Source organism: Gossypium raimondii, chromosome 10, assembly GCF_025698545.1.
Source record: "Gossypium raimondii isolate GPD5lz chromosome 10, ASM2569854v1, whole genome shotgun sequence".
Taxonomy (NCBI): Eukaryota; Viridiplantae; Streptophyta; class Magnoliopsida; order Malvales; family Malvaceae; genus Gossypium; species Gossypium raimondii.
Window position 1 is genome coordinate 58372761 of NC_068574.1, and position 143190 is coordinate 58515950.

The 143190-nt window shown below is 34.0% G+C and overlaps 13 protein-coding genes across 16 annotated transcripts; 8 read left to right on the forward strand and 5 right to left on the reverse strand.

Annotated features, from left to right (window-relative positions):
* Positions 1-9779: 9779 nt before the first annotated feature.
* On the reverse strand, positions 9780-14072 carry LOC105777190 (disease resistance protein RPV1). Of its 2 annotated transcripts, XM_012600300.2 has the most exons (5): positions 13282-14071; positions 12092-13199; positions 11441-11761; positions 10041-11243; positions 9780-9948 (listed from the first exon to the last, which is right to left on the reverse strand). In XM_012600300.2, the coding sequence occupies exons 1-4, from the start codon at positions 14052-14054 to the stop codon at positions 10041-10043; spliced, it is 3405 nt and encodes a 1134-aa protein (XP_012455754.2). In that variant the 5' UTR covers positions 14055-14071; the 3' UTR covers positions 9780-9948. The 2 variants fall into 2 exon arrangements, with proteins under 2 accessions (XP_012455754.2, XP_012455755.2); XM_012600301.2 differs by having other exon boundaries at positions 9780-11243; positions 13282-14072.
* A 6587-nt stretch (positions 14073-20659) lies between these two features.
* LOC128033792 (LRR receptor-like serine/threonine-protein kinase EFR) lies at positions 20660-23703 on the forward strand. The gene is made up of 2 exons (XM_052621903.1): positions 20660-21445; positions 22759-23703. Exons 1-2 carry the CDS (start codon positions 20668-20670, stop codon positions 22833-22835), a joined length of 855 nt encoding a protein of 284 aa, XP_052477863.1. The 5' UTR covers positions 20660-20667; the 3' UTR covers positions 22836-23703.
* Positions 23704-28880: 5177 nt separating this feature from the next.
* LOC105775671 (probable LRR receptor-like serine/threonine-protein kinase At3g47570) lies at positions 28881-29431 on the forward strand. The gene is made up of 2 exons (XM_012598161.2): positions 28881-29304; positions 29424-29431. The coding sequence occupies exons 1-2, from the start codon at positions 28881-28883 to the stop codon at positions 29429-29431; spliced, it is 432 nt and encodes a 143-aa protein (XP_012453615.2).
* Positions 29432-34492: 5061 nt separating this feature from the next.
* On the forward strand, positions 34493-50379 carry LOC105775672 (probable LRR receptor-like serine/threonine-protein kinase At3g47570). The gene is made up of 7 exons (XM_052622546.1): positions 34493-34885; positions 40347-42275; positions 42317-42974; positions 43106-43537; positions 43801-43907; positions 49990-50066; positions 50148-50379. Exons 1-7 carry the CDS (start codon positions 34493-34495, stop codon positions 50377-50379), a joined length of 3828 nt encoding a protein of 1275 aa, XP_052478506.1.
* A 6233-nt stretch (positions 50380-56612) lies between these two features.
* Positions 56613-60386, reverse strand: LOC105776864 (probable LRR receptor-like serine/threonine-protein kinase At3g47570). 3 transcript variants are annotated; one of them, XM_012599805.2, is made up of 3 exons: positions 57533-60386; positions 56968-57399; positions 56613-56854 (listed from the first exon to the last, which is right to left on the reverse strand). In XM_012599805.2, the coding sequence occupies exons 1-3, from the start codon at positions 60303-60305 to the stop codon at positions 56841-56843; spliced, it is 3219 nt and encodes a 1072-aa protein (XP_012455259.1). In that variant the 5' UTR covers positions 60306-60386; the 3' UTR covers positions 56613-56840. The 3 variants fall into 3 exon arrangements, with proteins under 3 accessions (XP_012455259.1, XP_012455260.1, XP_012455258.1); XM_012599806.2 differs by having other exon boundaries at positions 56613-56848; positions 57533-60385; XM_012599804.2 differs by having other exon boundaries at positions 56613-57399; positions 57533-60385.
* Positions 60387-62526: 2140 nt separating this feature from the next.
* Positions 62527-63477, forward strand: LOC105775675 (uncharacterized). The gene is made up of 2 exons (XM_012598163.1): positions 62527-62874; positions 63040-63477. The coding sequence occupies exons 1-2, from the start codon at positions 62527-62529 to the stop codon at positions 63475-63477; spliced, it is 786 nt and encodes a 261-aa protein (XP_012453617.1).
* A 7399-nt stretch (positions 63478-70876) lies between these two features.
* LOC128034022 (uncharacterized) lies at positions 70877-72805 on the reverse strand. The gene is made up of 4 exons (XM_052622547.1): positions 72520-72805; positions 72143-72279; positions 71852-72052; positions 70877-70891 (listed from the first exon to the last, which is right to left on the reverse strand). Exons 1-4 carry the CDS (start codon positions 72803-72805, stop codon positions 70877-70879), a joined length of 639 nt encoding a protein of 212 aa, XP_052478507.1.
* An 8118-nt stretch (positions 72806-80923) lies between these two features.
* On the reverse strand, positions 80924-83263 carry LOC105775676 (uncharacterized). The gene is made up of 6 exons (XM_012598165.1): positions 82796-83263; positions 82634-82750; positions 82102-82523; positions 81570-81930; positions 81213-81477; positions 80924-81141 (listed from the first exon to the last, which is right to left on the reverse strand). Exons 1-6 carry the CDS (start codon positions 83261-83263, stop codon positions 80924-80926), a joined length of 1851 nt encoding a protein of 616 aa, XP_012453619.1.
* An 803-nt stretch (positions 83264-84066) lies between these two features.
* Positions 84067-86746, forward strand: LOC105775677 (probable LRR receptor-like serine/threonine-protein kinase At3g47570). Its single transcript, XM_052622548.1, has 5 exons — positions 84067-84565; positions 84923-85309; positions 85393-85544; positions 85808-86459; positions 86589-86746. The coding sequence occupies exons 1-5, from the start codon at positions 84067-84069 to the stop codon at positions 86744-86746; spliced, it is 1848 nt and encodes a 615-aa protein (XP_052478508.1).
* Positions 86747-108489: 21743 nt separating this feature from the next.
* On the forward strand, positions 108490-114364 carry LOC105776653 (probable LRR receptor-like serine/threonine-protein kinase At3g47570). The gene is made up of 5 exons (XM_052622549.1): positions 108490-108537; positions 110717-112002; positions 112098-113344; positions 113477-113908; positions 114261-114364. Exons 1-4 carry the CDS (start codon positions 108490-108492, stop codon positions 113881-113883), a joined length of 2988 nt encoding a protein of 995 aa, XP_052478509.1. The 3' UTR covers positions 113884-113908; positions 114261-114364.
* A 3308-nt stretch (positions 114365-117672) lies between these two features.
* Positions 117673-119403, reverse strand: LOC128031850 (uncharacterized). The gene is made up of 2 exons (XM_012599455.2): positions 119194-119403; positions 117673-118679 (listed from the first exon to the last, which is right to left on the reverse strand). Exon 2 carries the CDS (start codon positions 118633-118635, stop codon positions 117907-117909), a length of 729 nt encoding a protein of 242 aa, XP_012454909.1. The 5' UTR covers positions 118636-118679; positions 119194-119403; the 3' UTR covers positions 117673-117906.
* Positions 119404-128773: 9370 nt separating this feature from the next.
* On the forward strand, positions 128774-132477 carry LOC105777191 (probable LRR receptor-like serine/threonine-protein kinase At3g47570). Its single transcript, XM_052622335.1, has 3 exons — positions 128774-131510; positions 131643-132074; positions 132194-132477. The coding sequence occupies exons 1-3, from the start codon at positions 128804-128806 to the stop codon at positions 132199-132201; spliced, it is 3147 nt and encodes a 1048-aa protein (XP_052478295.1). The 5' UTR covers positions 128774-128803; the 3' UTR covers positions 132202-132477.
* Positions 132478-140429: 7952 nt separating this feature from the next.
* On the forward strand, positions 140430-142516 carry LOC128034023 (LRR receptor-like serine/threonine-protein kinase EFR). Its single transcript, XM_052622550.1, has 3 exons — positions 140430-141249; positions 141358-141470; positions 142460-142516. Exons 1-3 carry the CDS (start codon positions 140430-140432, stop codon positions 142514-142516), a joined length of 990 nt encoding a protein of 329 aa, XP_052478510.1.
* Positions 142517-143190: the final 674 nt, after the last annotated feature.

The following is a 143190-nucleotide window of genomic DNA, read 5'->3' on the forward strand; positions in this document are numbered from 1 at the left end:
TTAAAGTAAGTGGGTGAGGGTGACGTAAGGTTTGGGTGCCAAAGCTGGAAACTGATAGATGGAAAAAAATATATAAGAAATCAATGTCAACAACTAAATTTGTAAAAAGGAAAAAAAAAGATTGAATTCAAGATATATAATTTGATTACAAACTTGATGATTAAATGAACAAAGTAGCCCCCTATTTATACTAGTGGCTTTGCTAAATTAAGAGCCACTAGCCATAGAAAATCAAGGAAATAAAATATTCCATGATATAAAAATCCCTACATAATCTCCCACTAAGTCAACATAAAATTTTAACTAATTATATCTTGGAAAAATTCTGCTTTGGTCCGCCTTCTTTGCTCCTTTCTTCAATCTAATCCAATTGCTTCTCATTTTTCTCTTTTTGACCCCAAATTGCACCCCTGTATAAAATTCAATATAAACTTGGAAAAATCAGCGGTGCACTCTCATAATTTGACCAATTAAATTACATAAAATATGTAATTTTTGTATTTAATTAGTCACCGGACACAATGACACTTTTAATTAGAGGATTGATGCCCTAATTCAAGCGATTCCTAGCTAGGGCAAACAACTTTCAACCATTGACAATACTTAGGTCAATATGGCTATGGCCATTGCTTAACCATCATAATAGATTATGTATGGCGAATGATCTAGGGATGAAATGAGATATTCTTCACAAAGCTCACAATAATGTCTACGCAATGCATCCTGGTGGCAAAAAAAATGTGTGGTGACTTGAAACCATTATATTGGTGGCCAAGCATGAAAGGGGAGATAATTGAATATATAGTGTTTGGCATGTCAGCAAGTAAAGACAGAACATTAAGTTCCTTCAGGATTGTTGCAACATATATTGGTTCCTAAATAGAAATGGGAGCGAGTTACTATGGATTTTGTGATAGGATTGTCATTATCACCAAAAAAGAAAGACTTTATTTGGGTGATAGTTGACAACTTGATGAAGTCAGCTCATTTTATTCTGGTGAGAGTTGATTATTCGCTTGAGAAACTTGCTAAATTGTACATCTACGAAATTGTGAGGTTACATAGATTGCCAATGTCTATCAATTCGGATCGAGATCTGAGATTTACCTTCAGATTTTGGAGTAAATACACGAAGCTCTAGGCACTAGATTAACTTTTAGTATAATGTTTCACCTTCAGACAAATGGTCAATTAGAGCAATACTCGAAGATATGTTGCATTGTTGTGTAATTGAATTTGAGCGAAGTTGAGAAAGATTCCTACCTTTGGCTGAATTTGCATACAATAATGGCGCTATCAATCAAGTATGAAATTGTCACCTTAAGAAGCTTTATATAGTCGTAAGTTTCGAACTCCTCTGTGTTGGTCGAAGTTGAGTAAAAGAAATATGACAGGAACGGATTTGATGTGAGAGACTAAAGATAAAGTCAAGACAATTCTAGATTCCTTAAAGACTACCTTTGATAGACAAAAGTTTTATGTCAATCTGAAAAGGAAAAACATTGAGTTTGAAGTTGGCGATAAAGTCTTCTTGAAAGTCCCTCATTGGAAAAAAGACCTGTGATTCGGTAGAAAAGAGAAACTCAATCCGAGGTTTATTGGACCTTATGAAGTTCTCCAAAGGATTGGACATGTAGCATACATATTAGCTCTATCTCCGGAATTAGATAAAATCCACAATGTTTTTCATGTGTTGATACTGAGAAGATATAGATCTGATGCCTCGCATGTTTTATCTCTTGACAAAATCGAACTACAGCCTAATCTGTCATATGGCAATGAACTAGTTAAAATCTTAGCTCAGGAAGTGAAAGAATTAAGAAATAAATGTGTGGTGTTGGTGAAAGTATTGTGGCATCATCACGAAGCAAAAAAGGCTACTTGTGATCTGGAAGAACTATGATATCTCAGTACCCCTAGCTTTTCTCAAGTAAATTTTGAGGACAAAATTTCTTAAGGGGGGAGAATTGTGACGGCTCAATTTTCAATGGTACAAAAAATGTAGTTTCGGAACCCCATTTCCATAAATCAAGTCTGTAAATATTAAATATAAATATCTACAAAGATAATAAATAAATATATTGAAGAGATCCTGACCCTATGGAATTTCACACTTTATTAACATATACAACATGTTTCAATACAATTTTAGATCAATTATGACATATCAAGTAAATCCTCATATTCAACCTCAACCTCAACCTCAATCATAGTAATTGAATTCAATTGGTCATTACCAACTCACCTCAACACTATGTAATACACTATGTCATGTTTATGCAATAGATTGTCATCTTTCCATATTTAGGAGATTGTTAATTTATTGAACCATATCTTTGGGCTGAGTTGAGAAACATATTTGGAGAATCAGATCAGATCAGGTCAAGCTATCTAATCTCTTGGATCAAATTGGAACGTTGAGGACTTAGCTGGCAATAATCATTGTTTACCTTGATTGTTTTATTATATTGTATTTAACTAGTTTAGCTGTTGATTAATAGAGATTGTGATATATCTTCATTATTTTAGTAAGTCTCTACAATTCTATATAATTGAGAGGCTTGTATAGGTTATTATATTCATTTATTGAGAACACTTAAACTATTCAATTAAGGAACATTATTTGCAAGAGTGCATTCACTTGTAAAACCCGTGTGTTGTGGTCTTACAAGCTAAGCTCTCAAGGGGAGAATTTAGTAGTGAGAGTTCTAGTATTCAAAGGTATTAGAGTGAGGAAAATATCATTGGGGTGTGTTAAGATAAATGAATCGGTTAGAGTGCAGTTACAGAATAGCTGGGTTGTTAGCTAGTCTGTTAAGAGAAGTTAGAGTCTATAAATGTTCTAGATGAGCTTTCTGTAAAGTTAACTTTGAAATCACATTTTCGGAATAGAAACTTACACATTAAACTCTGCATTTCTTCATGGTATCAGTCGCTAGGTGAGTCGTGTTCATGGCTAACGCTAATGATACTTCTGCTGCCTCGGAGTCACTTGAGTCGCATGGAGCTACCTTTGCCAATGATCGTGTGGTTAATTCTTTCCCTCGGCACGATGTTGTTAAGCTTGATGAAGGATCTTTTCTTCAATGGAAACAACAGGTTCGGTTTATCGTTAATGGATATGAACTGTTTGGCTTTCTTGATGGCTCATACCCTCCGGTTAAATCCAACGCACTGCACGGTGCTTTGGTGTTGAATCCGGCGTCTTCTGCTTTTCAACAGCAAGACAATCTTCTCACGTCTTGGCTTCTTTCTACTATAAGTTCATCAGTTTTGAGTTCGTTCTCGGAGGTTCAATCGGCCTCGGATGTGTGGACGACGACGTTGGAATTGTTTGTTGCAGATACGGATCTCAAGCAGTCGCGCCTACGTCATGAACTTCATTCTCTAAACAAAAGGTAATATGTCGATTCGTGAGTATGTCACTAAGTTGAAGAGTATTTGTGCATTTTTGGCAGCGTCTGGTGATCCTATTACGATGGCGGAACACACGGCGGTCTTGCTTGCGGGTCTTCCGTCAGAGTTTGAAGGTGTTGTTTCCTCTGCATCGCTGTCGCCGACTCCTCTACCGTTTCAGTGTTTAGTGGTTGCACTCATTGAGTGTGAGAACAGGCAGGCACAGGCTTCTCAAGACGTTGTGTATGCGGCAAATCTTGTGGAGGAGTCTTCGCCACCGGTCGAGGATGGCGCATTGCGTGGAGGCCGTTCGGGATCTCGTGGCCATGGTAGGAACTTCCGGCCGCGACTTCAATGTCAGATCTACTCGAGGTTCGGCCATGTTGCTCAGCGGTGTTATTATCGCTATCATCGGGATGACACATCTCAGGAGCCATGTCCGCCGCAAGTCCCTACTGCTTCTGGTCCTCGGGGATGGTCTGCACAGCAAAACACAAGGCCTAGGTTCACTAACCCTGGTCAAAATTATTTTGAAAGTGGTTAAAATTATATTGGAAGTGGTCAAAATTATATTGCTGGTCAAAATTATGATTATGGTCAAAAGTGGTTTGCTGATGGGACTAATGCCTTTCATGAGCAACAGGTGGGGCCGTATGGTCCATTTCATGGTGGGCAAAATTGTTGGCCCAGACCGCATAGGGAGCCTAATGAGCGCCGAACATTTAGGCCTCAAGAGTATGGGCCGCATGATGGGATTGATGGTGCTATTGGGCCGAATGGTGGTGTTGGGCCGAAGGATGGTATTGGGCCACATAGTGGTAATAATCCTTTCATTGCTACTAATCCTGTTTCGAATAATGTGCAGTTGGGACCATCAAAGCCATCAGATAATATAGGTGTTCCATGGCAGACTAAGCCACGAGCTCGTGTTTTCTTGGCATCTAATCCATGTTTTGAACTTCCTCGATTGGGTAGTTTACATGCCTCTGATTACTCTGATCCGTCGATCTCTAGCTCGCATATAAATTCTACACCACGTGGCATTAGTGGAGATGAGTCGGACTCTCCGGTTCCAAGGCCGGTTGGCTCATCATCTTGGTATCCTAATTCGAGTGCCAGCAATCACGTGTGTCAAGATCCTTCGGTACTACATGATGCTGTTCCATATTCAGGTACGTCTTCTCTTTTAATGGGTGATGGTTCGCCTGCTATGATTTCATCTGTTGGTCAGGGTGTTTTGGCTACAAAGTCTAGGGTACTTCGATTATCTAATGTACTGTGTGTGCCGGCTATTCGGAAGAATTTACTGTCAGTATCACAATTTGCAACTGATAATGGTGTTTTTTTTAGTTTCACTCAAATTATTGTGTGATTAAGGATAGCGTGACACAGGAGGTTTTGCTGACGGGCCGCATACATAATGGGCTCTATCAATTTTCCATATCCGATACTACTGTTCCTGTTTCGTTTCATCCATCCACTGTTCATGTTGATCTTTCAACTCAGACTGCTGATAGTGAGTTTTGTTTACTGTGGCATAAGCGCCTTGGCCATCCGTCTTCGAAGATTGTTAAGAATGTTCTTGGTAGCTGTCATTTCAAATTAAATAAAGTTGAAATAAGAGATGTTTGTACTGCTTGTAAAAAGGGAAAGTTTCATAAATTGTCGTTTCCAGTTTCCACTACTGAATATACTGACCCTTTTTCTTTGATTGTTTCGGATTTGTGGGGCCCTGCCTCAGTTGCTTCTGGGTCAAATTGGTATTATGTCTCGTTTATTGATATGTGTTCTCGCTTCACCTGGGTGTATCTAATTCGACAAAAATCACAACCTGTGAAGTGTTTTGTTCAGTTTCAGAAACTCGTGCAGAATCAATTCGGCAAGTCTATCAAGTAGTTTCAGAGTGACTGGGGCGGGGAGTATAGAGCGGTTGCCTCGATTTTAGCTGATCAAGGCATTATTCATCGCATTACCTGTCCTCATACGTCTGAACAAAATGGTGTTGCAGAACGTAAACATAGACATATTGTGGAAATGAGACTTACTCTGTCAGCTCAAGCAGGGCTTTCTATGAAATTTTGGGCCTATGCGTTTACATGTACGGTTCATTTGATAAATCGTCTTCCCACACTAGTACTGGATGGTAAGACTCCATATAGAGCGTTGTATGGGTGTGATCCTACCTATGAGCATTTACGGGTATTTGGTTGTTGTTGCTATCCGTATTTGAGGTCGTTTCAACGTCACAAGTTAGATTTTCGATCTCAACCGTATACGTTTTTGGGATACAGTTCTTGTCACAAAGGGTATCAATGTCTCTTACCGGATGGTCGAATCATTGTATCTCGTTATGTAGAGTTTGATGAATCGCGGTTTCTTTCTCCGGCGTCTCTATCATGCTCCACTTGGGAGGTAAATTCTGTACCTAAGTGTTTTCCGGTACTTAAGACTAATGTTTCTGATCATAGGACCATAGTTACTGGTTCTGCATGCCCGGGTGTTTTGAGTGGATCTTCGGTTCCTCTGAATGAAGTTAATACAGATCCAACGAATTCTACTTCTCTTAGTGTTCCGGTTCTTAATGAAGCTCCGGGTCCTCAAAATGAAGTTGCTGTTAGTTCCGGAAGTACTAATTCGTATTCTAATGATCAGTCTCCCACACCAGTTGTTCCAATTCCATCTGTTCCTATAGGACCTGAGATTTTTGTGCCTGATACGAATGTTCATCCTATGACTACTCAATCAAAGGCTGGGATTTTCAAACCTAAAGTTCTTGCAGTTGAAGTTAGTGAACCTTCAACGATTGAAGAAGCATTTGCTAGCCCTGAGTGGCAAACTGCTGCTCAAGCTGAGTATGATGCACTCATTCGGAATGGTACCTGGGAACTTGTGTCTATGCCATCAGGTCGCAAGGTTATTGGTTGCAAATGGTTATTCAAAGTTAAGAAAAATCCAGACGGTACGATTGAACGGTGCAAAGCACGTTTGGTTGCGAAAGGTTGTTCTCAGGTTCCGGGATGTGATTTTCAAGAAACATTTAGTCCGGTGGTCAAGCCTGCGACTATTAGGGTTATTTTATCGATTGCGGTCACTAAAGGGTGGTCGCTTTGTCAGGTGGATATTAACAATGCCTTTTTGAATGGTGATATTGATAGAGAAGTGTTTATGCAGCAACCTCCGGGATATGTACAGCTTGGAGTTGACGGGAAACCTTTGGTCTGTCGTTTAAAAAAGGCTTTATATGGTTTACGTCAGGCTCCTCGCGCATGGTTTGAGAAGTTAAAGGCTTTTCTTCTAGCAGTTGGGTTTGTTGGTTCCAAATCTGATGCTTCGTTGTTTGTTCGGGCTTGCTCTGACTCCATACTTTATTTTCTTGTGTATGTTGATGACATAATCATAACTGGAGATTTATCATCTTCTATTGACTGGTTTGTGAAGCTGCTGAATGATGAGTTCTCGCTCAAAGATATGGGAAGTCTGCATTATTTTCTGGGTCTTGAGGTTACTAGGTCTTCTGATGGGAGTCTTCATTTATGCCAGAAAAAGTACATTCAGATATGTTAAAACGAAGTGGCTTGTCTAATGCTAAAAGTGTTCATACACCTATGATTAGTTCGTCTCATATTTCTAAGGATGACGGGGATCCCTTGTCAGATCCGACGGAGTATAGGAGTTTGGCTGGTGCGTTACAGTATGTGATTATTACTAGGCCTGATATTGCATATGCGGTAAACAGGGTTTGTCAGTTCATGCATAATCCTACCACGGTTCATATGGGTGCACTTAAGAGGATATTGCGGTATTTGGCTGGAACACTTGATTTTGGGATTACGTTTCATCGGTCTGGTTTATTATCTTTGGTTGGGTTTTTTGATGCTAATTGGGGGTTGGATTTCGATGATCGACGATCAACCTCAGGATATTGTGTCTTTTTTGGGTCAAATCCTGTTTCGTGGTCGTCTAAGAAACAGCAGGTCGTGTCTCGATCTACGGCAGAGGCTGAATATCGAAGTCTTGCTGCTGTAACTAGTGATGTCATATGGTTACTTTCCTTACTTCAGGAGTTGCACGTTAAGTCTACTGCTCCGCCTAATATCTGGTGTGATAGTTCCAGTGCCGTTGCTGTTGCTGCCAATCCTGTGTTACATTCCAAATTCAAGAACGTGGAGTTAGATTTGTTCTTTGTTCGTGAAAAGGTTGCTGATGGATCAGTTGTGGTTGGTGAAGTTCCTGCGTCTGATCAAGTTGCTGATGTATTAACTAAACCGCTATCAGTTGGGTCCTTCACTAGGTTTCGGAATTTTCTTCGGGTTTGTTCGGAGAAGGAGATGGATGCATGTTAAGATAAATGAATCGGTTAGAGTGCAGTTACAGAATAGCTGAGTTGTTAGCTAGTCTGTTAAGAGAAGTTAGAGTCTATAAATGTTCTAGATGAGCTTTCTGTAAAGTTAACTTTGAAATCACATTTTAGGAATAGAAACTTACACATTAAACTCTGCATTTCTTCAGGGTGTGATAGATTTAGATTCGCAGATGTAGGGAAACTGAACTACGTAAACATAAGAAATGCAATTACATCCTTCACGAACAATGTGCAATTCGTCATCCCTCACCTCCATTTCAACAATTTTTCCCAAACTGTAACTTCCAATTTCACAAAGAAAATCCTTTAGGATCAACCACCAGAGTTTACGACATTTGTGTCTCGAATATACAAGGATTTTTGTACCAATGCACCCGTGAAATCACGATTTACATCCCCATTGCGCGAGCCTTCCTTTAGTCTTCTCCCTTCCGGATTCCAACACCGAAATCTACCTTTGCAAAGAGATCAAATCGAAATGTTTGAAATGCCAAAGCAAGAAGAGATCGGGTTTGTCGTATGTTTCTTCGGATAGTAAGCTTTGCTACCATGTGGCTTGTCTGAAAGAAGCATGTCTTGAGAATTGGAAAAAGGGTTATTTTCGACTTGATGTTATTACTGATGATGAGAATAAAAGCCTTGCTTTGCAAAATCTTGCTCCAAAACATATAGTTTTGGAAAGTAAGGACCAAAGCTTGAAAGCGAGGAAGGGTATCAAATGGGTGATCATATTTCTCAAGCTGGTCGTTTCGGCCTTAATTTCTACTTTATTTCAATTTTTTGAGAACCAGTTAGTGATTAATTAATTGTTTGTTTATTTTAAATTTAGGGAAAGAAGATTTGAAGTCGCTCATGCATGAATTGCTGAGCCAAATGTATAGTCTTTTTCAGCGTGGTTTTAACATTAAATTGATGAAGCAAATTCAATGGAATTAATAGTGAATTTACTTATTTCTATTATTCAACTATTAATAAATTTTTTGAACCCATTATATAATTATCAAATAAGAATTTTAAATACCGTTCCGAATAAATCTTCACAATTATCGACAAATTTATGTATGTCAAATATTGCTCTGGTTATTTTTTCATGCATTTCCCTAGAAAATTCCCTCCATTCAATTTGGTAATCTATTGGCTTGATCGACTTTGCCAAAGTTATCACATAAAAGCACCCTTAAAGATATTTATTAGGAAAATCGACCCTCCCTCGTTCTATATTTGTATAAATTGAGTCTGATCGTTAACTTATTATTTAGTGCAACATTAAAATTGACCTTGGATGAAGTTACTATGATATGTGAAATTATATATGGTTTTCGTTTCTAAATTAACGGTATTGTTTCGGTATAAATTGGCATAATGACAACGGAAATAACTAGTTAGTAGAGAAATTTCCAGTAAACTTTTCTTAAAATAGAAAAAATAAATTATAATCCAAGTTTTCAACACTAGATGGGTGGTCAAATGGATCAGATCATTGATTTTAATCTCATCATTTCTATTGATCCAATAAGTTATTTGGTTCAATTGAATAAATTATAAAAATTTTAAAATAAATAAAATCAGTTCAACCATTTAGCAAATCAATCGATTCCTTAAATGATTTTCGATTTATCCGATTCCATCCATCAATCTGGTCTTATATGAAAACAATCATCGATTAAAAGTGGAGTTGGGTAATCAAGATGTCATATCGACAAACCTACCAAGAAATTGGGCGTGAAATAGAAAGGAAGATAGAAGCATAAAGTAATTATTTATGCTTATCCTCATCTATTTAAATATCGTGTATATATATATATATATATATATAAAGTCTAAGTAAAATAATTTTAGAAAATCAATTAATTCTTTACTAAAATTGTATTTAATTAAAATTGTATTTAAATTCTTAAAATATAACTAGTTAAAATTTCTAACCGAGTAATATGACAGCTGACATGAAAAATTAACTAATAAGATACATAGTACGCTTAATAGACGTTTAAATTTAAATTTTAGAGACAACATGATCGCGTAGAACAACCACAAATCTTGTATATAAACAATAAAACCAACATTCAAAAAATATACAATTTGGGTGAGCTACAACAAACAGCAGTCACTCTAAAGCACTTTCTAAATGACAAACAATTTATAAAGCAGAGCAAGCAAGAAGTCATCCTGGTTATAAAGCACTTCATTTTCTGTCATAAGCAATTCATAAGTTAAAATTTTAGTGTTAACATTTGGAAGAAAAAATATGGTAATATCACAAAGTGAAATGAAACTCACTTACTTATGCAACATAAGACACATGAACACCACATTTCTCCACCTTCATAGGTTCTTCTTCGCCACTTAAGTCCAACTTTTTAATGTGGAATTCAAATGATGCCTCCTGGTAACCCTCGTCATTTTTAACCATAGCACCACTGAACAAAATAAACACGTGATCACCCATGTACTGCACTAACTCAAATTCCGGACTGCAAAACCATTCACTTTTGAGCTTCTCATAATGACCACCAGTGGCCGTTAATTGGCATTCACAACTACATATAAGATCTTCGTATTTATGATCATGTGCGAAATCGGCAACAAGGCAGATGACAAAAACCAAGTATCTTCTCCCACTACACCCATTTGGGGATAGTCTCAAAATTAATGAAGAACTCATGCTCTGATACTCGAACGTATTTGCTGAAATTTCGTTCCCCGGGAAACAACAAACAAGACTTGGTGGATCACAATCAGATTCCTTTTCCCATTTCTTTACTAGGGATCCAATTTTGATCATCGCATTTGCCTCAATGTTATTAATTGAATCTTGATTCAAGTTGAAGCAATTAGAGAACAACATGAAAAATTCATGACTATCATCTGAAGATTCGAGTTCATATAGATTTTGGTTTGTGAACGATACTTTCTCTAATGATGAGCAGTCATGTGCAACCAAGTACCTTAGATATGGTGGAAGCTCTGAGAGAAATTTAAGGTTGTTGCAATGATCTATATGCATAAATTCCAGGCTTCTAAACTTAAGGATTGAGTTTCCTGGGAATTCGGTTTGAGTCTCAGATAAGTATAATTCTGATGGGTTTTTTGGGAATTCAGTGATAGGGCAATGACTAAGATACAGAGAACGAAGGAATCCCAACTTTGAAATATTGCTCGATACCTTTTTCACCCCTGACTTTCTCAAGCACAACTGTTCAAGTCTGGTGAGATGCTCAACTGAATCAGGCACTTCTTCGATTCCAGTTTCATCTAATTCTAAAATAGAAAAGTGATTTGGGACCTCAGGAAACTTCTTGAAATTATGACATCCCTCAAGTTCAAGCGTTTTAAGATATGCCAAATGATCGAGACAAGGGTGTTGGACCAAACTTTCGCACCCATTGCAGCAAAGGCTTTTAAGGTTGATGGCACTTAATAAATTAGGGATCTTCCTTAATTTCTTGCATTGAGTAAGGTCAATTTCCCTCAAGTTAACAAGATTCTGCGCAATCAAAATATAAAATAGCTACATTACTTCATAGCATTGTCTACTTATTTTGGATTGTATCAGAAGTGAAAGAAAAATATAAAAAAAAAATTTAAAAGCTTTTAATAAGACTCCATCATATTATTCACTGATACATCAATTATAAAAATATATTTTTAAAAATATTGGATGAAGAAAGTAGGAAAGTATACCTGATAACTGTCTTCATTCCAAAGAAATTTCATATCCCCATGTGGTAATCTCAGCACAACAAGATTAATTGGATTAAAACTTGATAGAGATTTGAAGGGATAATAATCCCAAAAAAGATACCTTAACTCGTCAGGAAGAGATACACTATCATCTTGGTCGGCAAAAAGCTTCTTTTCCGAACACTTCTTCCAAAATTTCCGGCCAGAAAAGTAGAAGAGAATAACTCTAAGATTGTACATGTTGTCAAAAACAGTAGGACATAACTGTAGATTATCAATCTGAGACATGTCTAACTTTAATCCTTGAATTAAATCAGTCCCCTAATAAAATAAACCAATTTATCAAGAATTAGTAAAAGAGAAATTTATGATCATTCCAATATATCACTCATTAAAAAAAGTAACTATATTAAGGAAAGCTTAGACTAATTAGGCAACACCTTTTTATTAGAGGAAATTTAGATATAAAATAGTTTTATTTTATTTTATTATACCTTAATACAAGGGTAAAACAATGTTTTGTGAACTAATTACAAATAATTAAACTTGTTAACATGTGACAACACATAATTATTTTTATTTTTACCCTTTTGATTAAAATCACACAAAAATATGAAAAATATAAAGAATGTAAATGCAATCAATTCTTACTTTATTATATCTGAGCACTTGATACACATCTTTAGGATTCCATAATCTACTGTGCTTCCAAAGTTCTTTAGCCTCTTGACGAACAATGTCCTTCCCCATCTCTTCAAGCATGTCGTGCATTGAAATACATTCACAGTAGTCTATGCTAATAAATGGAATAGCAGTTATGATATCAATTAAGCACTTATCAAGTAAGTTGCTTATTCCAGACACTGCACCTCTATAACAGCGACTTAGAATTTCTTCTGCATCTTCCTTCGATTCGTTTTTAAAGAAGCATGCTATGTCAAGAAATACACTCTTCTCTAGTTCATCTAACCCATCAAAGCTTCTCTTCAAAATCTGTGAAATTTTTGGCTGGGCATATTCCTTTAATTTATCCACCTCACTTTCCCAATCTCTTTTAGACTTTGTATACAATCTAGAACCCAAAACTTTAAGAGCAAGTGGACTCCCTTGGGCGTACCGTACAAACTTGTACGATAGATTTAGAAAATCAATGGCAGGATTCAACTGTCTAAATGCAAATATAGAAAAAAGTTGAAGAGAGTCGTTCTCGTTTAATTTCACTACCTCGTGAATTTTATTTGCTCCTCCATTCTTAAGTACTTGTTTATCTCTAGATGTTATAATGATTTTACTTCCTTCACCAAAATGCTGAACTCCCAAATCATTCATTAGGTCTGAGTCATTAACATCATCAAGGACAACAATTACTTTTTTGTTGTTCAACCTCTCTTGGATAAAGCCTTGTCCAATTGAAGGGGTGCGTATATGAATTTCTTGCTTTAATAGTTCTGTAAGAAAATCATCTCGTAAAGATTCCATCCCTTGTTTCTCTATTTTCTCACTAACGTTATGAAGAAAGCAACTATCTTCGAACTTTTGAGAGACTTCTTTGTATACAACATCAGCAAGGGTAGTTTTGCCTATACCACCCATTCCCCAAAGTCCTATTATGCGAGTGTCTTCTTGCTCAATTAGCCCCAAAATCATTTTTTTCTGATCATCTATTCCAACCAATTCTTCAGAAGCATTTCTAAAATAGTTATTCATTAACTTTTTTATAACATATTCAACAATATCCTTGATGTACTCGGTTTCAGGTCTAGCAAATAATAAAAATTATATATGAGAGCTAAAACAAATATAAGTGAAATAAAATTAGAAGATGAGAAAAATATAGTTACCTGTCGAAGTTGCCTCCTATTATGTGCCAACCTTTTAATTTACCGACTTCAACAAAAGCAGCTTTCCATCGCTTCACTTCATCAATTGGCCTCTTTAATTCATGGTCTTCAAAGGATGTCTTAAAACTCCCACCAATATTTCGCACATTGGAAGGATCAACATGGTAAAAGATGGGAAGAACAATATGTCCTTGAGTGGCCTTGCGGTCCATGATATCAGAAACTTCTGCCAAGCATGATTTTGATGAAGCATAATCTACGGACAAAACGATGATTGAGAGATTTGAAGCTGCAATTGCTTGAGAAAGTGCTGATGAAAGTTGCTCCCCCTTTTCTAGTTTTTCTTCATCGAAGAAGACATTCATTCCCGTATCTTTCAAAGCTTTGAGTAGATGAGCCGTGAAGTTAAGACGTGTGTCTTCACCTCTAAAGCTCAAGAAAACTTGATGCTTCAGTTGACGAGAAGAGTAAGAAGAAACAATTGTTTGAGGAAGTGCTTGAGAAGGTTGCTCCGCGTCTTCTAGATCTTGTTCATGGAAGAAGATATTCATTATTGTGTGTTTCAAAGTTTCGAGTAAATGGGTGATGAAGTTAAGGCATGTGTCTCTTTGAGGAGAAGAAGAGGAAGAAGAAGCAGCCATGAAAGAGTTTGGATTGTGTGATCGATGCAAAGACAGCAAATTATACCAAGAGAGCTTCAAAAAATGGTATTCTTTTATCAAAATATGGATTTTGCTAGAATAAATCAAAGGCGACGACTTCAGTTTTGTCATTATCTCTGAGTCAAGATTGGTGTCGAGCGGTATCTCTCTTGTGAGGATACAGGATATTCTACCTTTCTTTCTTTTTTCTTTTTTCTTTTTTCCTTTATATCTTTTCATCAATCATTAATCAATGTCCTTGTGGACCATAAAAACTCACAAGTGGGAGAAAATAAATATTTAGATTACACAGAGGAAGCAAATTGAATAAAATTAATTAAGAGGTCTTTTTCGTTGAATTTTTAAACATCTCCTATCAAAACTTGGTTTGAATAAGTTTCTATTAAAATTATTATTACTTATGTCATGTGAGCTCGGTCATATCATATTTGGAATCGGACAAGTGGGTCAAGCATGGGCCATTTCAAGTTAATTGGGCTCAACAATATGGAAAACCCAAAGTTAAAATGAAATCCATCATTCAAGTGCCTTATTTGATATTTATATATTAGTGCTCTTATGTGCCAATATTTAGCTTTGTTCACAGCTTTGTGTTTTCATTTATAATTATGTCGTGGGTCATAGTGCTCAACTATGTTGTATTACTTTGTGTTTATGTGTTTGTCATGTGATTACATGTCTTTGCATTTGTTTCCGAATTATCATTTCTTTTTGTTTAAATATTTCGTGTGTTTAGTTATATATTGTCGAGTCTAATTTTCTTATGCGTTATTTTCTTTGGACTTTGTGTGAATTGTTTTGAAATTGTGCTTATGGTATCTATTTATATCGTTTTGCAGGTACTTTGTTGACCGTACATTTTTCAGTGAGACCTTTCATCTCAAGATCAGAATTCAAGAATTAAGCAACGTAAGACTTAAAGATTCAAGCATTTAATGGACAAATTTAATGAAGGGGATTCTAAAAGATTCACATCCATGCGTCTAAAGTGATGTTTCGGTCAACCTATGACCATTCAATTGCCACCGTCCAAGATGAGAGCTGATATGTAACCTTTGAAGTTTTTCCTTGCATCTTAAGTATACATGAAACGGTTGGGGGATTAAGTGACTTTTCGAATGGCATGCAATTAATAAGATTCATGCATAATTAGGAATTTCTAGAAACCATATTTATTGGCAGGTCTGGCTATTCATATAGCTCAAGTACTTTATAGCTTCTCACTTTGAAATTTGAAGAAGTTGAACCTATATATACAATTTGAGAGATTTCTCTTGAGTTCTTGAGAACATTCACACCTAACTTATCAATACTTTTGTCTTGTGGCGTTCAACTTTTATTTCTTATACCAACTTGAGTTCTTAAACAACATCTTCATGAGTTATAATTTTAAATCGATTACGAGCTCACATCGATTACTAAAAAAATATTTAAATTTAAATTTATATTTTTAATTGAAATTATTTTAGTTTAAGAAATTTTGATTCGTAATACCAGGCTGATCAAATAACTCAATTCTAAGTAGAGGTGTCCATAAATCGGGCCGAGATTTGGTTCCAAAATATTTTCGAAGTTCAAGTTCATTTTTGGGCCAGCTTGTCTAGCCCAAAAAAATCTGTTTTACTATTCAGAAATTAATAAAACATTAAAACTATATTTTTAGTTTTTATTTTATATATTTTATAATTAAAATTAGTTTTAAAATACTTTTTATTATTTAAATCGTGTAATAAAACAAAATCTATTTGTTAATATTTTTGGAATAGAGATCGGTCCAATTCTTTAATGCTTCCTTCCTTTGTATCAATTATGTGAAACAGAAATCAATTAATTAAGAAATCAAGTATAATTTCAGCAAGGTTATCGCATATACGCTTAAGTATTTAAATTATCTTTTCCCGATTTGGTAGTTTCGTAAGTCAAACTATTAAATCTATATAAGAAAAAGGCTTAATTCATAAATTGGTATTTAAATTATGCATTTTCTCATTTTGATATCTAAACATTTTTTTAGTAATAAGTGGTATCTAAACTATTCTATTGTTACCTATTTTACACAAAAATATTATTTTTGTTAAAAGAATTTCATCCAAATAATTTGCCACATCATAAAAACTTTTAAAAAATATATATTTTTGAATTCTTTTATTTTCTTTTACATTATTTCTCTCTCTTTATTTTTCTTTATTTTTTCTTCTTTTATAATGTATGACGATACCAACGTTGCTCGAAATTCGCCATCCTAAGGACAAGCTGCTACCTATTAATTCTATTTTCGAACTTCATTGCTTGGTTACTCAACCCAACGAGATTGAAAAAGTTATATTATTGATTAGAATCGGATTGAAACAGGCGGTGGGATACCGGTTTGGAGATAGGGGTTGAACCGATTGACCCATAACATACTGATTGAACCGAGCTAAAAAAATAATTGAATCGGTTTTCTATTCTTATGAAATTTTAATAATTTATTTGATTGAACCGAAAAAACTGAACAAATCAAGAATTAGGGCTTAACTAGTTCAACCATTGGTCTGATTCTAAAAAAAGAACAAAAAATAAAAGATAAAAACATATATAAAAGAGAAAATATTTTTTATCTTTTTCCACATGTCAATTTTTAATTGGTTGTCTTTTTTTAAAATAGACTTAACTGCTTAACTAACAATTGAACTAACTGAGGTACCAACTTGGAGAAAAATAGTTTAGGTATCACTTGTAATAAGAAATAAATGTTTAGGTACCAAAATGGGAAAATGCATAGTTTAGGTACCAATTTATGTGTTAAAATTGGTTTTAAATAGACTTAACGGTTTGACTAATGAATGTACCAACTTGAGAAATAAGTAGTTTAGGTACCACTTCTGATAAAAAAAAATAGATATCAAGATGTGAAAAGAGTATAATTATGTACCACTTTGTGAATCAAGTCTATTAAAAAAATTGATTGCAAAAGACTTGGTAAGTCAATAAGCCCTTTCAAGTTTGAGTAGTGGTAACACCTGACTAATCCTTTTGAGATTTGTGATTATCTCCTCTCAACAATGTTATTTTAATGATTCAGACATAAATTATCTCTTTTGAGTACTGTAATATATTTTACCACTGCATCTAATAAATAAATTTTATTAATAAAATTATGGCCATTATAACAATGGTATTACAAAATAAACAACTGATAAGTGCATAAATTTTAATTATTTGTGATATTTTTCCTAAGATTTTTACTTCAAGTGTTTGATTATTTTATTTTGACTTATATTTTGATTTCGCTTGTATTAGGTGAAACAATTTGAAACAGAAAAACTTAAAAGATTCTTTTTGATAGGTTTTGTGATTTTTACTCATTTAAAAGATCTCAATGTGGTCCTCCTTCAGTATTTTAATCATTTTTAACCTACAAAATTTTAATTTAAGCCTATAATATATCATTTCGAAGGAACTAAAAGATGATCAGCTATTTCAACTCTCAATGCTTAAAAATGTCAGGAAGATGCCCAAAATAACCTACAAGTTCTTCAAAGAAATTTGGCAAAAACATAAAAGAAAATTGTTTTAATTCAATAATGACAAATTTGTCCTTTCTTCCTTGTATTAAATTTACCCTAAATGTACGTAGTTTTAGGATTAGAATTATACTTAGCCACATTCAATAGTATTTTATTTTTATGTTTTCATATCAGCATGAGTTGCTAAATCTTTTCTAGTCAAACAGATTTCAAAGTTTTGATTCTTTAAGTAGTTTGCGAGATCTAATTTATTTTTATTCTTTCTTTAGTCTTTGGTATTTACATATCTTCTGTCCTAATTACAAATATCTTAATTGTAAGTATCATACTTGATAGCTTAAAATATTTGACTTGTCAATTAAAATTTTTAAATCCATAATTGATCAATTATTCTAACACTTGTCACGAATAGCATGATTGAGTATAAGCTACATATGCAATTCTTGTTATGTGGGTATATGATCTAGTCTGAATGAGCCTCGCTTGAGTGTTTATGTTGGATAGAATTAGATTTTAATTTTAATACTATCAATAAATTAAATACTAGACGCTTTGTTATAGTGTTATTTATTAATAAGTTAAATAATATCAACGATATTCCTTTTGGTTATTGAGAAATTAAGGAGAGATTGGTTGCTAGGTGCGGCGTCAACAACTATAACTAATTTATTAAAGAATGTTGAATTTATCGTTACATTGATAATCAAACCCATTAATCAAAAGTAAGATTTGTCTTTCACTTAGTTATATTGTTTTCTCTTAAAGTTCTATTTAATATAAATAGAAATTATTAAATATATTTTTAATAAAATTTATATTATTTTAACATAAATCTAATTTTAATATATTTTATACAAATTACACCTAATTTAATTTTTATTTTATCATTTAATATTAATATTATTTAAATTTATTTTATTGTTTAATATACTTGTGAATAATTTTTTATTTTTATTATATAAACGTATTTTAATAAAATATTCTTAATGATCATTTTATACTTTCACCTCATAGTCACATTCGTGATTGAATCCAAACACATCTCATCACTAATTTCAATCTCATTGCTATACTAATTAATTTCATTATTATCGTTATTTTTAATCTCATCGAATCAATCTCTAGGCTTGCCTAGTAGCCTTAAATGAATATTTCAATGCTTTTCAATACATTTTATCTGAGTAAAATGTAATCAAATATGAAAAAAAAGAAGTGATTTTGATGGGATTTATTTAGGGGAAAACCATGTATTTGTTTAAGCTAAGTGGATGACCAAATATCTAACAAAAAAAAGTGGAGCTCCACTCATAAAGAAGACGAAGGAGACAAAAAATGATGGAAGATTGTAAAAATTTTAAGCTGAAAATCTTTAAACCAATTGTGAGATGCGTGTTACCACCTCCTGGTATCATTACTAGGGATCAGGGTGTTCTTAAGATTGCATATGGAGTAATTTAACAATGTTTTCTTTTTAGGAAGAAAGGAGTAATTTAAGAAAACAATTTTATTAATAATTTATTATTATTATCTTGACCTTTAAAATATGAAGAGGAATAATAGTTTAAAGTTTCATGTTTTTACTAAATGAAAATCTGATATAATGTCACATGGCAGCTAGTGATTGGATTACGTGTCAAGTACCATTTAAAAAAATACAAAATTAAAAATTCAGTTACTACATTAAACATTTTAAAATAAATTTGCCACATTAAAATTTATAAAATTTCAGATATAAAACCTACCATTATCTAAAAAAAGAAAAAAAACGTTCATAGAGGTACATCTTACCTAACATCAATAAAAATTCATAAAAGATGTGATATTAACGTCAAAGAAAACCAAATTTTTGAACACCTAAACATGAGAAGAATTTGCTGTCAGGCCTTGATTGAGCAATAGAGGCAGTGAGTTATGCCATGAATTTGAACACCTAAACATGAGAAGAATTTGCTATGGGATCCTTCTGAATGTAGTTTAATATAGTGCACGAATTTGAATGCAGTTTCATTTGCATTTCATTTGTTTTTCTACCTCATCTTTGCTTTCAATTTGGTTGGCAATTAATATATGGTTGCATGTCATGGTACTCGATAATAATAGCCATAGGACAATTGATGTTGAACGTTGACAATAACTCTTTATTTTCTCTATTGGTCTGGCCATTAAATATCTTTAGAGGCAGCTGAGAGGCATTCTAGATTCACATTAGAGATCAATAATATTTTAATTTTTAAAAATTATAAACATTAGCCTAGAAAAAGAAGTGCCCAAAGTTCTTTTTTTCTAATTTTGCTTTGTTTTGATGCTTAAAGAACTTCTACGTCCCTAACATCCTCTTTGTTCTAGTTGTAGTTTGGACCAAGTCAAGTAGTCTTCTGTTGGGGAAGAGGAAGAGCAAAGGAAGAAAACAGAGAGCACAGAACAATGAAGCAAGATGCAAGAAATATTTTTACTTGCTCACAAATGTGCAGCAAGGGAGCTTATGGCTGATAGCTCATTTTGCTCATTCATTCAACTAGAAAAAACAATACATTTATAGCCAAATACATCACCAAATACTACCTACTGCCACTAATCATACTTTGAAACAAGTAAAACTTAACTTGCACACAAGCTGATTATGTCAATCAGCACCTAAAAACATCAAAACAATACCAACTTAGTTCATTTTCAACTAAGTAGCTTAACAAAGTAACTAAACAACCTTGCTGTTACAGCAAGCATACGTGCTGCAGCATGTTTACAAGCTGCATGCACTTAACCAAAAATATAACAGCAGCATGTTCGTAATTTCTTGATGAGACCAAGTTAATTTGGAGCTGCGAGCTTCGAAACTTGTGGGATCAATATCGCCATAAATCTGAAATTGGAGTTTTATATTAGTGTTAAATCGTCAAACAACAGCGTCACTCAAGAACTGGCTCAAGAAATTGGAATCAGTCAAGTCTGGCGAATGTATATCTTTAGAGAGGTAGCTAAGAGACTTTAATGAAAGAGGTGAAATGTTGAAAGTGGTGACAATGTTTCCCTCTTTGCTTGACTTTGAGTGCATCAATTAAATACGACTTTAAAATTCGCAATAAGTCAAACAGGGGACCATGCAAATGGTAGCCGCATGACTTCCAACGTCAGAAACCTTGAACCAACTGACAGGAGATAGAATACGACAATATCAAAGATAAAAAACTGCATATATTGCACTCTAGTTCTTGTCGATGAACAAAACACTCTCAAATACAACACAATCTCATCAATTAAGAAAGCAAATGGAAGCATCCAACGTTTTCTTCCTTGTTTACGTTGAAGTTATAGTTCTTCTCTCATGCTTCAACTTGCATGGTTTTAATTTGCTTGGCTTAGTAACAGCAAGCCCTGTAGTTAGAGGAAATGGCACTGATCAACATGCTTTACTCCAATTCAAAACCAAGGTAACTGGTGATCCACTCAAGATCATGGAGTCTTGGAATATTTCTATTCACTTTTGTCAATGGCATGGTGTTACTTGTGGTCGCAAGCATCAGAGAGTCACTAAATTGGACCTGCAATTCCTGAAACTCTCGGGATCTTTATCACCATACATTGGCAATTTGAGCTTTCTCAGGGGGTTGAATCTTGCAGACAATAGCTTCTACAACCAGATTCCTCAAGAAATTGGTCGTTTAAGAAGGCTGGAAACATTACAATTGACCAATAACTCCATCAGAGGTGAAATTCCTTCTAATTTATCCGCTTGTTCTAAGCTTACACTGGTTGATATGAGAAGTAACCAGCTAGCAGGAGAAATACCAGCTTCGCTAGGTCTCTTATCAAACCTAAAATTCTTGAATTTTGCCAACAACAGTTTGAAAGGGAGTATTCCACCTTTGTTTGGGAACTTGTCATCTTTGGAGGTGCTTTCTTTAGCGATTAATGCATTAAGTGGGACTATACCAGAAGCTCTTGGACAACTGACAAATCTTTCATTTTTCTCGATATACGGAAATGCAATTTCTGGTAATTTTCCTATGTCAATATTCAATCTCTCCAAAATTAGAAGCTTTGATATTGGTGCAAACAAGATTCAAGGCACTCTTCATTCTGACTTAGGAATCACTATGCCATCTATTGAGTTCTTTTCTGTCGCGGGAACCAAATCTCTGGACAAATCCCGATTTCAATATCCAATGCCTCAAATCTGAACGTACTTTTATTTAATGATAACAGACTAAGTGGAAATGTGCCTTCGTTAGAGAAGTTGGATAAGCTAGTTAATCTTGGACTAGGCAAAAACCATTTTGGGCATGGGAAAGAAGGTGACTTGAAGTTTCTCTGCAGTTTAGTCAATGCTACCAAATTAAAATTTCTATATATAGGCACGAGTAATTTTGGAGGGGAATTACCTAAATGCATTAGCAATTTTTCTACCACCCTTTTAAATTTAGTAATTGAACAGAACAAAATAATGGGAAGAATCCCGAATGGGATTGGAAATCTCATTAATTTGGAGGTGTTATCGGCTTTAGAAAATCAACTATCAGGTCCCATTCCCTCTGAAATTGGGAGGCTTCAGAAACTGAATATATTTTTTGCTTATACTAATTTTCTCTCTGGGACTATTCCTAATTCTATTGGAAATTTAACAATGTTAATCAAACTTGCTTTAAATGAAAACAATCTTCAAGGAAGCATTCCTATTAGTCTAGGTAATTGCCAAAATTTGCTTTTATTGGACCTTTCTAATAACAATCTTAGTGGATCAGTACCCCGTGAAGTACTTCGACTCCAATCTTTGTCCATTTGGCTTGACTTATCTTCAAATTATTTGACTGGTGAGCTTCTGGTGAAGTAGAAAAACTGAAAAATCTAGGTCGATTCTATTGTTCCCAAAATAGGTTATCTGGTTTGCTCCCTAGAAACCTTGGTAGTTGTGTAAGTCTAGAGACGTTGTCCTTGGATGACAATTTATTTGAAGGGCCCATTCCTTCATCTTGGAGTTCATTGAGAGGTCTTGTGCAATTAGATCTGTTAGATAATAATCTTTCAGGTGGGATTCCAGAATTTTTTGTGACCTTTGGGGCATTAAAATATTTAAATCTCTCTTTCAATGATTTTGATGGAGTGATACCAAGTGAAGGAGTCTTTAAGAATGCCAGTGCTACTTTTGTTGAGGGAAACAATAAGCTTTGTGGAGGCATCCCTGAGTTACACTTATCAAGATGCAACTCAAAAACATCATCAACCACTTCTGTGAAATTAAAAATTGCAATCATTGTTGTGATGTTAGGAGTGGCTTTGGTTTTCACTTGTCTCCTTGTCTTGTGGTTTAGAAAGAAGAGACAGCAGCATCCAAGAACAATATGTGAAGAAAATTGGCTTTTACAATTATCATACCAAAGCATCCTAAGGGCTACTAACGGATTCTCCACACAAAATTTGGTTGGTGCGGGAAGTTTGGTTCCGTATACAAAGGAATTCTTGAGGAGAGTGGAGAAGTTATTGCAGTAAAGGTGTTTCATCTTCTGCATAGTGGAGCTTCTAGGAGTTTTTTGGCTGAATGTGAGGCTTTGAAGAACATTCGACATCGAAACCTCGTCAAGGTTTTATCAGCCATTTCAGGTATTGATCATAAAGGCAATGATTTTAAAGCCTTGGCTTATGAGTTCATGGAAAATGAAAGCTTGGAGGACTGGTTGTATCCCTCTACTAGCATGAATGAACCAGAGACGATGAGAAACCTAAACTTCATTCAAAGAGTTAATGTGGCCGTAGATGTTGCTCATTGAAGAAAACTAGAAAACTAGGTAACTTGAGAATTTCTTTCCAATCTCAGATAACTTTATTTACTAAATGAATTTGGACTATTTGCCTACCCAATACAAAGCCAGACCATTGTTTTATACTTACAGATAACAACTTGCTTCTCTTTAACAAACTAACTAACCTTTCCAACCTTCACTAACTAATCTGCTAACCGTTTTATTATTCTTAACATGCATCCATCTTCTCTATTGTCAAGACCCGAAGAAAATTTCTGAATCGACCAAAAAGAGAAACCGATAATGGTTTGGTTAACACATCAGCAACTTGGTCTGACGCAGGAACTTCTCCTACACAAACCGAACCATCGGCAACCTTCTCACGAACAAAAAATAAATCTAACTCCACATGTTTAAACTTGGAGTGTAATACTGGGTTAGCAGCAACTGCAACTGCACTAGAACTATCACACCATATATTTGGTGGAGAAACAGTCCCAATATGCAATTCTCGTAACAACGATAGTAACCACAGAACATCACTTGTAACGGTAGCAAGACTTCTATATTCAGCCTCAGCTGTAGAACGCGATACCACCTGTTGCTTCTTCGATGACCACGACACAGGATTAGATCCAAAGAAAACACAATACCCCGAAGTAGACCTCCGATCATCGAAATCCAACCCCCAGTTTGCATCAGAAAACCCAACTAAACAAAGAGAATCAGACCGTCGAAAAACAATTCCAAAATCAAGAGTAGCAGACAAATATCGTAATATTCTTTTAAGAGCTGCCAAATGAACTGTGGTAGGATGATGCATAAATTGACATACCCGATTAACCGCATAAGCAATATCAGACCTAGTAAGAACCACATATTGTAACGCACCTGCCAGACTTCTGTACTCAGTTGGATCAGATAAAAAATCACCATCATTCTTAGAGATGTGTGACGAGCTAATCATAGGCGTATGAACACCTTTAGCACTTGTCAAACCGCTACGCTTCAACATATCTCGAATATACTTCCGTTGACAAAGATGAAGACTTCCACATGACGACCTGGTAACCTCAATTCCTAAGAAATAGTGTAACTCACCCATGTCCTTTAACGAAAATTCATCATTCAATAGCTTTACAAACCAGTCAATAGATGACGCCAAACTACCAGTAATGATAATGTCATCAACATAAACAAGCACATATAGAGTGGAACCCGAGCGAACTCGAACGAACATAGAAGCATCCGACTTAGAGCCAACAAATCCAACTGTCACAAGAAAATTTCGCAACCTCTCAAACCAAGCTCGTGGAGCCTGACGCAAACCATATAACGCTTTCTTTAGACGACAGACCAAAGGTCTCCCATCAGAACCAAGCCTAACATATCCCGGGGGTTGCTGCATAAACACCTCACTATCAACCTCACCATTTAAGAAGGCATTGTTAAAATCAACTTGTCTAATTAACCACCCTTTAGTAACTGCAATGGACAAGATAACCCTTATAGTAGCAGGTTTTACAACTGGACTAAACGTTTCTCGAAAGTCACATCCCGGAACTTGAGAACAGCCTTTCACCACCAAACGTGCCTTGTATCGTTCAACCGTGCCATCTGGGTTCTTCTTTACTTTAAACAACCATTTGGAACCAATAACTTTGCGACCTGATGGCCTAGGAACAAGGACCCAGGTCCCATTCCGAATTAAAGCGTCATACTCAGCTTGAGCAGCAGCTTGCCACTCAGGACTAGTGACAGCCTCTTCAGTTGTTGATGGTTAAACAATCTCAACCGTAAGAGCCTTAGGTTTAAAGATACCAGCCTTCGAACGAGTGGTCATAGGATGAATATTCACATTACGCACCACATCTGGTCCTGTAGGGTCAGACGGAACTCGAACAACAGGTGTGGAGGACTGAGTTTCAGAATTCAAGAAATCATGATGATCATTATCACCTTCAGTCAATATTTCATTTATTGAGGGAGTATTACAATAAGTAGTATTTGTTGGACTAATATCCACTCCATTTTGAGGACCCAGATACACTAGGTGGACAAGCATTTCCAGAAGTAGAATTCCTTCCCAATACTGGATTAGTCTCAAGAATAGGAAAATAGGTAGGTATAGTACTCACCTCTCGTGACCGAGATACACTCGTTGGAGAGAGAAACTGAGACTCATCGAACTCAACATGTCGCGAGACAATAATGCGACCATCCGGCAATAGACAGTGATATCCTTTGTGACAAGGGCTGTAGCGAAAGAACGTACACGGTTGAGACCAAAATTCTAATTTATGACGCTGAAACGGGCGTAGAAGCGGATAGCAACAACACCCAAAAACACGCAAATGATCATAAGTAGGGTCTTGCCCATAGAGCATACGGTACGGTGTCTTACCATCCAGCACTGATGTGGGAAGACGATTTATTAAATGAACGGCACACGTAAACGCATACGCCCAGAACTCCATTGAAAGCCCTACTTGAGCTAAAAGAGTAAGTCCCATATCCACAATGTGTTGATGTTTACGCTCGGCAACACCATTCTGTTCAGAAGTATGTGGACACGACACACGATGAACAATTCCTTGGGATGCTAAAACCGAAGCCAGTGCGCGATACTCACCACCCTAGTCACTCTGGAACTACTTGATGGTCTTGCCAAACTGATTGTAAACAAGTTTCTGAAACTGAATAAAACAGGTCATAACTTGTGATTTCTGTCGAATTAGATACACCCAAGTAAACCGAGAACTCATGTCTATGAACGACACATAGTACCAATTGTTATTAGAAGCAACCGAAGCAGGTCCCCAAACATCAGATACAACTAACGGAAAAGGATCAGTATACTCAGTATTGGAAGCTGAAAATGGCAACTTATGAAGTTTACCCTTTTTACAAGCAGTACGCACATCATTACTAGAAACTTTATTCAAAGGAACATGACATTGATGTAAAACATTTTTAACAACAATAGACGACGGATGTCCAAGGCGCTTATGCCATAACGAAAATAACTCACTGTCAACAGTCGAAGTCGAACATTCTACCTGAGCAGCAGACATACTAGAAACACCATCTGGTATAGAGAACCGATATAGCCCATTATGAATATGCCCCGTCAGTAAAACCTCCTGTGTCATGTTGTCCTTAATCACACAATAAGTAGAGTGAAATTCAAAAAATACCCCATTATCAGTTGCAAATTGTGACACTGACAACAAATTTTTCCGAATAGCTGGGACACATAAAACATTAGATAACTGAAGCAACCTAGACCGTGTCGGCAAAACACTTTGACCAACAGACGATATCATTGCAGGTGTACCATCACCCATTAAAATAGAGGACTTACCTGAATAAGGAGTGGCATGCTTCAAATCGAACGGATCCCGACAAACATGATTACTGGCTCCTGAATCAGGATACCAAGATGACGTCCCAACTGGTCCAGGAATCGGCGAGTCAGACTCATCCCCACTCACTCTATGTCAATCGGAGTTAGCATTGGAACTAGAGATCAATGGATCAGAATAATCCGATGCATGTATATCTCCCAACCTAAGAAGTCCAAAACACGGGTTTGAGGCGGAAAACACCTGCGCACGTGGCTTGGTTCGCCATGGAACTGTCGTGGTACCAATCGGATTAGCCGGATCGAGCTGAACATTATTCACAAACGGATTTGTGGGCATCGGAGGAGGAACACTTGGCCGAACATACGGCCCAATACTTGGCCCACCATAGGATGGCACGCCAAATCCTCCATGCACACCATCAATTTGCTCACCAGCATGCGGCCCAGGAGTTGGAGACCTCTGTTCATCATACGGCTTAGGCCACCCATTTGGCCCATTTGCTGACCTCCACGCTGTACATTGCAGCCTACTTCAGCACCCCAATTTTGACCAAAATCTTTTGCATTTTGACCAGGTCCAACAGCACCCCAATTTTGACCAAAATCTTTTGCATTTTGACCAGGTCCAACAGCACACCAATTTTGACCAAACTCTTTTGCATTTTGACCAGGTCCAACAGCACCCCAATTTTGACCAAAAATTTTTGCATTCTGACCAGTTCCAAAGTAATTTTGACCTGTAGTACAATTAACTTGATTAGACCCATAAAGTTGTTGAGCAAAATTAGAAATCCTAGGTCGAGTATTTGGGAAAGACGACCAGCCACCACCGCCGGAGTTAAAATTCATCGTCTGGTCTTGCGGCGGTAGGGACACCGGAGACGACTCATCACGATGATACCTGTAATAACATTTTTGAGCCACATGTCCAAACCAAGAACAGATCTGACACTGAAGTCGCGGCCGAAACGTCCGTCCACGACCGCGCGCACCCGATCGTCCTCCTCGCGACGAACCATCCGTAGGAACATCCTCCACTAGATTTGCAGCATACACCACCTCTTGACTGGTCTGAGCATGCCGTGTTTCACATTCAAGTAACGCCTCAACCAACCTTGGAAACGGCAACGGAGTCGGAGACAACGAAGCCGACGAGACGACGTCTTCAAACTCAGACGGAAGCCCCGCAAGAAGAACCGCCGTCCTTTCCGCCATTGAAATGGAAGATCCAGAGGATTCCAACAGACCACACACACGTTTTAACTTTGCAACGTAATCTCGGATTGACATGCTTCCTTTCTTGAGTGAGTGAAGCTCATGACGCAAACGTGACTACCGTTGATTGGAATCAGCCGCAAACATTTCCAACGCCATGTTCCACACATCCTTCGCCCACTGAACATCCATAAAGGACAAAAGAATGGAGGAATTAATAGTGGAAAGAAGCCAGGACGTGAGAAGATTATCCTGCTGTTGATACATGGACGCCACGGGATTTACTACAAGTGCACCATCCGGCGCTTCCACAAACCTCGGTCGCACAGCAATAGAACCATCAAGAAAACCAAACAGATTATAGCCATTAACAATGAACCTCACCTGTTGCTTCCATTGAAGAAACGAACCTTCATCGAGTTTCACAACATCATGTCGAGGAAGCGAATTGACCACACGTTCAGCAGTGAAGACAGATCCAGGAACGTCAACAGAGTCAGACGCAGCAGAGTTTGTGGTTGCCATGATCAAGAACACCAAGCGACTGATACCATGAAGAAAACTAGAAAACTATGTAACTTGAGAATTTCTTTCCAATCTCAAAGAACTTTATTTACTAAATGAATTTGGACTATTTGCCTACCCAATACAAAGCCAAACCATTGTTTTATACTTACAGATAACAACTTGCTTCTCTTTAACAAACTAACTAACCTTTCCAACCTTCACTAACTAATCTGCTAACCGTTTTATTATTCTTAACACTCATGCACTGGAATATCTGCACCATCATTGTGAGACGTTGATCATTCATTGTGACCTCAAGCCAAGCAATATTCTACTCGATGAAGAAATGGTTGGCCATATCAGTGACTTCGGCATAGCAAAAATCCTTTCTGGAGATGAGCTTAACTATTCTGCTAATGAATCGAGCTCCCTTGGATTAAGAGGAACTATCGGCTATGCTCCACCTGGAACGTTCACCTTTTTCATTTCTTTCATTATTTAAAAGAAAAAAATCCATCTAAAAGCAGTCTTGTTGTATATTTAGAGGTTTTCCACTACAATTATTTATAATGTATTTTGTGACGAATTAATAATAGAATATGGTATGGGAAGCGAGTTGTCAACAAACGGCGATGTATATAGCTATGGCATCCTCTTGTTAGAGATGTTAACAGGGAAAAGGCCAACGAATGAAAGGTTCAAAGAAGGTTTAAGTCTTCACAACTTTGTCAAAGCTGCTTTGCCCAATCGAGTGGTTGAGATTATAGATCCCATTCTTCTTCAAGAGAGTGTCAGAGGAGGAATAGTAGCCGGCATCACTCTTAATGAAAACAACCTGGGAAATGACGAATATCTTCAATGCTTGAATTCGATATTCAAAATAGGACTCACTTGTTCTACTGAATCACCGAGTGAGCGGATGGACATGAGTGATGTTGTTACCAAGCTTTGTTCTATTAAAGACAAGCTTCTCCGTCCAACTCGATTCTATCGTGGGATTAGAACTGCATATGATACTAAACCAACAGGTAATAATGTCTTCTTATCATAGCAAAATACCCAATCATTTCATCACTTAAAGCACATTTCGACTACTTCTCTGATGACATGATGTGCTTTAAGTAAATCATTGCTTCTTAAGTTGCAGGTATCTAAGGTATTGTATGGATGACTTGAGATACGTAGGTCTGGTAAAGTGCTCGCTATTCTCTATTGTTCGCATTTCCACTTGAAGAAAAGAGAATAAATATGGAGTTTTTCCAGTACTAGATCATCGTCAAATCAGACTTAAGTAACAATGTTGTAATTCTATTCTGATCTTATTGTATCTATAATGTTATTGAACATGTCAATCAATATCTATTCATGGGAAGTTTATGCTGTTGAAATTGGTAAGCTTGTTTTATATACCCAAAATGTCTTGGACTATGAGACCCAACCATACCCCATTTGTCCCGTTTGTCCCACCACCACACCGTATGTTTTTGAAATGATCATGGTTACATCCTTGCTCTGTTTTTGCATAACACAAGGTGGTCAAAATGGCTTCGAGGTGTATGATAAGCTGTGTTAATTGTTGAATTTGATTCGGTTATTGCTGTCTCAAGGGTGATGAATTCATCCACATGATAATTTGTGAAAACCAGCCGACGAATACAGTGAACTACATCAACTAAGCGATGGAAGCAAAGAGAATGAAACCTCGAGAGGATACAGGGCTACTCTTCTTATTCTTGTCTCTGAAAACAAAGGTCGAGCATCATCTATACAAGTACCAAAAAAAAACTGAAAATAATTTCAAAAAGAGTAATGACCGATCAAAATGAAAACTTGTGACTAAAATGAGTCTACAGTAAAAATATTGTCAACATTTTGAATTTAATTTGCACTTATATAAAAATTGAGTAATAAACACTAAAATTAAAAGCATCATGTCCAAAAATTAATTAAAATTAATCACCAAAAATACGTTAGTTAAGTACATTATTAAATTAATTACACGTGTATTTGTTTTTATTTGCTTTAAATCGATTGAGCTTTACGAACAATTCAAAATTTCATGAATATATCTATACAATCATTGTCAATATATTGATGAAATTTTGAATTGTGCTCTTTCTTTTGTTTTTACCAATATGTCTTCCTATTTTTGGAAGATCATTTTTTTATTTAATATTTAAACAACATTTGTCAATAGAGATGTCACATCCCGAAAATCGAGTTAATAGAAAATGGGTTAGTGAAATTAAGAGTGATCACATTCGATCAATTTTTGAATTAAGGTTCTGAAAATTATGTAAAGTGAAGTGATCTATTTTAGTGATTAAGTGTGTTGTTTGTGTGTGTGAGGTTCTAAGTTCAAATATTTTCTTTTGAATATTTGGTATTTTTGTCCAACCCTTATCCTAGTATATGTGCAAACGGGAATATTTTTGCTAAATTTCTGCTTGTGCCGCCCATATGGTAGAGTTTGAGTGAATTATGAATCCTTTGGGAATCTGATAGGATTAGGTACCTGATTTAGTGGGGGAGCTATTCCCTATCTTTTGTGTTTCAAAATTTTCCTTCTTCTTCACAGATTATTTTTCTTTTATTCCTTTCTTTTATTGTCTTCAAATTTCATGCTTGTGTGGTTGTGCATGACTATAGTGTCAGGTAAGGTTGTGAAATCTCGTGGGTGATGGAGTTTTGTTTTGAGTTTTATGTTGAGGAATTAGCCTTTCAAGTGATTTTGGTATATCATATAGTCGTTTTATGCGCTGATAGGAGAAGTTCATGGGACGTTCGGTAACCCTCCAACAATCTAGGTGTTGTTTTAGGTTGTTGGTTTGCAAGGATAAGTGATTAAAGTCTTAACGAGGGCTGGTTTGGTTGTTTGGGCTAATCGTTTGGTTTTTACGTTTGAATTAGTGACTTGGATTTAGCATATCTCTAATGATTTTTATGTTTCAAATTGTCAGTTTAGGTACCGGAATACTTGATAGTAAATCTATATCAGAAAACACCTAGGTGTGAGATTGGACCTCTTAAAAATAACAAATGGCAGAAAGCTGAAATATCCATTGTCGACGTCACACGACGTGTGCAAAGCTATGTGCCAAGCTATGTGAGCCACACAGCCGTGTGTTAGATCGTGTGTCACGTAGTCTGGCCTATTTGGGCTATGTGGGCCAAATAAGAAAATTATATTACATTTTGAATATGTTAAAAATACTTTAATTACGATAATATTTGAATTGGTAAGTTAATATATTTTTTATTCAATAATTCAAATAAAAAATTTATTTTAAGCTAATTACTACAAATAAAAATTTAATATTTATAAAATATTTAAATATTAAATATGTAAAATTACATGCAAACATGTGACATTAGAAGCTAGTAATGTTAAAAATATGGGTTCAAGTTAAAGAGATCTTTAATATTTATCTAAAGCTTAACATTTTAGGCATAAAATGCAACTTTTCCACCATATTATTGGTGCATATTAAAATTTGCACTCTACTTTTTTTAATTAGTATTTGTCATTATTCTTGAATTATATGATTAAATTTGTGACACAATTTTTATGTAATTGAATTTTCCCATTAACTTTGAATTTTACTGAATCTTGTCACTAATCTTGATTTTTAATTCATTTTACCAATTAAGATTGGTTTTGATGATTTGGAAATAAAATTTAACAAGAAAATATTATTTCAAATCTTGTAGTTTGTTTTCTTTGTTAGCGACTTGCCCATTTCCTATTTTCAATCAAAGTTTCTTCGGACTCCTTGGTGTAGTTTTTGCCAAATGCTTCAACCATAGACTAATTGAATGCCTTGGCTTAAAGTTCCAGTCAACTCTTTTTATAGTGCAAGACTTGGGGGTTTGTTCTTCATAATCATTACTAACAACCCACTCAATGTCTTGTGCCATTAACATAGCACTAATCTAGTATCCTTCGATCCTACTATCTTCTACATCTATTAGGAGATGCATAAATTTCAAAGTCTTCAACAACTACCCAATCAATTTTCGAAGTCTTTTGTTACGGTATGAGTCATCCTCCATCACCATCTAGTGTCAGAGAGGTTTTTGATTGATTAGTTGATGGAAGAAGAGGGTTGATGATTGATGAACTAGACTGGACTGCTTTGCTTAATCATATAATTAGTTTATCAGAGGGTTTGAAAGAGTCAATCTCCACATTTAAGGATTCCCAAATTCTTTGCCACTGAAATTCAATAGTTGGAAAACTACTTATATATTGCACTCTCAAATACAAATCAATTAACAAATTGTTTAAAGTTGATGGAGCCATCAAAAAAACATTTTCAAGCATCTAGCTATTTTTTCCTTGTGATTCTTCTCTCATTCTTCAACTTTTAGGGCCTTACCTTGCTTACTATAGCAACAACAAGCCCTGTAGTTAAAGAAAAATATAGTATTTACATACATGAAAAGTAAACAAAGTTGATTAGAACTATCGTGTTTGTTGGATCTTAGAAAACAAAATAAGGAATTTCAACAGAAACTTAAGCTTTAACCTTCAATATCTTGATAAACAAATAAAGAAGTTAAGCTTAAGTTATAAAAAAAAGAATGTTTGACAAAAACCAAAAGAAGAAGCAGAATTTGCTAAAAGATTCATCATCATTTCATTAAGAACAAAAGGCATTACATATACTAAGCAATTAGCTTGTCAAAAATGAAAATGTTACCTAAACATACCTAACTCTACTAACATGTTGTTGAAACTTAGAAAAACTTTGCTTGCACTCTTGATTAAGCTGATTTATCGAATCTATCAGCACCAAATTACATCAAGCATGCCACTAACTTAGTTCTAATCTAACTAAGCAATAAACCATTAACTAAAAAGTAACAAAACAACAGCATATGCTTTAGCTTGCAACTTGCATGGCTTGAACTACCTTGGTCTGCATGTAAGCCATCCTCTAACACTCCTCCTTGGCTTGCATGCTGTAAACTCTCAACTTGGCTCTCAAATTCTTGAACCTTGACATACAAAGAGGCTTTATCAAGATATCTACTAACTGATCTTCAAAACTGCAATGAACCAATCTAATTTCTTGAGATTGTTCCATTTTCCTAACAAAATGAAACTTGATCTTAAAATGCTTTGTTTTCCCATGAAACACTAGATTCTTTGCAATTGTAACAGCAAGTTGGTTATCACATCTGATATCTGTTGCTTCTCTTTGATGCAAATTCATATCTGCCATGATCTTATTTAACCAAATTGCTTGGTTAACAACTACTGCAACTGCTACATATTCTACCTCAGCTGTTGATTGAGCAACAATAGTTTGTTTCTTTGAACTCCAATAAAAATAGTTGAACCAAGGGTAAACAAATACCCTGAGGTGGTTTTCATGTCATCTATTGATCATGTCCAGTCACTATCAATAAAACCAAACAGCTTCATGTTGTCAACCTTGGTAAACATCATCCCAAAGCTCAGAGTGCCTTTAATGTACTCGAGGACTTTCTTTGTAGCTTAAAAGTGGTTCACATTGCAGCAGTGCATAAACCTGGATAGGAGACCAACTGCAAACATTATGTTTGGTCTTATGGCTATCAAGTAGAGCAGACATCCAACTAGGCTCCTATAGGTTGACTCATTCACTTTCTCAAAATCACCTTGGCTTGTTAGCTTTTCTCCAATAGCAACTAGAGTGCTAGTTGCTTTACAATTCTGCATGGAAAATCTGTTCAGAATTTTTAAGGTAAATGCCTTTTGGCTTAATAAAATTCCTTGTTGAGTTTGAAACACTTCCATGCCAAGGAAATAGAACATTTCACCCAAATCTGACATTTCAAACATGCTATCCATTTTCCTATGATCGCTTTGGTGGTCAATGTCACCTCCGGATTCGGCTTAAACTTCTAGGCTGAGATTTTGGGGCCTTACATTTAGTGGTATCAGAGCCAAGTTTGCAAAACTTAGCTTGTGTTTTTATGTAACTGTGTGCATGCATGTGTTCATTTTAAAGAGAAAATTTTGGGAAACTATATATTAATGTTTTGAAATGACTTGTGATTGAAATTTTTTTACAAAAATGAGATGTCCGAGACTCTGATGCCGGTCTAAGCTAAACTTAAGGAATTGTAAAATTAGTTCGGTAAGCTTATAACTACAATATTTAGACATTTATGCTTGTGTGTGATTTTGGAAATTATAGATTCTTAAAGCTTAAATACAAGATCGATATGGATTCTAAATGTAAGCAAGATCACAATGAGTCGTCTACTTTTCTGGGATGTGTGTTTGTTCAAGAGTCGGAGGTCAATGCGATTCAACCTAATTCAGGTAACGATAACCTGAAGCTTGGTACTAAGACATTGACTCGGGTAGTGAAGGAAGTGCTAGAGAAAATGTTTGAGGCTAGGTTAGAGAGGACTAGAGAAATGTTTCAAGCTAGGTATGTATATTGTGGGAAGGAAAGAGATCACAATCCTTTGAGGTTGGAGCCTCGGTCTACAAAGCGCGTTAGAACATATTTGAGTGGCAATAAAGGTTTTACGGAAGGTGTCGAAAGTGGTGTGAGCGTTCCATTTTGTGAGCATTGTGAGAAGCATCATCCGGATAATTACTGGAAAAAGGTGGGAGCAAGTTTTTGATACGGATCTATAGAACATCGAATTTGAGAGTGTCCTCGACGACTTTAAGATAGGTATGGTTGTGAATGTTTTGACATTTTAATTAGAGCATAGTAATTGTGTGTGATAGGATAAATATGTATTTGCTTTAGTGGTTAAGTGTATTGATTGTGTGTGAGGTCTTGAGTTCAAGCCTAGCATGGTAGCGCTTCTAGACTTAAGTGCATATTGGGAGCATAGTGGTGTAGCTTATGTTATATAACTTTCTTTTAGTTGGAAATTTCAGGGACAAAATTTCTTTAAGGAGGGGTAAGTTGTAACATCCTAAATTTTGGGGCTAGAAGTTTTGAGTTTTGTATTTAGGGTCAGTGAGTAGGTTGTGCTATTGTGTTTAGTTGCGTGATTAAGTGACAGAATGGGTCTGCTGGTCTGGTGGTTAGTTGTATGTTAGTGTATATCTGGGACAGGTGTTTGAATCATAGTGTGTTAAACAGTAGATTTGTTTTAAGTTTAAAAATAACTATTTAGTTTATTTTTATTTTTTTGTTACGACTTTTTTTTTCACATTCTCCTCTCCCTCTCCTTTGTTGCTTTTCTTTTTCTTTTTTCTTTTTTTTCTTTTTTTGGGAAATAATTTTGCTTGCAGATTTCAGAGAGCTTTGCTTCTTTATTGTCGAGTCAGTGTCTGGACATCATTGATCGCAAATCAGGTGTGGGTTCCAAATCTTTTCTATTTTGTTTGTGAATTTTTTAGTCGATTCCATAAAAATCAACATTTCACGTGTGTGTTAGTAACCGGTTATTTGCGATGCTACCTTATTGTTCTATGCTTAGAACTTGTTTAATTTGGTATGATTTTGGGTTATTGAGGGATGAGAAGTTTTTGAGTGCGAAAGCACGATTTTTGGGTCTACTTTAGGGTGGTTTTATGACCACACATGTGGCCACAAGAGTGTGTGCCCCCACACGGGCGATCCACATGGTTGTGTTGAATTAGGAGTTAGAATTCTAGGCCAATTTGGGGATTTTAGTCTATTTTACGACCGTGTCCCCTGGGCACACAGGCGTGTGCGTTTGGGAGTTAAGGTTTTAGTGAATTGGTGCCACACGACCATGTGGCTAATTTGGGGATTTAGGATCCCACATTAGCATGTGTTTTGGACACACGATCATGTTTGGTGGGCACATAGATGTGTGATACCCTCACACGACCGTGTCCACCCTATACTCTATTTTAGCAAAAATAGATAGAGAGTTACACGGCCTATTCACACGGCCATGTCCCTAGCTTATACTGGCGTGTGCCTCCTCCCACATGGGCATGTTGACCCCCTCACACGGCTTAGGCATTTCACACGGCTAGAGCACACGATCGTGTGGTCTTAAGTCACCAATTTTAGTTTTGTGTATGTTTTTTTATCTGAAAATGTGTCTGTGTGTTTTGACCCTTGGCTAGGCTTTAGTATGGGTAGTTAAGACTCTGATTTGAGCTATTGTGCGAGATGTCTGATTTTGAACCCGGTTAGCTGGGTGTGTATACATGTCTGTTTCTGTCTAACTATTTGTCGATGTGTTCATTGTTTTTGTGAGGTTGTAAGCATACATGCACTTGCATAAAGTAATTTTTGGGTTAGTTGTGAAGAGAAGGAAGATTGATTTTGATTTAATCTAGCAGTCTAAATACAAAATATTTATACAACGGTTTACCATAATGCACTATACTACATATATGCTAGATTTGCTGCTTATTATTATCTGAGTAGCTTAGTCCACATACATGGTGTGTAGGGTTGGATAGGTCTTTCGAGGTCCTATGTGGTGTGTTTTGGTTGGATGAGCTTATACAGCTCTTTTGGGGTATGATTGGGGGATGGAGAGGTGTATTGGCTGGATGGGTGGGTTTTCATTACTTGACTGCATTCATGCGCATCTGTTTGAGTGACTGGGTGTAAGATTACTTGACTATATTCTATCTGACTGAATAACACTTGTGACTGAGTGTCTGTGTATGGCATAGTGTGCTTGAGTTGTTACATTCAGTTGGGACGTTGGTTCCAAGTTTACTATCTGATTCTATGTATATTTGTAGTATGTTTCACTACTGAATTGATTTTTGTAATTCTGTTATTAGTCATATGTCATACTCACACTGAGCTCGTGTAGCTCACCCCTTTAGTGTTTTCCCTTTCATGTACGTTTACGTGTTCTGATGTTGGGCTTGGTATGTGGAGGTCTCGAACAGTCACGATTAAAAACGGGCTCTAATGGTGTTATTATAACTTTTATTATAATTAAATAATTTGTGTTGTAAGTATTATTTGAAAACTGTGGTATGAAATTTTGTGTTTTACGCTTGTAAGTGTTGTTGGGACTACATTTTCTTTTGAAATATCAGGATTTTATAACTGAGAGTTTTTACACAACTTAAATACTGTTATGTCTTTCGGTTTGTTAAACTAAGATTTTCCTATGATCACTTTGATGATCAATGTGACCTTTGGGTTTCGACTTAAACTTCTAGGTCGGGTTTTGGGGCGTTACATAAAAACTTAAAATTTTAGGCATAAAATGCAACTTTTCCACCATATTATTGGTGCATATTAAAATTTGCATTGTACTTTATTTTTATTAATATTTGTCATTATACATTAATAATATGATTATTATGTAATTGAATTTTTCCATTAACTTTGAATTTTACTAAATTTTGCCATTAATCTTGATTTTTAATTCATCTTACCAATTAAGATTGGCTTTGATGATATGGAAATAAAATTTAACAAGAAAATATTATTTCAAATATTGTATTTTAATAGTTAATTTATAAAGTATAATAAATTAATTTAGAATTTGTATTTAATACTTATCACATAAAAATTCTAAATTATTTTTATATTTTAATATTTTATAAATTAACTTATTATATTAATAAAATTCTAAATTAATTTATTAAATTTTATAAATTAACTTATTATTAACTATTAAAATACAATATTTGAAATAATAAACTTATTAAAATATAATATTAAAAGAAACACTTGAAAAATAAAAAATGAAAATGTTAAGTTTACTTTTTATGAATAATTGTTTTATTAATTATTAATTATTAATTATTGATAATATATTAATTTATTATTTTAAGTATTAAATTATAGTGGTAAATTTATCGTAACTCAAAAGTAGAATGGCAAATATCAATCCAAATCATCTTTGAATAAAAAAAAAGTATAGTGGCAATTTTCAACTTTACCTTAAAGTATAGTGATAAATTTGTACATTAATTCAAAAGTTTTAACTCATTATTTACAAATAAAAATAGGACAAAGTACAACAATAGTCACTCAATTATGCAATTCACTCTATTTTGGTCACCTCACTATTAGTTTTTTATTCAGCCACTCAATTTTGCGAAATCAAATATTTTAGTCACTCCGGTTGTTAACTTAGTAACAGAACTCTAACGTGGGCTTTTTTATTAGTCTAATAACAAATTTAGTCCTGCAATATTTACATATCCTATAAATTTGTTCCTAAATCTTAAAAAAAATCAACAAATTTATCATTTTAGTTCTAATTCTAAAATTATAATTATATATATTTAAAAATATTTTTATATTTAGTTTTTAAAATTTTAATTTATATAAAATTTTTAAAATTTATATTTACTTTTTCTCATCAACCAAACATGTGAAAAACCTAGAAATTAAAGTTATTTTTTTATTCAATCTCTTTTAATTTAGTCCCCATTTTCTTTTGCTACATAGTTCACCTCAAATGCCTAATTAGACCTCAAAAAGAAGCTTGAAATTAACTAATTTATAAACTCAGAAAAATGGTTGGGTTGACAACACCAAATCTAATGGCTTAACTCTTAGCTATAGAGACAGTATCAATTTCAAGCTCTAGTGTTATCGCATTTTTATCATTTTTAGCTCAAGTATCTGAGAGAGATTACAGGTCAAGGCCATGGCATTTGATATTTCAAATGTCATCAATTGAATGAAGGAAACAACAAAGTGGTAGATATTATTGAAAGTCTTTTGGGCACAACAATCTTAAAAATATTTTTATACTCTTTTAATTTTTTTTGTCAGAGTTGTGTGACCTGAATCCAATCACTTGTTAAATAAATAAAATACAGTGACAAAATAAGGGAGTATGTGGGGGTGAAAGGTTGAAGCCCACCATAGATCCCCATTAAGCATAATACTCGATTGGGGTTGCGACCCGACCCCCGTGATATGGACCATGCCGCACAAGTAGACTCCGTATAGAACTACACTTCTTCTATTTGACATTGATTAGAACAAGATTTTTTGAACAAGATTTTTTAACCTTTAAATAAATGTAGTAGAAACTCCTCTTGAATCATTAGTTTTTAACATTGTGAATTTCTTCTCATCTGCGTGGTTTTTTCTTGAAAGGGTTTTCACATAAAATCTGTATGTTCTTTTTTTTCTTATTTTGCTGTCATTCTATTACCGTTATCAACATCTGTAATAACATTTTTAACATTTATTTTTTTATAAATTTATATATTAGGACTAAAATGATAAATCTTGGAAACATTATGAGATAAATTTGTTAAAATTTTAAATTTTAAGCTCAAATTGATAACATGTATAAACATGGGAGTGTTAAATTTACTATTAAGCTAATAAAACAGAGCTCACCTTAGACTTTTATTAGGCAACTAAAGGAAGAGTGACTAAAATATTTAATTTTGAAAAGTTGAAAGACTGAAACGAAAAAAATTAATAGTTGGATGACAAAACAGAACAAACTGAATAGTTGAGTGATTATTCTTGTAATTTGTTTTCTTTGTTAGCGACTTGCCCATTTCCTAGTTTCAATCAAAGTTTCTTCGGACTCCTTGGTGTAGTTTTTGCCAAATGCTTCAACCATAGACCAATTGAATGGCTTGGCTTAAAATTCCAGTAAACTCTTTTTATAGTGCAAGACTTGGGGGGTTGTTCTTCATAATCATTACTAACAACTCAATGTCTTGTGCCATTAACATAGCACTAATCAAAGATATTCTTCGATCCCACTATCTTCTACATCTATTGACAGGAGATGCATAACTTCCAAAGTCTTCAACAGCTAGCCAATCAGTGGAGATCTTTGATTGATTAGTTGATGGAAGAGAAGGGTTGATGATTGATGAACTGGACTGGAATGGACTGGACTGCTTTGCGTAATCATATAATCAGTTTACCAGATGATTTGAAACAGTCAATATCCACATTTAAGGAATCCGAAATTCTTTGCCACTGAAATTCCATAGCCGGAAAACTGCTTATATATTGCACTCTGGTTCTTGATGATGAGCCACGCACTCTCAATTACAAATCAATCCTATCAATTAACAAATTTTTTAAAGTTGATGGAGCCATCAAAAAAGCATTTTCAAGCGTCCAGCTCTTTTGTCCTTGTGATTCTTCTCTCATTCTTCAACTTGCAGCGTCTTAACTTGCTTAGTTTAGCAACAGCAAGCCCTGTAGTTAGAGGAAATGACACTGATCAACAAGCTTTACTCCAGTGCAAAGCCAAGATAACTGGTGATCAACTCAACATTATGGAGTCCTGGAATAGCTCCATTCACTTCTGTCAATGGATCGGTGTTACATGCGGCCGCAAGCATCAAAGAGTCACCAAGTTGAAACTTCCATTCCTCAAACTCTCTGGATCATTGTCACCCTACATTGGAAATTTGAGCTTCCTCAGGGAGTTGGATCTTGCGAGCAACAGCTTCCACAACCAAATTCCTCAAGAAATCGGTGGTTTAAGAAGACTGGAAACATTAGACCTCTCCAATAACTCCATCAGTGGTGAAATTCCGTCCAATTTATCTGCTTGTTCTAAGCTTATATATATTGATATGACAACCAACCAGCTAACGGGAGAAATACCTGCTTTGCTGGGTCTCTTGTCAAACCTAAAAGTATTGGGTTTTTTCAACAATAGTTTGAGAGGGAATATCCCACCTTCACTGGGGAACTTGTCATCGCTGGAGAGACTTGGTTTAACGTATAATGCATTAAGTGGGATTATACCTGAATCTTTTGGACGACTGAGAAACCTTTCATTTTTCACCATATACGGAAATGCGATTTCTGGTATTGTTCCTGTCCCAATGTTCAATCTCTCCAATATTAGAATTTTTGATATTGGTGCAAACAGGATTGAAGGTACTCTTCATTCTGATTTAGAAATCAATATGCCTCATGTTGAGTACTTTTCTGTAGGGGATAACCAAATCTCTGGGCAAATTCCACTTTCAATATCCAATGCCCCGAATTTGGATGTTCTTCAATTTTATGATAACATGCTTGATGGAAATGTACCTTCATTAGAAAAGTTGGATAACTTGTTTAGGCTTGAACTAGGAGGAAACCATTTGGGACATGGGAGAGAAGGTGACTTGAACTTTCTTTGCACTTTAGTCAACAATACAAAACTAGGATTTCTATCTATACCCGACAATAATTTTGGAGGGGAATTTCCAAAATGCATTAGCAATTTTTCTAGCACACTTCAGGGTTTATCGATGAGTTGGAACAACATTTTGGGAAAAATTCCGGATGAGATTGGAAATCTCATCAATTTGGAGCTGCTAGACTTAGCACAAAATCAACTATTAGGACCCATTCCCTTTGATATTGGGAGGCTTTGGAAGCTAAATATATTTGACGCTCACAGTAATTATCTCTTTGGGACTATTCCTCACTCCATTGGAAATTTAACAGAGTTAACCGAACTTGTTTTATATTTTAACAGTCTTCAGGGCAGCATTCCTTTAGGTCTAGGTAATTGCAAAAATTTGATTCTACTGGATCTTTCTCTTAATAATCTTAGTGGACCAATACCCCCCGAAATACTAGGACTATCATCCTTGTCCATTTTACTAAGCCTATCGTCAAACTCTTTGACTGGTGAGCTTCCTGTTGAAGTAGAAAAACTGAAAAATCTAGGCCAACTGGATGTTTCTCACAACAGGTTATCTGGTTTGCTTCCAAACAACCTTGGGAGTTGTGTAAGTCTGGTCGAGCTGTATTTGGAGGGCAATTTGTTTGAAGGGCCAATTCCTCCATATTTGAGTTCATTGAGGGGTCTTGAGGCATTGGATGCATCCAACAATAATCTTTCTGGTGGGATTCCAGAATTTCTTGTGAGGTTTGGGACATTAAAGTACTTAAATCTCTCTTTCAACAATTTTGAAGGAGTGATACCAAGTGAAGGAGTGTTCAAGAATACAAGTGCTATATTTGTTGAGGGAAATAATAAGCTTTGCGGAGGCATCCCTGAGTTACACTTGTCAAGATGTAACTCCAAAGCATCATCAAAAACTTCCCTTAAATTGAAGATCACAATAATTGTTGTGATTTCAGGAGTGACTTTAGTATTCTCTATTCTGCTCATCATTTTGTTTAGAAAGAAAAAAGAGCAGAAGCCAACGACAACTCACGTAGAAAATTCCCTTCTACAGTTATCATACCAAAGCATCCTAAGGGCTACAGACGGTTCTCCCCCCAGAATTTGGTTGGTTTGGGAAGTTTCGGATCTGTATACAAAGGAATTCTTGAAGCGAATGGAGCAGTTATTGCAGTAAAGGTGCTTAATCTTCTGAATCATAGAGCTTCCAGGAGTTTCTTGGTTGAATGCGAGGCTTTGAAGAACATTCGACATCGTAATCTTGTCAAGGTATTAACAGCCATTTCAGGTATCGATTATCAAGGCAATGATTTTAAAGCATTGGTTTATGAGTTCATGGAAAATGGAAGCTTGGAGGATTGGCTACATTCATCTGTTGGCATGAATGAACCAGAGACGATGAGAAACCTAAACTTCATTCAAAGAGTTAATGTGGCCGTAGATGTTGCTCATGCACTGGAATATCTGCATCATCGTTGTGAGACGCCGATCATTCATTGTGACCTCAAGCCAAGCAATGTTTTACTCGATGGGGAAATGGTTGGTCATATAAGTGACTTCGGCTTAGCAAAAATCCTTTCTGGGGATAAGCTTAACCATTCTACTAATGAATCAAGCTCCCTTGGATTAAGAGGAACTATCGGCTATGCTCCACCTGGTATGTTCTCTTTTTTCATTTCTTTCATTATTTAAAAGAAAAAAAATCCATCTAAAAGCACTCTCGTTGTATATTTAGAGGTTTTCCACTACAATTATTAATATATATATTTTGTGATGAATTAATTATAGAATATGGCATGGGAAGCGAGTTGTCAATAAACGGCGATGTATATAGCTATGGCATCCTCTTGTTAGAGATGTTAACAAGGAAAAGGCCAACGAATGAAAGGTTCAAAGAAGGTTTAAGTCTTCACAACTTTGTCAAAGCTGCTTTGCCCAATCGAGTGGTTGAGATTATAGATCCCATTCTTCTTCAAGAGAGTGTCAGAGGAGGAACAGTAGCCGACATCACTCTTAATGAAAACAACCTGGGAAACGACAAATATCTTCAATGCTTGAATTCGATATTCAAAATAGGACTCACTTGTTCTGCTGAATCACCGAGTGAACGGATGGACATGAGCGATGTTGTTACCCAGCTTTGTTCTATTAGAGACAAGCTTCTCCGTCCAACTCGATTATATCGTGGGATTAGAACTGCATATGATGCTAAACCAACAGGTAATAGTGTCTTCTTATCTTATCAAAATACTCAATCATTTCATCACTTAAAGGCACATTTCGGCTACTTTTCTGATGACACATGATGTGCTGAAGTAAATCCTTGTTTCTTAAGTTGCAGGCATCTAAGGGGTCGGATGGATGACTTGAGATGCTTAGGTCCGGAAAAGTGCTCGCTGTTCTCTTTTCTTTTGTTCACATTCCACTTAAAGAAACGAGAATAAATATGGAGTTTTTCCAGTACTAGATCCTCGTCAAATCAGACTTTAGTAACAATGTTGTTCTGGATCATATTGTATCAATAATGTTATTGAACATGTCAATCAATGGCTATTCATGGGAACTTTATGCTGTTGGAATTGATAATCTTGTATTATATCCCCAAAATGTCTTGAACAATAATGCTAGTGGTTCGTTTTCTTTTCTTTCAATGAACAACCAATTCAACAGTTGTGTCCATGTATCGACAAACGGCGAAAACCCATTGTGAAAATCAACCCCCTATAAAAATATAGAACCCTCCTTGACAAGGAGAGAAAAGACTTGGCATACAAGAAGGGGTCACTCCCCACTGCATATATGTATTGACAGAAATTTCCAAAGGGTTACTTCCCATATTTTTACTTTAATTTTGCTTCTTCTTTTTTTCCAACAAATAAAAAAAATAAAAATATTGTTATGAACTAAATTCAATGACTATTTTATAGTTGAATGAAAAAGATTAAAAACCATTGATTTTAATCGGTAGAAATAGAGATAAAACTTGATTCTGTAATCGCTCCATTTTTTTGCTCAGCCTATAATTCTTCTATTGCTAATTTTGAATTGCCCAAAACCTTAAAATCTTTTTTTTTTTTTGTAACAATGAGGACATGATGAAGAAAGAAAAAAATTGGGAAAATCATCAAAACCCTAAATCCTCTCCTTCTAACAGTGAAGAGAGGGTGAGAGAGAGGAAATAAAATCATATCAGATGAAAAGAAAAAGAAATTAAACAAAATTAAATATGAGGTAGAGATTGTTTTAATCCTTTTAATTTAAGTTAAAAAAGTTATTGATGTGACATAAAATAATTGGGTAGGACCATTTTTCCACCATAATATTGGTGAGTATAGAAATTTTCAGTGTACTTTATTTTTATTAATATTTACATTTTAATTTATTAATACAGTTAAATTTGTCACACAACTTTTATTTAATTGAATTTTACCATTAATTTTGAATTTTACTAAAATTTGCCACTAATCTTTATTTTTAATTCATTTTACCAATTAATACTGATTTTGATGATTTGAAAATAAAATTTAACAAGAAAATATTATTTCAAATATTAAATAAAAATTCTAAATTAATTTATTATCAAATATTAAAATAAAATATTTGAAATAATATTAACTTATTAAAATATAATATTAAAAGAAACACTTGAAAAATAAAAAATTTAAAAGATTAAGTTTACTATTTATTAATAATTGTTTTATGAATTATTGATACTATATTAATTTATTACTTTTAAGTATTAATTTATAATTTATTTTTTTAAATTTTTCTTCAAAATATATTGAAATTAAAATTGAATAGTAAAATTCATTAAAATTTAAACTTTAGTGACAAAATGCAATCAAACAAAAATAAAATGGTAAAATTCAAGATAAAGTTAAATTATAGTGGTAAATTTATATTTAGTTTAAAAGCACAATGGCAAATATTAATTAAATAAAGTATTGTGACCTATCGACTAGGTTCGAATAATCTTTGTACAAACAAAAAGTATATTGGCAAATTTCAATTTTGACACAACAATAGTCACCAAATTATTCAGTTCATTTTATTTTGGTCATCCAACTTTGCGAAATTAAATATTATAGTCACTCTTGCCGTCAACTTAGTAATAGACTTTCTAGCATGTACTTTTTTATTGGCCTAATAACAATTTTAGTCCTGCAGTGTTAACACATTCTATCAGTTTATTTCTAAATCTAAAAATAATAATAAATTTAACTCTCAACATTTATAAATTTTATTATTTTAGTTCCATGTCTAAAATTACAAAATATATTTAAAAATATATTTATATTTACTTTTAAAATTTTAATTTATATTTAACTTTTTTAATTCATATTTACTTTTTCTCATCAATGAAAAATCTAAAAATTAAAATTATTTTTTTATTCAATATCTTTTAATTTAATTCTCTTTTTCTTTTGCTACATTAGTTCATCTCAAATGCCTCATTAAATCCCAAAAAGAAACTCAATATTAACAAATTTATAAATCCAAAAAAATGGTTGGGTTGACGACACCAACTACGACGGCCTTACTCCTTGCTATATAGATAGTGCCCATTTTAGGCTCTAGTGTTCTCATGTTTTTACCATTTCTAGCTCAAGCATTGAAGAGTTGTAGGTCAAGGTCATGGCATTTGTTATTTTCAACTTCATTAATTGAATGAAAAAAAGAACAAAGAGTAAGATACTATTGAAAGTCATTTTGGGTACAAAAATCTTAAAAATATTTTTATACTTTTTATGCTTTTATAATCTATATTTACTTTTTAAATTTTTAATATATTTATAATATTATATAATTTAGGACTCAAATGACAAATCTTGTGAACATTAAAGGCTAAATTTATTGAATTTTTAGATTTAAATTCAAACGATAGAATATGTAAACATTGGAGGACTAAACAAAGCTCACGTTAAACAATTAAGGGAAGAGTAATAAACATCAAAATTAGTAGTATCATATCTAAAAATTAATTAAAATTAACCATCACAAATATATTAATTAAGTGCATTATCAATTTAATTACACGTATATTTATTTTATGGACTTTAAATTTGATGCAGCTTGTTCTTACCAATTCAAAATTTTATGAATATATCTATACAATCATAGTCAATATATTCATGCAAATGTCAATTACATGCAAGCACATGACTTTCAAAATCAGAAAACTTGAACCAATTGACAAAGCAATGTCAATTACAAATCAATCTCATTAAACCAATCTAAACACCAATCGATATCAAGTAATTTATGTTCTATTTTGATTAAAATTTTAATGGATTTTGATTCTTCCGATGTGTTTCGATATATTTCAACCGATCCATACCAATTTATACGATTATATATTTACATATAAATATATTCATATGAATGTAATTGAGATATATTTGCTTGTATATATAATATATAATTATTATTTTGACCAAAACAATATAATTAGAGTATAAATATATGGGTTTGTATTCAATACATTGAAAGTGTATTTTTTATTTATTTCACAACTAACCTTAAACAATTGACATGTTTCTCTTTATTTTTAAATATTTATATTTTAAATATTTTACTATACTCTCGTAGCATATTTGCATTTGTAGAGTCTAAAACGCATACGGCAATGTACCAAATAATTTCCTATAAATATATAAAACTTGTAAATGTATATATATATATATATAATTAATAAAAAGTAAAAATTAAACTATAAATATATATTTACTTAAAATATCGATAAACTCAAAACTATACCCACTAGATTATATAGAAGGGATTGTATGAAACTATGATTCCATGCCATCTTTATCTCTTTCCAATAGGAGAATGACAAATCAGATTTTTCCTATATTAATTTTTAACTTTTTCCTAAAAACTTATGTTCAACAAAAATGCTAAAAATCGGAAGAAAAATATAATTAGTCATTCTCCTATTAGAAGGATAGGAATGGAGATAACGATATAATTACAGTTTTATACAATCCTCTCTCCTAGAGATGATAATAAAACCAATAAAATAAAAAAAGAAAAGATGGATAATAAAATTGAATATGTATAAAATCATCTCACGACTCGAGCTTTTTAGAAGCTGTAATTAGTCATTGGGGCAATACTAAACATTGATTGATTGCAGTTGTCAAGCATTTGAGAAAAAGAAAACATACTTAGTATATATAGCAAGTATGGAAAAAGTAACATGGACCATAAAAAGCAACACCAAGTGCATGCTTCTAACTAAAGCAGCCCCATCAGAGTAGTAGCTACATGACTTTCAGACTTGAACCAATTCACATAGGAGAATATCATACTTCCTAAACTACTTATATATTGCACTCTCAAATACGAATCATTTTCATCAATTAAGAAACTGTTTCATGTTGATGGAGCTACCCAAAAAAATATTTTAAAATGAATGCCCAAATGTGTAAAGCATATTTCATTTACTTTCAAAGTTTCTAAATCACGCATCTGTTTCAGGTGAAGTCTTTGGGTGTTCCTAATTGAAACAATAATTGTGAATGGGTGTTCCTACTGAAACTATCCAGCGTTTACCTTGAAGTCACCCATTATCATTTTATTATTTATGAAATCATTGTGTAATTAAGTATATGCAATAAGTTAAGGAGCGGTGGCCCATGCAAATGGTACCCACATTTTGACGGTATATATGAAATCAATGTTTAATTAAGGGTTTTTACTCAAATAATATAAAAAATAATTAATTACGAAAAATGTATAGAAAATAGAATAATTACGAAAATAGGTATTTACTATGGTGTTCTGACAGTGTCGCTTGACATATTGGCGACACCAGACTAAAAAGTGATAATCTAAAAACTCCAGAGACCTTATATGTAAATTTTCCGTTTTAATTAGGTGCTGAAAAAAACACTGCCGCCAACTTTAAAAGGATAAATTACACCCTAAACCCTCCTTATTTATTATTATTTTTTATCCTCTTTTAACACCAAAAATAGATTGGCCTCTTATCAATTAGTCTAAAAAGTTTTTCTACCAAAAAGTATTTTTGTAAGTAAACTGATTTCAACTGGAAATAAATTTTATTTATTTTTAAAAATATTTATAATTTTATGAAAAATTTTATTTACGACAAGGTATAAAATTATAATTATAAAAGCTTTAGAAAAATCTTATTATTTCGAGTTGGAATCGGCTTTCTTACAAAAATACTTTTGGTAGAAAAACATTTTAGACTAATTGATAAGAGGTCAATCTATTTTTGGTGTTAAAGGAAAATATAAATTAATAATAAACAAGGGTTTAAGGTGCAATTTGCCATTTAAAAATTTGGTGCCGCCATTCTATCAGGCGGCACCCTTATGTGTTTTTTCAGTTGCCAATTAAAAAAGGAAATTTACATACGAGGTCCCTAGAGCTTTTAGATCATCACATTTTAGTTTAGTGGCACCCTTCAAGCGTTTTTCAGTTGCCAATTAAAAAAGGAAATTTACATATGAGGTCCCTAGAGTTTTTAGATCATCACATTTTAGTTTGGTGCCGTCAATATGTCAAGTGGCACCGTCAAAACATTATAACAAATGCCTATTTTCGTAATAATTCTATTTTCTATACCTTTTCATAATTAGTTATTTTTTTTATATTTTTTGGGTAAAAAAACCCTATAATTAAGTATTTGTGGGCAACCACATCTACAACCAGATTCCTCAAGAAATTGGTCGTGTACGAAGGCTGGAAACATTATATTTCACAAAATATTTTCAACAATTTATCCAATTTATTAACAATTTGTGTACTATTTTAGTTTTTACAGTCTTTTCATTTTAATCCTTAATTTTTTACCCCAATCAATACTTAAAAAAATATTTTTTGGGGTGATCAATACAAAAGCGTCTTAAAAGTTAAATGACTAACAAGGTAGTTTACTCAATTTTAAATTAGTATATGGTAAATTTACACTTTGGTCCTCTCATAAATAAAAATTGATTTAGTCTCTTAAAATTATAAAAATATGTGCTATTAAAATAATAAAATTATTTTTTACTACTGTAAAAAAAAACAACCTAGTTCCGGCTCCTTCAAAAACAAATTTTGGCTTCACCCCTAGATGTCCTTACCTTCAGATTTGGACCTTCATTGTAAAAAGAAAAAATATAGTTTCTGGCTATGAAAAGTAAACAAAGTTGATTAGAAATATGGTGTTGAACCGTTCCTGATTAATTGTGACCCTACTGAAACTATCCGGAGTTTACTTTGAAGTCGCCCATTATCATTTCATTATATATGAAATCAATGTTTAATTAAGTAAACATCATATATGCGATAAGGAGCGGAGGCCCATGCAAATGGTACCCACGTCACTTTTATAAGTCTGAACCAATTGACGCATACTTTAGGTAAACATCATACTTTTGTTTTCTACGAGTAGAAAATATATTGACCATAAAGACCAACTCCAAGTAGACGCATTTAACTAAAGCAGGCCCATGACAGTGATAGAATACGATCATATCATTATTCTAAAACTATATATTGCACTCTGCTTCTTCATGATGAGCCACCCACTCTCATTTACAAATCAATCTTATCATTTAACAATTTGTTTCAAGTTGATGGAGCCATCAATAACACATTTTCAAGCGTCCAACTCTTTTTTCCTTGTGATTCTCCTCTCATTCTTCAACTTGCAGCGTCTTCACTTGCTTAGTTTAGCAACAGCAAGCCCTGTAGTTAGAGGAAATGACAATGATCAACGAGCTTTACTCCAGTGCAAAGCCAAGATAACTGGTGATCAACTCAACATTATGGAGTCCTGGAATAGCTCCATTCACTTCTGTTAATGGATCAGTGTTACATGCGGTTGCAAGCATCAAAGAGTCACCAAGTTGAAACTTCGGTTCCTCAAACTCTCTGGATCATTGTCACCCAACATTGGAAATTTGAGCTTCCTCAGGGAGTTGGATCTTGCGGGCAACAGTTTCTGCAACCAAATTCCTCAAGAAATCGGTGGTTTAAGAAGCAAAGCTGGCGTATCTGCAGTACAGTGCATTACGGTAAACCGCTGTATAGACATGTTGTAGTTAGACTGCCAGATCAGATCAGAATTAATCTTCATTCTCTTCACAACCAACCCAAAAATTACTTTATTCAAGTGCATGTATGCTTACAACCTCACAGAAACAATGAACACATTACCAGACAGTTAGACAAAAATAGAAATGCACACACACCCAGCTAACCGGGTTCAGAATCAGACATCTCGCACAACAGTCACAAATAACACACAAGCCGAAGCCTAGATCAGAGTCTTAACTACCCTCACTAAAGCCTAGCCAAGGGTTGGAACACATAGACACATTTTCAGATAAAAAAACATACATAGAACTAAATTTGGTGACTTAGGACCACACGCCCTTGTGCTTTGGACGTGTGGAAATGCCTAGGCCTTGTGGGGGGTCAACACACCCATGTGGGTGGAGGCACACGGCCGTGTGGTTGAGGGACACACCCGTGTGAGCTAGGGACATAGCCGTGTGAACAAGCCGTGTAACTCTCTGTCCATTTTTGCTAAAATAGAGTACAGTGTGGACACGACTGTATGAGGGTATCACACACCTGTATGCCCACCAGACACGACCGTGTGTCTAAAACACACACCCGTGTGGGATCTCTAAATCCCCAAATTAGCCACACGGTCGTGTGGCACCAATTCACTAAAATCCTAATTCCTAAACGCACACCCCCGTGTGCCCAGGGGACACGGCCATGTGGGAATCGACTAAAATCCCCAAATTGGCCTGGAACTCTAACTCCTAATTCAACACGGCCATGTGGACTGTCCGTGTGGGGGCACACGCCCGTGTGGCCACCTATGTGGTCATGAAACCACCCTAAAGTAGACTGAAAAATCATGCTTTTGCACTCGAAACACTTCCCATCCCTCGATAACCCAAAATCATACCAAATTGAACAAGTTCTAAGCATAGAACAGCAATGCAGCATCGCAAATAATCTATTACGAAAACACACACGTGAAATGCCAATTTTCATGGAATCGACTCAAAAATTCGCAAACAAAATAGAAAAGATTTGGACCCCACGCCTGATTTGCGATCCATGATGTCTAGACACTGACTCGACAACAAAGGAGTAAAGCTCTATGAAATCCACAAGCAAAATCGTTTTCCAAAAGAAAAAAAAAGAAAAAGAAAAATAAAAGCAACAAAGGAGAGGGAAAGGAGAACGTGAAAAAAAAAAGTCGTAACAAAAAAAAGTAGAAATAAACTAAATTGTTATTTTTAAACTTAAAACAAATCTACTATTTAACAAATTAAAAAAATATTTCTCTAAAACGCACACACAAGGATTCGAACACGCGTCCCAAAGATACACTAACATACACATAACCACCAGACCAGCAAGCCCATTTTGACACTTAATCGTGCAACTAAACACAATACACAGCCTATTTACTAACCCTAACCACAAAACTCAAAACTTCTAACCCTAAAATTAGGAGTGCTACAACTTATCCCTCCTTAAAGAAATTTTGGGGCAGAACAGTGGTGTAACACAAGTTACACCACTACGCTCCCGCTGCGCACTCAAGTCCCGAAGCACTACCATGCTAGGCTTAATCTCAAGACCTTACACACAGCCAAAACACTTAACCACTAAAGCAGATACATATTTATCCTATCACACACAAATACTATGCTCTAATCAAAACATCGGAACACAACCATACCTATCTTAAAGTCATCGAAGACACTCCCAGATCCGATGTTCTGTGGACCTGTATCGAAAACATGCTCCCGCCCTTTTCCAGCAACTGCCTGGATGGTGCTTCTTACAGTGCTCACAAAACGGAGCACTTGCACCACTACCGACACCCTTCACAAAACCTTTATTGCCACTCAAATATGTTCTAACACGCTTCACAGATCGAGGCTCCAACCTCGAAAGACTGCGATCTCTCTCCTTCCCACAATGTACACACCTAGCTTGAAGCATTTCTCTAGTCCTTTCTAACCTAAGCTTTAAGAATCTACAATTTCTAAAATCGCACACAAGCATAAATGTGTAAATGTTGCAGTTATAAGCTTACTGAACTAATCTTACAATTCCCTAAGTTTACCTCGTACCGACATCGAAGTCTTGGACATCTCATTTTTGCAAAAAAGTTTTTTCAATCACAAGTCATTTCAAAACATTATGGTATAGTTTCTCGAAATTTTCTCTTCAAAACGAACATACGCACACACAGTTACATAAAAACACAGGCTAAGTTTTTGCAAACCTGGCTCTAATACCACTAAATGTAATACCCCAAAACCCGGCCTAGAGGTCACATTGATCACCGAAGTGATCATAAGAAAATGGAGAGCATGTTTGAAATGTCAGATTTGGGTGAAATGTCCTATTTCCTTGTCATGGAAGTGTTTCAGACTCAACAAGGAAATTTCTTAGGCCAGAAGGCATTTACCTTGAAAATTCTGAACAGATTCTCCATGTAGAATTGTAAAGCAACTAGCACTCCAATTGCTATTGGAGAAAAGCTGACAAGCTAAAGTGAATTCGAGAAAGTGAATGAGTCAACCTATAGGAGCCTAGTTGGATGTCTGCTCTACTTGACAGCCACAAGACCAGACATAATGTTTGCAGTTAGTCTCCTATCCAGGTTCATGTACTGCTGCAATGTGAACCATTTTTAAGTTGCAAAGAGAGTCCTCAGGTACATTAAAGGCACTCTAAACTTTGGGATGATGTTTACCAAGGTTGACAACATGAAACTACAAAAAGACTTTCAATAATATCTATCACTTTGTTCTTTCCTTCATTTAATTGACGAAGTTTGAAATATTAAATGCCATGGCCTTGACTTGCAACCTCTCTCCAATTCTTGAGCCAGAAATGATAAAGACACTAAAACACTAGAGCTTGAAATTGGTACTATCTCTGTATCAAAAAGTAAAGCTATCAGAGTTGGTGTCGTCAACCCAACCATTTTTCTGGGTTTATAAATTTGTTAATCTCAAGCTTCTTTTTGAGGTTTAATTAGGCATTTGAGATGAACTAATGTAGCAAAAGAAAAAGGGGACTAAATTAAAAGAGATTGAATAAAAAATAACTTTAATTTCTAGGTTTTTCACATGTTTGGTTGATGAGAAAAGTAAATATAAATTAATAATTTAAAAACTAAATATATGTTTTTTAATAAATATTTTTATTTTTATAATTAGAACAAAAATGATAAATTTGTTGATTTTTTAAGATTTAAGAACAAATTGATAGAATGTGTAAATATTGCAGGATTAAGTTTGTTATTAGGCTAATAAAAAGTCCACGTTAGACTTCGTTACTAAGTTAATAACAAGAGTGACTAAAATAGTTGATTTCCTAAAATTGAGTGATTGAATCAAAAATTAATAGCCAGGTGACCAAAATAGAGTGAATTGAATAATTGAGTGACTATTGTTGTACTTTGTCCTATTTTTATTTGTAATTAATGAGTTAAAACTTTTGAATTAATGTACAAATTTGCCACTATACTTTAAGGTAAAGTTGAAATTTGTCACTATACTTCTTTTGATATAAAGATGATTCGAACCATTATACTTTATTTGATTGATATTTGCCGTTGTACTTTTAAGTTAAACGATAAATTTACCACAATAATTTAATACTTAAAATAATAAATTAATATATTATTAATAATTAATAAAAATAATTATTCATAAAAAGTAAACTTAACATTTTCATTTTTATCTTTTAATGTTATATTTTAATAAGTTTATTATTACAAATATTGTATTTTAATAGTTAATAATAAGTTAATTTATAAAATATAATAAATTAATTTAGAATTTTATTGAATATAATAACTTAATTTATAAAATATTAAAATATAAAAAATAATTTAGAATTTTATGTGATAAATATTAAATAAAATTCTAAATTAATTTATTATATTTTATAAATTAACTTATTATTAACTATTAAAATACAATGCTTGAAATAATATTTTCTTGTTAAATTTTATTTCCAAATCATCAAAACCAATATTAATTGGTAAAATGAATTAAAAGTCAAGATTAGTGACAAAATTTAGTAAAATTCAAAGTTAATGGAAAATTTAATTACATAAAATTATGTGACAAAATTAATCATATTATTAAAGTATAATGACAAATATTAATTAAAAAAAGTAGAGTGCAAATTTTTCCACCAATAATATGGTGGAAAAGTTGCATTTATGCCTAAAATTTTAAGTTTTAGATAAATATTAAAGATCACATCTTTTAACTTAAACCCTTCAACATTACTAGCTTCTAATGTCAAATGCTTGCATGTAATTTTACTTATTTTTAAATATTATATTTTTATTTGTAGTAATTAGCTTAAAATAAATTTTATTATTTGATTTGTTGAATATAAAATATATTAACTTACCAATTCAAATATTATAGTAATTAAAGCATTTTTAACATATTCAATATGTAATATAATTTTCTTATTTGGCCCACACGGCCCAAATAGGCTAGACTGTGTGACACACGGCTGTGTGGCTCATATAGTCTGCCACACAGCTTGGCACACGCCGTGTGACGTCGACAATGGATTTTTCAGCTTTCTGCCATTTATTATTTTTACGAGATCGAGTTACACACCTATATGTTTTCTGATACAGATTTCCAAACAAGTATTCAGTACCTAAACTAACAATTTGAAACATAAAAATCATCAGAGATATGCTAAATCCAAGTCACTAATTCGAACGATTAGCCCAGACAACCGAACCAGCCCTCGTTTAAGACTTTAATCACTTATCCTTGCAAAGCAACAACCTAAAACAACACATAGATTGTTGGAGGGTTGCCGAACGTCTCATGAACTTCTCCTATCAGCGCATACAACGACTATATGATATACCAAAATCACTTGAAAGGCTAATTCCTCAACTTTAAACTTAAAACTCAAAACAAAACTCCATCACCCACAAGATTTCACAACCTTACCTGACACTATAGTCACGCACAACCACACAAGCATGAAATTTGAAGACAATAAAAGAAAGGAATAAAAGAAAAATAATCTGTGAAAAAGAAGGAAAATTTTGAAACACAAAAGATAGGGAGTAGCTCCCCCACTAAATCAGGTACCTAATCCTATCAGATTCCCAAAGAAATCAAAATTCACTCAAACTCTACCATATGGGCGGCACAAGCAGAAATTTAGCAAAAATATTCCCTTTGCACACACAATAGGATAGGGGTTGGGACAAAAATAACAAAAATTCAAAAGAAAAGATTTGAACTTAGAACCTCACACACACAAACAACACACTTAACCACTAAAATAGATCACTTCATTTTACATTATTTTCATAACCTTAATTCAAAAACTGAATGGTGATCACTCTTAATTTCATTAACCCATTTTTATTAACTCGGTTTTCGAGATGTTACACCTCTATTGACAAATGTTGTTTAAATTTTGAATAAAAAAATGTTCTTCCAAAAATAGTAAGACATATTGGTAAAATCAAAAGAAAGGCATATAGAGTGAAAGAGCACACAATTCAAAATTTCATCAATATATTGACAATGATTGTATAGATATATTCATGAAATTTTGAATTGTTCAGAAAGCTCAATCAGATTTAAAGCACATAAAAACAAATACACGTGTAATTAATTTAATAATGCACTTAACTAACGTATTTTTGGTGATTAATTTTAATTAATTTTTGGACATGATGCTTTTAATTTTAGGGTTTATTATTCAATTTTTATGTAAGTGCAAATTAAATTCAAAATGTTGACAATATTTTTACTGTGGACTCATTTTAGTCACAAGTTTTCATTTTGATCCGTCATTACTCTTTTTGAAATTATTTTGAGTCTTTTTTTTTTTTTTGTACTTGTATGGATAATGCTCGACCTCTGTTTTCAGAGACAAGAATAAGAAGAGTAACCCTGTTTCCTCTCGAGGTTTCATTCTCTTTGCTTCCATCGATTAGCTGGTGTAGTTCACTGTGTTCGTTGGCTGGTTTTCACAAATTATCATGTGGATGAATTCATCACCATTGAGACAGCAATAACCGAATCAAATTCAACAATTAACACAGCTTATCATACACCTCGAGAGCCATTTTGATCGCCTTGTGTTATGCAAAAACAGAGCAAGGATGTAACCATGATCATTTCAAAAACATGCGGTGTGGTGGTGGGACAAACGGGACAAATGGGGTATGGTTGGGCTTCATAGTCCAAGACATTTTGGGGATATAAAACAAGCTTACCAATTTCAATAGCATAAACTTCCCATGATTAGATATTGATTGACATGTTCAATAACATTATTGATACAATAAGATCCAGAATAGAATTACAACATTGTTACTTAAGTCTGATTTGACGATGATCTAGTACTGGAAAAACTCCATATTTATTCTCTTTTCTTCAAGTGGAAATGTGAACAATAGAGAACAGCGAGCACTTTACCAGACCTATGCATCTCAAGTCATCCATACAATACCTTAGATACCTGCAACTTAAGAAGCAAGGATTTACTTAAAGCACATCATGTCATCAGAGAAGTAGTCGAAATGTGCTTTAAGTGATGAAATGATTGAGTATTTTGCTATGATAAGAAGACGTTATTACCTGTTGGTTTAGCATCATATGCAGTTCTAATCCCACGATATAATCGAGTTGAACGGAGAAGCTTGTCTCTAATAGAACAAAGCTTGGTAACAACATCACTCATGTCCATCCGTTCACTTGGTGATTCAGTGGAACAAGTGAGTCCTATTTCAAATATCGAATTCAAGCACCAAAGGTGTCTGTCATTTCCCAAGCGATTTTCATTGAGAGTGATGTCTATGATTGTTCCTCCGCTGACACTCTCTTGAAGAAGAATAGGATCTGTAATCTCAATCACTCGATCGGAAATAGCTGCCTTGACAAAGTTATGAAGAGTTAAACCTTCTTTGAACATTTCATCAGTTGGCCTTTTCCCTGTAAACATCTGTAGCAAGAGAATTCCATAGCTATACACATCGCCTTTTGTTGACAACTCACTTCCCATGCCATATTCTACAATTAAGTAATCAAAAATTACATATAGAAATAATTGCAGAGGAAAACCTTCTAAGTATACAAAAACCACTTACTTTTAGACTGCATATTTTCTTTTAAATAATGAAAGAAATGAATAAAGTGAACGTACCAGGTGGAGCATAGCCAATAGTTCCTCTTAATCCAAGGGAGGTTGACTGATTAGCAGCAAACATAAGTCTGTCTGTAGAAAGGATTTTTGCTAAGCCGAAGTCACCTATATGGCCAATCATTTCCCCATCGAGTAGAACATTGCTTGGCTTGATATCACAATGAATGATTGAAGTTTCACAATGATGGTGCAGATATTCAAGCCCGTGAGCAACATCTATGGCCACATTAACTCTTTGGAAGAAGTTCAGGTTTGTCATTATCATCGGTTCATTCATTCTGACAGATGGTTGCAACCAACCCTCCAAGCTTCCATTTTCCATTAACTCATAAACCAATGCCTTAAAATCATTGCCTTGATAATCGACACCTGAAACGACTGTTAATACCTTGACAAGATTCCGATGCCGAATATTCTTCAAGGCCTCACATTCAGCCAAGAAACTCCTGGAAGCTCCACGATTCATAAGATTAAGCACTTTTACTGCAATAGCTGCTTCAGTCCCTTCAAGAATTCCTTTGTATACAGAACCAAAACTTCCCGAACCGATCAAATTTTGTATGGAGAATCCATTAGTAGCCCTCAGGATGCTTTGGTACGATAACTGTAAAAATGAGTTTTTGGCACAAGTTTCCGTTGGCTGCTGCTCTTTCTTCTTTCTAAACCACAAGATGAGAAGACAAGTGAAAACCAAAGTCACTCCTAAAATCACAACAACAATTGCAATTTTCAATTTAACGGAAGTTTTTGATGATGTTTTGGAGTTACATCTTGACAAGTGTAACTCAGGGATGCCTCCACAAAGCTTACTACTTCCCTCAACAAATATAGCACTTGCATTCTTGAACACACCGTCACTTGGTATCACTCCTTGAAAATTGTTGAAAGAGAGATTTAAATACTTTAATGCCGTGAACTTTACAAGAAATTCTGGAACACCACCTGAAAGATTATTGTTGGATACATCCAATGCCTCAATGCCCCTCAATGAACTCAAATATGGAGGAATGGGCCCTTCAAACAAATTGCCCTCCAAATAAAGCGCTATCAGACTTACACAACTACCAAGGTTGTTTGGAAGCAAACCAGATAACCTGTTGTGAGAAACATCTAGTTGACCTAGATTTTTCAGTTTTTCTACTTCAACAGGAAGCTCACCAGTAAAAGAGTTTGACGAAAAGCTTAGTACAATGGACAAGGATGATAGTCCTAGTATTTCAGGGGGTATTGATCCACTAAGATTATTATGAGAAAGACCCAATAAAAGCAACTTTTGGCACTTACCTAGACTCGAAGGAATTTTGCCTTGAAGATTGTTAAAATCTAAATAGAGTTCGATTAACTCTGTTAAATTTCCAATAGAATGGGGAATAGTCCCAAAGAGAAAATTACTTTTAGCGTTAAATGTATTTAGCTTCCAAAGCCTTCCAATATCAAAGGGGATGGGTCCTAATAGTTTATTTTGTGCTACGTCTAGCGCCTCTAAATTGATGAGATTTCCAATCCCATCCGGGATTTTTCCCAATATATTGTTCTGGCTAATATCTAAACCCCGAAGGGTGCTAGAAAAATTGCTAATGCATTCAGGAAATTCCCCTCCAAAATTATTTTTGTCTATAGATAGAATTCCTAGATTGGTATTGTTGACTAAAGTGCAAACGAAGTTCAAGTCACCTTCTCTCCCTTGTCCCAAATGGTTTCCTCCTAGTTCAAGCCTAAACAATTTATCCAACTTTTCTAATGAAGGTACATTTCCATCCAGCGTGTTACCATAAGATTGAAGGACTTCCAAATTCGAGGCATTGGATATTGAAACTGGGATTTGCCCAGAGAATTGGTTTCCCGATACAGAAAAAAACTCAACATACGGCCAAGTGATTGCTAGGTCGGAAGGAAGAGTACCTTGAATCATGTTTTGACCAATATCAAAGGCTCTAATATTAGAAAGATTGAACATTTCGATAGGAATAATACCAGAGATTGCATTTCCACCAATGGCGAAATTCTTGAGATTTGTCAGTTGTCCAAGAGCTTTAGGTATAGTCCCAGTTAATCTATTCCGTGTTAAATAAAGTGTGTCCAAGGATGACAAGTTCCCCAACGAAGGTGGGATTCTCCCTCTCAAACTGTTGTTGTATAAAAACAAGAATTTCAGGTTTGACAAGAGGCCAAGCAAAGCAGGTATTTCTGCTGTCAGTTGGTTGTCTTCCATATAAACTAATGTAAGCTTAGAACAAGCAGACAAATTGGATGGAATTTCACCACTAATAGAGTTACCGTTCAGGTCTAATGTTTCGAGTCTTTTTAAACGACCAATTTCTTGAGGAATTTGATTATTGAAGTTGTTTCCCGAAAGATTCAACTCTCTGAGAAAGCTCAAATTCCCAATGAATGGTGATAAAGATCCTGAGATTTTGAGAAATTGCAGTTCCAACTTGGTGACTCTCCGATGCTTGCGACCGCATGTAACACCATGCCATTGACAGAAGTGAATGGAACTATTCCAAGATTCCATAATCCTGAGCCCGCCACTAGTTATCTTGGCTTTGAACTGGATTAAAGCTTGTTGATCCGTGACATTTCCTCTAACTACAGGGGTTGCTGTTGTGAAACCAAGCAAGTTAAAGCATGAGAGAAGGATTATAATTAGTTGAACATAAACAAAGAAAAAAGAGCTAGATGCTTCAAAATGCTTTTTTGATGGCTCCATCAACCTGAAACAATCTATTAGTTGATGGTATTGATTTGTATTTGAGAGTGGTTGGTTCATCATCAAGAACTAGAATGCAATATATAAGTAGTTTTCGAAATATGATATTATCGTATTCTATTGCCGTTAATTGGTTCAGACTTTTGGGTACCATTTGCATGGGCCACCGCTCCTTAACTTATTGCAGATATGATGTTTACTTAATTAAACATTGATTTCATATATAGTAAAATGACAATGGGAGACTTCAAAGTAAACGCTGGATAGTTTCAGTAGGGTCACAACTATGGAGGCCACCATTGACAATTAATCAGGAATGGTTCAACACGATATTTCTAATCATCTTTGTTTAATTTTCATATATGTAAATTGGCAGAAACTGACCCAATACGCCTAGTAAATACTATATTTTTTGTTTTTTACAATGAAGGTCCAAATTTGGAGGTAAGGATAAGCCAGGAAATTTGTTTGGAGGGTTTGTAATTAGATTGTTTAATTTTATAGTAGTAAAAATACAATTTTTATCATTTTAATAGTGAATATATTTATAATTTTAAGGGACTAAAACAATTTTTTCATTTTTGGGTGGACCAAAGTACAATTTTACCATATACTAATATCAAATTGGGTAAACTACCTAGTTGGTCACTCAATTTTTAGGGCGCTTTCATATTGGTCACCGAAAATGAAATCCTTGCAATTTGGATTATCAACTTTAGGTTGCTTTCATTTGGCTACCAAAAAAATATATTTTTTTTAAGTATTGATTGGGGTAAAATAAAATTAAGGATTAAAGTAAAAAAGTGGTAGAAACTAAAATAATATACAAAAATTGTTAAATTGTATTTGTTTATTCCATTAGCAAAAATTTTAAATTTCTCTTTTTAATATTGAAAATTTAAATATTTAGACATCAAAATAAATTGAATAAATTATTACAAATATTGTATCCCTTGATGGGGTCTAATGTTTGCAGTCTTCTTAGATGACCAATTTATTGAGGAATCTGGTTGTAGATGTTGTTTCCCACAAGACTCAACTCCCTCAGAAAGCTCAAGTTACCAACGTAGGGTGATAAAGAATCGGAGAGTTTGAGGAATTTCAATTCTAACTTGGTGACTCTTTGATGCTTGCGACCACATTTAACACCAAGCCACTGACAGAAGTGAATGCAACTATTCCAGGACTCCATAATCTTGAGTTGATCACTAGTTATCTTGGCTTTGAACTGGAGTAAAGCTTGTCGATCAATGTCATTTAGTCTAACTACAGGGCTTGATGTTGCTAAACTAAGCAAGTTTAAACCCTGCAAGTTGAAGAATGAGAGAAGAAATATAACTTCAACTGTTGATAGGGCGAATTTAAGGAAGCCTTTTGTTGACGCTGGCCAGCATACTGCCATGATGCATCAAAAACAGCCTGAGCCATGTAGTTACAGCTAAGGATCAAGCTACTGTTTTGTTTTGTTGCTTTCAAATTGGTGTTTTGTAACTTAGTTGAAATCAAACCATATTGTACTTGATGATTAGGTGATGATAAGCTGATAAATCAGCTTACCTATGTGTGCAAGCCATGTTTTGTAAGTTACAAGGTTATTAGTGGAGATAGGTAGTGATTAGGTGATGATTTTGTATCTCATTGACCAGCTCATGTCTGGTATTTGTATTGGCTTTATGCCATTGTTCATTTTAATGAAATTTCATTCAAGAATTGTTCATCATATACTCTCTCAATTTTTAGTTTCATTTTGGTTCATAAAAGCTTGATTCTGTTATTTTTTGTTGTGCAAGTCTTGAGCCTTAGAGCTCAAGAAACTGTTTTTGCTTTTTTTGTCTGTGTTCATTATTCCAACAATTGGTATCTAGAGCATATTTCTCAGTGGACCTGTTATTCTTCAAGCCAAGAAACCATGTCTTCATCTGGATTCTCACCAGCACCACCACCAGTGTTCAATGGTGAAGGCTACCACATTTGGGTAGTGAAAATGAAGACCTACATGCAGGCATTCGACCTGTGGGAGGTTGTTAACTCAAATGTTGAACCAGCACCTCTGAGAGCCAATCCCACAGTGGCTCAAATCAAGCAGCATACAGATGAAAGAACCAAAAGACACAAGGCTATGTCCTGTATTCAAAACAGTGTGTCTGATGTGATTTTCACAAGAATCATGGCTTGTGAGTCACTAAAGCAAGCCTGAGATAAGTTGAAGAAGGAGTTTCAAGGCTTAGAAAGAACAAGTCAGTAGCAACTACTAGATTTGAGAAGGGATTTTGAAAATTTGAAGATGAATGAGGAAGAAACAGTAAAGCAGTATTTTGATAGAATTGTGGCTGTAGTAAACAACATCAGACTGCTTAGGGACCAATTTAATGAAGCTAGAGTTGTAGAGAAGGTCATTTCAACCTTACTAGAGAGGTATGAAGCCAAGATCTCATCCCTTAAAGATTCAAGAGACCTGACAAGCATCTCTTTAACAGAGCTAATCAATTCTCTTTATCCACAAGAGCAAAGAAGAGACAGTAGGCAAGAAGAGCATCAAGAAGGTGTTTTCCAAGCTAAGAGCAAGCCTGGCTCGAGCTTTTCAGGCTACAAAGGAAGAAAACCTTGGTCTGATAAGCCAAGAAGAGATGGAGTAGCAAGGAGGCATCCACCTTGCCCACACTACAGAAGAATCAGTCATCCAATTGAAAGTTGCTAGTTTAGGCCTGATGTCCAGTGCAAAGTCTACAAAAAGATGGGTCATTCTAAGAAAGTTTGTAGAAACAAAGGCAAACTAAGACAAAACCAATCTCAATAGCCAAGAGCTGAAGCTCAAGTGGCAGAAGAAGGTAGTGACCATGAGGAGCAAGTCTTTGCAGTGTCTTGCTCAGCTTCCAAAGGAAAAGTCACAAAAGGGTGGCCGATAAACAGTGGTTACACAAACCACATGACTTCCAATGCTAAAATTTTCAAGAGCATTGATAGAAGCTTCAAAACAAGGGTGAATGTTGGAAATGGACACTTCATCAAGGCAGAAGGCAAGGGAGATGTGTTGATTAACACTCTAACAGGTAACAAAGTTGTCTCAAATGTCTTGTATGTACCTGAAATTGACAGAAACTTGCTAAGTATAGCTCAGTTGCTAGAGAATGGCTATTTAGTAGTGTTTAAAGGCAAAGAATGCTTGATCGGTGATCCAAATATATCCAATCTCATGTCAGTAACCATGGCTAATAGGAGCTTTGTGGTAGACTAGAATAAAAGCTCAGATAGTTCCTATACAGCAGTGCTTGATGAATCCAAGCTGTGGCACAAGAGGTTAGGCCATGTCAACTACAACTCACTGGCCAAACTAACCAAACAGGATTTAGTTGAAAACTTCACAAATTCTATTGAAAAAGAAGAGGTTTGTGAAGTATGTCAGTTAGGAAAGTAGGCCAGACTACCATTTCCTTTGAACAAGGCCTAGAAAGCCTCACAACAACTGCAGTTGGTTTACATTGATGTGTGTGGCCCTATGAAAACACCATCCTTGAATGATAGCAGGTATTTTATTCTCTTTATTGATGACTACTCGAGGTATTGCTGGATTTACTTCTTGAAACATAAGTCAGAAGTGGCCACAGTATTCTGGAAGTTCAAGGCTGTAGCAGAAACAGAAGCAGGATGCAAGCTGAAGAAATTGAGGTCAGACAATGAGACTAAGTATACCTCAGCAATGTTTCAGAGTTTTTGTGATGAAAAAGGAATCAAGCATCAATTCACCAACACCTATACACCACAACAGATTAGTGTTAGTGAAAGAAAAAACAGAAGCCTGATGGATATGGCCAGATGTTAGTTGTTTGAGAGAAATTTGCCCAAAACCTTATGGGCTGAGGCAGTTAACACTGCTATATATCTTCAAAATAGACTGCCAACAAAGGCATTGGCTCACAAAACTCTATTTGAGGCTTAGTTCGGGTTTAAACCATCACTGACTCATCTGAGAGTCTTTGGCTGCCTATGCTATGCACATGTCCCAGCAGTTAAGAGGGATAAGCTAGCCAAGAAAGCATAGCCTGGTATCCTGGTAGGCTATAGCAATGTGAAGAAAGCCTACAAGATCTTAGATCCTTCAACCAACAAAGTCTTTGCAAGCAGAGATGTTGTGTTTGATGAGAAGGCTAGATGGAATTGGGATAAAAATGAACCAGAGGCTGTTGCTAAGGATTTGCTAACTGATCAGATTGAAGCTGATCAAAATGATCTTGAAATGGACATTGACCATGAACCAGTCAGGGGAACCAGACCTTTGAATGAAATTTATGAAAGAACTGAAGTGGCAGCAGTAGAACCAAGTTGTTTTGAAGAAGTTGAAGCTCAACAGGGATGGAAATAGGCTATGCTCGATGAAATGAGCATGATTCACAAGAACCATACTTGGGAGCTAGTTGATAGACCAACTAACAGGAATGTTATTGGAGTGAAGTGGGTGTTTCGAGTCAAGCACAATGCTGATGAAAGTCTAAACAAGCTGAAAGCAAGATTGGTAGTGAAGGGATTCAGTCAAAAGTATGGCATTGACTACTTTGAAACATTTGCACCAATAGCCAGGCTAGACACAATCAGACTGCTGGTTGCTTTGGCTGCACAAAAGCAGTGGAAAATACATCAGTTTGATGTAAAGTCAACCTTTCTCAATGGTTTTCTTAAAGAATATATATGTATCGAGCAACCTGAGGTTTCAAAGTAGTTGGTGAAGAAAACAAGGTGTACAAACTGAAGAAAGCCTTATATGGCTTGAAACAGGCACTAAGAGCCTGATATGACAGAATCGATAGCTACCTAGCAGGCTTGGGGTTCGAGAGAAGCATCAGTGAGCCTACCTTATATGTGAAGAAGAAAAGAAGTGAAACACAGCTTGTAGTGTCACTTTATGTTGATGACCTGCTTGTAACAGGAAAGCAGTGAAATGCTGATATATTTCAAAAGCAAAATAGAGAGAAAGTTTGAGATGTCTAATTTGGGACAATTGTCCTACTTCTTTGGTATGGAAGTGTCCCAAACTCAGTAAGGGATCTTCCTAAGTCAGAAGGCATTTACCTCAAAAATTCTAAACAAATTCTCCAAGTTGAACTACAAGGCAACAAGCACTCCAGTTGCTGATGGAGAAAAACTATCAAGACATGCTGATTGTGAGAAGGTTTGTGATTCAACCTATAGAAGCTTGATTGGATGCTTGCTTTACTTAACTGCCACCAGACCAGACATCATGTTTGCTGTAAGTCTGCTATCCAGATTCATGCATTACTGTAATGAGAAGCACTATCAAGCTGCCAAAAGTGTTCTCAGGTACATCAAAGGTACACTGAGCTTTGGAATGTTGTTCACCAAGGCTGAAAGCTTGAAGTTGCTTGGATATGCTAATAATGACTGGGTTGGATCAATAGATGACATGAAAAGCACCTCAGGGTATCTATTTACCCTTGGTTCAGCCATTTTTTGTTGGTGTTCAAAGAAGCAAACAGTGGTTGCTCAATCAACAACTGAGATAGAGTATGTTGTAGCTGCTAATGCTGTTAACCAAGCCATTTGGCTAGGAAAGATCATGGCTGACTTGAATCTATACCAAAGTGAAGTAATAGAGATCAACTGTGACAACCAGTCTACTGTTGCAATTGTAAAGAATCCAGTGTTCCATGGAAGAATAAAGCACTTCAAGATTAAGTTTCATTTTGTTAGGGAAATGGAACAAGCTAATGAGGTGAAACTGATTCATTGCAGTTCTGAGGATCAATTAGCTGATATCCTGACAAAGCCCCTTAGTGTATCAAGATCCGAATACTTGAGAAAGAGACTGGGGGTTTGCAGCATGCAATCCAAGGAGGAGTGTTGAAGCTGGCTAGCATACTGCCATGATGCATCAGAAACAACCCGAGCCATGTAGTTGCAGTTGAGGATCGAGCTACTATTTTGTTTTGTTTCTTTCAAATTGGTGTTTTGTAACTTAGTTGAAATCAAACCATATTGTACTTGATGATTCGGTGCTGATAAGCTGATAAATCAGCTTACCTATGTGTGCAAGTCATGTTTTGTAAGTTACAAGGTTATTAGTGGAGTTAGGTAGTGATCAGGTGATGATTTTGTATCTTATTTACCAGCTCATGTCTAGTATTTGTATTGGCTTTATGCCATTGTTCATTTTAATGAAATTTCATTCAAGAATTGTTCATCATATACTCTCTCAATTTTTAGATTCATTTTGGTTCATAAAAGCTTAATTCTGTTATTGTTTGCTGTGCAAGTCTCGAGCCTTAGAGCTCAAGAAACTGTTTTTGCTTTCATTGTCTGTGTTCATTATTCCAACACCTTTAGGGCCTAGCCCCCAATCGAAAAATTGCTATGCAACTTTAAGAAATGATCAAATTACAAATTAATATATGGTTAAATTGTACTTTGTCCCTCAAAATGAAAAAAAATTATTAAGTCATTTAAAAAATAATGTAATTATAAATTAATACATGATAAAATTATATTTTAATCTCTTAAAATTTATAATTCAATTCTCCACTTCAATTTTTGTTTGGATTTACCCTAATAGTTGGATCTATAAAATCATATAAAAATATAAGAAACAAGTAAATTCCTCTTTCATTTAATCTATTTTAATTTTCTTAAATTAACAAAAATTCTTTAGCGTGATTTTTGGATGAATACCCCATAAAGAAAGTCATATTCCCCAATTAATAAGCTATAGATGATATACATGAAACGTTAGACATCTTTCCCACTAGAAAAGTATGGCAATTCAATGCTGAACTTTCATTAATCAACTAATTGATGTAATTTGCCACCACTTTCTACACTTCACATTAATTGTGGAGCCACCATTCATTATTGTTGTTTAAATTTTCTCCATTCATTATTATTATGGAAAATATAAGTTTCTATTTCCAAAGTCATTTGATAGCTGATGGATAACCAGATTTTTTGCTTCATTCTAGTTCTTGGGTCAATACCCTTGAAGAAATGCCATTTCTCGAGCAATGAGTAATGCATAAGGTTTTACAGAAAATGTTTTTTGCATTTTCTTATGTTTGTTTCACAGAAAACAGCTTGGTCAACAAAAAATGACTTACAGGTGAACGGAAAATAAGCCTTTTTACATGTAAAATGACTTACCCTTTTGAAAAGCATAAGTCATTTTCTGAAAAAGAGCTCCTCAATAGATAATTTTACTTTTATATTAAAATTAACTTAAATCAAGTTTAATATTATTATATTGATAATAAATTTTATTTTTTTTAAAAATATTTAAAATATTAATATAAAATATTATATTTTTAATATTATTAAACATATAATAAATTATTTATATTTAGTCATATAATAAATTATTAATATAATTAATATAATTTATTATTTTTAATAAATTATTTAATATTTAAATTTTATATTAATTGTAAATTTTAAAATAATAATTTTAAATAATATTATTCACATATTATTGAAAATATCAATATTAATATTTTAATACTAAATATTTATTACAATTATAAATATATTAATAATAAATTTTTGTAGTATAAATGTTAAAATATGTTATAAGTCTATATAATCTTCACAAATTTGCAATTTAGTTTCGTACTTTTGATTTGAAAATCAAGTCCAATCACGACATTGTTGATTTTTTTGTCAATTTTGTTAAAGTCACATTTTAAATAAAAAAATACTCAGTTGGTAGTCATGTAACTAAAAATAATCATTGCAATGAACCTAAATTTAACAAAATATTTTTAATATATGTAAAAACAATGTAAAATATAAAATTATAGATATAAAATAAACTCAATTAAACAATGAAAAAATATAAAAAATCTCAAATGCATGTTGTTTTAATTGAAAATGACTTTTATGAAATATTTTTAAAGAACCTGCCAAACAAAAGAAAATATTTTACACATATTCATCAAAACACCAGAAAACATTAGCTTTTCCAGAAAAGTAAGTCATTTTCCAGAAATCATTTTCCGGAAGTCATTTTCAGTGAAACAAACGGAGCCAAAATTTCATTTCTCTAGGACTGAGTACCAAATAAAGCTTAGACAAGAAAACACCTCATCTAAATCAAACAATGTTAAGCAATAAACATAATAATAAATTTACAAGCCAGTGATCAACCAGTACCTGTAGCTAAAAGACATAATTAGACCTTCGAAATGGTCTGGCAATCGACGACACTATATCGATTTCTTTTTCTTTTAGCATGTTCTCGCATGCCCCATACATATCCAATATGAGTGGGAAACTGTGTTGTTCTTGCTTCATACTTGTTAGAATTGTGTAACTCGGATCCGTCACTTGTTAAAGAAATAAAATAGAGAGACAAAATAGGGGGCTCTGTACGGACCATATTGCACAAGTTGAATCCATATAGGACTATACTTCTTCTACTAGATATTTATTATAACAAGATTGTTTAATCCTTTTGTATGATGTGTTTTTCAACATAGTAAATTTCTCCTCCTTTACTCATGATTTTTTTCGATAAGGGTTTTTCACGTAAAGCACGTGTTCTTATTTTCCTCGTTTATTACTTTACAATAATTCCTACCACCATTATTGACGTTGATTATAACAATAGCTAATTAGTCCTCCAAGCAATAAGAAAACTGGAATATGTCTCCCATATTATGAAATCTGAAGGGATTGATTACTCACATGCTAAAAGTGTAACACCCTAAACCCAGCCTAAACATTATGGTTGTATCTGGCAATGTCACACGATAGTGTTTTTGAAACCTCGTTGTTACGTTGAAAAAAATTCCATGTTATTATCTTTAGTAAACCTTTGTTAGAACTTAGGAAGTCATCTTTATTCATTTAAAACATTTATTTTGAGATATCCCTTGTTGCAGAAGCTTTAATAAAACAGTCTAAGTGATCATGTGTTTAGAAACTACTTTAACTTTTTGAAAATCGAATTTTCTTCGACCAGCAGGTATAAATCCATAAAGTAAAATAAATAAATAAAAACCCAAAATTTAAAACCAAAGTCCCAGAGGGTCCATAAATTACAACACAAATAATCAATAATAATTAAATCATAAAACGTAAATTGAAAATCATGAAGTCCAAAAATTATTGTGGTCACCGCTGAGTCCTCCATCACACTCATCCGTCTAAGTCTCGGGATTACCTGTGCACATTAAACAAAAAGGGTGAGTTTACGTAAACTCAGTGTGTAATCCTACAGAAACAAACAAATAATCAGTATTCACAGTGCACAGTTAAACAGTCTTGGGCCTAAGCCTTTTTCAGTATCAATGACAGTTTGGGCCTTAGCCCATCTCAGTACAGTGTCAAAAATGTAGTAGGGCCTTAGCCCATCACAGTATCAGTAGCAGTAATAGTTAGGCAGTAGCAAAATCCTACCCATCCAGCCTCTACACACCATCTCCGTCCAACCCTACACTCCATGTGGGGATATAATCAACCCACCCATCCCTACACTCCAAGTAGTACCGAATGCGGCACAAAATAGTAGTTTGCAGCTGAGCTACCAGTAATCAGTACACTTCCTCCGAATAATAACCCCCAACCCAATGCAATGCAACATACCATGGATGATGTGCTATTATGCAATTTCAGTACATATATTCAGTTCAGATATTAACATGCTCAGTACAAATATCATTCAATCAATTTCACACATTTAGGGGTCTAAGTAGTGCTTACCGACCTTACAGTAGGTTCACAGTTGACTTGGGTGACCCGTGCAACCTTAGAATCATTCCGGTAAAAATGGGCCCACATGCTCGTGTGTGCTCGTGTGGCCCACTCGGTCCAAATTGGCCTTGGTCGTGTGATCCATTTTTAATGTAACTCATGCTAGTTAAATATTCATATATATTTTCACTATTTACTTATATGTTCATTCAAAGTTGTCTACTTGAGTCATTGTCACTAAATTATTTATATCTTGAGCTACAGAATTCCAAATTAAGATCCACTTGATGTTTTCGAAACTAGACTCAAATACCTTTCTACCATAAAATTTTTAGATTTTATAGTTTATCAAATAAGTACAATAAAATCCTCAAATCTATCCTGATTCTGCTGTTTGACAACTTCAACCTTTCCTTACTAAAAATTATTTATCTCTTAGTACGGAATACGGATGATGTTTCCATTTGTTTCTCTTGAAAATAAACTCATTAAGAATTTAAAAATATAAATTTAGGCCCCTAATTATTTTTTTCAATTTTCGATGATTTTTCCAAAGTTAGGACAGGGGAACCCGAACCCATTCTAACCTTAGCTCACAAAATTCATTATATCTCATAACTTACAATTTCATTGCTTACAATATTTCTTCCATGAAAAACTAGACTCAATAAACTTTAATTTTGTATTTTATTCAACCTCTAACTCAATTTCCACTATTTTAGATTATTTTTCAAAGTTAGAATACTGCTGCTCTCAAAACCATTTTAGTGCAGAATGTTGATTTCCAAGATTATAACACCCTTATTTCCTTTCTCTACAATTTTTCACATCATTTTCTCTTATTTCTCTTATATCTCGACGGTAAGCAATTTTGGCTTTTCTTCGAATCCCATTTTCTGCATTTCTGGTACACACCTGGTATCGTTTCTGATGCGTAAGCACTCTTAAGCCTCCAGAACCTAAAAATCAACCAAATCTCTAGATTAATCACTTAATTCATTTGTAATCAACCAATTTTGGAAGGAACTCGACCAAAAACCTAACAAAATCCTTACATCGCTTGAGTAACCACCACTTCGCACAATCACAACGTCGATTCAAAACCACCAGCCCATTGATTAACTCCTAAACACTAAAAAGGAATCCCTTTTTCAGAGATTAACCAAGAACGATTAACAGTAGACAAAACTATTACTTATTGAACACATGCAACCAACGATGAACAACCAAATCAATTGAAAAATAAAGACAGAAATGGAAGGGGAAAAATAATGGAAATTTCGGCAGCAACTAGTGGAAAGAATCGACAGAGGAGGGAAAAAAGATGAAGAAAATGTCAGAAAAAGTTTGGGTAATTGGAGAGAAAATCGAAACTTTACTTTTTTTCTGTAACAAAAAGATAATCAGATTATTTTCTGATAACCTCTCCCCCATTATCTCCTAAAATCACTCCTTATTAACCCACTAAAACACAACTACTCAAAATTTTTCCCCAACACAACTCTTAGCCTAAATTGGAGCAAAAATACTATCTTCATGCCATCACAAAGAATTGGACACAGGACCTCCTTCACACCAACACTCCACTTATCCACCAGACCATCATGCCCATTCTGTTAATTATTTGCCAACTTTTACTTAAAAGCCTACTGATCAAAAATAGGGCTTATTCATAAAAATATCAAAATTTGCCCACATCATGGCTTGAACTTGGGACCTCTCACACACCCAAAACACTTAACCACTGAAGCAGATACACAGTTGTGTCACATCTTTTTCAAGAAAAAAAATAAAAATTTTGGGGCGTTACAACTCTAGCCCCTAAAAGAAAATTTCGGCCTCAAAATTTACCTGATCAGAAGCATCGCATCCTCAGGCTCCCACGTGGCCTCCTTAGTGCTATGATTACGCCATAGAACCTTCACCAAAGGAATAGACTTCCTCCTTAGAACCTTTACGTCACGATCCAGAATCTGGACAGCCTCCTCCTCAAAGGTTAAGTCTGGCCCAACCTCAATCTCCTCAACAAGGACAATATGAGTAGGATCAGAATGGTAACACCTCAAGATAGAGATATGAAACACATCATGGATAGGATCCAATACCAGAGGTAGCTCCAACTAATAAGCAACTGGTCCCACTCGCTTTAGAATACGGTAAAGTCCAATAAACCTAGGGCTCAACTTGCCTTTACGACCAAACCTCAGTACCTTCTTCCATGGTGAGACCTTGAAAGAAACGAAGTCCCCCACAGAATACCCAATCTCACGCCTCTTCAAATTCGTATAAGATTTCTGCCTGTCAAATGTCACTTTCAAACTATCCCAAATCAATCTAACCTTATCCTCTGTCTTAGAGACCAACTAAGGACCCAGAACACATTGCTCGCCCAACTCAGTCCAACATAAAGGAGTGCGACACTTACGACCGTACAGTACCTCGTAAGGTGCCATCTAGATAATAGACTGGAAGCTATTATTATAGGCAAACTTCGCTAACGGAAGATAATCCTCCCAACTGCCTCAGAAATCAATAGCACAGCTCATCAACATATCCTCCAGTACCTGAATCACTCTCTCTGACTAACCATCAGTCTGAGGATAGAATGCAGTACTGAAGTTCAACCTTGAACCCAGAGTCTCATGCATTTTTTTCCAAAACTGAGACATGAAACGAGGATCCCTATCAGAGATGATCAAAATTGGTACCCTATGAAGTCTCACTATCTCAGAAATATAGAGCTTCATCAGATTCTGCAAGGAATAATTTGTCTTAACTGAGATGAAGTGTGCATACTTAGTCCATCGATCTATGATGACCCACACTGAATCTTTCTTATTGAGTGTTAAAGACAACCTACTAACAAAATCCATCGTTACTCGCCCTCACTTCTATAGCGGAATCTTAATTAGCTACAATAATCCCGAAGGTAACTGATGCTCAGCCTTAACCTGCTGGCAAGTCAGGTATCTAGCCATAAAGTTTGTAACCTCTCGTTTCAACCCTGGCCACCAATACAACTCTCGAAGATCTCGATACATCTTATTTATGCCAGGGTGCATAGCATAAGGGCTACTATGGACCTCTCTCAAAATAGACTGTCTCAAGTCCAAATCATTTGGCACACATATTTGGCCTTAGAAACATAGCACACCCTCAGAGTTCAACCCAAAGTCTATAGTGCTACCATTCTCAATCTGTCAAAACCGAAGACCCAAAGACTCATCTTCTAGTTGTCTACCCTTAATCTGCTCGATCCAAGTTGGCTTGACTTGAAGCTCAGCCAACAAACTCCCATCGTCGAACAAGCTAAGTCGAGCGAACATCACTCTCAGATCAGTCATAGCCTTATGGCTCAATGCATCAGCCACCACATTGGCCTTGCCAGGATGGTACTTAATGGTATAATAATAATCCTTAAACAGCTCAACCCATCTCCGCGGCCTTAGATTCAGCTCCTTCTGAGTAAGGAGATACTTGAGGCTTTTGTGATCAGTGTAGATGATACACTTCTCACCATACAGATAATGCCTCCAAATTTTCAATGCAAAGACTACGACGACCAACTCCAAATCGTGCGTCGGATAGTTTGCCTCGTGTGTCTTAAGCTGACGAGACGCATATGCAACCACCTTACCATCCTACATCAACATACATACCAAACTAACATGTGATGCATCACTATAAACCGTGAACTCCTTTCCAGGTTCAAGCTGTACCAAAATAGGAGCCTCAGTCAGTACAGTCTTAAGCTTCTCAAAGCTCTCTTGCTGCGCATTAGTCCAGTCAAACGGTACACCTTTACGTCGCAGCTTAGTCAAGGGAGCTGCGATCAGTAAAAATCCTTCCACAAACCGTCGGTAATAACCTGCCAGCCCCAAAAAGCTGCGGATCTCAGACACATTCTTAGGCTAAGCGATTGAAGCAAAGAAGAGAATGAAAAACCTCGATAGAAAACAGGGCTACTCTTTTTATTCCTATGACTTTGAAAACAGAGGTCGAGCATTATCTATACAAGTACTCAAAAAAAATTCTAAAAAGTGTAATGAGTGATGAAAATGAAAATTTTGTGACTAAAACAAGTGTACAGTAACATAGTCGTTCGCCAAGTTAACAGTAACAGACCAAATTGAAATATTATTAAAATTAGGTGGCTAAAAGATAAAACTCTCTAATGACATTGTTAAATTTAATTTTTATTTTTATTTTGATGATCAAAATAAAAATTTACTAAATTTAGATCACCATAACCCAATGCTCTTTCATTCTTTTTCCTTCTCTATTTGGTTGTATGTGAAATAATTAGACATTTTGGGTAGAAGCTTAATCAAATACCAAGGTTTCCTCCTCCTATTTCACATCTTTAAGATAAAATTAAACATTTTCCTAAATAAAATAAGGATAAAAGATAAAAGCTAATGGTAGCTAAATTCCTAATAAAATATCTTTATAAATAATATTTAAAATAAAATAATCATAAATTTTAAAAATGTTGTATGTCAAAATACTACTTTTATGACCAAATTTTTTAATGTAATTCCGTATTTTCAGTTGTTCTCCACATTAAGTTTGCATTACACTTATAAAAATCGAACAATAAACGCCAAATTTAATAACATCATGTCCAAAAACTAATTAAAATTAGCCGCAAAAATATGCTAATTAAGCATATTATCAAATTAATTACACGTATATTTATTTTTACGTGTTTTGAATTTGATTAAGCTTTGTGATCAATTTAAAATTTCATGAATATATGTATACAATCATAGTCAATATATTAGATGAAATTTTGAATTGTGTTCTTTCAATCTATATGCCTTTTTTTCTTTTGTTCTTACCAATATGTCTTGTTATTATTGGAAGACCATTTTCCTATTCAAAAATTAAACACCCATTGTGAACTGGGGTTCCATTATTTTCCATGTGGGTCTCCATGCTTTGGACCCTGTTGAGAGTATCCTCAACCATTTTCATATACTAGAAATTAATGATTTCTGAATATATTCATATGAATCTAATTAAGATATATTTATTTGTATATATACTATATATTTATTATAAATTTAAAAAATGGGTCAGGTCAGGCCAAGCTCAAGGGCTCGGGCGCCTTGAAGTTTTTGCCCAAGCCCAAGCTCAACCCATATTTTAAACGGGTCTAATACTTTTGCCCAAGTTCATTTTTTGAGCTCAATTTTTTTGCCCACACCCTCTCAAATTTCGAGTGAGCCCTTGGGCTTGGGCAAGTAGCCCGACCTATGAACAGGTCTAATTTGGTATATGATAGTGTATTTATATATAAATATATTCATATGGATGTAATTGAGAGATATTTGCTTGTATAGATAATATAAAATTTATTATTTTCACCAAAATAATATATAATTCATTATCAAAATACAGTTAGAGTATAAATATATGAGTTTGCATTTGATATACTGATAGTGTATTTTTTATTATTTTATGAGTGCCCTTGAAAAATCGACATGTCTCTTTATTTTTATAGAATATAAATATATGGCTTTGTACAGGACACTTGTCAACCCCCTAACACTATTTGTAGAGTCTAAAAACTCCACTGCCAATGTACCAAATAATTTCCTATAAAAATATATGTTAAAACATTTAAACCTATATATAATTAATCAAAAAACTATAATATAAACTATATGTAATACCCCCTACCCGTATTCGTTGCCGAAATAGAGTATGAGGCATTACCAGATTTTACCGAATTTTTTTTTTCAAGATAGATTTATCATATTCATAAGATAATTTCATCACATACCAAAACCAAAATTTGTTAGCCATACCAATGGCTAACCATACATTCATTTCACATTAACATCTAATTTACTAGCTTATACATGCCATTGATTTCCAAAATAAAGTTCCTTTATGTACCGAGATCTCGAGATTGATAGTGTGATGTGTCTCCACCAAATCCGACCTCCGAGCTCTTAACTCTACAAACAGGGAAAAAAAAGCAGGTAAGCACTTTGTGCTTAGTAAGTTCATGCAACATGAATTATACTTACCATACTTATACATCCATCATTTAATAACACAAGCACACATCCAATTCACATAAACATATACCTATCACATACAAACTCAACCTCATACAAATTCATTACAAAGATAAATGATTGATGAGCTCATCAATTCCATGATTTCCATTTCCTTGTTATTTTTCCATATTTATCCCGTTGAACTACTTGGAATTTCGATGGATTTTCAGAGGTACACCAAAGTGTACAAATTCGGTCTCAATTCATATTCATGTGCGCACATTTCCATTTCAGAGAGCACACTCATGAACCTCATCCTTACAATGGATTACCGGTCGAGCTAAATCTCAGTAATATAAACTCACGAGTATTGTTGGGATTACCGGTCCAAGCTAAATCCCGCAACGACAATTACTCTAATGAGCTTGGATCTGAATTACCAGTCCAAAGCTAAATTGAGACCTAATTCGGATTACCCATCCGGGCTAAATCCATTTTCCACATATTCTTCGGGAGGGCTATATCAGGATAGGATCACCCGTCCGGGCTAGATCCTTTTTACCGTCAATTCCTTTTCAGAGATCCATCGAATTTTCCTTTCATTCAATCGGGATTTATTTCCTCTTTTCATCCATAATATCAATACTTCATCAGTTATCATACAATAAACATCCAAATCATATTCACATCAATAACAAACATTTCAAGCATTTATGAATATAATTCAAGTTACACGAACTTACCTCGACACTTGTTCGTAACCTAAAATCTACTAATCCTGAACTTTTTCTTTTCCTCGATCTTGCTTCGTATTTGAATTTTCCGGATCTAAATAAATAAATTTAATCATTAATCTAATACATTTCATGTTCATGTGTAACTTTCTCTACAATTCCATTATTATTTATAGTGCATTCAAAGCTGCCTCACTGAGTCATAGTCACTAAATTATTTATATCTTGAGCTACAGAACTCCAAATTAAGATCCGTTAATTTTTACTGAAACTAGACTCACATATCTTCTTACCATAAAAATTTCAGAATTTTTGGTTTAGCCAATAAGTACAGTTTATTCTTTAAAGTTTCCCCTGTTTCACTGTATGACAGTTCTGACCCCTCTTCACTAAAAATTAATTATCTCACTTACAGAATTAGGATGATGCTTCCCTTTTATTTCTTCAGAAAATAGACTCATTAAGGATTCTAAGCATATAAATTATAACTCATAATCATTTTTTTTACAATTTTTAATGATTTTCCAAAGTCAGAACAGGGGAACCCGAATTCATTCTGACCTTGTCTCATAAAATCTATTATATCTCATGATTTACAATTCCATTACTTACACCGTTTCTTTTATAAGAAACTAGACTCAATAAGCTTTAATTTCATGTTTTATTCATCCTCTAATTCGATCTCTAAAATTTTTGGTGATTTTTCAAAGTCAGAGTACTGCTGCTGTCCAAAACTGTTTTAGTGCATGGTGTTAATTACCATTTTTCCCTTAAACTTTCAACAATGATAATTTCGTCCCTGCTCAATTAACCTCTCCATTGAGCTGATTTTTCTCAATCAACACTTTATTATATCACTTTAAAGTACCTTATAACCTTTGGAAATTAGAATTTCAGCACTAAACTTTAATTCCAAACTTTTTCACAATTAGGTCGTACAAATCAATTTCTATTGGAATTACCTAATAAAATCATCTCATAAACAAATTAAAGCATCAATTTCATCCTATTTCCTCATAAAATTCCAGCACATATTCATATCAACTTTCAATATCATTCATAAAATCAAAAACTAATGAATTTAGTAATAGGACCTAGTTGTAAAAGTCTTAGAAACACAAAAATTACAAGAAAAAGGCAAGAATTAACTCACTTGGTGCAAAAATTATGAAAAACCAGCTTGAAGAAACCCTTAGGACGTTTTTGGCTGATGGGAATGCAGAAAAATAAAGAGGAATCTAGATAATTCCACTTTAGTCCTAACTTTTAAAGCAAATTTTGTAATATTCCAATTTTACCCTTATTTCTTCAATTCTCCTGATTTTTCTCAGCGCATGCGCCCAAAATATCTCCTTTTGGGGTTATTTGCAATTTATCTCCCTCCTCATTTCACAATTGAGCTATTTAATCCCTCTAGTAACTTTTACACTTTTTTCAATTTAGTCCTTTTGACTTAATTGACTACCCAAACATTAAAATTTTCTAACGAAATTTTACTACCATATTACTAACACTTCATAAATATTTATAAAAATATTTTTGACTCGGTTTTACTAGATCGAAGTCTCGATATCTTATTTTTACCTAATTTCTTCAATAATTTCTTTCTCTAACTAACCGCTTAATCAAGAAAATTTTTCTATCGATATTTTCATACGATTTTTCCTATCTTATCAATATTCATGCAAAAATATTAAAATAAATTTCTCTTTAAATTGGATTTGTGGTTCTGAAACCACTATTCCGATAATTTTGAATTTGGGCCATTACACTATAAATATACATGTTTATGTAGAAATATTTAAAAATATGAATAAATTCAAAATTATACACCAAAAATATTGATAACAATAATTACCCAGACAAAACCAATAAGCCTACTATACAATGTTGACCACCATAATTAAAATAAAATATAAAGATATTGATAATAAAATCGAATGTATAAAATCATCTCAGGACTCAAGTTTTTTGGAAGCTGAAATTAGTGATTGGGGCAATATGAGACGTTTCCATTAGGTTGGCAATCCTAAACATTGATTGATTACAGTTGTCAAGCATTTGAGAAATAAAAACATACTTGAAGCAATTCACATAGGAGAATATCATACTTCCTAAACTACTTATATGTTGCACTCTTAAATACGAATCATTTTCATCAATTAAGAATTGTTTCATGTTGATGGAGCTACCCAAAAAGTACTATTTTGAAGCTTCCAACTCTTTTTTCCTTGTTCACCTTCAAGTTATAATTCTTCTCTCATACTGCAACTTGCAAGGTCTAAACATGCTTTGTATAGCTACAAAAAGCCTTGTAATTAGAGGAAAAGTGACTGATCAACTTGCTTTACTCCAGTTCAAAGCCAAGATAACTGGTGATTAGCTCAAGATTATGGAGTCCTGGAATAGTTCCAATCACTTCTGTCAGTGGCGTGGTGTTACATGCGATCGCAAGCATCAAAAAGTCACCAAGTTGGAACTACAATTCCTCAAACTTTCAGGATCTTTATCACCGTATATTGGAAATTTTAGCTTTCTCAAGGGGTTGAATCTTGCAAACAACTTCTACAACCAGATTCCTCAAGAATTTGGTCGTTTAAGAAGGTTGGAAACTATTGGTGTTGAAGGCAGCAGCAAGCTGCTTTGATCTTGCTTGGACAGCAAGCCTCGCGACTTGCAGAAGAAACAAATGAAGAAAAATAGAAATTTGCAAGTGGAAAAACAGAAAAGAGAGAGAATTTTTGAATGAAAACTAGCTGAAATTTTCATTAAAAAATAAAATAAGGCATTAAGCCATTACATATAAGAGTCAACAATTACAAAGTGAATAAGTTACTACCTAATAACATACCTAACACCACTAATTTGCCTAGTAACTTGATAAACTTGCTTGTATGTGTTGCTTTGTTGAATTATCAATCAATCAACACCTAATTACATCAAAATGCAGCTACCAACTAAGTTTGAAACTAACTAAAATACAAAATGCTCATTGGAGTAACTAAATGCAACAAGAATGGTTCCAGCTTGCTGCTTGCTGCACGTTCTTGCATGGCCACCTTGGCTGCTGTATGGAGGCTGACTTCAACACTCCTCCTTAGCTTCCATGCTGCTGACTCCCAATAACTTTCTTAAGCTCATGAATCTCGATACACCAAGAGCTTTTGTGAAGATGTCAGCAATCTATTCTTCAGAATTACAGTGAATCAAATCGATCTCTTGAGCTTCTTCCATTTCTCTTACCACATGCAGTTTAATATTGAAGTGTTTTGTCCTACCATGGAAGACAGGATTTTTAGCAATAGCAACAGTTGACTTATTGTCACAATAAATTTTAGTTGCTTCAGTCTGTTGTAGATTCAAATAATTGAGAACTTTTCTTAGCCAAACAGCTTGATTAACTGTATTAGCTGCTGCTACATACTCTTCTTCTACTGTCGATTGGGCCACCATTATTTTTTTTAGAACTCCAGCAAATCATAGTTGAACCAAGTGTAAAAGCATAACCAGAAGTGCTCTTCATATCATCTTTTGAACCAGTCCAATCACTGTCAGTGTAGCCTATCAATTTCAGATCTCCAGCTCTTCTAAAATGTATTCCATGGCTCAAGGTACCTTTGATGTACCTGAGTACTCTTTTCCTTACTTGGTAATGCTGCTGGTTATAACAATGCATAAACCTTGATAGCATGCTCATAGCAAACAAAATATCAGGTCTTGTTACAGTTAAATACAACAAACAACCAACAAGACTCCTGTAAGTAGTTTCACAGACAGGTTCATAATCTACTTGGCTCGATAGCTTTATGCCAACAGCCATAGGTGTGCTTGTTGGCTTACAGTTCTGCATTGAAAACTTGGATAGAACCTTCACAGCAAACATTTTTTGTCCCAAAAAAATTCCTTCTTCTGCTTGGCGCACCTCTATTCCTAGGAAATATGTCATCAAACCCAAGTCAGACATCTCGAACATCTCCATTATTTTTGTTTTGAAATCAACTAACTTGATTTTGTCTCCTCCTGTCACTAAAAGATCATCAACATAGAGAGACACAATAAGCTGTATTTCAGCTCGATTCTTCTTAACATAGAGTGTTGGCTCACTAGCACTTCTCTCAAATCCCAAGCTGACTAAATATGAGTCAATTCGAGCATACCAGGCTCTAAGAGCCTGTTTTAGGCCATACAAAGCCTTTCTAAGCCTGTACACCATATGTTCTTTACCAGACATTGTAAAACCTGGAGGCTACTCAATATATATCTCCTCTTCCAAGAAGCCATTAAGAAATACAGACTTCACATCCATCTGGTGAATTGTCCACTGGTTCTGAGCAGCTAGAGCAACCAGCAATCTGATTGTATCAAGTCTGGCTACTGGAGCAAATGTTTCCAGGTAGTCCAGACAATATCTTTGACTAAAGCCCTTCACAACCAGCCTAGCTTTCAGCTTGTTTAAACTCCCATCTGCATTATGCTTGACCCGATAGACCCATTTTACACCAATGGTCTTTCTGTTAGCAGGCTTTTCAACCAACTCCCATGTCTGGTTCTTCTTCGAATCATGTTGATTTCATCAACCATAGCCTGCTTCCAGCCTTCATCTGCCTCAGCCTCTTCAAAACTGGTAGGTTCTGCTATAGCAATCTGTGCTCTCTCATAAACTTCATCCAAGGACCTTGTGCCTCTCACAGGCACATCATCAATGTCCATTTCAGGACCAATCTGTTCAAGTTCAGCTTGGTTAGGCACTAGTTCTTCTGAAACAGCTTCTAGTTCATTCTTCTCCCAATTCCAGCATTCCTTTTCATCAAAAACCACATCTCTGCTTACTTGAATTTTGTTTATCAAGGGATCCAGGACTCTTTAATTTTTTTTACTGAGCTATAGCCTACTAGAATGCCAGGCTGAGATCTCTTTGAAAGCTTATCCCTTTTCACTGCTGGTATTTGTGCATAGCACAGGCAACCAAATACTTTCAGATGTGCCAGGGAAGGTTTGAATCCGAACCAAGCCTCAAAAGGTGTCTTCTGAGCAAGAGCTTTAGTTGAGAGCCTATTCTGAAGGTAAACAGCAGTGTTTACTACCTCAGCCCACATGGTTTTTAACAGTTTCTTCTCAAACAGCAAGCACCTGGCCATATCCATCAGGCTTATATTCTTCCTTTCAGAGACCCCATTTTGCTGAGGTGTGTACACATTTGTTACCTGGTGTTTGATGCCAGCATCATTGCAAATGGTTTGGAACTGAGCTGAACTGTACTCAGTCCCATTATCTGATCTTATTCACAAACACTTGAGCTACTTCAGACTTGTGTTTCATGAAGAAAATCCAGCAATATCTTATAAAATTATCAATGAAAAGAATGAACTACCTGTTTTTGCTAAGTGATTTAGTCCTCATAGGCCCACACACATCAGTGTGTACCAGCTACAGTCTTTCAGTGGTTTTCCATGCTGTGTTTGTAGGAAATGGCAGTCTTGACAAACTTCATCATTCTTCACTGAGTTGGTGAAGTTTTCAGCCAAGCCTTCACTGACCATTTGAGCCATCGATCTGAAGTTGGCATGTCCAAGCCTTTGATGCCAGAGCTTGGAATCATCAGCAGAGGCTGTGTATGCTGACTTTGAGTTATTTGGCCAATGAACCTCAAAGCATTTGTCAGTCATAGTGACTGTCATGAGGCTTGATCCACTTGGATCAGCAATCTGACACTGCTTGTCTTTGAACACAACTGAGTAGCCTTTCTCTAGCAGTTGAGCTATGCTGAGAAGGTTTCTGTTAATCTCAGGCACCAATAGCACATTCGAGATGACCTTGTTGCCTATAGGAGTGCATATTAGTGCATCCTTTTTTCATTTAGCCTTTATAAACTGACCATTTCCAACCTTGACTTTAGTTTTGTAGCTTTTGTTCAAGGTTCTGAACAAGGATGCATTTGGTGACATGTGGTTAGTACAGCCACTGTCCAATAGCCAGCCTTTTGAACACTTCTTCCAGTAACTAAGCAGGAAACAGTAAAAACTTGCTCCTCTTGATCACTGTTGTATTTAGCCACTCGAGCTTCAGCCTTTGGCTGCTAAAATTGGCTATGTCTTGGTTTGTTTCTATTTTTACAAACCCTTTCAACATGGCCTTTCTTCTTGCAATGCTGGCATATAGCATCTGGTCTAAACCAACATTTCTCCTCTGGATGACCTAGCCTTTTGCAATGTCTGCAAGGCTGGTCATTGCTTCTTACAGCATCAGGTTTAGGCCTGTTTTTCCAAAACTTTTTAACTTTCTGAGCATTGGTGCTCGAGGCTTCTTTGGCTTTGGCTTGAAAAACACCTTCCTGGTGGTCTTCAACTCTACTAGCTCTTCTTTGCTCCTGAGCATAGAAGGTGTTGATCAGCTCAGTCAAAGAGATACTAGCAAGATCTCTTGAGTCCTCTAAGGAGGATATCTTTGCTTCATATCCCTTAGGAAAAGCAGAGAGAACTTTCTCCACTATTCTTGCCTCATCAAAGTGCTCACCTAGGAGCCTTATACTGTTGACCATTACCATGATTCTATCTACATACTGCTTCACTGTTTCTTCTTCCCTCATCTTCAAATTCTCAAAATCTCTTCTTAAATTCAACAGCTGTTGTTGCCTTGTTCTCTCTCTGCCTTGAAACTCCTCCTTCAGCTTGTCTCAGGCCTGCTTTGGAGTCTCACAGGCCATAATCCTGTTGAAGATGACATCTGACACATAGTTCTTATTGCAGGACATGGCTTTATGCCTCTTGGTCCTCTCATTAGCATGTTGTCTGATCTGAGCCACTGTAGGATTGACCTTCAGTGGTGCTAGCTTAGCATCTGTGTTAACAACTTCCCACAGATCAAAGGCCTACAGGTAAGTTTTCATCTTGACTAGCCATATATGGAAACTTTCTCTATTGAAAATTGATGGTGCAGCAGGAGAAAAGCCCAATGAAGCCATAGTTTCTGATGTTGAACTACAACAGGTCCTCAAAGAATACAGCTCTAGATACCAATTGTTGGTGTTAAAGGCAGCAGCAAGCTGCTTTGATCTTGCTTGGACAGCAAGCCTCGAGACTTGCAGAAGAAACAAATGAAGAAAAACAGAAATTTGTAAGTGGAAAAACAAAAAAGATAAAGAATTTTTTAATGAAAACTAGTTGAAATTTTCATTAAAAAACAAAATAAGGCATTAAGCCATTACATATAAGAGTCAACAATTACAAAGTGAATAAGTTACTACCTAATAACATACCTAACACCACTAATTTGCCTAGTAACTTGATAAACTTGCTTGTATGTGTTGCTTTGCTGAATTATCAATCAATCAACACCTAATTACATCAAAATACAACTACCAACTAAGTTTGAAACTAACTAAAATACAAAATGCTCATTGGAGTAACTAAATGCAACAAGAATGGTTCCAGCTTGCTGCTTGCTGCACGTTCTTGCATGGCCACCTTGGCTGCTACATGGAGGCTGACTTCAACAGAAACATTAGAACTGTCCAATAACTCCCTCAGTGGTGAAATTCCTTCCAATTTATCCGCTTGTTCTATGCTTACTTTTGTTCATATGAGAAGCAACCAACTAAAGGGAGAAATACTGGCTTCGTTGGGTCTCTTGTCAAACCTGATAAATTTGAGATTTTACAACAACAGTTTGACAGGGACTATCCCTCCTTCCTTGGGGAACTTGTCATCTTTGAAGGAACTTCATTTGGCTTTAAATGGATTAACTGGGAATATACCTGAAACTCTGGTACGACTGACAAATCTTTCATTTTTCTCCATAGGCGAAAATGTAATCTTCGGTATTGTCCCTGTTGGAATGTTCAATCTATCTACTGTTAGAGTCTTTGATATCGGTGACAATAAGAATCAAGGTACTCTTCATTCTGACTTAGAAATCACTATGCCATATGTTGAGTTCTTTTCCGTAAGGGAAAACAAAATTTCTGGACAAATCCCAATATCAATATCGAATGCCTCAATTATGAATGTACTTGATTTTGCTGTTAATAGACTCAATGGAAACATGCCTTCGTTAGAGAAGTTGGATAAAATGTATAAACTTTTCGTAAGCAAAAACCGTTTGGGACATGGGAAAGAATGTGTCTTGAATTTTCTCTGCACTCTAGTCAATAATACGAAACTAGAATATCTATATATATGAAAAAATAATTTTGGAGGGGTATTTCCTGATTGCGTTAGCAACTTTTCTAGCACCATTATGTTTTTAGCAGTAGGATGGAACAAAATATTGGGAAGAATCTCGGACGGGATTGAAAATTTAATCAATTTGGAGGTGCTAGAGGCATCAGGGAACGAATTATCAGGTTACGTTCCCTTTGGTGTTGGGAGGCTTCACAAGCTAAAGAAATTTTATGCTGATAGTAATTTTCTCTCTGGAATTATTCCCCACTCTATTGGAAATTTAACAATGTTAATGGAACTTGCTTTAGATATTAACAATCTTCAGGGTGACATTCCTTCAAGTCTAAGTAAGTGTCAAAATTTACTTCTAATGGGTCTTTCTAATAACATACTTAGTGGACCACTACCCGGTGAAGTAATTGGAGTCCAATCCTTGTCCATTTCGCTAGATTTATCATCAAACTATTTGACTGGTAAGCTTCCTGTTGAAGTAGGAAAACTGAAAATCTAGGTAAATTCTATGTCTCTCAAAATAGGTTATCTGGTTTGCGTCCAGAAAACCTTGGTAGATGTGTAAGTCTGGAGTACCTATTCTTAGATGCCAATTTGTTTGAAGGGTCCATACCTTCATCTTGGAGTTTATTGAGAGGTCTAGAGGCACTGAACGTATCTGACAATAATATTTCTGGTGGGGTTCCAAAATTTCTTGTTAGTTTTGGGGTATTAAAGTATTTAAATCTCTCGTTTAACAAATTTAATGAAGTGATACCAAGTGAAGGAGTCTTTAAGAATGCAAGTGCTACATTTGTTGAGGGAAACAACAAGCTTTGTGGAGGCATCCCTGAGTTACACTTGTTAAGGTGTAACACGAAAACATCATCAAACACTTACGTTAAATTAACAATTGCAATTGTTGTTGTGATTTTAGGAGTGACTTTGGTTTTCACTTGTCTTTTCATACTGTGGTTTAGAAAGAAAGAAAAAAACCAACAACTTGTCCAGAGAACTCACTTTTACAGTTATCATACGAAAGTATCCTAAGGGCTACCAATGAATTCTCCGCACAAAATTTGATCGGTTCAGGAAGTTTCGGTTTTGTATACAAAGGAATTCTTGAAGTGAATGGAGAAGCTATTACAGTAAATGTGTTTAATCTTTTGAATCACGGAGCTTCCAGGAGTTTCTTGGATGAATGTGAGGCCTTCAGGAACATTCGACATCGAAATCTTGTGAAGGTATTAACAACAATTTCAGGTGTCGATTATCAAGGCAATGATTTTAAAGCCTTGGTTTATAAGTTCATGGAAAATGGAAGCTTGGAGGAGTGGTTGCATCCATCTGTTAGCATGAATGAACCGGAGACGGTAAGAAACTTGAACTTCATCCAAAGAGTTAATATTGCCATAGATGTTGCTCACGCACTAGAATATCTGCACCATTGTTGTGAAACATCAATAATTCATTGCGACCTCAAGCCATGCAATATTTTACTCGACAAGGAAATGGTTGGCCACTTAAGTGACTTTGGCTTAGCAAAAATCCTTTCTACAGATAGGCTTAACTATTCTTCCAGTCAGTTAAGCTCCCTTGGTTTAAGAGGAACTATTGGTTATGCTCCACCAGGTAAATTACATTGTATTAGTTTCTTCTATTATTTGAAAGTGAAACATACAATCTAAAAGTAACTTATATATATTGAGGGTTTCCCTCTAGAAATATTTCTATATGTAATTTATGTTGAATCAATTGTAGAATATGCCATGGGAAGTGAGTTGTCAACAAAAGGCGATGTGTATAGCTATGGCATCCTCTTGCTAGAGATGTTCATAGGGAAAAGACCAACTGATGAAAGGTTCAAAGAAGATTCAAATCTTTACAAATTTTTAAGGCAGCTTTACCCAATCGAGTGATTGAGATTACAGATCCTATTCTTCTTCAAGAGAGGGTCAGAAGAGGAATAGTCACAGACATCACTCTAAATGAGATCAACTTGGAAAATGACAGACGTCTCCATTGATTGAATTTGATATTCAAAATAGGGTTTAATTGTTCTGTTGAATCGCCGAGTGAGCGGATGGACATGAGCGATGTTGTTATCCAGCTTTGTTTTATTAGGGATAAACTTCTCCGTCCAATTCAATTACATCGTGGGATTTGAACTTCATACACTACTTAATCAAATAATGCCTTCTTGTCTTAGCACCCCAAATTGGTTTATATTTCGTTAAAATAATTATTTATACTAAACCGATTCAATTTTCAAATTTTAGTTTATTATTTTCTTTATTGGATAAACCCCTTTATTTTTCTGGTAGCACTGTAAAAGCCTTGGGTGTAGCATAGTTTTTCTATGATGTTGATATGTAAAGATGTGCATCTTTTACTAATGTAATTTACACCAATCTATGATTACTATGTTCTATAACAATCTAAGACAGTATAATGTTTCATGAACAATATACCTTCTATTATACTCGTTAATATATTGCTTAATTTTGTATTTGATTTAGATGATTATTATAATCTTGTCTACCATTTCTTTCTTCATGAATATCTTCTAGCTTTGCAAAACTAATACTTTTCAATATGTTTTGTACCGGTAAATATGAAGGTTTGTTGGGTTTTTGAGCAAAGGAAAATAGCAAAAACAGAGAAAATTAGCAATCAAATTTAACTTGCTATATTTCATCATCATTTTCAAATACATATTATACAATATATAAGAGTTTTTCTCACAAAAAAAAACTCAATTAATCCCACTAAAAGAGTCTTGAAATTTGAAATTAAAAACATTGCTTGTGCACAAAATAAATTAACTACATGTCATTCAACACCTAAACACATCAAGTCATTACCAACTTAGTTTATTCCTAAGTATCATAACATAAAAATTGAATAAAAAATTAAACCAAAACATCGGTTTCTGTTATTAGGAAGACAACTTGCACTTAGTCAATCCTCCGGGCCTAAACAATACGTCGGGCTTAGTCAACGCATTAGGCGTAGACAATACATCAGACTATATAGTCAATACGTCGAGCTTAATCAAAACAATACATTAGGTGCAGTCAATTATGCCAGGCCTAGCCAATACGCTGGGATTAGTTAGTACACCAGGCTTAGTCAATACACCGAGCGTAGTCAGTTCGCCACTTTGTCTTGTACTTTTGGCTTATAGTTTTTGGCATGTTAAGTGAGAGAGTTGCTGTATGAGTAGCCAATTTCTAACACTCTTTCTTGGCTTCTATGATGCAAACACCAATTTTTTTCTTGTGCAGCTTTTTCAAAACTTGCAAGCTCTAACACTACTAAGTCACATCTATGATAAGGTTTAACAATAGGTCTGGTGCCTTTAACAAGAAGGTCATCAAAGCCTTCATTTTCAACTTCATCTTCAACTTTAATCACATTCTCAACCAAATCTGTCTGACTAATATACTGAACTGGTATAGGCTCCGAGGCGACAAAGTTTCAATTTAGCATAAAACTTCTATTATTCATTGAGGCTGTCACAACTTTTTTGTCCCAATGAATCAAATATAGTGCAACATTTATCTTTAAAAACAACACTGTATTTCTTCTCAATCAATTTGACCAATGCTTAGGAGATCATGGTCTAACTCAAGAACTAAAAACAAATATGTAATTACTTTAGTACATGCTAGAGTGCTAATTAGCACATCTCTTTTTTCCTTTAGTCTCAATAACTTGACCATTTCCAATTCTGACTTTTGAAATACAGCTTCTATCAATTCGCTTGAAGATGTTTTCATCTAAAGTCATGTGATTTGTGCAACCACTGTCAATCAACCAACTCTTATTGACTTTGCTGCTTGAAATAAAACAAGAGGCAGTGAACACATGCTCCTCTAGAGCTTGGTTTCCATCAACAACCTAAGCTTGAATATGGTTCTATTAATGCTATTGTTGTTGTTTCTTCTACCCTTGGTTTTCATACTTCATATGACCAAATTGTTTACAACTTTTACATGAATATTTGGTCTGAACCAACAATACCTCTTCGAGTGATTTGTCATCTTGCAATGAAAGCATGGTGGATTTTTCTCCCTGCCAACATCTCTCTAGCTATTCTCTGTTTTGTCTATTCAGGCTTTCTTTCCTTTTTTGTTTGAGGAGCTTGAGCCTTCCTTATTTCTCGCTTGAAAAGATCCTTTAGCTTACCCCTCTTCTTTGCTTGCTCTTCTTTGCTCTTGAGCATATAACGCATTGATCAACTCTTGTAGTGAGATTGTTGGTAGGTCCCTCGAGTCTTCAAAAGAGGATATTTTTGACTTGTACCTCTTAGGAAGTGTAGGCATAACCTTCTCAACTACCCTGTTGCCACTGAACTAGCCTCCTAGCAATATGATGCTATTGACCACTGTCATTATCTTGTTTGCATATTGCTTCACTGTCTCAACCTCCATCATCTTCAAATTAGCAAAATCTCTTATGAGATTAATGAGTTGTTGCTGCTTGGTCTTTTTCGAACCTTGAAACTTCTCCTTTAGCTTATCCTAAGCTTATTTGGGGGTCTCACAGGCCATAATCTTGGTGAAAATCACATTTGAAACACCACTTCATAAACATGTCATCGTTTTGTACTTTTTAGCACAATCATCACTATGCTGCCTAATCTGTGCTATGGTGGATTCACCCTCAACGGTAATGGCTCAACATCGACATTCACTACCTCCTACAAGTCAAAAGCTTAAAGGTAGGTTTTCATATTTACTACCCAGATATGATAGTTTCCACCATTGAAAATAGGTGGTGGTGGAGGTAAGAAGCTTATTGAAGACATTTTACTAAACACAAAAAAGAAAATGGTCCTCAAAGATTAATGGCTCTCGATACTAATTGTTGGGTTTTTAGCAAAGGAAGAGAGCAAAAACAGAGAAAATTAACAATCAAATTTGACTTGCTAGGTTTCATCATCATTTTCAAATGCAGATTATACAATATATGAGTTTTTCTCACCAAAAACTCAACTAACCACACTAAAATAGTCTTGAAACTTGAAAACATTTGCTTGTACACAAAATAAATTAATTAAACATGTCATTCAATGCCTAAACACATCAAGTCATTACCAACTTAGTTTGTTCTTAACTAAGTGTCATATCATAAAAACTGAACAAAAGATTAAACCAAAACATCAGTTTCCTGCTCTTAGGAAGACAACTTGCACTTAATCAATCCTCCAAGCTTAAACAATACACCGAGCTTAGTCAATGCACTAGGCTTAGACAATACGTCAGACTTAGAAAATACAATACGCCAGGTGTAGCCAATTTTGTTGGGTGTAGTTAATTACACTGGGCTTAGTCAATATGCCGGGCTTAGACAGTATGTCGGGCTTAGTCAACTCACCACTTTGGCTTATACTTTTGGCATGTTAAGTGAGAGAGTTGTTACATGGATGGCCAATTTCTAACAGGGTATAGAGATTTACTTGTAATAGTTTTCCTATGGATCCAGGAACCTAATAGTAATAAAGGTGTCTGTAATCTGTATTAAACATGAATTCTTTACCTTTCTATATCATCAAATTAGAAAAAAACAATTAGAATCATTTGAAATTAAGACCTCAATTTAGCTTTAGCTATGTTGTAGACCTTCTATGATCTTGTAATTTTTTTGCACACCAAAATATAGGTGGGGTTAAATAGAACATTAAACCTTTGGTTAATATCTTATAAGTTTATTTTTATACCATATAGATGTTAACTAGTTTAAAATGATTAAATATTGTCAATTGAAAAGAGTAGATTCTTGACATTTCCCCGTGTATATAATATGGGATATGAGGTTTGTTCTAGCTTAATCTCCTTTTTGCAATGAGTGCATGGTGGAAACTTCTTTTTAGCAGCATCCTTCTTCCCATTTTCTTTATTTTCTATCCAAGGTTTCTTGCCTTTGTAGCTTGAGCTCGAGCTTGAGCTTTCTCTGCTCCTGGCCTAAAAAGCTCCTTCAGAATGCTCCTCTATTCTATTTGCTCTTCTCTGTTCTTGTGCATAGAGAGCATTTATCAGCTCTTTCAAGGGTATAGTTGATAGGCCCCTCGAGCCTTCCAAAGAAGAGATTTTTGACTCACACTTCTCTGATAGAGTAGTAATGACCTTTTCAACTATCCCCATGTCACTAAACTCATCTCCAAGCAGTCTTATGTTGTTGACTGTGGCCATAACCCTATCATCATATTGCTTGATGGTTTTAGACTCCTTCATCCTTAGATTCTTGAAGTCCCTTCTCAAGTTGATCAGTTATTGCTGTCTGGTGTTGTTTGACCCCTGAAACTCTTCCTTGAGTCTGCCCAGGCCTGCTTTAGAGTGTCACAAGCCATTATTCTTGTGAAGATCACATCTAAAACTCCATTTTGAAGTCATGACATAGCCTTATACTTTTTGGCACAGTCTTTATTGTGCTGCCTAATTTGAGCTATAATTGGATTAGCTCTCACAGGTGGTGGCTTTGTGTCAGTTAGAACAACACTCCACAGATCATGAGCCTGTAGATATGTCTTCATTTTCACTGCCCAAATGTTGTAGTTTTCACCAATAAAGACAGGGGGTGGTGGTGGTGAAAACTCATCCTTTTGTAGCAACTAAACAAGCTAACAAAGATAGCTTCTATTTCTTTTTTTTCAAGCACGAACCACTCAAAGAATCAACACAAACTAACACACAGCAAAGGCCCTCAAAGATGATAGACTCTTGATACCATTTGTTGAGTTTAAATTAATAATTAAAGATCAAAAACAAAAATTTATGTTTGAAAGGTGAAAAAACAGAAGCAAAATCCGGATGTTGGATGAAGAAAATATCAACTTCATTACTTGAATAAACAAAAAATTCCATATACATAAGTAGTTCAATTACATTGGTAAAAAACAAAACTTGCTTGTGCAAGTATCCAAGCTGTTAAATCGGCTTAAAGACAACCTAAATGACTACTAAAACAGCTAAGTACATGATTAATCCTTAGCTAAACAATACAAAAAAGATTACAACCAAACTAACAAAAGTCAACTATTACAAAAACTCTACAACTGAATTACACCATGGACATTTGCATGCTGCTGCTATGTTGCTTGGTCACTTGCATGCTGCTGCTATGTTGCCACCTTTCAACACCAACCCTTTTAATTTCCCTTTAGAAATTTCCTTGTTTTGGCATATCAAACACTCGGTCAAGGCCTTCATTTCAAGATTAAGTCTTAACTACCCACGGTTGAAATTGCCATTCAAGGTGCTTGGGAGCTTCAACCAACAAGGATGCAAATATGTTTCCTTGAATTTATACATGAAACCTTGAACATCTTTGCCACATGCTTTACAAGTTTTGCCTCGTTTCCTTTTCTTTTTGAACTTGAAGTTGCTATTTTTGAAGAACGAATGGGTGGTAATAGGCTTAGGAACCCCACAATTTTCATGAAGATGAAAGTCACACTTCTTGTTATTACATTGATAACATGAACCGAATCCTAGTTCCTTGCATCCGTCGCACTGATATGGCATTTTGAAATAGCTTAGCTCGAGCTTGTAGCAATGGATGAACTGGTTTATCTCCATGATTTTCATATCTTTTGCGTTTGCCCTTTTGCAGCTCTTCTTTTTCACTGTTTCTAAAAAGTTAAAACATGCTTTAAGGGTGTAATGCAAAGTTCAAGACGTAAGAAGCTTTAGCTTCACTCAAATCAAGTTGAATTAGAATTAATTTCTAAAATTTCAACATAAAAATTGAACCATAATAAATTAGACTTGTTTTAAGTTCTTAAACTACTCAAGCATTAAGACACAAAAAAACGATTCACTCAAAAACACAAATTGCTCGGGCTTAAGTTTGACTTAATAATAATTATGTAGAATCTGTGTTCTTTTAACCAAAATCCGAATAGTTTACGAGCACAAATATCTCATTTACACTCTAAACATACTCATATTAAACATAAATTTGTTTCTAACAATCACCCAAAACACACATACATGCAATCAAATATCATATGCTACTAACTTCTACAAAATTAGAGTATCATATGTTTTAAAGATGATGATTGGAATTGGATTTCGACAAAGCAACAAAGATGAAAGATCATAGTAAATTCATTGGTGTGAGACCGAGCTTAGTAATTCACCAGCAGGCTTTTAGGGGGAAATTTTTAAGCTTTATAAGAAAACCTGAGGATTAATTTTATTAATTAATTAGTTAAAGTCTGATCTCCTTTGTTTACCCTTCTTCCAATTTTCGCATTATTTTATATATGAAAAATTAGAAAAAAAAATTAATTCTAAAAATAAGGTTTAAAAGGAGATGTATATCTTTTAGGGTGTGTATGGACGAGAAATTTATAAAAGAACTTCGTTTGTATTAAGGTTTTAAAATTTTAACATTGAATTTACTTGTTTGGGTAAATATATCAAAATATTTAGATAATTTGAAGAGGAATTTTAATAGCTTAAATTTACTTTTCAAATTATTATTAATTGTATTTGATTTAATACATATTGCTCAAAAATTATTTTGAATATGTATACTATGCCTATATTAAACGTATTCTATTATATTTAGTAAATATAATTCTATAATTAAATTTTCCATATCTCCGTGATTTTCATATCTTTTGCGTTTGCCCTTTTGCAGCTCTTGATTTCACTATTTCTAAAAAATTAAAATATGTTTAAAGGTGTAATGCAAAGTTCAAGGCCTAAGAAGCTGAAGCTTGGCTCAAATTTTGGCTCGAGCTAAATTGGAATTAATTTCTAAATTTAAGCTTGATTTAACATAATGATTGAACCATGGTAACTCGTTTGGTTAGACTTGTTTTAAAATTTTAAACTACTAAAATATTAAGACATAAAAAATCGAGTCCAAGAGTTTAAGATAGACTTAATAATTATTGGAATTATTCTGTAAATATATATGGTAGTTTTTTGTGTACATCTCTTTCCTTTTAATTAGGAGATTAGATGCTAAAGTTTAGGAGATAATTTTGGTTTTTATCTTTTTATTTTACCGTGTATATATGTTCTTGATTTTGGCTGGAATGAGACATAGAGAAAATTCCCACAATTCTTGTGATTTTTTCATGGTATCATGAGCAGGTTTTGAACGTGTAAAGTTTTGCTAATGGCTGGTGGGAAAGGTGATTCCGGTCATAAATCCGGCGAAGGGACGGTTGTGCGGAAAATGATTTCTCTGTATGATATAACCTCGCTTGATAATCCTGGACTTACAATAACTCAAGTACAATTGAAGGGGGAAGACTATGAAGAATGGGCTCGCTCTTTTCGAACGGAGTTGCGTGCTAGGAAGAAGTTCAGATTTATTGACGGATCGACTAAAAAAACCAGATGATACATCAGACGATATTGAAGATTGGTGGACCATTAACTCGTTGTTAGTTTCGTGAATTTGGAATACCATTGAACCAACTCTTCGATCCACTATATCTCATGTCGAGGTGGCTAAGGATTTGGGGGATGATATCCGAGAGAGATTTTCAATGGCCAATGGTCCAAGAATTCAACAACTCAGATCTGATCTTGCAGAATGCAAGCAAAATGGACTGACTATTATCAATTATTTTGGAAAATTGAAACTGATATGGGATGAATTGGCGACTTTTGATCAATTGCCGACTTGTAAATGCGGGAATTGTACTTGTCAACTATCAGCCGAGTTGGAAAAGCAACGAGAAGAGGAAAAGGTTCACCACTTCCTGATGGGATTAGATGGGACATATATCACGGTTAGTTCTAACATCTTGGCTAACAATCTGTTGCCATCCTTGAGCAGGGCCTATTCGATGGTTATTCAAGAAGAATGAGTGAAGACCATATCTCGTGAGGTGGAAGATCGCCCTGATGTGATGGCTATGACGGTGCAAAGTCGAGGTCATGGAGAAAGTAAGGAGAAAGGGGGTTTGTTCCCATTGCGAACAACGCGGACATGATATTAATAATTGTTTTGCTATTATTGGGTATCCTGAATGGTGGGGAGATCGACCCCAAGGAACTGTGAAGGGCGGAAGCCGTGGCAAGAATATGGGCCAACGTCAATCAAACGATCGAGGACGAGGGGACAGAGAGCTAATGCTGTCCACACCCACACAGGGGGAGTATCGTCCTCAAATGCTAGCACTGATGAGACGAAAGCAAACACTTTACCTGGGCTTAGCAATTAACAGTGGCAAGTTTTGCTCCAAGCCTTAAAGGGTATGAGATCAACTACGACTGAGAAGATGACAGGTAAGAAATTATCTTGGATTATTGACACAGGAGTGTCAAATCATATGACGGGTAATCTGAAATTTTTACATAATATTCATGAAATTCCTAGTTGTCCCATTGGGTTACCGGATGGGAGTGAATCTGTGGCTACTTTGGAAGGATCTGTTGCTCTTAGAGGAGATTTATTGTTGCAAAATGTTCTATTTGTGCCGAATTTGACATGCAATCTTATCTCTGTGTCACAACTTATGGAACATGATTCTTGTTTTATCCAGTTCACTGAAAAATTATGTGTTATACAGGACTGTACCTTGAGGATGCTGATTGGAGTGGATGAACAAAGGGATGGACTCTACTACTTTCGGGAAATTCCAAGGATCAAGGCAATGAGGGTGACTGCTGGCAACTCATTAGAAATGTGGCACAAACGGTTAGGTCATCCATCTATGCAGATGACTAAACTTGTTTCGAAGGTAGATAGAGGTAGTAGGGATGAGATTTGTCGTGATGTATGCCTTCGAGCAAAACAAACTAAAGAAGTTTTTTCTTTAAGTGAACATCGTGCAGTTGATATTTTTGAATTGATACATTGTGATTTATGGGGTCCTTATAACACTTTTTCTACTTGTGGTGCATCATATTTTCTGACATTAGTTGATGATTTTTCAAGGAGTGTGTGGATTTTCTTGATCAACAATAAATCTGAAGTACCTTCAGTGTTCAAAATTTTTTTCACTATGATCAATCGACAATTTGATAAATAAGTAAAGACGGTACGAAGTGATAACGGGAAAGAATTTACTTGCATGGAGAACTATTTTGTGGAACATGATATTATTTTCCAATCTTCATGTACCAGTACTCCACAACAAAATGGAAGAGTCGAAAGAAAGCATAGGCACATCTTAAATGTTGCGCGTGCTCTTAGATTTCAAGGATTGCTTCCTATCAAGTTCTGGGGTGAGTGCATTTTGATTGTCGGTTACCTAATTAATCGAACTCCCTATTCGAGTTTAAATGGAAAGACGCCATATGAGGCTCTCTATGGTCGACAACCAGATTTTGGTCACCTAAGAATTTTTGGGTCTTTATGTTACGCTCACTGTAAGACTAAGGATAAGTTTGCCAGCCGAAGTAGAAAATGTCTGTTCATGGGTTATCCTTATGGGAAGAAAGGTTGGCGTTTATATGACTTAGAAAAAAATGGAATTCTTTGTCTCTAGAGATGTTGTTTTCTTTGAAGATCAATTTCCTTTTGCTACAGCTCTTGGAAATCAGTCCATGATCGACACAATTGCACTTCCTCAAAGTGAAGGACTTGACGAGGCATGGAATGAGGTAGCGGTTTCAAATGATAGCCAAGCTACTAACGTAGATGAGCAGCAGGCTGAAAATGATAATGAAAGTAGCGAAACCAATAGTCGAAGTGGTGAGGAAGAGTTGGGACATGGACGGCATTTAAAACAGTCCTCAGTTCAGTTGCGGGACTTTGTCATACACACCATTTAGAGAAAAAGTCCATCCTCAAAATTTTCCCTTCCACGGCATACGCAAGGTAATCCCTATCCTATAGCGCATTATGTGAACTGTGATAAATTTTCTGTGCAACATTAGAATTTTCTTGCAGCCATTACCGCACAACGAGAGCCGAAATCTTGAAGTTGCTAGAAGCAAAGAATGGCGTGATGCCATGTCTAGTGAAATCGAGGCTTTAGAAAAGCAAGGAACTTGGGAGATTAAAGATCTTCCGAAAGGGAAAAAGGCACTCGGATGCAAATGGGTATATAAAATAAAACATCACTCTGATGGCTCCGTTGAATGATTCAAAGCTCATCTTGTGATTCTTGGTAATCATCAAGTGGATGGAATTGAGTACACCGACATATTTACACCAGCTGCAAAGATGGTTACAGTTCGAGTTTTTCTTACTATTGCAGCAGCCAAGCAATGAGAATTACATCAAATGGATCTGCATAATGCTTTTCTACATGGGGATCTTCAGGAGGAAGTTTATATGACGATACCACCTAAATTTCGAGTAACACAACCGGGAAAAGTGTGTAAGCTTCAGAAATCTCTTTATGGGCTTAATCAAGTGCCAAGATGCTGGTTTGCCAAGCTTTCGATAGCCTTAAAAGATTATCGATTCAAACAATCGTATTCAGATTACTCTCTTTTTACCTTGCAACGAGATACATCTCAAGTCAATGTTCTCGTTTATGTTGATGATTTGATTATCTCAGGTAATAATCATGAAGCTATTGAGTATTTTAAATCTTATCTCAGTGATTGTTTTCATATGAAGGATTTGGGACCCTTAAAATATTTTCTTGGGGTAGAAGTTGAGCGTTCTCCAGAGAGGATTGTTTTGAATCAATGCAAATACACTCTTGACATCATCTCGGAAGTTGGACTTTTAGGAGCCAAACCAGCAAGTATTCCTATTGAGCAGAATCATAAGTTAGCTCTTGCTACAGGTTCCTTTTTAAATGATCTAGAATCGTATCGTCTTTTGGTTGGACGACTTATTTATTTATGTTTCACAAGACCGGAGCTTGCAGACAGTGTTCATATTTTATCTCAATTCATGCAACAACCACACATTGATCATTGGAATGCAGCGCTTCGAGTTGTTCGTTTCTTGAAAGGAACTCCGGGTCAAGGAGTGTTTTTGAGTAGTAAAAGTGATCTATGATCGTACGGTTGGTGTGATGCGGATTGGGCCGGTTGTCCGTTGACAAGACGATCACTCACAGGATGGTTGATTTTCTTGGGCACTTCTCCGGTATCTTAGAAGACAAAGAAACAACACACGGTGTCTCGATCCTCCGTCGAAGCTGAATATCGATCCATGGCTGTGACCACATGTGAGCTCAAGTGGTTAAAGGGATTATTAGGCAGTCTTGGAGTCTCTCATCCGCACTCAATAACGCTTGCTTGTGATAGTCAAGGTGCTCTTCATATATCTCACAATCCGATCTTTCATGAGCGCACCAAACATATCGAGGTGGATTGTCATTTTATTCGGGATGAAATTCTCCAAGGCAATGTGAAACCTACCTATGTTCCAACAACATCACAGCTTGCAGATATATTTACCAAGGCTCTTGGCCAGGCATCATTTCGTTCTCTCCTTTGCAAGTTGGGCATCCATGATCTTCATGCTCCAACTTGAAGGGGGTATTGGAATTATTCTGTAAATATGTATGGTAGTTTTTTGTGTACATCTCTTTCCTTTTAATTAAGAGATTAGATGCTAAAGTTTAGGAGATAATTTTGGTTTCTATATTTGTATTTTACCGTGTATATATGTTCTTGATTTTGGGTGGAATGAGACACAGAGAAAATTCCCACAATTCTTATGATTTTTTCAATAATAATTGTGTCAAATGTGTTTTTTTTAACCCAAGGATAGTTTACAAACACAAATATCTCATTTACATCTAAATATACTCATTCCGAACATATATTCGTATCTAACAATCATCCTAAACTCACATACACATCTAAATATTCTTCAAGGGGATTGACCCAACTACTAGAAAGAAGTGACAAATCTGTTTATCCAGCAGCTATTAATAATGACTTTGGAAATAGAAAAGTATATTTTCTATTTTTGCTCCAGAAAGAAATGAAAAGGAACTTAACTTTGTTTAGACTTTGCAACTGTGAATGGTGGCTCCACAATTGGGAAGTATCCTTCATTTTTTTACTACATGAAATTAATGTGAAGTGTAGAAAGTGGTGGCAAATTGCATCAATTAGTTGCTTAATAAACGTTCAGCATTGAATTGCCATAATTTCCTAGAGGGAAAGTGGAAAAAGATAAATCCATTTCTAACATTTCATGTATATCGTCTAGCTTACTCATTGGGGCAATATAACTTTCTTCATGATTCATCCAAAAATCACGTCAAAGAATCCTTCTAGCTTATTCATTGCGGCAATATAACTTTCTTCATGGGTGATTCATCCAAAAATCACGCCAAAGAATCCTTTCTTACTTACGTCGGTGTAAAAATATTATTTCTTATATTTTTATATAATTTTAAAGATCCAATTGTTAGGGATAAATCCAAAAAAAAAATTAAAATTATAAAATTAAATTATAAAATTTTGAGAGATTAAAGTATAATTTCACCGTATATTAATTTATAATTTGAAAGTTGCATATGTAGCAACCGTTGAATTATCCGTTGTACTTCTTAGTCTTTGGGGCAATATGGTAGAATGATTCAGTTATGAAAAAAAAAAATATTGACCATAAAAACCAACCCCAAATAGACGCCTTTAACTAAAGCAGGCCTATAGAAATCATAGCCACATGACTTTTAAAGTCGGAAAATATCAAATACATATTGATAGTAGATAGAATACGATAATATCATTATTCTAAAACTATATGTTGCACTCTGGTTGTTGATGATGAGCCACGCACTCTCATATAAATCTTTGGTGAAGAAAATCTCGAACACACGAATGGAACTTGAATAGAAAAAGAAGAAATAGGACAAGGCTTCAAGGCGTGTATCAAGTTACTATTTTTATGGTTATATTCGCCTCACCTATTTTCAGTGTGCAAATGAGTTCCAAGCAAATTAACCTCGAAAATACAATGAAGCCAATGACTATTTGCGTTTTGCACTGACGAGAACAACCCACTATACATTGAGCAATGTATGACAAGAAACTCAATTTTTATAAAAGATTTCTGCAGTAATACTTTATAAAATAATCTAATAATATTAGAAAATGAAAGAAGGAAAGAAAAAATATTAGAATCTGTTGGTGTGATTTCCAAATGAAATCTCATTCCTATTTATAGGAATTTTCATGTATCTTCATAGAGACACCTTTCAATAGATGTCTTTCTGAATAATAATGTCTTTAAAATAAACACATAATTATTCATTTAATATTATAACTATTCAAATAATATTATTTAAATAGTTATAATTCTTTTTCAAAAAATCAAATAATATAACTTTTGATTAATTACACCCATTCATTTATAGTTATTGGAACACTATAAATATTTGAAAATGTTTCAACAATTTATAAATCAATCTTATCAATTAACATTTTTGAAATGATCATTCATGCAGTGACGGATGGACATGAGTGATATTGTTACCAAGCTTAGTTCTATTAGAGATAAGCTTCTTCGTCCAACACGAGTACATCATGAGATTCAAACTTCATAAGCTACTCAATTAGCAGGTAATAATGTCTTTCTTTGTTTTTTTTTTTTTGAAAAGAAATCCGTTTATAGCATTGGGCCTGAACAATTAACAGGAGAAGTCCACCAACATCTTACAAACCAAAGCAAAACAAAAACTAAACGGGGAAAGAACAATTAAAGAAAAGAAAATAATTAAAAAAGAAAACCAACAAAACATCATCTTCTCTATCCAGCTAAGCTTCAGGCTCGTGTGCGTGTCAAACAATCCCAAAAAATTAAATGGCAAAAATCTTCCAAATCTGACAATGAATCATCCAGAAGAGAAAGCAGTTGAGATGGGCCATCCTATATCAGTATTTCTCAACTCCATCAATAAATTAGAAAATGGGTTATGGAGGTCGACTACTCCGACGTTTAGAATCGGCCACTTCCAAAGCTTTCAAAGGTGCATCTTCCACCCAGAACAAATCTCTTTCAGTTCGCATACCCTCAACAGCCATTGTATGCGCTGCTCCGTTCCCTTCTCTCACAATGAACTGGAATCGACAAAAATGGAACTTCCTCGCCATGTTCTTCACGTCCCAGGTAAACGGTCTAGACTCTGAGTAATCCTCGCTCGATTGTTGAATATTATTAACCACCAGTCTTGAATCACTCTCAAGAATAACATTTGTAAAACCCAAATCCAGGGCAAATTGGAGCACATGAAGAATAGCAAGTGCTTCAGCAATCACCACCGAATGAACCAGGTTATGTCCTTGAAATCCCAACCCCGTTATAAATCCCTCATCATTCCTAATAATAAAGCTTGACACTGCTCGTTTTTTGGCAACCGACAATCTCGCATCTACGTTAATTTTCACCCACCTTTGCGGAAGGGACAACCATCTTACCATGGATCTCGGTTGGGGATGCTTTTCAGAACTACTATGATATTCCAACCCAAAACTCCTAATGAAGGTAACAATTTCCTCCAAGCTTTGCATCCTTCTTTCATGTACAAGTTTATTTCGAGAAAACCAGAGCGCCCAAATACTAACGACAATTACCCTTTTTCTGTTCCTATCGAATTCTACAACAGCCAACTCAACCACTCATTAAAATTTAAATTTGCCATTGAACTCGACCACTAGACGTCTAACTTGGACCAAACTTGTGCAACAAACAAGCAATCCCGAATAGTGAGAGTAGAAGATTCACACCATTGGCAACAACACGGACAACTGTTATCAGAAATTAATCTCCTAAAATGTAAGTTCTGAAAAGTAGGCACATAATTTTGCACAAATTTCCATATTAAGATGTGAAATTTTGAAGGACACTCTAAACTCCATATCTGCTTGAACATTTTTTGCTATTGATGCTCACATTAGAGTTATCCAGTAACATTTTATAGCCACTTTTCACAGAATAGATACCAGAATTCTCACTAAACCAAACTACTTTATCAGATTGATCAGTAGTAGGAATAGGTAGACTCATAATCTGATCAGCTTCTTCCACCAAAAATGTTGAGTAAATAAGATCTCTATTCCAACGATTAGGTTCATTCATAATTAACTCAGCCACCCAATCCAAACCAGCCACCCTATTAGTAGAAATAGAACGTTGAGCTTTGCCCGACAACCAATAATTTTTCCATATTGACACCGATGTTCTAAACCCAATTCTCCACTTCAAACCATAACCTAACAAGCCTTTAGCACACCAGATACTTTTCCAAACAAATGATGGATTCACTCCTAAAGAGGCTTCCATAAAATTTGCTCCCTTATAGTACTTTGCTTTAAGCAAACGCGCAAGTAAAGAACTCGGGTTTTCCATAAGCCACCAACCCTACTTAGCAAGAATTGCGATATTAAACTTGGCCAAATCTCGAACCCTATCCGGCCCTCCTCTTTTGGTACCGACAGCTCCTTCCATGAACACCAATGAAGCTTTTTTTCTGCATTCTTTTGCCTCCAAAATCGAGCCATGACCGCTTCCAAATCTCTACAAATGGTTGATGGTAACAAAAAAACAATTCATAGCATACAGTGGCATAGCCTGGAGCACAACTCCGATAAGAACCTCCCGCCCCCTATGGAAAGTAATCTCGAACTCAAACTTGAGACTCTTTTAATTAACTTTTCTTTAAGTTCCTTAAAAGCCCTCTGTTTGTTACGCCCCACCATTGAAGGGATACCAAGGTAATTATCCAGATTTAGATTCGATTAACCCTAAAACCCTACAAACCTCCTCTCTATTAAGTTGATCAACATTGGAGCTGAAAAAGATCCCTGACTTGTCGAAATTGACTTAATTGACTTATTGGCCGAACACTTAGCATAAACCTCTAAAATATCTTTGATCACCATTGCTCCATTGACAGACGCATCTCCAAAGATAAGGTTATCATCTGCAAAACAACAAATGAGTGATTCATGGGGCTTGCCTACTAACCCGAAAGCCATTAAGAACTCCCCTTGTAGCAGCCATTCTAAGAAGAGTTTACAATCCTTCACCACATATAAGGAATAAATAAGGACTAATAGGGTCCCCCTAGTGAAGGCCTCGTGATGGGAAAAATAAATCACCTACCTCCTCATTCATAACCATAGAATACGAGACCGATGTCACACAACTCATAACTTTCTCAATCCACCTATTCGAAAACCCCATCCTTCGAAGCATAACATGCACAAAATTCCATTCAACTCGGTCATAAGCTTTACTCATATCAAGTTTTAAAGAAAATGACCCCTTTCTCCCTATTTATTTTCTCTTCATAGAATGTAAAGTTTCATATGCAACTATAATATTATCCGTAATGAGTCTTCCCGGGACAAAAGCACTTTGTGCTTCATCAATACACAAATGGAGAATCTTTTGAAACCTATTCACCAGCATCTTTGAAATGATTTTATATAAAATATTACAAAGACTAATAGGTTTAAATTGAGTCATGCACCGAGGAGAACTGACCTTGGGAATTAAAACAATTCTTGTGTTAATAATTTCAGCCATATTATGCAACCCCTGCTACGTCTCAATACAGAAATCAGCTACATCTTTGCCCACGATATGCCAAAACCTTTGGTAGAAAATCTCCCCTATCCCATATTCGCCAGAAGCTTTTAGCGGGCTCATGGCTTTACCTATTCGTATGTAAAATCTTTCTCAAGGTCCTCGTTCATCTATTGAGAAATACATGGCTCAACACCTTAGCAAAATAGTCAATCCTTTCATCACTCAAGTCGTATTTTCACTACTTTTCTGTTGATATGTTATGTTAAGATAAATCGTTGTTTCTTGGTTTCAGGTATCTAAGGTGTCTTATGGATGAATTGATCGACTCTGGTCCAACAAACTGCTTGTTGTTCTCTTTTATTTACATTTTGCTTTGAGAAAGAGAATTGTTATAGAATTTGTCCAAATTTCCATCAATAATTTGTACTAATATTTTGTTTTCGTCATTGCATTATAAGCTACTTTATTTTCATCAAATCAGATTTTAAATAACAATGTTGGATTTTGACCCTACATCTTATTGCATCGGTAATGCTATTGAAATTGATAATCTCGTTCTATATTATTTGGTATTGAAATTGAAATTCACTCTACATCATTAAATTCCAGACAAAAGCCAACTAGTTGGCCTTTGATTTGCTAAATTTAGACTAGAACTATCCATGGGTTGGGTTGGGTCGGGTATGGCTCAAAGGTCCGTCCGAAAAGTGAGATGATTTGGACAAAAATATAGGCCCGAAAAATAGGCTTGAGTAAAAAATACAACCCATTTAAAAAATCAATCAAGCCTTAGGTAAGGCTTTTTAGTCCTCGAGCTCGACCCAGTTTGAATTAGCAAAAAGACAAAAAAACTATTTTTTTTTGTTGTTTACTTGCTATTTTGATGCTATTTTTTTTTTGTTTTGTTTTCTCTTTGTTTTGCTACTATTTCACTATTATGTTACTACTATTTTGTTGTTATTGCTTGGATATTATATAACTCTTGTTTACGCTAATGCTAATTGTATCATCAATTGCAACTCACTTTGTAACTAAATGATGTGTAAACTTTTGTCTATAACGAATTAGAGAGAGTACTTATTCTATTCTTTATAGGAATTTGTTTTTGTGTAAAATACTTGTAAACACACTGTTTTCATGTTCAATTTGCAACTAAACTTTGAACGAGAAAATTATTAGGCAAAACCCCCAAACATAGGAAAGAGTTTCAAACTGCATAACTAATTCTTGTGTCCATCTTTGTTATTTTGCTCTTTCAGTTATTTATTTAAATGCAACTTAATTTACGACAAACAAGTAAGTCAACACTAGCAATTTATTTTTGCTCGACATTATTAAATTTGATTCGATAAATATAGATGCATAATTTTTATTTATCGTGGAGTTTTTATTTTCAAAATCAAAGTAAAATTATTACATGTCTATATTTTGTTTTTTCAAATAAAGATAATTAAATAATTACCATGGATTGGTATATTTTAAATGGTTAAATATAAAATTAGTACTTGAGCTTGTCCACTTCTCTCAAATTAACATTTATGGTTTTTTTTTTCTAGACTGGTACCCAAATCTTTTTTCCGTCAAAGTGTTGATAGTAATTAACATTTAATGAGTTTTTTTCCCTAAACTAAGGTAGTTATAAATTTTTATTCCCGAAATAATTTTATTTCTTAATCTAAGATACTTGTTTACTATGTAATCATCACGTGCTTCACGAAGGAAGCATAAATCGTAATAAGGAACAGATCTCATATGTGCCAAGTAGTCTACAGCAACATTTCTCTCCTTCTAAGCATACTCGATGCTGAAGTCCCATTGACGCGATCTTGTAACTTCCTGATGATGCGTACTAGAGCAATGCTAATATCATCTTCATCGCTACTATTAAGCATATGAGCTGCTTGCATATTATCAGTTTCGAGTAGTACTTTGCGATACCCTCGTTCCAAGCTAACGAGAGCCGATCAAATATGATCAACAACGCTCAGCTTGCAGTGGAGAAGTGACATCCAAACTCATGAAAGGTGTGATTTTAAAGGCAACGATACCGTCTTGATGATTCTGCAAAACTTTTCTTTAATAGACTTACTGTACTCTCTATGTTAGTGATAGTCACCATCTCACCATCTGGAATATGTCTGCAAGAGAATGGATATCTTGCTATATATTTTCTAATGCATTTAACTTTAACCATAAAAATATACAATTATGTGAATCTTTAAAGGCGAAAAGGAGCAAATAGGGATTCTGGTTAAAAAATGCTAAAAATTTTATTTACTCCATTAAATTTATAAAAAAATGATAGAAATTACATTTTTACTACTATAAAAATAAACAACCTAATTTCGGCCCTTCAAAACAAATGTTCTTAGTTTCACAATATCCTTGCCTACAAATTTGGACCTTCTTTGTGAAAAGGAAAAATACTAGGCCTACCGGGTCAGTTTCTGCCAATTTACATATATGAAAAGTAAACAAAGTTGATTAGAAATATCGTGTTGAACCATTCCTGATTAATTGTCAATGGGGGGCTCCATAGTTGTGATCCTACTGGAACCATACTTCGTTTACTTTGAAGTCTCCCCAAAGTTGATTAGAAATATCGTGTTGAACCACTCCTGATTAATTGTCAATGGGGGGCTCCATAGTTGTGATCCTACTGGAACTATACTGCGTTTACTTTGAAGTCTCCCCTTATCATTTTCCTATATATAGTTTTTTATTTATTTTTTATTATGTTTTTTCTGCCCATATAGTTTCAACGTTTTCTCCCAAAATTTTAATTATTTTAATTATAATTAATTAAATTAGAGATGATATCATATTTGATTGAGAATAAAATAATATTTATACGTTTTTAACAATTAATAATGTAAAATTATTTTATTAGTACCTAAGCTTTCTATAATTTTTAGGATATTCTAATATAAGCATTCTTTTATTAAGTAGGATACTTTATTTTTCTTTTGTACAAATAGAAAATGTAAGGCAATTTACCAATAAAAGCCCATTTCTATAAAAATTTACCGAAATGGGCCCTCTATTTTATTATTTACCGGAATGGTCCATTTTCTGCCAAATCACGTCCACGTCAGCGCGAGATGCTTACGTGGAAGGAAATCGCTCCCTCAAGGACGCGATTTCCTTCCACGTAAACATCTCGCGCACGTGACGCGATTCTGACGCTACTCGACATCGCTACCGACGTGGACGCGATATTGCCGTTTTTCCCACGTTAGGTTTTTTTGGCTTTTAGGGTTTAGGGTTCAGGCTTTTTAGGATTTTTAGGTCATGGAAAAAATAATTTCGAGTTGATGTTTCTGATAAAATAGTATAAAATCGCTTTTAGCAGGATACTTTTTGAGAAGAATTTGTGAAATCGCGGCCTGGTGGACGCGCTTTTGCTATAGTAGGTCATGTAAGAAATAATTTTTTTCGACTTTTCTGAGCAAATAGTATAAAATCGCTTTTATCAAGATGCTATTTGAGAAGAATTTGTGAAATCACGGCCTCGTGGACGCGCTTTGCTACAGTAGGTCATGTAATAAATAATTTTTTTTACTTTTCTGAGAAAATAGTATAAAATCGCTTTTATCAGGATGCTATTTGAGAAGAATTTGTGAAATCGCGGCATCGTGGACGCGCTTTTGCTACAGTAGGTCATGTAAGAAATAATTTTTTTCGACTTTTCTGAGCAAATAGTATAAAATCGCTTTTATCAAGATGCTATTTGAGAAGAATTTGTGAAATCACGGCCTCGTGGACGCGCTTTTGCTACAGTAGCATGTTTGGGCTGAGGCTATAAATTAGGCATATAATGTTCTCAGAATGCATAAGTCACATCAGAAATAATTTAGAGAGGCTAAGAAAGTTAGAGTTTCAAATATGAGTGAACGTATTAGTACTGTTATTTATTACGATGGTGAGGTTTGCCACACCGAGAATGGTGTTATTTTTTTGTCGGAGAATACGGTGCGACTGGTTTTTAACCAAAACATAGATTTGACAGAACTTCGTAAAACAATTAGGCGTAAAATTTTTGAAACGACGCCAATGAAAGTTCTGTCCATGACGTATCGATTTCGTTCTTCTGTTGATCTGGTGACATATGACTCGTTCGACATAAAAGGTGCTCGTAGCTTGGAGGCAATGGTGCAGACTCATCTTGCTAGTGGAGCACATTATATTGAGTTATATGTGCAATTTACATCGCCAACTGATGTACTTGCGACCGGTGTTCGGGATGTATACACGACCCCTGGCCGACACTCGGTTAGCGGGTTACAAAATACGGAACAGCCCATGTTCGGTAGCGGTGTCGAATGCACATCCCCTGCGACACTCTATCGGTGGATGGGACATGTACGTCGGTGGCTCGACGTTTGATGCTGGAAATACGTACTGGGGAACGACATCAAGTTCTAGTGGTGGCAATCTACATTCAATTGGGGACATTATGAAATGCCCAGAAGAAAGGATGACGTACTCCCTACGACATCAACCAGTGAGGGGACCTCGTACGCTGCAGATGATTGTAGGTTAGAATATGACTCCGACGTGGATCCACCTCGAGAGCCCGGGCCGGATGGTGCAGAAGTTGGCTTATTTTCTGAACCGGAGCCTATTCCAATAGAAGCTAAAGATGGTGAAAGGAGTTCAGATGAGGAAGAAAATCCACGATTCAAAGCATACTCACCTCCAGCCCACATGCATAATGTCGATCTGTCTGCAGATGATGCATTAGAGTTTCCAGATCTACCACACCAGACTCGTGATCGTACAAGTTCGGGGGTAGATTTCGGTGAACTTGAAGTTGGTAATCAGTTTACCAACAAGGATTGTTTTATTGGTGCTTTGAAACAACATAGCATCAAAAACGGCGTTAACTACCATGTCGTTAAATCAAAATCTGATAAGTTTGAGGCAAAGTGTGCGGTGCAAGACAGCACATGTTCATGGAAAATCTACGCCTCGTTAAGGAAAATGATAGGGTTGTGGGAGATAAAAAAGTACAAAGGTCCACATACATGTGCTGCAGGTACAGTATTGACGGTATCTGAATAATACTTTTATTATGCAATGTTTCATTATTTAATGTACTCCATTTATAGGTGTTTCACAAGATCATCCCAAAATGGATTCAGCTATGTTAGCTAGCTTGATACTGCCCACAATAAAAGCAGATCCTAGGACTTTAGTGCCGGTGTTAATTGCCAACATCCATAGCCAAATGGGGTACACGTCCTCTTATCGCAAGGCTTGGATAGCTAAGCAAAAGGTATTGGAGAATATGCATAGTGGGTTGGACGCCTCATATAACGAAATATCAGTGGTGTCAGGTGCTAGAGAGATACGTCCCAAGTGCCATCACAGACCTTGAAACGGAACCTGCGTACTACAACGACCGATTGCTAAGTGGATGCCAAGTGTTCAAATGCCTGTTTTGGACCTTTAAGCAATGCCGAGACGCATTTCCATACTGCAAGTCGTTGGTACAAATTGACGGTACCTTCATGTTCGGTAAGTATACTCATCAGCTATTGCTTGCAGTGGCACAGGATGGCGGTGGGAGAATTTTTCCAATTGCATTTGCAATAACACCAGGGGAGTCGTCTGATGACTGAGATTTCTTTCTCTCTAGGTTAAGGAGGCATGTGTGCCCCCAACTTGATATCTGTGTTATTTCAGATCAGGGTGTCGGTATTCTAGGTGTATTTGATCGAGAGGGAAGCTTATGGCAGTGCACACACCATAGATATTGCCTAAGACACGTTGCTTCGAACTACTACAGGTAATATCCATCTAAGAGCGAACGACGACAAGTGACCAACATGGGTATTTAGTCTATATCTATGTTATTTTGTTTGTCAAATTGAATTAGTTTTATTGGTAGAAGTGGTATAAATTATTCGCTATGATCTTATATTGGCAGGGTATGAAATAAATAAAGATCGTTTTCATGAGATGTTGGCAACTTTACGTTCAATTAACGCAAAAGGGGCGGACTACTTTTGTAACATACGTTTCGAACAGTTGTCACAATCATACGAAGGCGGCTTACGATATTGCTATATAACGTCGAACTTGGCTGAATGCATAAATTTTGTGTGCCCAAAAGCTCGTAGCACACCGCCTCCCAATTGCTAGATTGGGCAGACCCGGTGACTGGGTGCCCGTCCACCGGTAATCTCAACTGCAGATGGATATCTTCTAGAGTGATAGTGCACTCTCCACATAGAAGATGGAATATATGCGTCTCGGGTCTCCACCTCTCGATGAAGGCACTGATCAGTTTCGGGTACAACTTGCATCCCCGGCCTACCATCGCCACGTGCTAGAAATCCGCTTGCCGCAAGTAGTTCTCTACCAACGGTGATGGAGGAGCATGCATATTCGGGATATTGCATTCCAATACCCGATCTACCTCCTTTTATAACAAATAACAAATTAATAATTATCTAAAAATGCATAAATAAAAAATTCTTAAATAATATTTAAAAATTAAATTTAACACTTGCCATTTTCATTTGTTCCACCGATATGTGATGCTTATCAAGACGAGTCAATGATGCGGCCATTGATGAAATCAGACAAATTTTTACGATTTATAAAAATATAAAAAAAATTAAAATTATTTTAAAAAAAGAAATTGAGAGGAAATTGAAATCAAATATGGATTTGAGAGAATTTTGGAAGGAAATTAAGAGAATTTTGGAAGGAATTTGAGAGGAAATTGAAATTAAATATGGTTTTGAGAGAATTTTGGAAGGAAATTGAGAGAATTTTGGAAAGAAATTGAGAGGAATTGAGAGGAAATATGAGAGAGGATTTTTTTTGTGAAAAAATAAAAAGGGGTGGGGGTATTTATAGTTTTTTTTACCGTTGGGGGGGCAACGGTCAAATTTTTGACCGTTGGGTACTGTTCACGCGCGGGAGGAAATCGCGTCCACGTAAGCGTGATATGCTTACGGGGAAGGAAATCGCTCTCTCAAGGATGCAATTTCCTTCCACGTAAGCATATCGTGCTTACGTGGACGCGATTTCCTGACGTGTACCTTGACATCGCGCTGACGTGGACGCGATTTGGCAAAAAAGGACCATTCCGATAAATAATAAAATAGAGGGCCCATTTCGGTAAGTTTTTACAGAAATGGGCTTTTATTGGTATTTTGCCCGAAAATGTATTGACCATAAAAACCAAACCCCAAGTAGACGCATTTAACTAAAACAGGCCCATGGAAATCATTGCCACATTACAGTAGATAGAATGCGATAATATCATCATTCTAAAACTATATATTGCTCTCTGCTTCTTCATGATGACCCACGCACTCTCAACTACAAATCCATCATATCAATTCACAATTTGTTTCAAGTTGATGGAGCCATCAATGAACCATTTTCAAGCGTCCACCTCTTTTTTCCTTATGATTCTTCTCTCATTCTTCAACTTGCAGGGTCTTAACTTGCTTCGTTTAGCAACAGCAAGCCCTCTAGTTAGAGGAAATGACACTGATCAACAAGCTTTACTCCAGTTGAAAGCCAAGATAACTGGTGATCAGCTCAACATTATGGAGTCCTGGAATAGCTCCATTCACTTATGCCAATGGATCGATGTTACATGCGGTCGCAAGCATCCAAGAGTCACCAAGTTGAAACTTCGAGTCCTCAAACTCTCTAGATCATTGTCACCCTACATTGGAAACTTGAGCTTCCTCAGGGAGTTGAATCTTACGGGCAACAGCTTCTACAACCAAATTCCTCAAGAAATCGGTGGTTTAAGAAGGCTGGAAGCATTACACCTGGCCAATAACTCCATCAGTGGTGAAGTTCCTTCTAATTTATCTGCTTGTTCTAAGCTTATATTAGTTGATATGTCGAACAACCAGCTAACGAGTGAAATACCTTCTTTGCTGGATCTCTTGTCAAACCTAAAAGTATTAGGTTTTATCAACAATAATTTGAAAGGGAGTATCCCACCATCGTTGGGGAACTTGTCATCCTTGGAGAAACTTGGTTTGGAGGATAATGCATTAAGTGGGATTATACCTGAAGCTTTTGGACGACTGAGCAATCTTTCATTTTTCGCCATATCCGGAAATGCGATTTCTGGTATTGTTCATGTCCCAATGTTCAATCTCTCCAATATTAGAGCCTTTGATATTGGTATAAACAAGATTCAAGGTACTCTTCATTCTGATTTAGAAATCAATATGCTTTATGTTGAGTTCTTTTCTGTAATGGAAAACCAAATCTCTAGACAAATTCCAATTTCACTATCCAATGCCACATACCTTCATGTCCTTGAATTTTCTGGAAACAGATTCACTGGAAACGTGCCTTCATTAGAAAAGCTAGATAAACTGTCTAACCTTGAACTAGGAAAAAACTATTTGGGACATGGGAGAGAAGGTGACTTGAACTTTCTCTGCAGTTTATTCAATAATACCAAACTGAGCTTTTTATCTATAGGCAAAAATAATTTTGGAGGGGAATTTCCGAAATGCATTAGCAATTTTTCTAGAACCCTTCGGGGTTTAGCGATGGGTGAGAACAACATTTTGGGAAAAATCCCGGATGGGATTGGAAATCTCATCAATTTGGAGGTGCTTGTGTTTTCAATAAATCAACTATCAGGTCCCATTCCCTTCAATATTGGGAGGCTCCAAAAGCTAAAAAGATTTTTCGCTAATAGTAATTTTCTCTCTGGGACTATTCCCCATTCTATAGGAAATTTATCAGAGTTAATTGAACTTAATTTAAATTTTAACAATCTTCAGGGCAGCATTCCTTCAGGTCTAGGTAATTGCAAAAATTTGCTTCTAATGATCTTTCTAGTAACAAGCTTAGTGGACCAATACCCCCTGAAGTGCTTGGACTTCCATCCTTGTCCATTCTACTAAATTTGTCTTCTAATTATTTGACTGGTGAACTTTCTGTTGGAGTAGAAAAACTAAAAATTCTAAGTATATTGGATGTTTCTCAAAATAGATTATCTGGTTTGCTTCCAAAAAACCTATGTAGTTGTGTAAGTCTAGAGAAGTTGTTCTTGGAAGGCAATTTGTTTGAAGGACCCATTCCGTTATCTTTGAGTTCATTGAGAGGTCTTGAGGCATTAGACTTATCTGACAATAATCTTTCCGGTGGGATTCCAAAATTTCTTATGCGATTTGGGGCATTAAAGTATCTAAACCTCTCTTTCAATGATTTGGAGGGACTAATACCAAGTGAAGGAGTATTTAAGAATACAAGTGCTACATTTGTTGAGGGAAATAGTAAGCTTTGTGGAGGCATCCCTGAGTTACACTTGTCAAGATGTAACTCCAAAAAATCATCAAAAACTTCCCTTAAATTGAAGATCACAATAATGGTTGTGATTTCAGGAGTGACTTCAGTATTCTCTATTTTCTTCATCATTTGGTTTAGAATGAAAAAAGAGCAGAAGCCAATGACAACTCATGTAGAAAATTCTCTTTTACAGTTACCGTACCAAAGCATCCTAAGGACTACTAACGGATTCTGCCCTCAAAATTTGGTTGGTTCGGGAAGCTTCGGATCTGTATACAAGGGAATTCTTGAAGCGAATGGAGCAGTTATTGCAGTAAAGGTGTTTAATCTTTTGAATCATAGAGCTTCCAGGAGTTTCTTGGTTGAATGCGAGGCTTTGAAGAACATTCGACATCGTAATCTTGTCAAGGTATTAACAGCCATTTCAGGTATCGATTATCAAGGCAATGATTTTAAAGCCTTGATTTATGAGTTCATGGAAAATGGAAGCTTGGAGGATTGGCTACATCCATCTGTTGGCATGAATAAACCAGAGACGATGAGAAACCTAAATTTCTTTCAAAGACTTAATGTGGCCATAGATGTTGCTCATGCACTCGAATATCTGCACCATCGTTGTGAGACGCCGATCATTCATTGTGACCTCAAGCCAAGCAATGTTTTACTCGATGGGGAAATGGTTGGTCATATAAGTGACTTCGGCTTAGCAAAAATCCATTCTGTAGATAAGCTTAACTATTCTACTAATGAATCAAGCTCCCTTGGATTAAGAGGAACTATCGGCTATGCTCCACCTGGTATGTTCACTTTTTTTCATTTCTTTCATTATTTAAATAAAAAAAATTCCATCTAAAAGCAGTCTTGTTGTATATTTAGAGGTTTTCCACTGAAATTATTTATATATGTATTTTGTGACAAATTAATTGTAGAATATGGCACGGGAAGCGAGTTGTCCACAAATGGCTATGTGTATAGTTATGGCATCCTCTTGTTAGAGATGTTAACAGGGCAAAGGCCAACAAATGAAAGGTTCAAAGAAGGTTTAAGTCTTAACAACTTTGTCAAAACAGCTTTGCCCGATCGAGTAGTTGAGATTATAGATCCCGTTCTTCTTCAAGAAAATGTCCGAGGAGGAACAGCCGCCTACATCACTCTTAATGAAAACAACCTGGGAAATGACATACATCTTCAGTGCTTGAATTCAATATTCGAAATAGGACTCGCTTGTTCTACCGAATCACCTAGTGAGAGGATGAACATGAGTAATGTTATTACCAAGCTTTGTTCAATTAGAGACAAGCTTCTTCGTCCAACTCGGTTACGTCGTGGTATTTGAACTTTGTATGCTACTCAATCAGCAGGTAATAATCTCTTCTTATCTTAGTAAAATACTCTTTTGTTTCAAATCGGAAAGATGAAAAATTGAAGGTAGAAAAATAGAAAGATGGAAAATATATTTTTTTCAAAGTGTGTTTGATATAAAACATTTTTAAAAAATGCATAATTTTAAACTAATAAACACATTTCTCTCATTATTGTAATTTTGAATAATTAATTTTTATGCATTAGAATAAAAAATGAATCTCTCTTATTTTCTTTCCTCCCACTTTTCTTTCCTACAAATTACACTTAAATTTTATTTTCTTCCCACTTTTCCACTTTTCCCTACCAATTCTACTATTCTGATGATATGATGTGCTTAAATAAATCCAGTTGCAGGTATCTAAGGTGTTGTACGGATCAACTTCAGAGAGACTTAAGTCCGACAAAGTGCTTGATGTTCTCCAAGAAAATAGAATAAATATGGCGGTTTTTTCCTGTTTTCTGCCAATAATTTTCAGTATAATTTGTATAATACTGGGTTTTTGTGTTTCCATCATAAGCTGCTAGATTATGATGAAGTCAGACTTTACATAACAATGTTGGATTTTGAATTTGCATCTTATTGTATCAGTCATGGTATTGAACATGTTAATCATTGGCTGTTCATGACAACTTCATATTTTTGAAATTATAATCTTTTTATACTAAAAAGTTAGATATGAGTACATTCAAAAGTTTATAATTTGCATTTTGTCTATTTTACTTAAAAATGAGTAAATTAGTTTTATATATTAAATTAAAAAGTAAATTGGTTTTTATTAAAAATTTTATTTGTTTTTTATTAAAAGTTGTTTCTTGTGCATTATCGTGAAGTATACGTGACACATCATGAGAAATTATCAGATTATTCCATCATCTTTTAATTTAATGTATAGAGCTAATTTGTTTATTTTTTTAAGACATAAGTTACAATGCTTTCTTTCGAACAACAGGACTTTGTCACATTCTTTCAACATCAACAAAACTAGATTTCCTAGTAATAATTTCCATCTTTTAATGTATTTTGCAGTTTAAACCATCCACCAAAATTGGCACATGGCCTGAACAAAGCGTATTAAAATTTTATAGAAACAAGAACCCAACTTTGGCTAAGTTCATAAAACCATTATAAGAAATTACTTGACAAGTTGAACCATGAAAATTAATGTAATTTAATTATGAAATGAAAATATACAAATTTAATCCGGATATATATATCATATTTAACATTCTTGAATATCGAGGTAAAATATCATGTAGGTCTTTGTATTAAGAGTCATATTGTATTTTGTTCATTGGAAATTAGTTTTTATACATTAGATCAAAGAGTAAACAAGTTCTTCTATTAAAAATTTCATCAATTTCTACTGTTCAAAATTGATCCGTATATGTCAAAATAAGGTACACATAGCACGACATGTGTAACTATCTGGTTATTTTGTCAACCATACTAATTTTTTAACCATAAAATGATTCTTTCCAACAACATCGGATCACCTTGCAATTTAATCATTTTAATAAAACGTTTTGATTTTACTGAAATAATGATTTTGGTCTACGAAATTCGAGAAAAACGGATTCGGGAGTCGGTTACGTGCGAGGAAGAATTAGCACCCTCGTCACGCCCAAAATTGATACCTAATTGATTAATTAATGTCTTAATATCAAAAGTTGAAAACTTGGAAAAATTTAAAATACGATCCTTTTTATTAATGTTAATAAAACGCTTGAATAAATTGAAAGGAGCATTAAAGGTCCTCTCGTCTTGAGGTAACAAAATGTCACATCCCATAAGTTAGAACACGACATTTGAACTCTCGAGAAAAAGCTTGCCTTTTAATTAAATTTTTTATTTAAAAACTTATGTATTTTAATCTCAAAAGGATATTCGATTGTTTAGGTTCAACAAAAAATCGAAACCCTATAAGTTAGGTACAATTTTTCAAATCTCCAAAAACGAAACATTGCCTTATTTTATAAATTTTCTTTTTGAATGAATAAGAATTAATGTAATAGTTAACAAGATACATGTTTAATTTATTCGAACAAATATTTTTTAATCATAATGCATAGTACAATAATGATGACATAATGTAAAATAACTATATGAGTAGAATATTTAAAAGGTAAACAATAAATAATGGAATACAACAATAGTAATGATGAAGTTATAATAACAACACCAAATAATAATAACGATAATCATATTAACTACTATTCTAATATTAAAAATAATAAAAGTGAATTGAACACTAATAATAATAATAATAATAATAATAATAATGAAATGTATAAACAAAGGAATAAATAACAATATAAATTCTAAATACAAGAAAAGTAAAGAAATAGATAAATGAAAAATATATAGATAAATAAATAAAACAGGACAACACAAAAAAAAAAAAAAAAGCTTGAAACTAAACGGATAAGGATTAGATTGGAATTAAAATGAAATTTAGAATCTAAATTATAATAAAATAAATGAATAAACACAAAAAAGCACTAGATTGAAACTAGAATGGAATTTTTGGGGCATAAATTGGAATAAAAAATGAGGTAAAGGACCACACAGAAAAGCGTGAATAACATAGAGGGACCAAAAGGGAAAATATCCCCCCTTACAAAAGCACCACTTTATACGGGACCGAACTGAAATAAAAGAAAAATCATAGAGTAAAATTGAAAATAAAATAAACTGTATTAAAAATATGGAAAATGAGGAAGGACTAAAAACCAAAATTTCCCATTAATAAAAAACACGCGGATTCTCCTTGGCGGGTCGGGTCAGCCGATCCCAGGGTGAAACGACGTCGTTTTGGCCACTGGGATTAAGGCCCAAAACGGCGCCGTTTCAATCCTTTATAAAACCAATTTTTTAAAAGAAAATTCATTTCTCCTCTTCTTAAAAAAAAAGAAAAAAAACTAAAATCTCTCTCAGTTTTCCTTCCGGCCATGGCTCCGGCCGCCAAACCACCGTGGATGCCGCCGGTCGACGGTGACGGCGCCGCCTTCCACGGTTGCCGGAAAATCGGAAAAGCCATTTGTTGGCTTTTCGACTCCCCGAACCCGAAAATTGCCGATTTTCATCGAAATCGACGGACTTCAACCGCTTACGGCGGCGCAAACACCGGAAAAGGTAAGATTTCGACCCTCTTTACTGTTTATTTTCTTTTAAAAAAGCTAGTAGAAATAAGAGCCGAAAAATAGAAAAAAGACAACCTTTTGCTCTCGTTTTTGATTTCGTGTGTATGTAAAAAGAATACATGGTGGTTTTCGTGGCTTTTATAGCCGAAAATACAACATTTTTTTTCTTTTTCTTTTTCTTTTTCTGTTTTTGCCATACACTATTTCTTTGCTGTTGTTGTCCTTTTTTTTTTTTTGTCTTGCTTGCAGGTACGGAAGTTGACGTGGCGGTGGTGGCACGTGTGGGAAGGGTGCGGCGGCGGCAGCTGAAGAGGGTTAGAGCTAGGGGTTTTTTTTTTTTTTTTGAAATGTTAAGATAGTGGGCTAGGGTTTGGTTAGGTTTTGGGCCGTTGGGTTTGTAATGGACTATAATGAAAAATTTTGACTTGTATTTTTATTTGTCTTTGGGCCTGTACAGTTAGGATATCACATCAATAGATTTTCAGACAAGAACAAACTAGTTAGCTTCTGAATTTCTAAATTTATACATGATTAAGCCTCATTTCAAGTGTCTTGTTATGTCAGTTTTCTCTAGAAATATACTATTGTCTACAATAATTTAAACACAAGAAAACTATAATGGAGAACTAATAAGTTTAGATATTACATTTAAGTTCTTACTATTTCATTTCCACTATAAAATTGTCGACCAAAATTGATACTTACGTTGCAATGGGAGAAGAGAAAGAGTTTACAATCACAATGATCGAATCCTACACCTCATGCTAATCAATCGAGTCCTTGATATGATTAGCAATTATTTAACAATATTAATGAGTAAAAAAAATTATAAAAATCAAACATTGACCAGCATTCAATTATTTGCAATAGAGTCAAAGTCAATGCCAAGAAAAGAAGTAACAGCATCCCCTAAAACAGCTTTGACTATGAAATCCAAAGCATTCTTCATCAGTGATCCTTTATTTTCCTTTCTCCCATTTGAACTTTCCCCATTTTCTTCTTTGTTAAACACTAACCCCTTTGCCACACCACCACTTTGTGATTGATTGAAATAACCCATTTTCCAATTCTCAAAGTTCATATTATTCACACACCCAACATGGTAACAATGTTTCCCACAACTCGAAATATAAGCCCACCCTTTCAATTTCCCTTTATAAATTTCCTTGTTTTGACATATCAAACACTTGGTTGAGGCCTTCACCTCAAGGTTAAGTCTCAATGACCCTCCGTTGAAATTGCCATTCAAGGTGCTTGGGAGCTCCAAACAACAAGGATGCAAATATGCTTCCTTGGATTTATACATGAAACCTTGGACATCTTTGCCACATGCTTTACAAGTTTTGCCTCGTTTCCCTTTCTTTTTGAACTTGAAGCTGCTGTTTTTGAAGAACGAATGGCTGGCGATAGGCTTGGCCAACCCACAATTTTCATGAAGATGAAAGTCACACTTCTTGTTATTGCATTGATAAGATGAACCGAAGCCTAGTTCTTTGCATCCGTCACACTGATATGGCTTTTCGGAATAGCTTAGCTCGAGCTTGTGGCGATGGCTGAAATGGTCTATCTCCGTGATTTTCATATCTTTTACGTTTGCCCTTTTGCAGCTCTTGTTTTTCACTGTTTCTAAAAAGTTGAAACATGCTTTTAAGGGTGTAATGCAAAGTCCAAGACGTAAGTGAAATAGAATTCATTTCTAAAATTCAAGCTGGATTCAATATAAAGATTGAACCGTAGCAAACTTAGCTTGATTAGAATTGTTTTAAGTTCTTCAACAACTCAAGCATTAAGATATAAAAATTCAAGTGATTCGATAATTCAGATTATTCGAGTTTAAGCTTAACTTAATAATAATTATATCAAATCCATATATTTTTTAATCCAAATCCGAATAGTTTACAAACACAAATATATTGTTTACACCCTAAACATACAGATATCAAACATAAATTTGCATCTAACAATCCCCCTGAAAACACATACATGCAATCAAACATCATATATTACTAACCTTTCTACAAAATTAGAGAAGATGATTATTGGAATTGGATTTCGACAAAGCCAATCAAGGTAAATTAAAAAAAAAAAAAAGCAAGAAAAATCATGGAGATAAGTAATAGGGAGGGCTAGGAAGACTTACCAGCAACAAAGATGAAAGATTATAGTAAATTCTTTGGTGTGAGACCGAGCTTGGAAATTCACCAGTAAGCTTTTAGAGGGAAAATTTAAAGCTTTATAAGAAAACCTGAGGATTAATTTTATTAATTAATTAGTTGAATTCTGATCTCCTTCATTTCCAAGAAAGTTCAGTTATGAGAATTTTTTTCTATTTCCAATTTTCCCAAAAGAATTGACTAATCAACCATTGGACTACCCTTCTTCCAATTTTCGCATTATTTTATATATGAAAAATTAGAAAAAAATCTAAAAATAAGGTTTAAAAGGGGAAATAAGGTTTGAAAGGAGATGTATATCTTTTAGGTGTGTTTGGATGAGAAATTTATAGGAAGAATTTCATTTGTATCAAAAATTTTAAAAATTTAAAATCGAAATTATTTATTTGAGTAAATATATCAAAATATTTGGATAATTTAATAAAAGAATTTTAATAGTTTAAATTTATTTTCTAAATTCCATCTAAATACATTTTTTAAATTACTATCAAAAATTAAACTTTAAAATTTATTTTTAATATGTATACTATGCGTATATCATGCTAATTCTATAATGATATATTTTCAAAATAAACAAATATCTATTGGTCAAACTTTCTTTTTCAATTTGGAGGTTGCTCTTAGTTGAATTGTGTGATTATAAATAACTCCCAATTTTCCAAAAAGAGTGGGAAAAGAAAAATAAAAATTTGAAAAAATATTTCTTTCTAGATTTTTGGATGTTCTTGAATTTTATGATAACATGCTCGATGGAAATGTAGCTTCAGTAGAAAAGTTGGATAAATTGTTTAGGCTTGAACTAGGAGGAAACCATTTGGGACATGGGAGAGAAGGTGACTTGAACTTTCCTTGCACTTTAGTCAACAATACAAAACTAGGATTTCTATCTATAACCGAAAATAATTTTGGAGGGGAATTTCCAAAATGCATTAGCAATTTTTCTAGCACACTTCAGGGTTTATCATATAATTGAGATATATTTGCTTGTATATATAATATATAATTATTATTTTGATCAAAACGATATAATTAGAGTATAAATATATGGGTTTGTATTCAGTACATTGAGAGTGTATTTTTTTTTATTTTACAACTAACTTTAAAAAATTAACATGTTTCTCTTTATTTTTAAATATTTATTTTTTTTAATATTTTACTATACTCGTATCATACTTGTATTTGTAGAAAGTGCTTCAATTATTGAATAGTAAAAGTCAGCATATATCCGTGTTTATTCAAGTAAGTATGAAATAAGTTGAGCAAGGAAAGGGCCATGCAAATGTCATCAGTCGCCAAAGTCCGAAAACTTGAACCAATTCACAAGGCAATCTCAATGACAAATCAATCTCATCAATTGCTATCAAAGTAATTTATGTTCTCTTTTGATTAAAATTTTAATCCACTTTAGTTTATTCTTTAATGTATTCCGACATGTTTTGATCAATACCTATTAGTATTGGTGTGTATCAATACATATCAATTTATATGATATTTTTTATTTTAATCCAACTTTCAATTTTTTATCTGAACCATTTAGTTTTTCTATAATTTCATTTAAATTTAATAGTTAATAAATTAAATTATCGAACCTAATTAATAATTTTAAAATTATAAATATAGTCATATGAATCTAATTGAGATATTTATTTGCATATATACTATATAATATGTAATTTATTGTTTTGACCAAAGCAATATATAATTTATTATCAAACTAAAATTAGAGTATAAATATAAGGGTTTGAATTAGGTATAGAGGTGCTCATGGGTCGGGTCAAACCAAGTTCAGGCCAGGCTTAAACATGATATTAACATATTTTACGTTTGCCCAAGTTTGACCCGGCCCAAAATATGGGCCTAAAATTTTAGCCAAACCTCCTCACATTTGTAAAAGATTAACCCAAACCCATTTTAAGCACACCCATATTAATTTTAATTTTTTTAGAAAAATATTTATTTTATTTTATTTTAATATTTAATAATTTTATACATTTTTATTTAATAATTTTTTTTATATAGTCATCTTAACATTATTTTAATGTTTATTAGTATAAGTTTATTTTTTTAGTGTGTTCTAAATTACATAATATATAAAAATAACATAATATAATTTATTATAAATTTAAAATGGGTCGGGTCAGGCCGGGCTCGAGGGCCCGGGCCTTGAAGGTTTGGCCCAAGCCTAAGCTCGACCCATATTTTAAACGGGTCTACTATTTTTTCCCAACTTCATTTTTCGAGCCTAAATTTTTTGCCCAAACCCTCTCAAATTTCGAGTGAGCCTTTGGGCTTGGGCAAGTAGCCCAACCCATGAATAGGTCTAATTTGGTATATGATAGTGTATTTACATATAAATATATTCATATAGATGTAATTGAGGTATATTTGCTTGTATATATAATATATAATTTATTATTTTCACCAAAATAATATATAATTCATTATCAAAATACAATTAGAGTATAAATATATGAGTTTGCGTTTGGTATACTAACAATGTATTTTTATTATTTCACGAGTGCCCTTGAAAAATCGACATGTCTCTTTATTTTTATAGAATATAAATATATAGCTTTATTTTTATTGGCCTAATAACAATTTTAGTCCTGCAGTGTTAACACATTATATCAAATTGTTTCTAAATCTAAAAAAAAAAAATTTAACTCTTAATATTAACAAATTTTATTATTTTAGTTCCATGTCTAAAATTACAAAATATATTTAAAATATTTTTATATTTACTTTTAAAATTTTAATTTATATTTAACTTTTATAATTCATATTTACTTTTTCTTATCAATGAAAAACCTAAAAATTAAAATTATTTTTTATTCAATATCTTTTAATTTAATTCTCTTTTTCTTTTGCTACATTAGTTCATCTCAAATGCCTCATTAAACCCCAAAACTCAAAATTAACAAATTTATAAATCTAGAAAATGGTTGGGTTGATGACACCGACTACGATGGTCTTACTCTTTGCTATAGAGATAGCACCAAATTTAGGCTCTAGTGTTCTTGTGTTTTCACCATTTCTATCTCAAGCATTGGAGAGAGTTTGTAGGTCAAGGTCATGGCATTTGCTATTTCCAACTTCATCAATTGAATGAAAAAAAAAAACAAAAACAAAAAGGAAGATACTATTGAAAGTCATTTTAGGTGCAAAAATCGTAAAAATATTTTTATACTTTTTATGTTTTATAATCTATATTTACTTTTTAAAATTTTTAATATATTTTTAACATTTTTATAATATTATATAATTAGGACTCAAATGATAAATTTTGTAAACATTGAGGACTAAATTTATTATTAGGCCAATAAAACAAACCTTACGTTAAGCAACTAAGGAAGAGTAATAAACATTAAAATTAGTAGCATCATATCTAAAAATAATTAAAATTAACAATAAAAATATGTTAATCAAGTATCAAGTATTTTATGTTCTATTTCGATTAAAATTTCAATGGATTTCGATTCTTCCGATGTGTTCGATATATTTCGATCAATACAAGTTTGTACCAATATGTACCGATCATACAGTTTATACGATCATATATTTACATATAAATATATTCTTGTGAATGTAATTGAGATATATTTGCTTGTATATATAATATATAATTATTATTTTGACCAAAACGATATATAATTTATTAACAAACCAAAATTAGAGTATAAATATATGGGTTTGTATTTGGTACATTGAAAGTGTATATATATTTTTATTCACAAGTAACTTTAAAAATTGACATGTTTCTCTTTATTTTAAATATTTATTTTTTTAACATTTTACTATACCTCGTAGCATACTTGCATTTGCAGAGTCTAAAACTCCATTGACAATGTACCAAATAATTTCTTATAAATATATAAACATGTAAATGAATATATAATTAATAAAAAAATTAAAAATTAAACTATAAATATATATTTACTTTAAAAATATTGATAAACTCAAAACTATACCCACTAGATAACAGAAAAGGGATTGTATAAAAGTGTGATTTCACATCATCCCTATCTCTTTTCAATAAGAGAATGACAAATCAGATTGTTTTCCTGATTTGCAGCTTTTTTTCTCCAACAAAAATTCAAATTCAACAAAAAAATGCTAAAAATCAGGGAAAAAAATCTAATTTATCATTCTCCTATTGAAAAGGGATAGGATTAAAGTAAAATTACAGTTTCATACAATCATTTTCGTAGAAAGGATAATAAAACCAATACGCTTACTATACAATATTGACCACCATCATTAAAATGAAAAAAGAAAAGATGGATAATAAAATTGAATGTATAAAATCATCTCACGACTCGAGCTTTTTGGAAGCTGTAATTAGTCATTGGGGCAATCCTAAACCTTGATTGATTGCAGTTGTCAAGCATTTGAGAAAAAGCAAACATGCTTAGTATAGCAAGTAATTAAAAAGTAACTAAAGCAACACCAAGTGCATGCTTCTAACTAAAGCAGCCCCATCAGAGAAGTAGCTACATGACTTTCAGACTTGAACTGATTCACATAGGAGAATATCATACTTCCTAAACTACTTATATATTGCACTCTAATTCTTGTTGACGAGCCGAGCACTCAAATACGAATCATTTTCATCAATTAAGAAAGTGTTTCATGTTGATGGAGCTACCCAAAAAGTAATTTAAAATGGAAGACCAAAAGTGTAAAGCATATTTCATTTACTTTCTTACTTTCTAAATCACGCATCTGCTTTTCACGTGAAGTCTTTGGGTGTTCCTAATTGAAACAATAATTGTGAATGAGGGTGTTCCTACTGAAACTATCCAGTGTTTACTTTGAAGTCACCCATTATCATTTTATTATTTATGAAATCATTGTTTAATTAAGTATATGCAATAAGTTGAGGAGCGGTGGCCCATGCAAATGGTACCCACATTTTGACGGTATATATGAAATCAATGTTTAATTAAGGGTTTTTTACTAAAATAATATAAAAATAATCAATTACGAAAAATATATAGAAAATAGAATAATTACGAAAATAGACATTTATTATGGTGTTCTGACGGTGCTGCTTGATATATTGGCGGCACCAGACTAAAAGGTGATGATCTAAAAACTCCGGAGACCTTATATGTAAATTTCCTGTTTTAATTAGGTGCTGAAAAAACACAGCCGCCAACTTTAAAAGGATAAATTACACCCTAAACCCTCCTTGTTTATTTAGTTTAAAAGCACAATGGCAAATATTAATTAAATAAAGTATAGTGACCTATTGGCTGAGTTCGAATAATCTTTGTACAAACAAAAAGCATATTGGCAAATTTCAATTTTGACACAACAATAGTCACCAAATTATTCAGTTCGTTTTATTTTGTCATCCAACTTTGCGAAATTAAATATTATAGTCACTCTTGCCGTCAAATTAGTAATAGACTTTCTAACATGGACTTTTTTATTGACCTAATAACAATTTTAGTCCTGCAGTGTTAACACATTATATCAATTTGTTTCTAAATCTAAAAAAATTAATAAATTTAACTCTCAATATTTACAAATTTTATTATTTTAGTTCCATGTCTAAAAATTACAAAATATATTTAAAAATATTTTTATATTTACTTTTAAAATTTTAATTTATATTTAACTTTTATAATTCATATTTACTTTTTCTCATCAATGAAAAACCTAAAAATTAAAATTATTTTTTATTCAATATCTTTTAATTTAATTCTATTTTTCTTTTGCTACATTAGTTCATCTCAAATGCCTCATTAAACCCCAAAACTCAAAATTAACAAATTTATAAATCCAAAAATATTTACCATTTCTAGCTCAAGCATTGAGAGAGATTGTAGGTCAAGGTCATGGCATTTGCTATTTCCAACTTCATCAATTGAATGAAAAAAAAAAACAAAAAGGAAGATACTATTGAGAGTTATTTTAGGTGCAAAAATCTTAAAAATATTTTTATACTTTTTATGCTTTTATAATCTATATTTACTTTTTAAAATTTTTAATATATTTTAACATTTTTATAATATTATATAATTAGGACTCAAATGGTAAATTTTGTAAACATTGAGGACTAAATTTATTATTAGGCCAATAAAACAAACCTTACGTGAAGCAATTACGTGAAGCAACTAAGGAAGAGTATAATAAACATTAAAATTAGCAGCATCATGTCTAAAAATAATTAAAATTAACAATAAAAATATGTTCATCAAGTATCAAGTATTTTATGTTCTATTTCGATTAAAATTTCAATGGAATTCGATTCTTCCGATGTGTTCGATATATTTCGATCAATACAAGTTTGTACCAATATGTACCGATCCATACTAGTTTATACGATTATATATTTACATATAAATATATTCTTGTGAATGTAATAGAGATATATTTGCTTGTATATATAATATATAATTATTATTTTGACCAAAACGATATATAATTTATTAACAAACTAAAATTAGAGTATAAATATATGAGTTTGTATTTGGTACATTGAAAGTGTATATATATTTTTATTTCACAAGTAACCTTAAAAATTGACATGTTTCTCTTTATTTTTAAATTTTTTTAACATTTTACTATACCTCGTAGCATACTTGCATTTGCAGAGTCTAAAACTCCATTGACAATGTACCAAATAATTTCCTATAAATATATAAAACATGTAAATGTATATATAATTAATAAAAAATTAAAAATTAAACTATAACTATATATATTTACTTTAAAAATATTGATAAACTCAAAACTATACCCACTAGATAACAGAGAAGGAATTGTATGAAACTGTGATTTCACGTCATCCCTATCTCTTTTCAATAAGAGAATGACAAATCAGATTGTTTTTCTTGATTTGCAGCTTTTTTCTCCTGAAAAAATTGAAATTCAACAAAAAATGCTAAAAATCGGAAGAAAAAATCTGATTTGTCATTCTCCTATTGGAAAGGGATAGGGATGACACAAAATTACAGTTTCATACAATTATTTCTCTTGGAAAGGATAATAAAACCAATACGCTTACTATACAATATTGACCACCATCATTAAAATGAAAAAAGAAAAGATGGATAATAAAATTGAATATATAAAATCATCTCACGACTCGAGCTTTTTGGAAGCTGTAATTAGTCATTGGGGCAATCCTAAACATTGATTGATTGCAGTTGTCAAGCATTTGAGAAAAAGAAAACATGCTTAGTATAGCAAGTATGGAAAAAGTAACATGGACCATAAAAAGCAACACCAAGTGCATGCTTCTAACTAAAGCAGCCCCATCAGAGAAGTAGCTACATGACTTTCAGACTTGAACCGATTCACATAGGAGAATATCATACTTCCTAAACTACTTATATATTGCACTCTAATTCTTGTTGACGAACCCAGCACTCAAATACGAATCATTTTCATCAATTAAGAAAGTGTTTCATGTTGATGGAGCTACCCAAAAAGTAATTTAAAATGGAAGACCAAAACTGTAAAGCATATTTCATTTACTTTCTTACTTTCTAAATCACGCATCTGCATTTCACGTGAAGTCTTTGGGTGTTCCTAATTGAAACAATAATTGTGAATGAGGGTGTTCTTACTGAAACTATCCAGTGTTCACTTTGAAGTCACCCATTTTCATTTTATTATTTATGAAATCATTGTTTAATTAAGTATATGCAATAAGTTGAGGAGCGGTGGCCCATGCAAATGGTACCCACATTTTGACGGTAGATATGAAATCAATGTTTAATTAAGAGTTTTTTACTCAAATAATAATAAAAATAATTAATTACGAAAAATGTATGGAAAATAGAATAATTACGAAAATAGATATTTATTATGGTATTCTGACGGTGCTGCTTGACATATTGGTGGCACCAGACTAAAAGGTGATGATCTAAAAACTCCAGAGACCTTATATGTAAATTTTCTGTTTTAATTAGGTGCTGAAAAAACACAGCCGGCACCCTAAACCCTCCTTATTTATTATTACTTTTTATCCTCTTTTAACACCAAAAATGGATTGGCCTCTTCTTACCAATTAGTCTAAAAAGTTTTTCTACCAAAAAGTATTTTTGTAAATAAACCAATTTCATGGAAATAAATTTTATTTATTTATTTTAAAATATTTATAATTTTATGAAAAATTTTATTTACAAACATGGTATAAAATTATAATTATAAAAGCTTTAGGAAAATCTTATTATTTCGAGTTGGAGTTGGCTTACTTACAAAAATATTTTTTAGTAGAAAAACATTTTAGACTAATTGATAAGAGGTCAATCTATTTTTGGTGTTAAAGAAGAATAAAAATTAATAATAAACAAGGGGTTTAGGTGCAATTTACCATTTTAAACTTTGGTGCCGCCATACTGTCAGGCGGCACCCTTAAGCGCTTTTTCGGTTGCCAATTAAGAAAGGAAATTTGCATATGAGGTCCCTAGAATTTTTAGATCATCACATTTTAGTCAAGTGCTGCCAACATGTCAAGCAGGACCCTTCAAGCGTTTTTTCAGTTGCCAATTAAAAAAGAAAATTTACAGATAAGGTCTCTAAAATTTTTAGATCATCACATTTTAGTCTGATGCCGCCAATATGTCAAGCGACACCGTCAGAACATTATAACAAATGCCTATTTTCGTAATTATTCTATTTTCTATACTTTTTCATAATAAGTTATTTTTTATATTATTTAGGTAAAAAAAACCCCACATCTACAACCAGATTCCTCAAGAAATTGGTCGTGTACGAAGGCTGGAAACATTATATCTCACAAAATATTTTCAACAATTTATCCAATTTATTAACAATTTGTGTATTATTTTAGTTTTTTACGACCTTTTCACTTTAATCCTTAATTTTTTACCCCAATCAATACTTAAAAAAAATATTTTTTTGAGTGATCAATACGAAAGTGCCTTAAAAGTTAAGTGACTAACAAGACAGTTTACCCAATTTTAAATTAGTATATGGTAAATTTACACTTTGGTCCTCTCATAAATAAAAAATTGATTTAGTCTCTTAAAATTATAAAAATATACGCTATTAAAATGATAAAATTATTTTTTTACTACTACAAAAATAAACAACCTAACTCCGGCCCCTTCAAAAAAAAAAAAATTTGGCTTCACCCTTAGATGTCCTTACCTTCAAATTTGGATCTTCATTGTAAAAAAGAAAAATATAGTTTCTGGCTATGAAAAGTAAACAAAGTTGATTTGAAATATGGTGATTAAACCATGACTGATTAATTGTGACCCTACTGAAACTATCCAGAGTTTACTTTAAGTCACCCATTCTAAGTTAAGGAACGGAGGCTCATGCAAATGGTACCCACATCACTTTTACAAGTCTGAACTAATTGACGAATACTTTTAGGTAAACATCGTACTTTTCTTTTCTACGAGTAGAAAATATATTGACCATAAAGACCAACCCCAAGTAGACGCATTTAACTAAAGCAGGCCCATGACAGTGATAGAATACGATCATATCATTATTCTAAAACTATATATTGCACTCTGGTTCTTGATGATGAGCCACGCACTCTCAATTACAAATCAATCCTATCAATTAACAAATTTTTTAAAGTTGATGGAGCCATCAAAAAAGCATTTTCAAGCGTCCAGCTCTTTTGTCCTTGTGATTCTTCTCTCATTCTTCAACTTGCAGCGTCTTAACTTGCTTAGTTTAGCAACAGCAAGCCCTGTAGTTAGAGGAAATGACACTGATCAACAAGCTTTACTCCAGTGCAAAGCCAAGATAACTGGTGATCAACTCAACATTATGGAGTCCTGGAATAGCTCCATTCACTTCTGTCAATGGATCGGTGTTACATGCGGTCGCAAGCATCAAAGAGTCACCAAGTTGAAACTTCGATTCCTCAAACTCTCTGGATCATTGTCACCCTACATTGGAAATTTGAGCTTCCTCAGGGAGTTGGATCTTGCGGCCAACAGCTTCCACAACCAAATTCCTCAAGAAATCGGTGGTTTAAGAAGACTGGAAACATTAGACCTCTCCAATAACTCCATCAGTGGTGAAATTCCGTCCAATTTATCTGCTTGTTCTAAGCTTATATTTGTTGATATGACAAACAACCAGCTAACGGGAGAAATACCTGCTTTGCTGGGTCTCTTGTCAAACCTAAAAGTATTGGGTTTTTTCAACAATAGTTTGAGAGGGAATATCCCACCTTCACTGGGGAACTTGTCATCGCTGGAGAGGCTTGGTTTAACGTATAATGCATTAAGTGGGATTATACCTGAATCTTTTGGACGACTGAGAAACCTTTCATTTTTCACCATATTCGGAAATGCGATTTCTGGTATTGTTCCTGTCCCAATGTTCAATCTCTCCAATATTAGAATTTTTGATATTGGTGCAAACAGGATTGAAGGTACTCTTCATTCTGATTTAGAAATCAATATGCCTCATGTTGAGTTCTTTTCTGTAGGGGATAACCAAATCTCTGGGCAAATTCCACTTTCAATATCCAGTGCCCCGAATTTGGATGTTCTTGAATTTTATGATAACATGCTCGATGGAAATGTACCTTCATTAGAAAAGTTGGATAACTTGTTTAGGCTTGAACTAGGAGGAAACCATTTGGGACATGGGAGAGAAGGTGACTTGAACTTTCTTTGCACTTTAGTCAACAATACAAAACTAGGATTTCTATCTATAACCGAAAATAATTTTGGAGGGGAATTTCCAAAATGCATTAGCAATTTTTCTAGCACACTTCAGGGTTTATCGATGAGTTGGAACAACATTTTGGGAAAAGTCCCGGATGAGATTGGAAATCTCATCAATTTGGAGGTGCTAGACTTAGCAAAAAATCAACTATTAGGACCCATTCCCTTTGGTATTGGGAGGCTTTGGAAGCTAAATATATTTTACGCTCACAGTAATTATCTCTTTGGCACTATTCCCCACTCCATTGGAAATTTAACAGAGTTAACCGAACTCGTTTTATATTTTAACAATCTTCAGGGCAGCATTCCTTTAGGTCTAGGTAATTGCAAAAATTTGATTCTACTGGATCTTTCTCATAATAATCTTAGTGGGCCAATACCCCCCGCAATACTAGGACTATCATCCTTGTCCATTTTACTAAGCCTATCGTCAAACTCTTTGACTGGTAAGCTTCCTGTTGAAGTAGAAAAACTGAAAAATCTAGGCCAACTTTATGTTTCTCACAACAGGTTATCTGGTTTGCTTCCAAACAACCTTGGGAGTTGTGTAAGTCTGGTCGAGCTGTATTTGGAGGGCAATTTGTTTGAAGGGCCAATTCCTCCATATTTGAGTTCATTGAGGGGGCTTGAGGCATTCGATGCATCCAACAATAATCTTTCTGGTGGGATTCCAGAATTTCTTGTGAGGTTTGGGACATTAAAGTACTTAAATCTCTCTTTCAACAATTTTGAAGGAGTGGTACCAAGTGAAGGAGTGTTCAAGAATACAAGTGCTATATTTGTTGAGGGAAATAATAAGCTTTGCGGAGGCATCCCTGAGTTACACTTGTCAAGATGTAACTCCAAAGCATCATCAAAAACTTCCCTTAAATTGAAGATCACAATAATTGTTGTGATTTCAGGAGTGACTTTAGTATTCTCTATTCTGCTCATAATTTGGTTTAGAAAGAAAAAACAGAAGAAGCCAACGACAACTCACGCAGAAAATTCCCTTCTACAGTTATCATACCAAAGCATCCTAAGGGCTACAGACGGATTCTCCCCTCAGAATTTGGTTGGTTTGGGAAGTTTCGGATCTGTATACAAAGGAATTCTTGAAGCGAATGGAGCAGTTATTGCAGTAAAGGTGCTTAATCTTCTGAATCATCGAGCTTCCAGGAGTTTCTTGGTTGAATGCGAGGCTTTGAAGAGCATTCGACATCGTAATCTTGTCAAGGTATTAACAGCCATTTCAGGTATCGATTATCAAGGCAATGATTTTAAAGCATTGGTTTATGAGTTCATGGAAAATGGAAGCTTGGAGGATTGGCTACATTCATCTGTTGGCATGAATGAACCAGAGACGATGAGAAACCTAAACTTCATTCAAAGAGTTAATGTGGCCGTAGATGTTGCTCATGCACTGGAATATCTGCACCATCGTTGTGAGACGCCGATCATTCATTGTGACCTCAAGCCAAGCAATATTCTACTCGATGAAGAAATGGTTGGCCATATCAGTGACTTCGGCTTAGCAAAAATCCTTTCTGGAGATGAGCTTAACTATTCTGCTAATGAATCGAGCTCCCTTGGATTAAGAGGAACTATCGGCTATGCTCCACCTGGTACGTTCACTTTTTTCATTTCTTTCATTATTTAAAAGAAAAAAAAATCCATCTAAAAGCAGTCTTGTTGTATATTTAGAGGTTTTCCACTACAATTATTTATATATGTATTTTGTGACGAATTAATAATAGAATATGGCATGGGAAGCGAGTTGTCAACAAACGGTGATGTATATAGCTATGGCATCCTCTTGTTAGAGATGTTAACAGGGAAAAGGCCAACGAATGAAAGGTTCAAAGAAGGTTTAAGTCTTCACAACTTTGTCAAAGCTGCTTTGCCCAATCGAGTGGTTGAGATTATAGATCCCATTCTTCTTCAAGAGAGTGTCAGAGGAGGAACAGTAGGCGACATCACTCTTAATGAAAACAACCTGGGAAACGACAAATATCTTCAATGCTTGAATTCGATATTCAAAATAGGACTCACTTGTTCTGCTGAATCACCGAGTGAACGGATGGACATGAGTGATGTTGTTACCAAGCTTTGTTCTATTAGGGACAAGCTTCTCCGTCCAACTCGATTGTATCGTGGGATTAGAACTGCATATGATGCTAAACCAACAGGTAATAATGTCTTATTATCTTAGCAAAATACTCGATCATTTCATCACTTAAAGGCACATTTCGGCTACTTTTCTGATGACATGATGTGCTTAAGTAAATCCTTGTTTCTTAAGTTGCAGGCATCTAAGGGGTGGTATGGATGACTTGAGATGCTTAGGTCCGGAAAAGTGCTCGCTATTCTCTTTTCTTTTGTTCACATTCCACTTAAAGAAACGAGAATAAATATGGGGTTTTTCCAGTACTAGATCCTCCTCAAATCAGACTTTTGTAACAATGTTGTTCTGGATCTTATTGTATCAATAATGTTATTGAACATGTCAATCAATGGCTATTCATGGGAACTTTATGCTGTTGGAATTGATAATCTTGTATTATATCCCCAAAAGGTCTTGAACAATAAGACTAGCGGTTCTTTTTCTTTTCTTTCAATGAACAGCAAATTCAACTGTTGTGTCGATGTATCGACATCAAACGGCAAAAACCCATTATGAAAATCAACCCACTATAAAAATATAGAACCCTCATTGACAAGGAGAGAAAAGACTTGACATACAAGCACGGGTCACTACCCACTGCATATATGTATTGACAGAAGTTTCAAAAGGGTTACTTCCCATATTTTTACTTCAATTTTGCTTTTTTTTTCCAACAAATAAAAAGAATAAAAATATTGTTATGAACTAAATTCAATGACTATTTCATAGTTGAATGAAAAAGATTAAAAACCATTGATTTTAATCACTAGAAATAGGAATAACTTGATTCTGTAATCCCTCCATTTTTTTGCTCAGCCTATCATTCTTCCATTGCTAATTTTGAATTGCTAATTTTAATCATCTTGTTCTATTTTAGTCACCCAACTTTGCGAAATTAAATATTATATTCACTCTTGCAATCAACTTAGTAATAGACTTCTAACATGGAGTTTTTATTGGCCTAATAACAATTTAAGTCCTGCACTGTTAACACATTCTATCAATTTGTTTCTAAATCTAAAAAAAACAATAAATTTAGCTCTCAATGTTTACAAATTTTATCATTTTAGTTCCATGTCTAAAAATTACAAAATATTTTTAAAAATATTTTTATATTTACTTTTAAAATTTTTAATTTATATTTAACTTTTTATAATTCTTATTTACTTTTTCTCATCAATGGAAAACCCAAAAATTAAAATTATTTTTTATTCAATATCTTTTAATTTAATTCTCTTTTTCTTTTGCTACATCTCAAATGCCTCATTAAACCCCAAAAAAAAAACTCAAAATTAACAAATTTATAAATCTAGAAAAATGGTTGGGTTGATAACACCGACTACGACGGCCTTACTCTTTGCTTCAGAGATAGTACCATATTTAGGCTATAGTGTTCTCGTGTTTTCACCATTTCTAACTCAAACATTGGAGAGAGATTGTAGGTCAAGGTCATGGCATGCTTTGCTATTTCCAACTTCATCAATTGAATGAAAAATAGAACAAAAAGGAAGATACTATTGGAAGTCATTTTAGGTACAAAAATCTTAAAAATATTTTTATACTTTTTATGCTTTTACAATCAATATTTACTTTTTAATATTTTTAATATATTTTTAACATTTTTATAATATTATATAATTAGGACTCAAATGAAAATCTTGTAAATATTGAGGACTAAATTTGTTAATTTTTAGATTTAAACTCAAATTGATAGAATATGTAAACATTGGAGGATTAAATTTATTATTAGGCCAATAAAACAAACCTCACGTTAAGCAACTAAGGGAAGAGTAATAAACATTAAAATTAGTAGCATCATATCTAAAATAATTAAAATTAACAATAAAAATATGTTAATTAAGTATCAAGTATTTTATGTTCTATTTCGATTAAAATTTCAATGGATTTCGATTCTTCCGATGTGTTCGATTTATTTCGATCAATACAAGTTTGTACCAATATGTACCGGTCCATACCAGTTTATACGATTATATATTTACATATAAATATATTCTTGTGAATGTAATAGAGATATATTTGCTTGTATATATAATATATAATTATTATTTTGACCAAAAGATATATAATTTATTAACAAATTAAAATTAGAGTATAAATATATGGGTTTGTATTTGGTACTTTGAAAGTGTATATATTTTTATTTCACAAGTAACATTAAAAATTGACATGTTTCTCTTTATTTTTAAATATTTATTTTTAAATATTTTACTATACTCTCCTAGCATACTTGCATTTGTAGAGTCTAAAACTCCATTGACAATGTACCAAATAATTTCTTATAAATATATAAAACATGTAAATGTATATATAATTAATAAAAATTAAAATTAAACTATAAATATATATATATATATTTACTTAAAAATATCGATAAACTCAAAACTATACCCACTAGATAATAAAGTTAAATTATAGTGGTAAATTTATATTTAGTTTAAAAGTACAATGACAAATATTAATTAAATAAAGTATAGTGGCCTATCGACTGGGTTCGAATAATCTTTGTACAAAAAAAAAGGTATATTGGCAAATTTCAATTTTAACACAACAATAGTCATCAAATTATTCAGTTCGTTCTATTTTGGTCACCCTATTCTGCAAAATTAAATATTATAGTCACTCTTGCCGTCAACTTACTAATAGCTAGATGTCTAACATGAATTTTTTTATTGGCCTAATAACAATTTTGGTCCTGCAATGTTAACACATTCTATCAATTTGTTCCTAAATCTAAAAACAATTCAATAAATTTAGCTCTTAATGATTACAAATTTTATCATTTTAGTTCCAAGTCTAAAAATTACAAAATATATTTATATTTAATTTTAAACTTTTTAATTTATATTTAACTTTTTTATAATTTATATTTACATTTTCTCATCAATCAAACATGTGTAAAACCCAAAAATTAAAATTATTTTTTTATTCAATATCTTTTAATTTAATTCTCTTTTTCTTTTGCTACATTAGTTCATCTCAAATGCCTCATTAAACCCCAAAAAGAAACTCAAAATTAACAAATTTATAAATCCAAAAAAATGGTTGGGTTGACGACACCAACTATAACAGCCTTACTCTTTGCTATCTAGATAGTGCCCATTTTAGGCTCTAGTGTTCTCATGTTTTTACCATTTCTAGCTCAAGCATTGAAGAGTTGTAGGTCAAGGTCATGGCATTTGTTATTTTCAACTTCATTAATTGAATGAAAAAAAGAACAAAGAGTAAGATACTATTGAAAGTCATTTTGGGTACAAAAATATTAAAAATATTTTTATACTTTTTATGCTTTTATAATCTATATTTACTTTTTAAATTTTTTAATATATTTATAATATTATATAATTAGGACTCAAATGACAAATCTTGTAAATATTGAAGGCTAAATTTATTGAATTTTTAGATTTAAATTCAAACGATAGAATAAGTAAACATTGGAGGACTAAACAAAGCTCACGTTAAGCAATCAAGGGAAGAATAATAAACATCAAAATTAGTAGTATCATATCTAAAAATTAATTAAAATTAACCATCACAAATATATTAATTAAGTGCATTATCAATTTAATTACACGTGTATTTATTTTTATGGACTTTAAATTTGATGCAGCTTGTTCTTACCAATTCAAAATTTTATGAATATATCTATACAATCATAGTCAATATATTCATGCAAATGTCAATTACATGCAGCCACATGACTTTCAAAATCAGAAAACTTGAACCAATTGACAAAGCAATGTCAATTACAAATCAATCTCATTAAACCAATCTAAACACCAATCGATATCAAATAGTTTATGTTCTATTTCGATTAAAATTTTAATGGATTTTGATTTTTTCGATGTGTTCCGATATATTTCGATCTATATCGGTTTGTATCAAGTATGTACCGATTCATACCAATTTATACGATTATATATTTACATATAAATATATTCATATGAATGTAATTGAGATATATTTGCTTGTATATATAATATATAATTATTATTTTGACCAAAACGATATAATTAGAGTATAAATATATGGGTTTGTATTCAGTACATTGAAAGTGTATTTTTTTATTTATTTCACAACTAACCTTAAAAATTGACATGTTTCTCTTTATTTTTAACATTTATTTTTTAATATTTTACTATACTCTCGTATCATACTTGTATTTGTAGAGTCTAAAACTCCTCGACAATGTACCAATTAATTTTCTAGAAATATATAAAACATGTAAATGTATATATAATTAATAAAAAATAAAAATTAAACTATAAATATATATTTACTTAAAAATATCGATAAATTCAAAACCATACTCACTAGATAATAGAGAAGGGGTTGTATGAAACTGTGATTCCATGTCATTCTTATCTCTTTCTAATAGGAGAATGACAAATCAGATTTTTCCTATTAATTTTTAGCTTTTTTATCCTAAAAAACTCAAATTCAACAAAAAAATTCTAAAAATCAGGAAAAAAAATCTGATTTGTCATTCTCCTATTGGAAGAAAAAGAATAAGGATAACGTAAAATAACAGTTTTATACAATCATTTCTCCTAGAGAGAGGATAATAAAACCAATACGCTTACTGATCACTATCATTAAAATGAAAAAAGAGAAGATGGATAATAAAATTGAATGTATAAAATCATCTCACGACTCGAGCTTTTTAGAAGCTGTAGTTAGTCATCGGGGCAATCCTAAACATTGATTGATTGCAGTTGTCAAGCATTTGAGAAAAGGAAAACACTGCCGCCGATTTTAAAAGGATAAATTTCACCCTAAACCCTCCTTATTTATTATTATTTTTTATCCTCTTTTAACACCAAAAAGCTTTACACCTGTTCAATGCCTAGATAACTGGTGATCAACTCAAGATTATGGAGTCCTGAATAGTTCCATTCACTTCTGTCAATGGATCGGCGTTACATGCGGTCACAAGCACCCAAGAGTCACCAAGTTGAAACTTCGATTCCTCAAATTAACTCTCTTTTGTTTGGAATATGGTACATTCCGCTTAAAGAAAAGAGAATAAATATGGAGTATTTCCGGTACTAGATCATCGTCAAATCAGACTTTAGTAACAATGTTGTTATTCTATTCTGGATTTTATTGTATCAATAATGTTATTGAATATGTCAATCAATGGCTATTGAATATGTCCAAAATGTCTTGGAATGATCATGGCTACGTCCTTGCTGTGTCTTTTTGCATAACTCAAGGCGATTAAAATGGCTCTCGAGGCGTATGATAAGCTGTGTTAATTGTTGAATTTGACTCGGTTATTGCAAACTCAAGGGTGCTGAATCATCCTCAGGACTGCAAACATGATAATTTGCGAAGAACAACCAACGAACACAGTGAACTACATCAGCTAAGCGATTGAAGCAAAGAAGAGAATGAAAAACCTTGGTAGAAAACAGGGCTACTCTTCTTATTCCTATGACTCTGAAAACAGAGGTCGAGCATTATCTATACAAGTACTCAAAAAAAATTAAAAATAATTCTAAAAAGTGTAATGAGTGATCAAAATCAAAAATTTGTGACTTAAACAAGTATACAGTAACATAGCCGTTCGCCAAGTCAACGGTAAGTGACCAAATTGAAATATTATTAAAATTAGGTGGCTAAAAGATAAAACTATTTAACGACATTGTTAAATTTAATTTTTTTTTATTTTGATGATCAAAATAAAATTTTACTAAATTTAGATCACCATAACCCAGTGCTCTTTCATTCTTTTCCTTCTCTATTTGGTTGTACGTGAAATAATTAGACATTTTGGGTAAAAGCTTAATCAAATAGCAAGTTTTCCTACTCCTATTTCACTTCTTTAAGATAAAATTAAACATTTTCCTAAATAAAATAAGGATAAAAGATAAAAGCTAATGGTAGCTAAATTCCTAATAAAATATCTTTATAAATAACATTTAAATAAAAATATTAAAATAAAATAATCATAAATTTTAAAAATCTTGTATGTCAAAATACTACTTTTATGACCAATTTTTTTAATGTAATTCCGTATTTTCAGTTGTTCTCCACATTCAGTTTGCATTACAGTTATAAAAATCGAGCAATAAACACCAAATTTAATAACATCATGTCCAAAAACTAATTAAAATTAGCCGCAAAAATATGTTAATTAAGCACATTATCAAATTAATTACACGGATATTTATTTTTACGTGCTTTGAATTTGATTAAGCTTTCTGATCAATTTAAACTTCCATGAATATATCTAGACAATCATAGTCAATATATTAGATGAAATTTTGAATTGTGTTCTTTCAATCTATATGCCTTTTTTTCTTTTGTTCTTACCAATATGTCTTCTTAGTATTGGAAGACCATTTTCCTATTCAAAAATTAAACACCCATTGTCAATTGGGGTTCCATTATTTTCAATGTGGGGATCCATGCTTTGGACCCTGCTGAGAGTATCCTCAGCCATTTTCATATACTAGAAACTAATGATTTCTGAATATATAGATTTATAGATGTGAAATGTGGAAAGTGCTAGTAAATGTCATCAGTCGCCAAAGTCGGAAAACTTGAACCAATTCACAAGGCAATCTCATCAATTGCTATCAAAGTAATTTATGTTCTATTTTGATTAAAATTTTAATCCATTTTAGTTTATTCTTTAATGTATTCCGACATGTTTTGATCAATACCTATTAGTATTGGTGTGTATCAATACATATCAAATTATAAGATATTTTTTATTTTAATCCAACTTTCAAATTTTTATCTCAACCATTTAGTTTTCCTATAATTACATTTAAATTTAATAGTTAATAAATTAAATTATCCAACCTAATTAATAATTTTAAATTTATAAATATATTCATATGAATCTAATTGAGATATATTTATTTGTATATATAATATATAATATGTAATTTATTGTTTTGACCAAAACAATATATACTAATTTATTATCAAACTAAAATTAGAGTATAAATATAAGGGTTTGAATTAGGTATAGAGGTGTTCATGAGTCTGGTCGAATCGAGTTCAGGTCACGCCTAAACATGATATTAACATACTTTATGTTTGGCCAAGTCTGACCCGGCCCAAAATATTGGCCTAAAATTTTAGCCAAACCCGCTCACATTTGCAAAAGATTAACCCAAGCCCATTTTAGACCCGCCCATATTAATTTTAATTCTTTTAGAAAAATATTTATTTCATTTTATTTTAATATTTAATAATTTTATACATTTTTATTTAATAAATTTTTTTATATAGTCATCTTAACGTTATTCTAATGTTTATTAGTATAATTTTATTTTTTTAGTGTGTTCTAAATTACATAATATATAAAAATAACATAATATAATTTATTATAAATTTAAAAATGGGTCGGGTCAGGCCGAGCTCAAGGGCTCGGGCCTTGAAGGTTTGGCCCAGGCCCAAGTCCAAGCTCAACCCATATTTTAAACAGGTCTAATATTTTTGCCCAAGTTCATTTTTCGAGCCTAATTTTTTTGCCCAAACCCTGTCGAATTTCGAGTGAGCCTTTGGGCTTGGGCAAGTAGCCAGACCCATGAACAAGTCTAATTTGGTATATGATAGTGTATTTACATATAAATATATTCATATGGATGTAATTGAGATATATTTGCTTGTATATATAATATATAATTTATTATTTTCACCAAAATAATATATAATTCATTATCAAAATACAATTAGAGTATAAGTATATGAGTTTGCATTTGGTATACTGATAGTGTATTTTTTATTATTTCACGAGTGCCCTTGAAAAATCGACATGTCTCTTTATTTTTATAAAATATAAATATATAGCTTTGTCCAGGACACTTGTCAACCCCTAACACTACTTGTAGAGTGTAAAAACTCCACTGCCAATGTACCAATAATTTCCTATAAATATATATGTTAAAACATTTAAACCTATATATAATTAATCAAAAAACTATAATTTAAACTATAAATATACATGTTTATGTAGAAATATTAAAAAATATGAATAAATTCAAAATTATACACCAAAAATATTGATAACAAAACATACCCAGACAAAACCAATAAGCCTACTATACAATGCTGACCACCATAATTAAAATGAAATATAAAGATATTGATAATAAAATCGAATGTATAAAATCATCTCAGGACTCAAGCTTTTTGGAAGCTGAAATTAGTGATTGGGGCAATATGAGACGTTTCCATTAGGTTGGCAATCCTAAACATTGATTGATTACAGTTGTCAAGCATTTGAGAAATAAAAACATACTTGAACCAACTCACATAGGAGAATATCATACTTCCTAAACTACTTATATATTGCACTCTCAAATACGAATCATTTTCATCAATTAAGAATTGTTTCATGTTGATGGAGCTACCCAAAAAGTATTTTGAAGCTTCCAACTCTTTTTTCCTTGTTTACCTTCAAGTTATAATTCTTCTCTCATACTGCAACTTGCATGGTCTTAACATGCTTTGTTTAGCAACAAAAAGCCCTGTAATTAGAGGAAACGTGACTGATCAACTTGCTTTACTCCAGTTCAAAGCCAAGATAACTGGCGATCAGCTCAAGATTATGGAGTCCTGGAATAGTTCCAGTCACTTCTGTCAGTGGCGTGGTGTTACATGCGATCGCAAGCATCAAAGAGTCACCAAGTTGGAACTGCAATTCCTCAAACTTTCAGGATCTTTATCACCGTATATTGGAAATTTGAGCTTTCTCAAGGGGTTGAATCTTGCAAACAACAACTTCTACAACCAGATTCCTCAAGAATTTGGTCGTTTAAGAAGGTTGGAAACATTAGAACTGTCCAATAACTCCCTCAGTGGTGAAATTCCTTCCAATTTATCCGCTTGTTCTATGCTTACTTTCGTTCATATGAGAAGCAACCAACTAAAGGGAGAAATACCGGCTTCGTTGGGTCTCTTGTCAAACCTGATACACTTGAGATTTTACAATAACAGTTTGACAGGGAGTATCCCTCCTTCCTTGGGGAACTTGTCATCTTTGAAGGAACTTCATTTGGCGTTAAATGGATTAACTGGGAATATACCTGAAACTCTGGTACGACTGACAAATCTTTCATTTTTCTCCATAGGCGGAAATGCAATCTTCGGTATTGTCCCTGTCGGAATGTTCAATCTGTCTAGTATTAGAGTCTTTGATATCGGTGGCAACAAGATTCAAGGTACTCTTCATTCTGACTTAGAAATCACTATGCCATATGTTGAGTTCTTTTCCGTAAGGGAAAACCAAATTTATTATCAAGTTTATTGCTTAACATTGTTTGATTTAGATGAGGATTTTTCTTGTCTAAGCTTTATTTGGTACCCAGTCCCAGACGCAAAACGCAAAACAAAATTTTATAGAAACAAGAAAATCAAAATTGATTCTGTACGCCAAAATGAGGTACACATGGCACGGCATGTGTAATTGTCTAGTTATTTTGTCGGCCTTACTAATTTTTTAACAGTAAAAATGAATGATTTTCTTTGAGACATAAGTTACAATGCTTTATTTCCAACAAAAGGACTTTGTCACATTCTTTCAGCATCAACAAAACTAGTTTTCCTAGTAACAATTTCCATCTTTTATGTTAAGATATGTTGACATCAATAGATTTTCAGACAAGAACAAACTAGTTAGTTTTCAAAGTTTTAACATTGAATTTACTTGTTTTGGTAAATATATCAAAATATTTAGATAATTTGAAGAGGGAATTTTAATAGCTTAAATTTATTTTTCAAATTATTGCTCAAAAAATATTATGAATATGTATACTAAGCATATATTAAACGTATTCTATTATATTTAGTAAATATAATTCTATAATTATATTTTCCATATCTCCGTGATTTTCATATCTTTTGCGTTTGCCCTTTTGCAGCTCTTGATTTCACTATTTCTAAAAAATTAAAACATGTTTAAAGGTGTAATGCAAAGTTAAAGACATAAGAAGCTGAAGCTTGGCTCAAAATTCGGCTCGAGCTAAATTGGAATTAATTTCTAAAATTCAAGCTTGGTTTAACGTAATGATTGAACCATAGTAACTCGTTTGATTAGACTTGTTTTAAATTTTTAAACTACTAAAATATTAAGACACAAAAAATCGAGTCATTCCATACCTTAAGTTTCAAGTTTAAGATGGACTTAATAATAATTGTGTCAAATGTGTTCTTTTAATCTAAACCGAATAGTTTACAAGCACAAATATCTCATTTACATCTAAGCATATTCATTCCGAACATAAATTTGTGTCTAACAATCACCCTAAACACAAATACATATAATCAAATATAATATTACTAACTTTTCTACAAAATTAGAGCACCATAGGTTTGATGCCCAGTCCCAGAGGAACGGAATTTCATAAGCTTATGCTTTACTCATTGCTCCAGAGATGGCATTTCTTCAAGGGTATTGACCCAACAACTAGAAAGAAGCGACAAATCTGATTATCCATCAGCTATCAATAATGACTTTGGAAATAGAAAAGTATATTTTCTTGATTTTAATAATAACATGCTCGATGGAAATGTACCGTCATTAGAAAAGTTGGATAATTTGTTTGATCTTGAACTAGGAATAAACCATTTCGGGCATGGGAGAAAAGGTGACTTGAACTTTCTTTGCACATTAGTCAATAAAACCAAACTAGAATACCTATCTATAGTCAAAAATAATTTTGGAGGGGAATTTCCTGAATGCATTAGCAATTTTTCTAGCAACCTTCGGGGTTTAAACATGGGTGGAAACAATATTTTGGGAAAAATCCCAGATGAGATTGGAAATCTCATCAATTTGGAGGTGCTAGACGTAGGGCATAATCAACTATTAGGATCCATTCCCTTTGATATTGGAAGGCTTTGGAAGCTAAATATATTTTACGCTTTAAGTAATTTTCTCTCTGGGACTATTCCCCATTCTATTGGAAATCTAACAGAGTTAACCAAACTTATTTTAGATATTAACAATATTCAAGGCAACATTCCTTCGAATCTAGGTAAGTGCCAAAATTTGCTTTCATTGGGTCTTTCTAATAATAATCTTAGTGGAACAATACCCCCCGAAATACTAGGCCTATCTTCATTGTCCATTGTACTAAACTTATCGTCAAACTCTTTGACCG

What these genes read in the sequence shown, in the direction of transcription:
- LOC105775676 (XM_012598165.1), bottom strand. Translation starts at nt 83,263, where the DNA reads ATGAGGGAAGAAGAAACAGTGAAGCAGTATGTAGATAGAATCATGGTA. An exon ending in GATCTCAGCCTGGCATTCTA is followed by an intron (nt 81,478 to 81,569) that starts GTAGGCTATAGC and finishes TTTGATGAAAAG; the next exon opens with GAATGCTGGAATTGGGAGAA. An exon ending in AAGAAGAACCAGACATGGGA is followed by an intron (nt 81,142 to 81,212) that starts GTTGGTTGAAAA and finishes AGCATAATGCAG; the next exon opens with ATGGGAGTTTAAACAAGCTG.
- LOC105776653 (XM_052622549.1), top strand. Translation starts at nt 108,490, where the DNA reads ATGGGGTACACGTCCTCTTATCGCAAGGCTTGGATAGCTAAGCAAAAG. An exon ending in TCTATAGGAAATTTATCAGA is followed by an intron (nt 112,003 to 112,097) that starts GTTAATTGAACT and finishes TGATCTTTCTAG; the next exon opens with TAACAAGCTTAGTGGACCAA. An exon ending in TATCGGCTATGCTCCACCTG is followed by an intron (nt 113,345 to 113,476) that starts GTATGTTCACTT and finishes AATTAATTGTAG; the next exon opens with AATATGGCACGGGAAGCGAG.
- LOC105777191 (XM_052622335.1), top strand. Translation starts at nt 128,804, where the DNA reads ATGGAGCCATCAAAAAAGCATTTTCAAGCGTCCAGCTCTTTTGTCCTT. An exon ending in TATCGGCTATGCTCCACCTG is followed by an intron (nt 131,511 to 131,642) that starts GTACGTTCACTT and finishes AATTAATAATAG; the next exon opens with AATATGGCATGGGAAGCGAG.
- LOC128034022 (XM_052622547.1), bottom strand. Translation starts at nt 72,805, where the DNA reads ATGGATTTTGTTAGTAGGTTGTCTTTAACACTCAATAAGAAAGATTCA. An exon ending in ATTCTATCCTCAGACTGATG is followed by an intron (nt 72,280 to 72,519) that starts GTTAGTCAGAGA and finishes TCTCTAAGACAG; the next exon opens with AGGATAAGGTTAGATTGATT. An exon ending in AGGTCTCACCATGGAAGAAG is followed by an intron (nt 72,053 to 72,142) that starts GTACTGAGGTTT and finishes GTTGCTTATTAG; the next exon opens with TTGGAGCTACCTCTGGTATT.
- LOC105776864 (XM_012599804.2), bottom strand. Translation starts at nt 60,305, where the DNA reads ATGATGAACCAACCACTCTCAAATACAAATCAATACCATCAACTAATA. An exon ending in TATTGGCTATGCTCCACCTG is followed by an intron (nt 57,400 to 57,532) that starts GTACGTTCACTT and finishes ACTTAATTGTAG; the next exon opens with AATATGGCATGGGAAGTGAG.
- LOC128034023 (XM_052622550.1), top strand. Translation starts at nt 140,430, where the DNA reads ATGGAGCTACCCAAAAAGTATTTTGAAGCTTCCAACTCTTTTTTCCTT. An exon ending in CGGTGGCAACAAGATTCAAG is followed by an intron (nt 141,250 to 141,357) that starts GTACTCTTCATT and finishes TGTTTGATTTAG; the next exon opens with ATGAGGATTTTTCTTGTCTA. An exon ending in ATTCTGTACGCCAAAATGAG is followed by an intron (nt 141,471 to 142,459) that starts GTACACATGGCA and finishes TCATTGCTCCAG; the next exon opens with AGATGGCATTTCTTCAAGGG.
- LOC128031850 (XM_012599455.2), bottom strand. Translation starts at nt 118,635, where the DNA reads ATGAAAATCACGGAGATAGACCATTTCAGCCATCGCCACAAGCTCGAG.
- LOC105775671 (XM_012598161.2), top strand. Translation starts at nt 28,881, where the DNA reads ATGGGAAGCGAGTTGTCAACAAACGGCGATGTATATAGCTATGGCATC.
- LOC128033792 (XM_052621903.1), top strand. Translation starts at nt 20,668, where the DNA reads ATGAACAAAACACTCTCAAATACAACACAATCTCATCAATTAAGAAAG. An exon ending in ATACGGAAATGCAATTTCTG is followed by an intron (nt 21,446 to 22,758) that starts GTAATTTTCCTA and finishes CTTGTGGTTTAG; the next exon opens with AAAGAAGAGACAGCAGCATC.
- LOC105777190 (XM_012600301.2), bottom strand. Translation starts at nt 14,054, where the DNA reads ATGACAAAACTGAAGTCGTCGCCTTTGATTTATTCTAGCAAAATCCAT. An exon ending in AAGTGCTCAGATATAATAAA is followed by an intron (nt 11,762 to 12,091) that starts GTAAGAATTGAT and finishes TTATTTTATTAG; the next exon opens with GGGACTGATTTAATTCAAGG. An exon ending in GGAATGAAGACAGTTATCAG is followed by an intron (nt 11,244 to 11,440) that starts GTATACTTTCCT and finishes TTGATTGCGCAG; the next exon opens with AATCTTGTTAACTTGAGGGA.
- LOC105775675 (XM_012598163.1), top strand. Translation starts at nt 62,527, where the DNA reads ATGAATGAGGAAGAAACAGTAAAGCAGTATTTTGATAGAATTGTGGCT. An exon ending in ATAAGCCAAGAAGAGATGGA is followed by an intron (nt 62,875 to 63,039) that starts GTAGCAAGGAGG and finishes CAATCTCAATAG; the next exon opens with CCAAGAGCTGAAGCTCAAGT.
- LOC105775677 (XM_052622548.1), top strand. Translation starts at nt 84,067, where the DNA reads ATGCTCATTGGAGTAACTAAATGCAACAAGAATGGTTCCAGCTTGCTG. An exon ending in ATCATCAAACTATTTGACTG is followed by an intron (nt 85,310 to 85,392) that starts GTAAGCTTCCTG and finishes GTTTGCGTCCAG; the next exon opens with AAAACCTTGGTAGATGTGTA. An exon ending in GTGGGGTTCCAAAATTTCTT is followed by an intron (nt 85,545 to 85,807) that starts GTTAGTTTTGGG and finishes ACTGTGGTTTAG; the next exon opens with AAAGAAAGAAAAAAACCAAC.
- LOC105775672 (XM_052622546.1), top strand. Translation starts at nt 34,493, where the DNA reads ATGGATTCTAAATGTAAGCAAGATCACAATGAGTCGTCTACTTTTCTG. An exon ending in CGGATAATTACTGGAAAAAG is followed by an intron (nt 34,886 to 40,346) that starts GTGGGAGCAAGT and finishes TTCAACTTGCAG; the next exon opens with CGTCTTAACTTGCTTAGTTT. An exon ending in CTGTTGGAATTGATAATCTT is followed by an intron (nt 43,908 to 49,989) that starts GTATTATATCCC and finishes TTCAACTTGCAG; the next exon opens with CGTCTTCACTTGCTTAGTTT.